Below are 127,914 nucleotides of genomic sequence, written 5' to 3'. Positions count from 1 at the left end.
AGTCCTCCTCCTCACTCTTTGCTTTATATCTTTATTATAATTTAATACAGGAAAATTTCAAATTATCTGGAAATTGAATGTAGCCCTATTTTGCTAATCAACAAATAACTAGAAATGGCAAAAATAACACAAGAATTAAGTATTTAACAGCCAATTCGAAAACGGAATTGGTTGTTATAACTCTATAACTTTTTATTCTCTAGAAAATTTATTTATTATCGATATAATAATCAATTAAATTATAGTGAGATTGAAAGTAAGTCATGTGTCAAACCTCTAGGTATTGTAGCCTACTTGATAGAACTTTGTCGTTTTGGAATGATTTTGAAAATAATAAATAATGTTCTCGTGGAACATAAGAATGCTTAGAAAACTCAAACATTTTGTCTCATATCACATTTTATGGTTGTGGTATTTTTTTTGTATGATACATGCGTATATTTTGTATGGTTTGGGATGTTTCTGTTTCAACCCAATTCATGTTCTAATGGATTTTTATCATCAGCATTTTATGTTTAAATACAATAATAATAATTTACCTTGATACTTCTCAGACATTTTCCAGGTTGGAACAAAATTGCCACACTTGCGATACTTGCGTGAGGAACGAGTTGTCAGCTAAAATTGCATTCACTGCAAGGTCTAAGTTCTCCTTTACTTACCAAGGAATAAAACAACTATAGAATAGAAATTATAGCAAAATCAATGAAATAAAAGGTTTGAAGAATCTGGAAATAAAGTTAAGAAGAAAATGTATTCTGTTTAATTTATTGTAGTGTTTTTATGGTTGTTTGTATTGTGGAATGTTTTGTTTTTAATTGTGTTAAATCCAGTAGCAGCTCAGCGAGAAAACAACCATCAGTGAGTAGCCACTAGTATTTGTCCAATAATTATTTGTTCAATAATCTCGATGGATTGCATTAGGTTTCGAAAAATTCGAAGCCAGGTACTTTTTACTTCTTTGTAAAGATTTTTCAAAAGTCAAATGGTATTCCAGTGCATGCCAAGGTATTGTAGCATTTGGGATTCTGTGGTCAGTCTTTCTTAGAGATGGTCTAAGCACCTCCATTGAAAGACTTCTATGATATTTATATTATGAGAGGTTGGTCAGTCTTCTAGTGGTTGGTTTGATTTACTATCTTCAGCAGGCAGTGAATATTTAAGAAGGTTGTAACGTGAATGTTTCGATCCACTTCCATTTCCTAGTTCAGGTGGCAAGTGCCTTTTACACGATTCTAGAATTTTTTTGAGGAAATAGGTAGTAACATTTTCTAATTAGTATTAGAAAATTTAGAAGCGTCTCTAAAAAGCCAACATTATTTTCATACTTGAAATTCTAAAAGTATATATTGGCTTTCAAAAGCCAATGAAAGATTCAGATATATTTGTAAAATAAATTTTCGCTAGTCAAACCACCATTAAACAATAATTAAAGCTAAATACCATTGTTTTGTAATATAAAAAACTTTAGTTTGTTTATTAAATTTTTGGCTTAAATTTTCATTTAAATATATATTTTATTTAATTCAACCAATTATAAAAGCCTGACTAATCAAGCACCAATCTTCTAAAGACAAACTAAATTGGGTAGAAAAAAATATATATATAATTCGGCTTTAATTCGGCTTCTAAAATCAATTAAAAGAAAATAAGCTTCAACTGGTCAAACATTTATATCCTGTTTTTAATTGGCTTCTAAGTTTCAAAGCTTCTTAGAAATGATTTTAAATTGTCCGTAAAAGCCAGTAAAAATTGTATTGGCTTCTATGCTTTTTAAAGACTTGGAAACTGAATAATTGGCTTTCCACATTTTACAAGCCAATAAAGTTTATTGATTGTCTAAACACAATATAAATTCACTAAGATGAATCTGAGTCAAAAAGCGCAAGCAAAAAACAGGTTGTAATTTTTCGACTAACAAAACCAATTGAAAGACAAAACTTAAAAATCAGTTAAATTTGCGATTTGGCTTTTAAAACTTGGAAGCCAATTAAAACACAGTAAACTTCTACTGGTTTTAAAACAGAAAACTTTGACGTCAATTTGTTTTTTATTTTCGTCTTTACTGAATTCGCCACTCTACCCCAAACCTTTAAGAACGACTGCTCAAACAAGGACGATTGGAATGGGACAAAAAAAAAGGTATATTCATAATGCCTAAGAATGGATAAAACTAATTGATACTTATTTCCTTTTAACAATCAAGTTTTATTCAAGTATTGCACGCAAAAATGCTTTCAGTAAACCAGTATAAAACTTTAGCGTAGAGTGGGGGCTGAGGGGTACATCTCTAAAATAATGCTCTTGGAGAATCCCCCCCCCATGCTCTTCTAACTTATGGCAGATAAGCATATGGTATGGTATTTATTACAGTAAAGCCACTGGGTCATTGCAACAAAAAAAAATGGTAAAAAAAAAATCCTAAACGAACATCTTATCCTGTTATCAATATAAACGATTTATGTGCAAAACTAGCCTAAAAACCCTATGACTCTTAAAGTTGTTTTTCCGTATCTTGAGGAGCCTCCCCAGTCACTCAATAACACCCAGTAAGCATAATTTTTACTTCACATTAAGCGATTTCTGCCATAATACAGGACGCCTTTTCCCTTAGCATCCATACTATATACTTAGTCCAAATATTTTATTTGCACTGAGCGGATGCTGGAGGTTGAATCCCCTCTTCAAATTAAGCAGAAGGACCTCTCACCAAAACTTGGACATGTGGCCCCCAAAATTCAAATTCAAGGGTCAGGCATCCATTACTGACCATATCTTCCAAATTCCTCCCTAGTGGAAAAAATCGCAGTTACACTGGAATTTTACAAAGCTTTGCATGAATCATATAAATAGAAAAGACAACCCTCTATTAGGGTATTAGGATAACAAGGGACGAGTATAATTGCAAAATAAACTAAGAAGCCAACATTTGTCCACCAGAGTAAGAAACGAAACAGTCCATTTACCTTTTCAAACTTCTTATATTAAAGGTGCTTTAACATTCTCTTACTTTAATTATCTTTAACTATATTAACTTAGGTTACAGATATCAGAGGCAACGCTATTGCGTTGCCTATAGTAAAGGCCATTGAAAAATTTTAATTTTTTGTTTTATTGGTCGCATGTTGTTGTGAGTCTTTTTTCTTTCAGATATTTTTGTCTTGCTGAGGACGGCCCTTAGACATAGGGCAGAAATATTCATTCAAATTATCTCCACTGTCTTGCAAAAAGATTTCCCTATTGTTTCTTCGTACTTTTGTTGTTTGTTAAAGCCCATACGGCTCCATTGTTTTATTATTTATTAATTAAAAAACTTTTTCCACAAAATCAATTTTTCAAAGAAAAGTAAAGAACTCCATTAAACAAAAAATGAGTAAAAATAAAATAAAATAATCTACCAAGCGTGAAACTACCACAAATCGGCATCGATAAATAAATGAAACCCAAAACGAACAGAAATTACAATAAATAACCGAGTCAAACTCAAAACGAGCAGAAATTAACATAAGTTGGGCGCAAAACCCCTATGCCTTCCCAAGGCCAGAACAAAATTTACACTTTACTGAAAAAATATAAATGTTTTTACTTTTATAATTTTAATAAATCAAATAATATTAACATTTTGATTACTAAATATCAGTATATGTATATTAAACTGACAATGCACATTCATTTGTATTTTTTCAGTAACGTGCAAATTTTGTTCTGGCCTTGGGAAGGGATAGGGGTAAGTTCTGGAATTTATATCTCTGAGCAGGACACTTCCCCCACAGTCTTCAGGGCAAGGGTTATAAGTTATACCCTGGGGGCATATATGCTTCTTAAGGAGGGAATACTCTTATAAACTTCAGAGGGCTCATTTGATTGGATATTTAAAGTTCTAGTTCCCTTTTCAACGTCAAAATATATTGGAGAGTAACCACCCCCCCCCCCCCCCAACGCTTTTTTCCCAAATGTACCTGATAAAAATTTTAAGATAGCTATTTTGTTAAAAATAGTTCAAAGATCATAAAACAAAAACTCTGGTGTCGATAAAACCCCCAGCGCCCGAGGGCAAGCGTTGTATGTTATGCCCTCGGGGCATATATGATTCTTATGGAATGGATGCTCGTATAAACTTCAAAGAAGGTTCATTTGTATGGAAATTAATAGTTCTAGTCAAAAGAGATTGGAGGGCACCTAGCCCCCCCCCATCCACGGCCTTTCTTCTCGAACCCATCTGATAAAAACTTTGTGATAGCCATTTATTTAAAAATTAACTTAAAAAACTTTTTCCAAAAAATAAGTTTTTCAAAGAAAAGTAAAGAACTCCATTAAACAAAAAATGAGCAAAAATGAAATCAAATATTTTGATTGCTAAATATCAGTATATGTATATTAAACTGACCATGCACATTCATTTGTATTTTTTTTTTAGTTAAGTGCAAATTAAGTTCTGGCCTTGGGAAGGCATAGGGGTTTTGAGCCCAACTTATATTAATTTCTGCTCGTTTTGAGTTTGACTCGATTATTTATTGTACTTTCTGTTCGTTTTGGGTTTCTTTTATTTATCGATGCTGATTTGCGGTAGTTTCACGCTTGGTAGATTGTTTGATTTCATTTTTGCTCATTTTTTGTTTTATGGACTTCTTTACTTTTCTTTGAAAAACATATTTTGTGGAAAAAGTCTTTTTTAATTACTTTCTGTTCGTTTTATATTAACATAGTCTTTCAGGGAAAAAGAAAATAATACTTTAAATCTTTTTGTTTTTTTAAGAATTTATAGTTCGACCTGCTATTTGTATGCTGGAGAAAAATTTTCAGCAATTTTTAACAACATACACCCTTTTAAAAATCTGCATACAAATAGTAGTGTTTAATTTCGGTTCATACCTCCTCTAGTTGACCTAAAATGGAGAACTTGATACTGTTGGAACCCTTGGTCCCAGTTTTGTCAGATAAATGTCCCTCCCAGATTCATTTCTTTCGGCCCCTTAATTATTTTCCTTCCTTAAGTAATAAATATTAATTTTCCTATTATTTTCTTTGACGCCATTTTGGGTCCTCTTAACTGCGTACGTTTTTAATAGACCACGAGGGAAAAATTGCGCAGTTAGAGAGATTGGCCAGTAGACTAGTAAGTCCAAGGATTGGCTGGAAAGATTCATTACCACCCTCGTACCCCCCGCCGCTGCACGCGGTTAGCGGGCTGGGAGAATTTGTCCTTTTTCAGTTCAGTTCATTTTATACCGCGTGATTGTGAATACAGCAAGAATTTTCTATGTACTCTTTTTAACTTTTCAGCTTAGGTCGAATCTAAAAAAGTTAGCTAGAAATCTTATCGGTAAACTTTGGCTTTAAATGTGGCCATAGACCATCCGATCACGTTAGTATACGGAACCGTTGGAGTAACCGGGGAAATCCCACTAATTTGGGGCCAAAGAGGGATCGTCCCCCTCCAGTAAGGGGCATAGCAACTCTTTGCGCCATTTTTGCCTTTAAAAGTTGTGACCCCGCACAATAAACCTCCAATAAGTGGTGGCAGCGAGTTAAGGTCCTATCAGTAAATCTGATAATAAAAGAATTCCGCACTTTCGAAGAGACGAAAAAATTGGCCTAGAAATTAGCCTATAGTGGGTACATATATAAAAATTGTAAAGAGAAAGTTTTTACCTGAGCTGTGCCTAGTCGGATAATAATAGATAATAAAATTTAATAATCAATAAATCACGCGAATAATTAACTTCTGAGACAAGGGAGGCTGCGCCACCCAAAAATAATCGACCAATTAAAAGAAAATAATTTTTCACGAAAGAATAAAAACAAACATTGATAAAAGAATTTTCATTTGAACGAAAGACGTTAAAAAAACCTTAAAATAATGGCGGACAAACGAAGAATGCAGACAAGATCTACCGCGGTAAAACAAAAATCGGATTCAGACACACAATTATATGCGACTCCCGCTGGAAATACCCTAAGAAAAACACCATCAGATAGAACCATATAACACTCAACAGGTGAAATAGACATTTCTGAGACATGTGAAGAGGAAATCTTCAAACCAAAATCAGTAAGAGAGACCCCCAGTACGACCCAGAGAAGAAGAAAAAAATCTAAAACAAGTGCAGGAGGAATTGCTCGCAGACAAAGAAATCCGAACAAAAGAAACAGTGGCGATAATACATGAAGAAAAATTATTACAAGAAAGAATGGGTATAACAAAACAAACTCACCCTTCAAAGAAGGTACAGAAAGTAGGGGAGTTGCGGGGAGAAGAAAACATTATACAACGAGTAGACTCAGAAAACGAGTTAAAAGAATAAAATAACAGTGAGATTCAGAGTAGGCCAAGTAGCACAAGTAGTAGAAGCTCAATTTCGAGTAGGAGCTCGTGAAGGAGTACTCAAGTAGATACAACGCAACAAATATTAAATTTCATGGAGAAAGAGAGGATAGATAGAGAACGAAAGGAAGAGGTTGATAGAATAGCCAGAGAAAAAAAGGAAAAGGCAGACAAGGAGGAGAGGAAATACATAATGGAAATGATTGCAGGAAGAAACTATCAAGAGCCTCAGAAATCGTCTAAAATAGAAATAATGCAAGCAGTAAATCTTCAACTAATGAAAGAAAATGAAGATGTACATTTATACATATACAATTTTGAACAAAACGGCGGAATTAAGCGGATTACCGAGAAAAAATAGGGTGACAAGAATAGAACCACTTCTTAACTACGATGCACAACTTGCATAGAAAGAATTACCAATGGAATACTCAAAAGATTTTGGAAGAGTAAAACAAGCCATTTTTGAAAAAATTCAACTCTTCCCCGAGCACTTTCAAAGAAGGTTTAGAAGCGAAAGAAAACGAGACAACGAAACTTATAAAGACTACGGGTACAAATTGAAAGATATGTGTTTAAAATGGCTAGAGATAGAGAACTATACAATATTAGAAGACCCGGAAGAAATAAAAGATAAGATAACGGGAATAGTTAATAAAACAGCGATGGAACAATTCTTAGAAAATACCTATCCAAATATGAGGATGTACTTAAAAGAGAAAAACCCACAAACAATTGAAGAAATGTCCGAATTAGCAGACAGGCACACTGAAATTAAAAGGGAGGCATTCCCACAAAAACCAAGGTTAGGAGGAAATGGTAGAAAAGAATACCCGTACACAGAGAATAAAAAGAATGCTAGCCAAATATGGCAAACAAAAGGAGAAGTAACATGCTACCGCTGTAACTTGAGCGGCCACTATAGCACCAATTACCCAAATAAAGACGGTAGAAAATAAGGACAAAAACAGGAACAGTATGACGTTACCTGTTATAACTGTAATAAACGAGGACATTACGCCTCAGATTGCCGAAGCGCGAAAAAAAATTACGACAATAATTACAGAACAAGGGAAGAAGGGGCATACGGAAGACAAGATAATCCGAGAAATGATCGATCCCGAGAGAATTGGAAAAAGTCTCAAACGTATAAGAGAACCGCATGGGTTAAAAGCCCGGAGAATATAAAAAGTTGCGCATTTGCAGAATCACACAAAGTGTGTGGCAAACTAAATGGTAAATTGGTAGAAATAGCTATTGATTCCTGCAGCGACCAAACCTATGTACGGGAAGATTTAATAAAGAAAACCGACATAAATTACAAAAATAGAGTGGCGTCGCTATGCTACTATGGAGCAGAACATAAATGTCTGACAGCTCAGGTCATAATAGAATTAGCCAATAAAGAGGGAAATACGGTTAAAAGAGAATTAAAAGTAGGGGTTGTACCTACTCTTGCGGTAGACGTTTTATTAGGGGGAGATTTCGGAAATATCGAAACCTTTCTTGCACTAGAAGAAACCTGCACGGTAAAAAGAGTAAATATGGTGACACGGATTCAAGAAAAAAAAATAAGCGGGGGGATGTGCCCCCCCAACAATGAAAATGATCAGAATGTAAAAAACACATTTAATTTTAAAGACGAGATATTTATAAAAAATAAAGAACAAAAAAACCTTAAAGGCAAATGAAGAAATAAAAAAAATAACTGTAACCAAAAACAAGAAAAATTATGGACCGTAGAAAAAGAGTCAAAAAAGACCGAAGAGGAACTAACTGAAACACTCGGAATAACTTCAGAAAAATTTGCAAAACTACAAACAAACGATAAAGAATGTAGGAAAATAAAACAAGCACTAACGAATCAAAAAAATCCGTAATCTAAACAATTTTCAAGTAATGGAAATCTACTTTACAAAATAATGGAGACCGGGGAAAACGCTACAAAGCTACAACTTTTGGTACCACATGAATTAAGGAAAGCAGTAATAAAGTGGGCTCACTCAAGCCCAACGGGGGGACACATGGGATCCCAAAGAACAAGATAAAGAGTCTTGCAGCGTTTTTGGTGGAAAGGATTAAAAAAAGATATTATCAACTTTTGTAAAAGATGCAAAGACTGTCAATTATTTGCATACAAAAAACCAAACGAAAAAGTTCCAATGAAAAAAATGCCCATTTCGGCAAACCATTTGAGAGAATTTCAATGGACATTGTAGGCCCACTTCCGAAGTCTAGCACGGGAAACAGATTCATTTTAGTTATTAATGATCTGGCTACGAGATACCCAGAAGCTATCCCAATGAGGACAGTAAAATCACCAAAAATCGCAGAAAAATTAGCGAAATATGTCTCGTGTCACGGAATCCCGAAGGAAATTTTAACAGATAATGGAACCAATTTTATATCGACATACATCCGAAAATTATACGAAATTCTCGGTATTAAACAAGTATTAACTACTCCATTCCATCCTCAGACAAATGGAGTGACAGAAAGATTTAACGGAACCCTAATTAGTATGTTGAGACGTTTTGTAAGAGATGATGTAAACCAATGGGACAAAATGCTTCCTTATGTCCTTTTTGCATACAGAGAAACTCCACACCAAGCTACAGGGTTCTCGCCATTTGAATTACTATATGGGACAATCCCAAGGGGGGTGTTACACATTTTAAAGGAATCATGGGAGAATGAGGAGAAAAATGAAGAAACAGTGATAATCCACTTGCTATCACTACGAGAAAAACTGCATAAATACCATGAAATTGCAAAACAAGCACAGGGGAAATATGTAGACAAAACGAAAACATGGTACGATAAATCCGCCCGAATGCACGAATTCAAGGTTGGGGAAGAAGTCTTCATGTTATTACTGGAAGGAAATAATAAATTGGAATTGAGATAGAAGGGACAGTTTAAGGGAAAAAAGAAAATAAATTATGTAAATTATATGATAGAATTACATGAATTGAGAATATAAAAAGAAGTTTCCTATGTTAATTTACTGAGAAAATTTAACAAGGAAATTGAGAAAGAAAACCTCAAGGATCCGCAAAAGCGCTGTCTCATGATTTCAACCTAAGAACATGACGAGGAGAGTGCCCCTTTAGGTACAATAGACCCGGCAGAAACACATATAAACGCCATTGAAAGGGTTTCGGCAGAAAGATATCTGAGCCAGGCTCAGAAATCCCAATTAAATAAGTTATTCACGGAATTTGCAGACGTATTAACAGACCAAATCGGAAAAACAGAAAATGTAGTACATAAGATACTATTAAAGAACAAGAAACCGATAAAACAATACCCATACCGAATACCGAAAGCTAAAAGAAAAGAAATGAAAATAGAAATTGACCGACGGCTCGATTGAGGGATAATAGAGCCATCAAACTCAGAATTTGCAGCACCAGTCGTATTAGTCCCAAAGAAAGATGGCTCCATTAGATTTTGCGAAGACTGCAGAAAACTGAATAGCATTTTCGAATCAGACGCTTACCCAAGACCAAGATTGGATGAATTTCTGGAGTCAGATGGCTCCGCAAAATTTATATCAATTTTAGACTTGAGAAGGGGATATTGGCAAGTAAAAATAGACCCCAATGATTCAGCCAAAACTGTCTTTATTGCTACATTTGGGTTTTACCAATTCAGGTACATGCCATTCGGACTAAAAGGGGCACCAGAAACATTCCAAAGGCTAGTAGATTATATTTTAAATTCCTTACCCTATACAAGAACCTACTTGGATGATATTATAGTATTTTCGAACTCGTTCAATGAACATCTAATCCATACGGAACAAGTATTAACCAGGCTGAGGAGAGCAGGACTAACTTTGAATGTCGAAAAATGTAAATTAGTACAGAAACAGACAGAATACCTGGGACACAAAATAGAAAACGGTATAATAGCCCCATTAAGGGAAAAAACAGAAAAAATTAGAAACGCAGTAGTTCCGACCACAAAGAAAAAAGTTTGGTAATTTTTGGGGTTGGCAGGATACTATCAAAACTTAAGACCAAATTTTGAAACGATTGCTACGCCTTTGACGGAGTAAACACGAAAGAGGGCAGTAGACCCCGACACGTGGCCATAAGTTGAAATAAATGCATTGAATATACTGAAGGATGCTTTTTGTAGCAAAAGGATACTGAGAAATCCAGATTTTTTCTTACCATTTGTGCTACAAAATGGCAGCTCAGATTATGGATTAAGGGCAGTTCTATCCCAAAATTTTGAAGATGGGGAACATCCAATCACATTTATATCCAGGAAATTATCGAAAGCAGAATTAAATTATAGCACAATTGAAAAAGAATGCCTTGCAATAACTTATGCGGTCAAAAACTGGACTATTATTTATTTTGAAATAAATTTAAAACTATAACGGATCACAGCCCAGTGAAGTGGCTGAATTTAATTAAGTCAGATAACCAACTATTGGCATGGTGCGCCCTATGCTTAAAATAATATAATTTGAAAATAAATTCAACACCGGGGGCAGATAACGGAATTGCTGACGGCATGTCCCGATTGTCAAAAAAGCAAGTTAAATTAGGCGGGCTGTGCCTACCTAATACCATGTATATATATGAAAAAGATAGTAATTGTATTTTTTCTCCATTAAATAGATGTCGATATTTTGGGGTAAGCGTCTCCCGACGGAGAAGGAGGTCAAGGAAGCATTTATGGCACAGGACATTGGATGCCTCAAAAATTGGACGAGGCCGGAAATGATACCAATGGTAGACCAGAAACAAAAGCAACCCGTAATAATGCCAGACCGAGTAGTAATGGGGGGACCCATTGTAGGGTACACAGTATTAAAAGCCGACATTGTCGCGTGGAAAATCACACCTCCAGAGGGAAGGCTTGTTGAACTGGCGAAACACCTGCATCGAAGCGGAAACCATCTAGCAGTGAAGGAAATGTTTCACCGCATAAAGGAATACGTACATGTTCCAAGCCTTAATCAAATCTTAAAGGAATCGGTGGAGGGGTGTGGCTGTTCGGCATGGAAAGACGAATCCCTTCGAAAACGCCATCTGCCGTCCCATCACAAAGGGAAAAGAGAGGTAGGGACCCACGCCAGAGCAGATACAAGCAGATCCCAAAACCCTCCGCCGCATGAAATAAAGACACGTCAGACTGGACGGGGGGCTGTGCCTGACCGTCCATCGTTATTAGGGATCGACCGACCAATATTTAGCTATCAGATACCCCGAAGGCCGCAGGCTGAGCCCGCGCGCCCTTACATTAACCCTCTTCCTCCCCCTCAAAATCGTAACACCCGTCCGCCCACCACACAAATTCACCCAAACACCACTCCATATTTACACCCCTCCCCAAATCGTCACAATCAACCGAACTCTAGATCCATTCGCACCCCAATAAAACCCCACCACAATCCCCGTAACTCTCGCAATCCCAACTCATCACCAGCCTCATCTGGAGTGGCCTTGCAAAGGCAACCTTCGAAAGAAACAGCTATTAAGGCAGCTGCAACAAAGATCCAATACCCCGCTATGGATATTCGGTTTCCTGCTACTGCAACTACAAGCAGAGCAGAGATTATTTATCCCGCCACGGATATTCGATATCCGGCCGAGGAAATAAAACCCCTGCTACCTATGTCAACCCCCCTAATCCCCCCCGGAAATTTCTCGGTGAGGGTACTCCTCGACATGTTCGTTGACCGTCAGGAGACTCCCGAGGAAGACATCCTGCAATTATTTCCAACGGAGGAAGAGAGGCTGCTGAAAGATGAGGAAAACTTCATAGTACCCTATACTACTCGGCAGGGCAGAAACCCTCGCACGGCAGGAGCTCTCAGGAAGAAATGAACCTGGAAGACCAGAGAAAGATAAAAAGGAAATTTAGTGTTTATTTTAATTTGATATTGTGTTCGAATTTCCAGCCAATCCAACGGGGATGTGGACAGTTTATGTTATGAGAGAGGTGTTGAAACAGTTGGTACCAGGTTCTTTAGATAAATGTCCCTCCCTGGTTTATTTCTTTGGGGCGCTTTAATATGGTAATTCCGACGGAATTACATATTTATTTTACTAATATTTTTTTTAAGCAAGTTTGTGTCCTTTTAACTGTGTACGTGCTTAATATACAATGAGGGAAAAATTATGCAGTTAGGGCGGTTGGCCAGTACACTAGTAAGTCCAAGGATTAGCTGGAAAGATTCATTACCACCCTCGTACCCCCCGCCGCTGCACGCGGTTAGCGGGCTGGGAGAATTTGTCCTTTTTCAGTTCAGTTCATTTTATACCGCGTGATTGTGAATACAGCAAGAATTTTCTATGTACTCTTTTTAACTTTTCAGCTTAGGTCGAATCTAAAAAAGTTAGCTAGAAATCTTATCGGTAAACTTTGGCTTTAAATGTGGCCAGAACCTGTCCGATCCCTTTAGTATACGGAACCGTTGGAGTAACCGTACTAAACCCTCTAATTATGGGCCAAAGAGGGATCGTCCCCCTCCAGTAAGTGGCATAGCAACTCTTTGTTCCATTTTTGCCTTTAAAAGTGGTGACCCCGCACAATAAACCTCCAATAGATACCATTCGCAAAAAAAATCTGCCTACTTTCTGATAGCTTGAATATACTTACGCAATTTTAACTTGGTTAAATTTTAAGAGCAGAAGTAGACCCGAAAGCTTGAACATAATACACTCAGTTGTTCCCAAGATACTGCTGATATGCCTTATTGGGTTTTAGCATTAACAATGTGCATTACGATTTAATCTTAAGGCAACATTTAGATTTTAAACATAAAGGCAAATGGGAGGGTGGGCGTGGGATCAGTTGCCCTCCAATCACTTTCGGCTACTAAAAACGGCATCAGCCCTTTCTATTTTCAATCGAATGAGCCCTTTTCGAAGTTCCTGCGACAACTCCTTCGATACGTTCCCTGGTCTAAACAACAACAACAATAACAAAAAAATAATACATTATACCCACATCGATCTTTACTATAAAAATTTCAAGCCTTCCAATCACTTTTGACTATTAAAAAGGGCACTAGGCCTTTCGATTTCCAATCGAATGAGTCCTTTTTGAGTGTCTACGACAACACTTTCTATAAACATCTTATATGCCCCCAGGGCATAAATTCAACCCTTACCCTAAGGGCTGTGAGGGTGGTTGTCATCCTCTAAGACATAATTTCCAGCACTTTCAACTACGTTAAACAAAATGGCTATCTCAAAATTTTGATTGGATGTGTTTGGGAAAATGGTGGGCGTTAGTTGCTCTCCCATCACTTTCAACTATTAAAAAAGGCACTAGCCCTTTCAATTTCCAATTAAATGAGCCCTTTTGAAGTTTCTACGACAACGCTTTCAATAAAAACCTTATATGCCCCCAGGGCATAACTTACTACCGTTCCCTGAGGAATAGGGTTTTCATCCTCAAAGACCTAATTTCCAGAACTTTCTACTACGTTGAACAAAATGGCTATATGAAAATTTTGATTAGATGGGTTTGGGGGAATGGTGCGCGTGAGAGGGTTGTTAATTACCCTCCAATCACTTTCGACTATTAAAAAGGACACTAGCCCTCTCAATTTCCAATTGAATGATTCCCTTTTGAAGTTTTTGCGACAACTCTATCTATAAAAACCTTATATGCCCCAGGGCATAACTTACAACCTTCGCCCTAGGGGCTCTGTCATCCTTAAATACATAATTTCCAGAACATTCAGCAACGTTGAACAAAATGGCTGTCTCTAAACTTTGATTGAAACTTTGATTCAAAAACAAATGAGCCCTTTTTGAAACAACAACTTTCTATATAAACCTTATATGCCCCCAGGGCAAAACTTACAACCGTTGCATTGAGGGCTCTGAGGTTATCATCCTAAAAGACCTAATTTCCAGAACTTTGGATTAAGTTGAGCAAAATGGATATCTCAAAATTTTGATTGGATGTGTTTGGGGAAATGTCGGGCGTGAGAGGGGGGTTAGTTGCCCTTGAATCACTTTCGACTATTAAAAGGGGATTAGCCCTTTAAATTTCCAATTGAATGAGCCCTTTTGATGCTTTTTACAACATCGCTTTCTATAAAAACCTTACATGCCCCCACGGCAGAACTTACAACCCTTGCCCCGAGGGTTGTGGGGGGGGGGGAGAGGGGTTGTCATCCTTAAAGGCCTAATTTCCAAAACTTTAAACTACGTTAAATAAAATGGAGATCTAAAAATTTTGATTGGATGTGTTTGGGGAAAAGGTGGGCGTGAAAGGGGGGTTAGTTGCCCTCAAATTACTTTCGACTATTAAAATGGGCACAAGCCCTTTGAATTTCCAATCGAATGAGCCGTTTTTCAAGTTTCCACGACAAAGATTTCAACAGAAACCTTATATTTCCCCGGGGCATAACTTATAACCCTTGCCCTGAAGACTGTGGGGGTAGATCCAGCTCAAAGGCATACTTTCCTGAACTTTAAAGTGCGTGGAACAAAATGGCTATCTCAAAATTTTGATTGGATGTGTTTGGGGAAATGGTGTGCGTGGAAGGGGTGTTAGTTGCCTTTCAATCAATTTCGACTATTAAAAAGGGCACTAGCCATTTCAATTTCCAATCGAATGAGCCCTTTTTGAAGTTTCTACGACAAAGCGTTCTATAAAAACCTTATATACCCCCCGGGTATAACTTTCAACCCTTGCCCTACGGGCTGTGGGGGAGTGTCCTCCTCAAAGATATAATTACTATCTGAAAATCAACTACGCTGAATAAAATGGCTATATAAAAATTTTGATTGGATGTGTTTCGGGAAAAGGTGGGCGTGAGAGGGGGATTAGTTGCCCTCAAATCACTTTCGACTATTAAAAAGGGCACTAGACCTTTGAATTTCCAATCGAATGAGCCTTTTTCAAGTTTCTACGACAAAAATTTCAACAAAAACCTATAATCCCCCGGGGCATAACTTATAACCCTTGCCCTGAAGACTGTGGGGGTGTGTCATGCTCAAAGGTATAGTTTCCTGAACTTTAAACTGCGTGGAACAAAATGGCTATCTCAAAATTTTGATTGGATGTGTTTGGGGAAATGGTTGGCGTGGAAGGGGAGTTATTTTCCTTCCAATCACTTTCGACTATTAAAAAGGGCACTAGCCATTTCAATTTCCAATCGGATGAGCCCTTTTTGAAGTTTCTACGACAACGCGTTCTATAAAAACCTTATATGCCGCCAGGGCATAACTTACAACCCTTGCACTGAAGGCTGTGGGGGAGTGTCCTCCTCAAAGACCTAATTCCTATCTGGAAATCAACTACGCTGTACAAAATGGCTATCTCAAAATTTTTGATTGGATGTATTTCGGGAAATGGTGGGCGTGGAAGGGGTGTTAGTTGCCTTCCAATCACATTCGACTATTAAAAAGGGCACAAGCCACTCCAATTTACAACTGAATGAGCCCTTTTTGTAATTTCTACGATAACTTCTTGGATACGAAGTGCCATGCTCTAAAGGAAAATAATAATAAATAATACATTGCGCCAACATCGTTCTTATATGCCCCCCTGGAATAACTTAAAACCCTTGCCCTGAGGATTGTGGGGGAGTATTCATTTTTTAAGAGTCAAAAGTGATTGGAGGGCAGCTACCACCCCCCCCCCCTCCCCCACACTATATAGAAGGGGTCGTCGTATAAACTTCAAAGAGGGTTCATTTGACTGGAAATCGAGAGTTCTAGTGCCCTTTAAGAGCCAAATTGATCGGAGGGCAACTAGCCCCACCCCAAGCCCTTTTTCCTCAAATACATCTGATAAAAAATTTGAGGTAGCCATTTTGTTAAAAATAGTTCAAAGATCATATAACAAAAACTCCTATACGAGTGACCATTTCGTTAAGAATAGTTCAAAAGTCATATAAGAAACTTGAAACTTTTTACAATCAAAAACGAACAAAGATTAATTAAAGAAAAACTTCCCGAAAAATAAGTTTTTCAAAGAAAAGTAAAGGCCATTTTAAACTTAAGCTCAGCAGATACAAATACCTGTTAAAATTCAAACTCAAAACGACAATAAATTACTATTAAAGAATAAATGAAACCCAAAACGAACAGAAATTGAATAAACAATCATAGCAAAAACATACAACAAGTAATAATATAAATGAATAAATAGATCTTAAAGCGAGTAATGCTTGGATTGAATATGAAAATTAAGCTAAATACGAAAAAAAAAATCCTATTGAAGTATAAATGAAACTTAAAACAAACAGAAATTAAATAAACAATCAATGCAAACAAACATAAAATAGATATTAATTTAAATTAATAAATAAATCTTAAAACGAGTGAAACTTAAATTGAATATGCAAATCAAGCTTGATATGAACAATAATCACTACAAACAAGAGTTTGTGTATCACCTCCTTCTCTCACTGTAGAAGTCTAAAACCTACTGCGTCATTGGCGCTTTACTGAAAACTATATGCGTCTTGAACAGTCTTAGAAAGTATAAACAAATTGAATATTTGATGTATAATGATATTAGTTGTTGAAAGATCCATCAGTTCAAGAATTTATTTCACTGTAATTTTATTTTCAATGCTGTAAGAACTGGAAACGGAAATATTTGTAATATAATTCATTTTCAGTTAAGCGCCAGTGACGCAGTATGCTTTTGGTTTTTATTTACAGTTAAGGAAGGAGGTAGTATCCAAACACTTGTTTGTAGTGAAACTATATTCGTCTTGAACAACTTTAAAAAGAGCTAATAAATTAAACTGAATATTTGATATATAATGTTATTAATTGCTGAAAGCTAATCAGTGCAAAATGATACTATAATTTTAATGTTTATTTTCAATATCAAGTACAAAAGAAAATATTTGTCATAAAATTGGTTTTCATTAAAGCGCCAATGACCCAGTAGGTTTAGTCTTTTAGAGTGAGAGAAGGGGGTGATACCCAAACTCTTGTTTGTAGTGATTTTTGTTCGTTTCAAGCTTGATTTGCACATTCAATTTAAGTTTCGCTCGTTTTAAGATTTATTTATTAATTTACATTAATATCTATTGTATGTTTGTTTGTATTGACGGTTTATTTAATTTCTGTTCGTTTTAAGTTTCATTTATACTTCAATAGGATTTTTTTTTTCGTTTTAATCTCGATTTTTATATTCAATCTAAGCATTAATCGATTTAAGATCTATTTAGTCATTTATCATAATACTTGTTGTATGTTTTTCGCAATGAATGTTTAGTTAATTTCTGTTCGTTTTGAGTTTCATTTATTCTTTAATTAATTTCTGGTCGTTTTGAGTTTGAACTTTAACAGGTATTTGTATCTGCTGAGCCTAATTTTAAAATGGCCTTTACTTTTCTTTGAAAAACTTATTTTTCGGAATGTTTTTTTTTTAAATTAATGTTTATATAAAAAAAAACATTCATTTTATTAAAACTTCATGCCATAAAATACAATTGATTCTGTCAGAACTTGGCATTATTATTAAAAGTTTTACCCGTTATTTATGTATTTATATAATTGCCTTTATATATAAATGTAAAGGCAATGTGGCCTATGGAGTTATTAGCCTGAATGAAGGCATTTGTGAGGTCAAAAATATCACATGGATCGAAATATTGATTCTGCTTCTGCAAGTGAATATAGAGAAATTAGTTTTTTTCTCTATTTCTTTTTTTTACTAAGAATCTGACCAAAAAAATATGACACGGTTGTTGTAATGGACGTCTCGTATGCGCATAATCAACCAAACCTGGTTAAACAATTTCTGTAAGCAGTCACTTAAAAGAGACATTTTTTTTGCAATATATTTGTGCGTAGCTTATCAACATTCATTGTAAATCGTCTAACATTTTATTTCAACGTTTCTGTATTGCTGTATTTATGAATATTTCCTATGTTTTATTTATTTATTAGCAAGAGCAAAAGTTTTGTTGTTGTTGAAAAGCTGACGATGTCCAAACATAAGGCTTACACACCCCGAGAGGGTGCAGCACGTTTTTTGCTGTATTAAAGAAAAAAAAAACATTCTTGACCAAACTTCAATCTTCAAGATAATTCTACAAAAATAGTTGACAAATTTTACAATGAGATTCCCAATTTTAAACAATAATTTAATTAAAGCAAAGAAATTCCCAAACAACATGTTACATACATCTCTGGATCCAATTGGAAACAATTGAAGGATACTTATCACTCCTCATTTGTAAAAAATCGGCCACAAAAACATCACAAACACTTTTCTCACTATTAATAAGCCAACCAAACTTCTCCAGCCTCTTTATAACTTCATTTAGAAATCTCTTCAAATTAGTTCCTCTACTTGTTTCACATTCATCCTGCAATTCCAACCACATATCAATAAAGGCTGCTTCATTAAGGGACTCATAAACTGGGCACTTTGTGACTAATTCATAGATCCTGCAAACAAGTCTGAATAAGTCTGCCTGACTAAGGAACATCTTTCTATTTCCTATATAAACTGAACTCAGTCTACCAACTTTTTTGAAAATCAAAGCTATCCGTAGTTGGTGACCAGGTGTGTTTAGAGTAGGGATGTAATCCGTCCTGAAATCCCTATTTTTCAAAGAAGAATGAACGTGCACAGAAGTAGTGGTTGGCACATATTTCGAAATTGCTTCGACTAATTTAAAGATTCCAATTGGTGGAAAATCAGGATCGCACGTAAGACCGCAACCGACAAAGATACTACTCAAATCGATAGATGGCTCTAAAGTCTTTAATGGTTTTGAATTAGTCAATTTTGAATAAGTCGGTACTTCCAAAGATCCTAGGCCGACATCTTTACGCAGTTCATTCAGCTCCTGAGCAAGTTGACTAGCACGAAGCCACACAGAGTTAAAAGTTGCTTCTAAATCTCCAATTGTATCTTTATTTGTATCTAACTGTAGTTTTTTGTCACCGCTTCTAAAAATATGAGAGAAGAATAAATATTAAATACAAAATTACTGAGGAAAAATAAAAATATATTGACAATCATAATAGGACATCTATATTAATTTGCAAAGGCAACTCAATTTACTCAGAAGAGTCCTGATGTTTCAGTAATACTTCTTTCCCTCTTTGTATATCTCTCATTTTGTACAAAGTATTTTTCTTGATTGACTTAATGCAGTGCTTTCTAATACCTCATGAGCTACACCAGGAAAATATTAGTAACACGCAAAACCTCTACCATTTAGGGGCCAGCGTTAATCCCCCTCCCTCTCATAAAAAATTGTAGTAACTCATACAAAATAGGTACCTCGAAATGTCGATCATATGTCCTAAGGGGTAATAAAAGGAAAATTTGAAGATATCAAACGAGTACTAGGACAGCGGCTGCTTGGCCTCCTTTGACTTTTGACTTAAAAGGAAAAGAAAAACGACTTGAACTCTCAATTTCCGATCGAACGAGCAACGAAGTTTCTGCGACCACGAGGGAGGCTATGAGGGGGGGGGGGACTCCCCTCTTATACAGAATAAATTCTGCTCGTTTTAGTGTTTAATGTTACTCTTTACATTCATAATCACGACGTAGACCAGAAACATTCCCGGAAATCAAGAGGTATTATATATCAATAGTTACCTCCATCCCCCTTCCTTAGAAGGTATTTTTTAGCTTCGTTACTGAAAAAGGCTTGTTAAGCTTCAGTAAAAAATCTGGTCATTTTGATACCCATTAGGACATCTGATCGACATTTCGAGGTACCATTTTGATACCCATTAGGACATCTGATTGATATTTCGAGGTACCAATTTTTTACCTTCACTATGGCTGCTCAATTTTGCACGTGGGGGATTTTACGTGGGGGGTGGGGATTATCCAGGGAGAAATGCATAGCACCACCACATCTTATCTCAATTAAGAAAATAATTAGAACTTTTTTATAGAATAAACTTAGTTTTCATCGCGGATTCATAAAAAATTAACTATAATCCAAATAGTAGCAGATAATGAAACACGGTAGAACATTTAATCTTCCACGATTTTAAATAACAGTTCGAATATGGATAAATCCTTTTATTAGACAGTGAAAAAACAGTCAAAAAATATACTTGATATTTCAATTACATGTACAGTGATCGTCATCAACAGAGTATTTCTGTTAATGACGATCACTGTATTTGTGATCGAAATATCAAGTATATTTTTTGACTGTTTTTTCACTTTCTAATGAAAGGATTTATCCATATTCGAACTGTTATTTACCGTCATGGAAAGACAGTGTGGTCTTCGATATTACTTTCCACGATTTTGGTTCCGATTTAACCAATACCACTCCCCTCTTCATCAATCAATTTACAAACAATTCTAAGTTTGAATTAAATCCAAAGTTCGGGTTTTAATATTGATGAGACTAGAAATGTAATACTGGTATCTTATAATACATACACAACATTTAGCCTACGCATTTTAACAACTTCCAATTTTTATATTGAGATTTCTGATCTTGCTGATACAAAATCTTAACTAATATAGTAACATAGGAGTCCAAAATAAGAAAAAGGTAATAAAAATATGGTGCTTAGTTCTACCAAAGTTTGTATAAGGGCTTCACTTATTATAAAATCAATACATGGTTAGAACTGCAATACGAGACTTTAAAAACGAAGCAAAATGAGCACTCATCATTTTCCTTAATAGTCACGATTCTCACCATGGTTTGCACCCGGCAATTTCTGGGCTTGTTGATTACTCACAAGAATATAAACAAAATCATTGGTCCGTACAAGGAAAAGTTTGGGTACCATCGATGCCACCCCAGGGAACTATAGGTTTTACTGAATATTTGTGAGCGTTAAACCAGTCGACCACGCCACGGAGAGTGAAATTGCTAGAGAAATTTCATGAATCTTGACTCGACAACTGTATAATTTCACACATGTGGAATTTCTTCAAAAGGCCCTTTGCCCTACCCTATGAAAAGCTTTTTCCATCTCAAAATATATTACAGGAGGATTTCCACACCCATGAAGAGAGTCCAGAATGAAAGTTCGGGGTCATAGTCAGATCAGTCAGGGGAGGATTCTGATTCGAAAAGCATGGGTCACCGTCAGCTTAGTAAAATCTGGGCATAAAGCCCAATTATTTCATCTGTTATTGACTGATACACGTCAATTCATTTTTATAAATTTTATTTCACATTTATCATATGATCAAAATCCATTAAATAACTAATTTACGTTTCTTTCGTACATAAGTTACATTTTTCTGACTGACCACGATCCCCTGGATCGGAAAGCCACTAAATTTTAGGTTCCATTTAGTTTTCAGCAAAACTGAAAACGCAACAGATACAAGTTTCATTTCTTTCTCCTTCACTATAAACTTTTTTTTAATTTCTTTAACCCTGAAATATACCCCCACCCTTCATACTTAAAAAAGCTGTACTTTATATTAGGCTATACGAATTGGCTTTATATATATGTAGCCATTTCTTTACGGCCTTCTGGATGGCGGCAACGTCATTAAAACGGCGACCTTTCAGGGCGGTTTTCAATTTAGGGAACAGAAAAAAGTCTGCCGGGCTTAAATCAGGGCTATACTGAGGCTGTGGTAAAGTAAAAACCCCTATCCGTGCCAGGTACGACGTCAGATGAAAGGCAGTGAGGTTCGGAGCGTTGTAGTGCTCGAGCTTCCATCGAACGGCAATCTCTGGTCGTCTCCTCTTCACGTTTCGGTGCAGTCGCGCAAGGACGTCTTTGTAGAAAGCAGCGTTTACTGTTTGTCCTTGAGGCACAAACTCGCTATGTACCACCCCACGGTTGTCAAAAAAGACAATGAACATGGTCTTTACCTTTGACTTTGCCATTCTTGCCTTCTTGGGGCGCGGAGACCCCTTTGTGTGCCACTCGGAACTCTGGCGTTTGGTCTCAGGGTCGTATTGGAAAACCCATGTTTTGTCGCCTGTTATTACGGCATCTAAAAAGCCTGCTTCACCTTCCACACCCTCCACCATTTCACGGCACAGGTAAACTCGTTGTTGTTTCTGTTCATCACTCAGCACTTTTGGCACCAATTTTGCAAAAACTTTTCTCATGTAGAGATTCTCGGTTACAATGTTGTGTACCGTCGACTAGCACATGTTAGTTCTTCCACTATGAATTGTAGACTCAACCGACGGTAAGAGTCCAAGAGTCCTTTAACTTTTGACACGTTTTCATCCGATGAACTCGTCGAAGGGGCGTCCAGATCGATCTTTGTCCTGAACTGTTTCCCGCCCGTCTTTGAAGTCCTTGTGCCAACGAAAAACCCGCGCTTTTGACATGGCATGGTCTCCGTAGGCCTGCTCAATGAAGGTAGGAGTCTCTGAAGCAGTTTTGCCCAAAGGAAAGCAGAATTTGATGGCGTATCACTGCTCAGTCGTCCGCTCCATTTTTTACTTTTTATCCCGTGACCAAAATGAAAAAACACACTTTACAAAACTATCAATTCTCACTCTCTGACTGTCCAGAAGCGACTGCCGCAGGGTGCAATGCTTTGGCAAGACTCCGGTCGCGCGTCGGCAATATATATACATATATATATATATATATATATATATATATATATATATATATATATATATATATATATATATATATATATATATATATATATATATATATATATATATGAAATACTTTTCTTCATTCAGCTACTGTTACTAGAAAAGCGAGATTAAACATCTTCTAAATTTTGCAGATGACAAAGAATACTTCCACTGTAGGTACCATTATAACAAGACCAAAGATTTCATTTTTCCCGTAAGATGTACGATAGGAGGTGGGGGATTACAAATATGACATATGAAGATTCTAACTGGACCAGTTGACTTTATAAACTAAGATTGATCCAGTGTTATAGCAAACTTGCTTCAACAATTACCAAGCATGAATTTTTTTTTCGAATAGGACAGCTGAGTTATTTGTTGTCTTAAAAGGAAGTATGTGTATCTTATACAGAGATCAATAGAGGGAGAGCGAGAAAAAGAGAAAGAGAGGAAGAGAGAGACACAGAGAGAAAAAGAAGAAACATGTCAATAATAGAAATCCCATTCACATTTTGCTTGGTAGGATTTCGACGAACAAAGCCGAACTGGATTTGGGTGCAATTTAGATTTTCGAAAAAAAAGTTAATTTTTTCAGAAAATATGTACAGAGTTGTTATAATTCTTTTAACGAGCTAGAATTCAAGAAATGAATTATAATTGAATGAGTTAGTTTTTGGATATAACCTAATAAACTCAGAAAACGCAACAATGAATACGATACTACCAAAATTCTAGGGTTGAAGCTAGGACATTATGAGCAGTGTCTTGGAAGCATTACTTCTATTTAACAGGAATTAAAACAATACTAGAAATGATAACTCTTTTTAAGTATACATTATACAAGTACTAAACCAATACCAGAATTTGAAAATGAACAAATCATGCACATACAAGTACCATCAAAAACCAAAACTGTGATTACTTGTCAATTCGGCAAATAGGGTTTTCGTTAACCATCTGCAAATTCACTCGGGGACCAACCAGGTCACGGATTTTATTAATGGCATACTTGATCATTGTTGGCCTGAAAAGAACAGACGGATATTCTATTTTTTTTTTTTTTTTTTTTTAGATGTATATACAACATCTTGGATTTCAAATTAAAAAATGAATAAGTTTATTTAAAAAAAACAAAAAAAAAACACTGTTTCAATTCCAGATTATACGGATCAACTCCGGATTTGGATTATACGGAATTATTCAATTCCGTATAATCCAAAAGATTTCTAGTTTTAGACAAAACTAGCTTATTGCGTTTTTTTTTCAGTTTCAAATGAGGCACGTTCTACAGATGAAGGACGACAGACTGCTAAAGATCGCCCTTTTCAGCCAGCCATCTAGGGCCAAACGAAAATCAGGTTGTCCCCGAATGGGGCGGGAGGAGGTCATGAGGGAAGATTAAAGGGCAATTGGAACTTCCTGGGAGGGTGTAAATAGGGAGGTTTTGAATAGAATGGGATGGAAGGAGTGTTCGTTGCTGTGTTGGTCTCAGGCGGCTTGGTGCTGCAGTGAGCTATTAGTAGTAATATTTTTATGAGTGCAAGAAAGGCTGCGACAGGTCTTACCTCTGGTAAGTCATGCTGAAGAATCTTTTCAGAGGGTGAGTAAATATACAAGTATAGAACACCGACTCAATTACACCAAATTTCAAAGCTCTGAAAGTGACAGAACTTTCAGAAAATGAACTACAAGGACATCAAAAGAACTACAAGGGCATAAAAAAATGAACCCTATAAACTAGATTTTGCAGGCGCTCAAACGGAACTATATATACCTATTGGGGACTTGAAATATTTGTCAAAAATCTACCTAGACTTTTAAATTTGTCACATATTTGTTAATGTTACTCTACTTTTTAGCTAGAAACTGAACTAAATTGTTTCGTTTAGCACCAAAGAGCATGGGTAATTTAAAAGTTGTAACTGACCCTAAAGTCAACAAAAAATGTATCACAAAAAAAAAACATATGTTTGCTAATCTTTCAATAAATAGAGATATCGGAAATTTAAATATCGACCCAATTTACAATATTCTTTTGAAAAATGAACCAATAGTTAATAAGGGAAATAGGATTTCCCAAAATCACCAGGGGACGAGATTACCTACCAGACCAAAAAGAGTTGATTTAGTAATAGCTAACAGTAATAGGATTCTTTCGCAACATAATAATTAACTTCATTTCCATGTTTATACTTTTTTAATCAGTTGCTTTGCTGTTCTCATCGAAGTAACTCTATTAGCTTCTGTGGCCTACGTGGATCAGTTGCGACAATTGTATTTTATTAATATTGGTAATGGTTTTATTTGTTTTCAGTTTATTTTAGTTTTTTTTTATCTTTGTTTCTTCTGTGCTGAAGACGCCTCGTTTACATACAGGCAAAATATCCGCGTCGTTTTAGTTTTTCATCTTTTCTCTCTACTGACAACAGTCTCGTTTTGTTGTATTTCATTGAGTTTTTTCTCTCTTTGTTGTTTTTTGTCAGGGCTGGCCAGGTCAGCTTAAGATATTTCATTAGTGGAGTTCTCAACTGTTTTTGATGGTGCATTCTTTCAAAGAATTGGCCTCCCTAGCTTTGCTAAGTGCAATCTTAATGACTTTTACCTATAAAAAAGAATGTTTAAAGAGACTTAATACATTTTCAACTGACTACAGCGCCATCTAATTTTGATTCATATAGATGGTGCTGCTAAACTCTAGTTTAGCTTGTTTGTGTGGAGTTCTCAACTGTTTTTGATGGTGCATTCTTTCAAGGAATTGACTTCCCTATATTTGTAATCATAATGACTTTTACATATCAAAAAGAATGTTTAAGAAGACTTAATTCATTTAATCTGACTACAACGCCATTTACATTTGTCAGTCTGTGGCTTTTTGGATTGCTCAAACAGCCACCAGAGGACTCCCTGCTTCAAAAAAGCGTAGACGGCGTGGAAAGAGAGGCAGGCGGCGAAACAGACAGACGGCCATACCCGTTCATGTTTCTGAGGAACGTCGTTCTGACCGGAGGACGGCTGTATGTGAACCAAGAACTCTTGTGAAAATAAGATGTTTGCAAAGGTACGAAATTCCTCCCACTCTTTCTCCATCACAGCTGCAGCCGATCTCACCGTGTTCCTCTGATGAACTTCCCCCGCTATTACGTCCTGAACAGTTATCAGCTCAGGCAAAGTTTCCGAATTTCATTCTGTGTAATGCCCGATCCTTAACAAATAAAGTTGACGAGATGGAGATACTGCTGAGAGAAGTGAGTGTTCCTATTGCTGCAGTTACCGAATGCTGGGATATCACTGATGAAATGGGTAGAATAAAAAGCTACACTAGCTATTTCAACACTCGCCGTGATAGAGGCTTGAGTATAAAAGGTGGTGGCGTTGGTATCTATATTCGTAATGACATTTCATCAAAGCTGTTAAATATACCAACCGATTCGTGTCATGAAGTTGTCTGGGTAGATTGCAAGCCATCATAACTATCAAAAAAGTTCCCATGTTTTATAATTGCATCTGTGTATTACCCAGAGAGTGCAAAAAATACGAAAGAGCTTATCAGCTACTTACAGACCTATATTGATAAACTTCGTCGTGCCCATGCCTATCCTGGCTTCATAATAGCTGGCGATTTTAACCAGACGAACAGACAATGGGTATCTAGTGTCCTCGATCTGAAGCAGGTAGTTACCATTGCTACGCACCAGAGTGGCAGTACTCTAGACCTAATTTTTACAAACATGAGTGACAATTATTACTCCCCTCGGTCGTTAGGTCCTCTCCAGAGTTCAGATCATTATGTAATTCTCTGGCAAGCCAAAAATAACCAACCGAAGCCAAAGAGAACCAAAGTGACTATTCGTCCGCTTAACTCTCAATCAATCTGTGATTTCCGTCGGTGGATCGGGACTTACTGCTTCGACGACCTGTGTTCTATAGTAAACCTGAATAGCAAAGTTCAGCAGTTTAACTCTCTTCTGTTAGAGATGTTTCACAAGTTTTTTCCCACTAAAGTTGTAGTGTTAAGTGAGTCCGATAAGCCATGGATCACAAGCGACCTAAAACAAATGATCAAGGTGAGGTGCAAGCTGCACAGTTCTGGACAAATAGCTGCTGTAGCGAAACTTAGAAATAGAATCGTGGCTGTCAATCGTTTCAAGCGAAGAAATTATGTTCGGGAAAAGGTAGTACCCCTTCTCCAAAGTAGCACTCGGAAGTGGCATTCCACAGTGAAACAAATGACTGGCAAGTCAGTTAACAGTGAGCTAAAAATACCCAAGCCTGACGGATCTCAAATGAGCGCTTCAGACGTCAACGAGTTCTTTGCTGGCATTTGTACCACCTACCCCTCAATTACAGAGGCCGAACTGGTTGATCTCTTAGTCGATTGTGAAACTGACGAAATAAAACAGTTTACCGAATTTGCTGTTTTTAAAGAACTTAAAAAACTAAAACCGAATTGCTCTTCCTACCCTGGTGAGTTGCCGGTCAAACTTATTCGCGAATATGTCTTGTTTTTAGCCAAACCATTGACATCGATCATCAATCAGTGCTTCAGTGAACAAACCTTTCCCGATGCTTAGAAGCGAGCCTATGTTCGCGAAATACCCAAAGTTAAAGGACCTAAGACATGTGATCAGTTAAGACCTATTTCGATCACACCAAACTTTGCTAAAGTTGCAGAATCTTTCATATATCGTGAACTTCTCACGGACATTTCACCGTCAGTTGACCCTTTCCAGTATGGTTGCTTGAAGGGATGCAGCACGTCTGTTTATTTAGTACGGCTTTATCACCTAGTAGTTGAATGGTTGGAGTTTGGAAGCTCGTTTGTAGATTTACTTCTGGTAGACTACCGAAAGGCATTTGATTTGATTAAGCACCCTCTTGCCGCCCAGAATCTCAAGTCAATGGGTGCCCGTAAGCACATCCTCCAATTAATAATTGATTTCTTACGTCACAGGTATCAAAAAGTGTACGCCCTTTTTCCCGGGGATATTGAATCGGAATGGGTGGAAATTACATGTGGCGCCCCACAAGGTACCAAATTAGCAGCTCTTCTTTTCCTGGCTGTTATCAACTATATAGTTTCTGACTTTGACGATCGTTTTAAATTCGTCGATGATTTGTCTGCGCTTCTTAAATACCACATAAAGGATTCGCAAGCTGTAGCCCAGTTCGACCCAAATTTTTTCGATCAGTTTAAATCACAGTGTACTGCGAACAGTCTTCAAATTAATGAGAATAAATCAAAGGTTTTGAGGTTCAACCCACTTAAACGCGATTTTACCTGCCCCGCGACTTTGTTCCCTTCTGCTTCATGTGCGACTATCTTGGGCGTCACCTTTAGTGTGGACTGTTCGTTCTCTATTCATGTACAAGAGCTGGTTAAGAAGGGAAATTACGCTATGCGGACACTGGTGGCGATGCGCCGCCTAGGTTTTCCAGTGTATCAGCTGAAAACAGCGTACCTCACTTTTATTCGACCCATCCTTGAATATGCGTGTCCCGTCTGGGGCCCACAAGTTCATCACATAGATTACTTAAGTGATGATTTGGAGGGGATCCAGAAACGAGCAGTAAAGATCATTCTTTGCGACAAATATGTAGATTACAGCTCCGCTCTGAAGTCACTTGAAATACCAAGCCTTCGCGATCGCCGTTTTCAGCTGATGATTCGTTTTGGCCAGTTTTTATTGTCTAGTCCTGTACATAGGACAATATTACAACCTGAAATGCCTGTCCGCGCAAATACCAGAAGCAAAAGCAAACTTATGCCCGTCTCGTGCCGCACAAACAGACTTAGTAACTCCTTTATTCCTTTTTTTACAAGTACATTTAATTAAATGTAGAGAAGTGTTTTAATGTAAAAAAGTTTTCATGTAAAAAACAGCGCCTTTTAGTGCATTTTTTTAATGTGTCTATGACAGCTGTTTTTCATTAAAATGATTCTATGATTCTATTCTATGATTCTTAGTCCTTTTACTATCTTTGCAATTCTTTTGCAGCAGCAGCTTTAGGATGATTCATCAAGTCACGTTTACCGCAGATATAGCAAAATTCTGGCCTAAAATCAGTTTATATTTCTTTATTTTACCGGCCTAAAATTACCTGTTATCGTTTTTAATTATCTGTCACTTTGTTGTTATCTTTGTTCAGCCCAACTTGAAGTTTTGAACCGTGATCTATGATAAATTATGCATACCACACATTAGACTTGAAGTAAATAGCAAAAGTGAGAAAACAACATATAGCTATATGAGGCGTCCGAAAAGCTTGTTTCTAATTACTTATATTTAATAGACACAGAGTAAATCTTTAGAATTGGTGTAACAATAAATAAGTCAAATTTTAGCTGCAGGTTTCAATAAAGTGGTTGCAAATACTTTTTTCACCTTTTTTTATTTTACTTTTCATTTTGTTATTTTCTTTCCTCTCTGAGGTTCATTTGTAAAGTGGTTGCAACATAGCAGTTGTTGAGGTTGCAGTGTAACAGCAAAGAAAACTAAAAATGTTCAAACAAGGACGAAAATGTTCAGTTTTCTCTCTATTGCCACGATTCTTAAGATTGGAGTGTCGCACAGGGGTCAATTATTGTATAATAGCGTAGACGAGCTTCTTATCGATTTATAGAAATGGACTGCTTAGTGTCTGGAGCATTGCCCAACAATTGATGACTAGGTCCTGGGATTGATCACCAAGGACATCTCCAAGTGTTGATTACTGAGCAACACCTAGGATACGAATATATGCAGTAATTACACAGATTTTAAAAATAGATGTAAAAAGCTGAGCGAAAAACTGATCTTAAGAGGTTTTTTTGCCAAAAACATTTGTTGGCGACTTAAAAAATTTGTTGTTATGCATCATAAGCTCTTAGGTATTTATACAAAAATGGTACGTAAAAAAATAATGGTATTTTGCTATAATTTCTTGCTCGCTTGTCTTTTTTGGAATTTTGAATTTGTACATAGTTTCAAATCCGGATTAAAGATCCCTTGGTCGGTAATTGGTTCTAGATACTAATAAAAGACTTTTTTTTATAACTCACATCTGGACTAGTCTTCATTTGTTCCAGAATGGTCTTTGCTCAGTGACCTCTAGGATTTTATTAAGGAAACAATGAAACTCATTTTGTATGTAATTTTTAATAGCTTTACTAGTATGCATGTATTTCCCAAGTTTTACCTGACATAGGGATACCATATAGATCTTATGGTAGAGGCTCCACTGTGCCGGGTAAAGAAATTAAAGCTTCGAAACCCGTTAAGGCACGTGGTATTTCTTCTGATGAGCCCTAATGAAAGGCACTACTTGGAAATATTTCGCTAGATTCTAGATGCGTTTGCTTGTAAATTTAAAACGACTTACATTTATTAATGACAACTTGGCACGGGTTTCGACCTTTCTATTTGGTTGATGGTTCAGTTATACTGTTTGGTCCTAGGTAGTTGGATAGATGAGTAATGTTAAAACCTCGTTCAAGTGCACATTTCTCTCAATTACTGGATTAGGATGACAGGTTGTTTTTTTTTTTTTTTTTTTTTTTTTTTTTTTTTTTTTTTTTCAGCATAGCGTCATTTGTAACATTTGCGCCTGCACACCGCGAGTTTTTTGTGCCTGTCATTATGATTTAAAAAAAAAGATCAAACATGCAAATTAAGCGCTAGTTTTTTGTAATCAGAAAATCCTTTTTTCACAATCTTTGCTTATGCTTGATGGGAAGAATAAAACAGAGTAAATCCAAGATGTTTAACCGATACCACAGATACAACTTTCTTTTACAACCGATTTCGTAAAAATGAAAAAAAAAAATTAAATGTCTTATTGACATTTCCACACTAATTATCTAATTGATTCAAAGCAGCATAATCCTAAATATGCTGAAACTTCACAGTTTGCTTGATAAGTAAATGATTGAAGTTGGGGAACTTTTTTCTTTTTTTTTGTGACTTCAATTGATAAAACCGAAACAAACGAAACAATAAAATACAGAAGAAAGTACGAAGCGAAAAGCATTCTTCTTGAGCAAAAAAAAAAAAAAAAAAAAAAAAAAAAAAATGGAAAAAAAAAAAAAAAAAAAAAAAAACGAATTTCAGTATCACCTAACGCGGAAAGAATTTTATTTAATTTATATACCCGATAGAATTGGAGTTTCCTCATATGGCTGCAGTAGTTCAAAGGGTCATATTTGACATGGTTCGGTTTTATACTTTTTCTGAAGAGCGTTATTTACCGTTTTCTTCGTAAAAGTTACTGGGAAATGAAAATTCGTCTTGACTATGACTTGAAGGCATAAAACAAAAAACTCCTTGTGGAAACAACTGGTAATTATTCACAGAAACAAGGTCATTTTAAACTTTCTCCAAGCTTCTTATAATTTGTGTCTTGTCTCATAAAGCCCTTTCAATCATCATATCCCTTATGTCTAGCATGAACATTTTAAAATGAGGTTTGAGGCCTGGAATTAATAAAAAAAAAACCTTTCTAAAGAGAGTCCCCAGGCAATGACGTTTACACCTTCTGGCAGTCCCATTGGCAGTAACATTTCAGGTCGAAAAAGGCCAGAATTTCCAATTTCCACCCATTTCTTGAGACCTTCATGATAGCTAAATACTTCCATACTCGGCTCAGTGTACGGATTGTAAGCAGGCTTAAAACGTAGTTTTTCAATCCCTAGCTTTTTGAAGAATTCGTTTATAACACCTGAAATAAAAAAAAAATGAATAGAGAACGGTCTAGACACAGTCAATTTCCCACTTCATCAAGTTAAAATTGCCCAAGAATTTGAAGATCAACCCAGGAAATTCGTGCAACTCAAATGAAATTAAGACAAGACCTTAGAAATAATTCCTAATTGCACTACTTACGGATGACGCATTCGTTGTAAAAATTTTTTAAAATGTTTTATTACAGACAATAATAAATTTTACAAATATTGGATAAATGTTCAAAGTTATGGAGGACATTTTTGTGAGCTTCCAATTCCGGAATTTCGAAACATTTCAGGCGAATACTGTTTTTTTTTTTTTCTCTCTCTTGACATTCAAGGCCTTTTCTAAATAATTAATCTATTACACGAGAGAAAAGAACAATCCTAATTATCCCAAAAAATAATTTTGGAAATGGAAACTTCCTGGGAGGGCGTAAAGAGGGAGGCTTTGAATAGATTGGAGTGGAGGAGGAGCTTGCGTAGCTGTGTTCCCCTCAGGCGGCTTGGTGCGGCGGTGAGTTGCTAGTACTAGTAGTAGTATTTTTGTATGACGGCATGTCTTTTTTAAGAAAATACAATCCAGAAGAGTGGTAAACAATGGATCACTATTGGTCGTTCCCTTGAAAATGAGGCAAGAGTTATACGATCATCCCTATACCCCACTAGGCGTCGGAGGATCTCATTCCAAGTAAGTAATTGTAAAGTCATGAATGAGCAGTCAACCAACAGTTCTTACTTTTTTGCTACTATATGATACTGGTAGAAAAATATGTCACCTTCTTTTTCGGAATGCAACAAGTATGTTCTAATATAGATTGTACCTATTATACATATCCTAATATACATAAACACCACTTTTTAGTAAATAGTGCTTATTTGGGAAAGAGAAAACTGCTCATACTGGATAATATTTTAAAATTTCTTTTTAGTTTCTTCGGATTATTAAAAAAACATTTTCTTTACAAGTATTAATTGTTTTCCATGGAAGTATTATTAAAATATTTTGCCATATATTTGACAGGGATTAATAATTAATTGATTACTACTCCCTTACTGATTATTAATCAATAACACAATAAAAAAATACGACAGGTAATATTTGATTCTTAAATCAAAGAAAATTAAGATAAGTACTCTTTTTTATCAGAACAATTAGACCAATTCACGATTGGAATTACAGGAGCGCACTCTCCCACGACTCTTTCAACTCTCTTGGAACTCTTTCTTTTTTTGTAGCATAAAAAAGTAAAATTTACCCAACAGATCACCAAGCGTAAGGCCATAATCAGCAACAACACCTTCAATTTGATGGAATTCAGCTAAATGAGTTGCATCTAGGGTTTCATTCCTGTAGACTCTATCAATGCTGAAATATTTCACAGGCTTAAAAACTGGTTCCTGAAAATAGAGCAAAGCGCTATGGATTACATGCAAAGGGACAAAAAATTCCAAGATATATTCCCGTCTAAAACCCATTTTGTCCTACCGTCTGTCTCAGTTAGCTACTCCCATTTTGAACCGTTCGAACAGCGTTTCCACGTTGTCAATTGTATGACATAGGTATTTTATAAACGATCAATCTCTCAACTGCAGTATAGCAAACCTGCCACGATACCCCCTTGATATATTCATCAACAAAATCTACGTTTTCACCAAGATGAAAAATTTATTAATCAATAAGAGAGGACGGGGGGGGGGGATTTTTTGCAGATTGGGGATTGGCAAACATATTCTCAAAATAACACATATGTAGACCCCACTAATACGCCATTTGAATTTTTTTTTTTAGAATCCTCTACTAGAATGTTGATTGGATGACCTTCCTTTTTCAGATCTCATCTAGTTTGCGTATTGACTGAATATCAAATCGAATATCAAATGGTGCGGATGATATTTTCAAAATTTAAAAAAATTGGGAATAGTAATTAAGTGGTTGCCATAGTATTGTAACATGGTAACAAAAAATGCTATTTTTTGCACATATTTAATGCCACGTCTAAAAATGACTAAATAAAAAGAAACAAGTTTTTTTCAATTGAAAGAAAGGAACAACATTAAAATTTAAAACGAACAGAAATTATTACGCATATGAAGGGGGTTGCCTTCTCCTCAACACCTCACTCTTTACGCTAATGTTTTTAGTACATTTAAAAAAGCTTCTTATTGTTCCAATTAAATGACCTTTATATTTCAGGAGTCTTTCTTTAAGAATTGGGACAAAATTCAAACTTTAGCACAAAGAGCGAGGCGTTGCGGAGGAGGTTACCCCCTTCATATACACAATAATTTCTGTTCGTTTTAAGTTTTAATGTTGCTCCTTACTTTCAGTTACAAAAAAATTTTATTTTTATTTAATTTCTGATCTTTTTTTAAATAGGCCCAGGAAATCTGGCCCCACCTCCACAGAGAAATACCCTCCCCATGGATATATTCTCTAGACAATTCAATCCCGGTGAAAATTTACCCAGGATAATTCCCCTTAATAACTCTATGCGTAAAATTGAGACGGAAAAGAGAAAGCAAGGAATATAAAAAAAAAATGTATAGGAATTCTGGCAAATTCCCCCAGTGTATAATTTCCTCTGACAAGTTCACCCCCTGAAAACGTCCCTCCCCCAGGAAAATTCCCCCGTGAACACCCCCTAGCAGAAAATTCGTCTTCCCATCGTAAAATGTATGCATACTCCCCAATGACAAATACCATGCGTAAACAATGGGCAATTTTTATAACTTAAAAACCTTTCCCCTGGGGCTGTGGAGGGGGGGGGGGGCATGTTATATCCAAAGGCATATATCCAAGGAAGATTTTGGAGAAAAAAGGGTGGGTGAGGAGGCCTAGTGGCCCTCTAATCTTTTTGGTCACTTAAAAAGGGCACTAGAACTTTTAATTTCCTCTCGAATGTGATACGCTGAATCTGATGGTGTGATTTTCATTAGGATTCTATGACTGTTAGGGGGTATTTCCCCCTTTTTTCAAAAATAAGGTAAATTTTCTCAGGATTGTAACCTTTGATGGGTAAGACTAAACTTAATGAAATTTATATATTTAAAATCATAAAAATCCAATTCTTTCTATATATCTATTGGTATCAAAATTCCGTTTTTAGAGTTTCGGTTACTATTGAGCCGGGTCGCTCCTTACTTATAGTTCGGTAGCATGAACTGTTTGATATCTAATATTTTTATGCATCAGATTGCCAAATGTCGTTTGCTAATCTCTTCTTGAAGAGGTTTCAGCAGGTCAATGCATGTTCAATCAAACTTTGATATTCCTGCTCAACATTGCGCTTTTGGAACTGCCCTTCTGCTTTGGTTACTGCCTGTCCCCCAACTGCCTTCCTGGACACCCGACATTCTGCACTTATATACTCCATATAAGTTATATACTCCAGGCCCTTATTGAAAAATATTGCAGCGGAATTGGTAGGCTTTTTGTCGCGCTTGTGGACTTTGAAAAGGCATTTGATAGTATTTATAGACCTATTTTATTCCGTTATCTTGGTAAGATAGGCCTACCCAGGCCTTTTATTATGTTATTAATGAACATATATGAGATAACTTTATTTTTGGTTTTTATTGTTAAAAAAAAAGGTGCATCTAGGCCATTCAGAACCTTCGAAGGAGCTCGCCAAGGATGCACGTTGTCACCGAAACTTTTTATTCTGTATATCAATGATTTTGCAGAGTTCCTTGAAATGAGATAGGACCCAGTTGTATCACTAGCGAATACCTTATTTCCTTTTTGCTGTTTCGTTGACGACACAGCTTTAGAGGCCAAATCAGCCGAGGAACTCCAAACTCTTCTGAAGTTAACTGAAGCTTACCTAGAATCGAAGAAGTTGAAGCTGAACGCATCTAAGACAGAGATTGACACCTACAGCAGCAACTTTATAAGAAATTTAAAATAAAATTTCTTGTGAAATATTATCGCATTTAATCAGCAGTTGTACCGAACCAACCCTGCTCAATTCATCCTCAGGGCTATACTGTGGTGTTTCTCCTCCCCATAGTATAGTGCAGACGGTTTGATATCATTCTATTATCCCTTCTTGTTTTAGTTTTGTTTTTGTTTAAAGCTTTTTCCAATAGGCAATGATTAGAAGTTCTCCAAAAAAAAGTCCCCCCAGATCCCACCTCAAATACCAGTGAAAGTGATACCCATCTTTGCTGGTCAAGCAGACTTTCTCAAAGTTCAAAGGATACCTCCAATTCTGAGAATAAGGAACTGATAAGTTTAGGGGCTAATATCACCATAAATGGTGATAATGGGTTTCAAGAGGTCCTCTCTAGAAGCTTTAAAAAAGGAAAAAAATCTCCCCAATCAAAAGCATTTCCCCTCTCCCTGTCCAAGTTCCACCCTCTAAAAACTTAGGAATTTACCTAAAAATTACTCTTACTACCTCCTTTGAAATAAAAAAGATTACTGCAATAAGAGTTGCAATTTTTAAATTGCTAAAATCAATGTTCTCTCTTAATATTAACCGTGATGGATCTCTGCTAATAGCTGTCCAAGATCACAAAATAAGCAGACACAATAATTAAACTAAAATCCCTTCTGAATACCCCAATTAATGCATCTAAATGGAACCCAAAACAATCACCAACAAAAATAGTAGTTTATAATGTTCCCCCAGAAATATCCATTCAGGAGTTAAAAGAAGGGCTCTCAGATAGGGCTGGCAACACAATCCCAGTTGAAGATGTTACCCAACTTGGAAAACCTAACTCTAATGGTCTAAAAACTAGTAGACCCGTCTTATTCACACTGAAGGAAAAAATTAGTATCCCAGAAAAGTTATTCCTATTTGGGCAAATCAAACCACACAAGGAATACAAACCTAAGCCTATCCAGTATCAGAAGTGTCTCAAACTGGGACACACAACAAACAAATGCAATGAAATTCTCCAAGAGTGTAATAATTGTAAAGCATACCATCCTAAAGAGTTGACAACTTGCACCAACACTCAGCCTACATGTATCAATTGCAAAGGCCCACATGAATCTACAAATAAATCACTATGCCCTGCATATAAGAAAAGAGCTCTAACGCTCCAAATAGTAACAGAGAAGGCCATCCCATACCCCTTTGCAGCAATGGAAGCAAATTCTGCCCAACAATACCAAATAAAGCCTGTAATGTAACCAACTAAAACCCCTAAGTCAAACGCCCCCAATGCATCCACTACCCCGTATAAAACACCATCTTCTAAGCCACCTAGCTCACATCCTTATCAGAAGGAATCACCAAGTCAACAAGCGTCCTTGTCCGGTGAGATGAGGTCAGCCTGCCCCCCCCCCCTCCCAAGAAGAAACAAACCAGAAACACTACCAGGAATTAATCCCTTAACTGACAAACACGATGCACAACCAAACATGCAATCCCCAAACATATGCTTATTCATTCTAAACAGTAATGCAGTTCAGGCCATGAACATACATCAACTACAGAAAACAAAAATCATTGCAGAATTGGCAAAAATCTACACCCCCAATGATATGCTCATTCAAGCAAAAAAAGATCTTGCTTTACTTTTAACAAAGCTGAACCTTGATACACAGTCATATGAAAAATAAATCAACTACACAACACATATCAATATTCTAGTGGAACATAAGATCACTCACAAAAAATAAGATGAATGAACTTATGTCTTTTATGAATAATAATTACATTAATATTGCTTGCCTCCAGGAAACTCATTTAAACCAAAATCAACAAATTAAGTCTCTGGGATATACTATCCTGAGAAAGGATAGATCATCAGAGAGAAAAGGAGGTGGTGTAGCTCTATTAGTTAAAAATAATGTAAAATTCTGTGGGATCAATCTTCCAGATTTTGCAAATGATGTTGATGCAATTGGTATCAGTGTTTGGCTGAATAATATAGAAACCTACATAATAAACTTTTATAATCCTAATGGCCGAACTACAGATGCCATGGATTTCTTTAATTATATAAATAATTCTAATATGTTAAAAAATATCATTATTTGTGGAGACTTCAACGCCCACAGCCTTTTGTGGGGGAATAAACCAGCAAATAAAGCTGGTAAATGGATTGAGCGTATGACTTCAAATAATAATGAATTAACTGTTGCTACCCCTCCAAACCTGAATACTTACTTCAACCCCAAAAGTGGCAGATTCTCCACAATTGACCTACAAATTGTGTCATTAAATATTTTGAATAAAATTTATATAAATAAAATTGATAGTCTATGTACTGACCACTTTGCTATAGTTTGCACCCTAAATGAACCTGCTGAAACTCTATCTCATACCTCCAAATATATTAACACTAAAGCAAATTGGTCTATGTTCCAAAATAAGCTAAAAGATGAAATTACAAGTTTCACCCAAAATTCATGCATTTCAAAAACAACAGTTGACACACTTGCTGAAGTATTGACATCTTTACTAGTAAATACAGCTAATCATGCTATCCCCAGGACAACACCTAAGAAAACCTTCCCTAAATACATTCCTAAAGCATGGTGGACAAATGAGTGCCGAAATAAATAGAGAATAAACAAGGCAGCTAGGACAGAATTCTTAAGAAAACCATCACCTACTACTTATCTAAAAAAATTACAAGCGGAATCTAATCTAAAAAGGACCATAATAGATGCTAAATATAATTACTGGAATAATTTTGCAAATAATCTCTCCAAAGAAACACACGAGCCATTTATACATAAGGTCATAAGCCACATCTGTGGGAAAATGACTTCCCCCAACACACTCCGGTATGAGCTTATACATAACAATACCCATTATGACAATGATAATGAAAAAGCTAAGCTATTTGCAACTCTTTTTGTTAATAAGCTAACATCAAATAATCAAAGCAAAATGTCCCCAATTCCTATGAACCCAAGTTACAAACCACGCCCAGGATCCGAGTATATAACAAGTCCATTTTCAACCCAGGAAATGAATAATGCAATGCATAATATTAGGACCAACACCAGTGGCCGCTATGACAATATACACCCTACATGGATAAAGAATCTCACCTCTTCATATAAACAAGAACTGCTAAACTGATATAATCACGCTTGGTCATCGTTTGAATTCCTTAACGTATGGAAATTTTTAGCCCTTCTAGGTATCCTAAAGAAAAATAAACTAGAAGAGAAACATGAGACCTATTTGCCCATAATGATTACTTTTTTGAGGGGTACAATAATGGAGAAAATGATCTATTACCGACTCCTCTGGTTTGTTGAAAAAAAATAATAAGATCCCTCATACTCAAATTGGATTCAGGAAACACCACTCCTCAAAAGATGCTTTCATTTTGCTAACAAATGCAATAAATGAATCATTCTCAAAAAATAATGTCCTAGTTGCAGCTTTCCTAGATTTTGAAGGGGCATATGACAATGTGAACCACCAAATCCTTTTAAACAAACTTGCAAACCTTGGACTACCCCCTCAGCTAGTATCTTTTATTAAATCCTTCATAGAAGTGCGAAGTTTCATAGTTTGTGTTAGTTCAGCCTCTTCACCCCAAAAGACAACAACCAAAGGCCTACCTCTGGGAGCAGTCCTCAGTTACCTCCTGTTTGCCCTACATCTCTTGGACATGAACCCGCCCCACACGAATCTACAATATGCTGACGATCTGGTGCTTTGGTCATCTGGCAACACCTTTGAGATAGCACAGTCAAATCTGCAAAAGTCACTTTTCCAAATTGAAAAATTCTCTCAGCATTCAGATTTACCCATTGCACCTACCAAGTCGAAAATAATCCAATTTCACCGAAAGCGAAACCATGTTAATGCAAAAGTAACTCTAAATAAAACAACTATTCCAGAAGATAATCATATTAATTACCTAGGTCTCATGCTTGACCAAAAACTTAATTTCCACATCCACATTTCAAATACAATAAAAAAATGCTATAAGAAAACAAATATACTAAAAAGACTTCTTTCCACACCCTGGGGCTGTAAGGAGAAAACCTTACTCCAGTTTTATAAATCACATATAAGACCCCATATTGACTATGGGCTCATCGTATATGGTGCATGTGCAAAGACCCAGATGCAAAAAATTGAAACAACACAAAATGATATAATACGTCTCATATTTGGTCTTAGAAACCCACAAGCACCAAGTTTCTGCTTATGGAGAGTGGATTAACAACAATAAGGGAGAGGCGTAGATTTCTCTTGACAAAACATCTTACAAAAATTGAATCGAATAGCTCACACACCCTACATAATTGGTTAAGAAATCCAGCCATGTATAGAGGCATTGCAGATGAGTATTCCAACATTCAGATGAAGTTCCCCAGACCAGCAAGGTCTATTGCACCCACGTTCCCTCAATCCCCTCCCTGGAATTGGTCAATTCCCAGAGTCAATACTGAATTCTCAAAGTGGAACAAAGATTTAACCCTCATTGCTTTCGTCCAGAAAAAAATTGCAGAAGTTAATACAATCACCTATAAAAATCACTTCCAAATATTTGTCGATGGGTCAAAAATGAATGAGAAGGTAGCAAGTGGAGCTTTCCTTCCTCACCTGTAAATTGCAATGGGTGAGAGATTATATAATAATTTATCTATAATGTCTGCTGAGTTAAATGCCATAATCATGGCATTAGAACACTTTAAGGAAAACCAACCTTTGATTGCAAATTCAAATAATATTATTGTATATTCTGACTCTTTATCAAGCCTTGAGTTGCTGGCCTCAGCTCCTCAGTATAAGTTGGACATTGACACTTATCATTGTCTCAGTATTATAGATAATCTTGCTTCAAGTGGCATAAAAACTTATTTTCAGTATATTCCTAGCCACGCTGGCATAAGTGGTAATCATCAGGTTGATGAAATAGCAAAAAATGCTATAAATATTGACCAGCCAAGTGGGAGACCAATCCCAATCAGAGATATTTACCGATGGAGGCTATCAGATATTAATTTTAATAAGATTAATCCTATCCTTTCCCCCTTTCCCAATAAGTATCTTTCTAAAACTTATCATAGGATTCGTTCTGGAACAAATGGACTAAATTTTCGTGCATTCTCGCATAAGTTTCATTATTCAAATGGTTCATTTCCCCTGCCCCCTCTTTGCAGGCATTGTATTAAGAATGATAAAACAATTGACCCTTACCTATTTGAATGTAATATGGTGACGTCTGCGCAACATACCTTGCTTTGTAAACTGTTAAAATGCTTCAAACACCACAAAATCTCACTATCAGCCAAGAGCCTAGCCAACTATACCTGCACACAGAGCACAGAAATCGATATCTATCATCTTATATTTGAACTCCTTGAGTCGAAAGATCTACTGAAAGATATCTGAGAAAATCTAATAAATAGGAGACAGCCAAGCCAGTAACTCTATAGCCCACAGAGTGAAGCAAAAGGAAAAGGGATAAATAGTATCAACTGAAAAGCCCGCCTGTTGTGAATTAGAAGAAGAAGAAGAAGATTGTCATCTTCCAAAGTAGGAAGCCCAATAGACCTCAGGATTATTCATTTACTTATAAGGATGAGGCAATAAAAGTGACCCCAAAGTATAAATATCTGGGATTCATGGTCGCAGCAAATGGTCCTAAAGGGTGATTTGGGCTTGAAGGATCTACGTCATATGAGGACTATACATATGATTAAGTTTTGGTTACAGGTTACGCGCTTACCTGATAACCACCTGGCGAAAGCGGCCTACACAGAGATGTTGAGTTTTACCAAAAAGGCAGCATGGCCAAAACAAGTTAAAGTACTGTTGGATAATACTGGTTTATCATTGGCATGGAATGAGGGGCAGGGTCCTCTAGATAAACCTGAACATTTCCTCGGTAAGTTTGCATGGCGCCTTCGGGACCAAGAGATTCAGGTTTGGCTAAAAAGCCTGGAAAAATCTAGTAGCCTGCATTTTTATAGACAGATTAAAGATGTGTATGGAGAGGAGTTTTATTTGAGGCTGAATCTACCGTGGAGAACCCTTAAGTATTGGTTGCAGGCGCGGGCAAATTGCATAGCACTGTGTAAAGGATACTGGGAGTCTTATGATGAGGATGGCTCGGGAAGCAGGCGTGCCTGCCCCCTCTGTGGGGAGTTTGGGGATGGGATGGACCATTTTCTTAGTAGATGCCAAAGTTTGGCAAATTTAGGGATAAATTTTTTCATGGGGATGTACCGCTGCTCCCGGGTGTTGAGGACTACTTCGAGGGACCTAATTATTGCGTTAGGTTGTTTTATAGAGAATAGTCTGATGACCCGGAGAGAAGCTGTAGTTTAAATTTGTTGAGTGTTATTGTTCTTTCTTTGTTGTTTTTTGTTTGTTTATTTTTGTGTATATGACCACTGGTTTTTAAATACACGCATGTATGTATGTATCTAAGCTACAACTGACTTTGGGCAATTACCTCCAAATTTTGAAAACTTCAGATATAACCTTCAGACGAGACAGTGGCGATATTTTCCTGGCATTTTAACTAGATTTTTAATTTGAATAAACGCTGATTATCTAGTTTTCCACGATTTTTGTTAAATTTTCAATTCACTATGTTTTGATCATTGACGTCTTTTAACATTGTTTTCCTTTAATACAGCAACTACTGTATATTAAAACACATTTTTTTTTTTATTTCATATCAAAAATTCCTAAGCAATGAATGAATTGGCAGCTATACTGACTTTATTATTTTGTTTTCTTAACAAAGTCTGAATGAACAGAATAAAAAAAAAAAAAAAAAAAAAAAAAAAAAAAAAAAACGACGATTAGAATACCCATAGCAATAGACAAAGCAAGGGGTTAATTATTTCACTGAAGGTTAATAGTCAATTAAAAGAATAGTTATATGAACCTATTAAAATAGTAAAGAATTAATAAATAAGAACAAAAAGGGCTAGTCAAAATATACTTTTAAAAAAAAACTTATGAATTTGTCAATAGACTATGAGCAGTTTTTATTTTGCTAGTTACTAAATATTTTTTGTAGAGTTCAAATAGTCAGACAAGTCACTTTTTAATATCTATGGCCCTATTCGCTGATGTACACGAAGGAATGAGACAAAGAAAGAAAGAGGGCTACTATCTTGCATGGAATAGAAATAACATCGAATTATGCACGAGGCTGAAAAAACTGTATATTCAACTTCTTGGAAAATATTTATCTCTTTGGAAACTAGAGATACATCTGTGTTGCTCTCTAGGAAAAGAAACTGCATAAATGCAAAGTTTGTGATATATGCCTAGAATTGGGGCTGTTGAGAGGGAAACATTCTGAGAAAGTAATCCTTACGTCATCGTATGTAGAACAATTGTAGTTTACATATTTTGACTGTGATACTTTATCCCAACCCATTAATGTACAAATATAAAGACAAAATTATATATTTTTGATGTATTTTGCCATGCGTGCCATGCGTTTTTACCCATCTACCTTTAAATTGAATCAACACTGACGAAATCAAGACTTGCTTAAGTCCCATCCATCCTCATGGGACGTCTTGGGACCACTTTCCAAAATCTGATGAACTAGGGCTCGATACGCTCTTCTGTCAAGCGCAGTCCGGGATAGTTAGACAATGCATTGTCGGTCAAAGTTTTCGATCCACCTTTTGCGAGGTCTTCGCCGTGGTCGAAGTCCTTAGTTGTTCCTTCAAGCGCGATCTTGGGCAGGCGTTCGGAATTCATTCGTTTTACGTGGCCGAACCAATGCAGTTGCTGTTTTTAAATTTTGTTAAGGATAGGACTTTTTTCGTTTGCGACATGGTTAGTATATCTGATCTTGGCTATCCGGCACAGACATCTCTTTTCGAACGCAAGGAGGTTGCGCTCGCTTTCACCTTTTAAGGTTCAGGTTTCATACCCATACAGAGGACTGGGTATGATCAGACTGTTGAACAGATGCACTTTCAGATGGTTCGAAAGGTGGCTAGATTTCCAGATATTTGATAGTCTTTTGAAGCTAGAGCTGGCAAGACCAAGGCAGCGTTTAATGTCGACCGTGTGGCAGTTGTCAGCTGTCAAGAGACTGCCGATGTAAAAAAAATTGATCGACTGTTTCCACTTGTTCACCGTCTATTACTATCGAGGGGGGGGGGGTCATCTCCTGCCGCGATGTGACCATAACTTTGGTCTTGTTTGCATTATGCTGCAAATTAAATGGCTTCGTTGCCTGGGAGATGCAGTCAGCCTGTCTCTGGAGTTCTTGGGCGGTAGTGGACATCTAGTCGATATAATCTGCATACGCTAGTTTATCAATTAGGATTCCTATTCTGGCTCCATATTCGACGGCTATCAGGGAGAGGATGGCATGTAGAAAGAGGTTAGACAAGCGCGGCGAGAGGATGCATCCTTGCAGGACTCCGGAAGTTGTTGAGAATTCACCAGAGCCCATCAGTGGTCAGAACTTGACTTTGGAACTGGTTGTACATCTCCTCAATAATACTGACTATTTCATCTGGGACAAAATCAAAAAACGGAAAACAATATGGAAAATATACAATTTGGGCTATATATTGGAACATTGGGAGGGGGAAGGGGGGACTCAAGTATAGGGGAATCCCAGTCAAAATATGCAAACTACAATTATTGTACATATTATGAAGTAAGAGTTGCTTTCTTAACATGTTTCCTTTTCAGCAGTTTGTTTCATTTCATTCCTTAAAGTCTGTTTTTTTCCTTCATAATGGCGAAGATCAGGCTCACAACTATATTGAAAAGTTGATATTTAAAAATATACTACATTATGGCAGAATGAAACCGAAAATTTACTACGGACAATGAAGTCAAACTTAAAGCAAAAATAAATTACCATAAAATACCAAAAATAACAACCAAGTCAGTTCCGTTTTCGATCAACCCCCTCCCCCCTCTAGAGTTCAAAACATTCCTTTTTGGGGGATATTTTCATTGATTAGCACTTGGGGATTTCGTATTCAGAAGTATGTTTATCTGTTTCCCGTTGTTCAGTCTTCAAAAATTGCCCTCATTTCTTGCTTTGTTCTTATTCCGCCCTTTATTGAGCACGGAGATATCAACGTGAATAATTTTGATACCAGGTATTATAGGCAGGTATTAACACAAGAGAAGGAAATACCTGGGCAAGTTTATACAACAATTTCGCGCTAACAGCAGTTGTGTGAGTCCTTAAAACATTTTTCCTAGCTTCTTCCACTTTCCAATCGTATCTGTACCCTATCGATCCATAGCCTCCAGTGCTGTGAACCCGTTCAACTTTTTCCATATACTCCGGTGGTATGTTGTCACCATATTTCGGCTCTAAAAAGTACAAAATTTAGCTTTTGTGACATGACTACATTTCGAGCCGCTAACTAAAATATGAACCAATAAATTAGGTAGCCAAGGGCAAGTACATGCTTCTACATTTCATTTACGGTCTGCTCTGGCTAGCCAATCAAAACAATGGTAAAAATATTTTTAAGGTTTTAGTTTCAAAGAAATAATAACAAAGTAACCTCTAATCAATTTTATACAGCTAGAACGGTAATAAATAATGTCAAACCTAAAACAAACTGAAGCTTTTTTTTTTAGAGTCTGCCCTTATATTTTGACAGAAAGACTTTGTTCAGAAATTAATTATTGAAGAATAGTTCGCCACGCCTTTGACTCCCTGGTCCAACCCCTTATGATTTTAAGGGCTGCTAAAAGAGGAGATCATAAAATCTCAAAGGGATATATATGCTAAGCTACAAGCCCAACTTAAAATCCCTCTTAAGCAAGACGAAATGGCAAGGCCAATGGATAGAACTGTACCAGTTAAGAGAGGATCCAGGCAAGGTGCCATTGCCTCACCTTGTTATTTCAATAATTATATCCTCGAAGATCAGGACCGGTGTCAGATGTCTTGGATTCTTTCTGGTCTCAATCTCTCCTTAATCACTTATGTTGATGACATTTTTAGCCTCAGCCAAGCTTTGGGCAACATTTCAAAAACTTTCCAAAAAATGCAAACCGAATACTGAAAATCTGGTCTTGAATTCAATGCTGAAAAGTTTGACATAGTGCTTTTTAACTGGAAATGCCCACTTCCCGATGAAAATGTACTTGGAAATTCAAAGATTCGCCCGTCTGATCAAATCATTTATCTTGGCATTCCCATTAGAAATACAATTTCTCATACTCATCACCTCCTAACAGAACATAAAACGCCACATATCAGCTTCATATGCTTTCATAGTCTCTGCTAAGCTCCGTTACTATCGTTGCTATCTGGAAACGCTGTAAAAAACTGTTGCTTTCCCCTACATCCTCTGCATTGGACACTTCTGGAAGATTCTAGAAAATACTGATAAAATGAAAATCCACTCCACTTTCTTCCGTTTCACAAAATACCTACTGAGATATCCAACTTGGGCACGCAGTTCAAAGCCCATAAATAGTAAACTTATAATAGTACTGCTGAACTTATAGAGAAATACAACTGAAAATGCCAAAACATGCTTGGAACCAACTTCTTCTACAGTAGTTACATTGTCATCATTGTATAGTGCTCTTTGTATGAAGATGGGTTTTCAATACATAATAAAACAATATCAAAAGAGAAGCATAAAACGCTCCCCCTCCCTACCCCTCTCTCTGAATGTGACTTTAGATCCTTAAATCAGGTTGAACCGCAAAAACAAGCTAATTGCTCAAAAAAAATTCCGTTGACAAGTGAGAGAGGGGAAGAGAGAGAGAGAGAGAGAGAGAGAGAGAGAGAGAGAGAGAGAGAGAGAGAGAGAGAGAGAGAGAGAGAGAGAGAGAGAGAGAGAGAGAGAGAGAGAGAGAGAGAGAGAGATCGCAGCACAAGCACATACCTACGCAGCAAAATTAATCAGTTCAACAATACAGAGCTTAGAGATAGATGCTAACAAATTCTACAAGATAAGAAATATAATGACATATCAAAAATAAGCTTTTTGTCAATATTTACCACAGCAAGTAAAATCAAATAGTTAGATATTTAAATGACTGATGATAGGGAGGAAATTGGGAGGATTAATTTCCAACCAGTGTAAAAGTGGTGCTGGTCTAGGCTAGGGTAAATGATAAGTAAATTTAAAATGATCAAACGATAGAACGACCAAAATTGATCAGTAAACGTCCAATCAAAAAATATGGCATTGCTCTTGAATTTAAATTTTCTTACATTTGCCAAAATTTCTTTTTGATCTGGCGAGAGTAAGAAGATAACAATCTTGTTGCATGACATTTTTCAAAACCCTTAGGTGTCTCGACGTCCTGCTCTCGGTTATAACTATTTCAAGACAACTTAATTTTTACACTGATGAAGATTACCGACTGTATTATCAAACTATTGGAAAGTCTTTTCAGTTTTTCCATTCCACTATCTACAAATCGGGCCTATTTCTTTCTTTGTTTTAATTTATTCACTTTTTGGTGGAAAGGCAGTACAGCCTTTGCAGTTATTTTGCACAAATACAAGGTCTTCTAAAACAAAGACCAGATGCTGTATCGTATATTTGAAATACAAATAAAATGCCCCCTTTTACGACAGTTATGCATACTAACAATAATATTGTCTCTATCAAGGATCTAAGTTAATGACAATAATTTTTTACAGTGGTAACTTCCTTTAGAATAATCTTTGCTTTTGAGTATACAACAGAAGAGGTGGAATCAATTGAAAAAAAAGATCAAAGCATAAATTAAGACTATACCAGATAAGAAGAAAGTGTCATGTGCATCACGCGCTGGATGCTGTTGAGGCTGAAACAGTGCATCAAAATTCCAAAACGACGACTCGACGTAATTATTTGTGGGCATTTCCGAAAACCTGCAAAAAATGACATATTAAAAATGAAGAATACTAGTGATATTTAGCAGCAAACGATGAATAAGAGATCGAAGATCTTTATTTTTTTAATCCATGAAGAATAGAGATTCCTTTATTTTTATTAATTCACAAAAAAACACACCCATTAAATTAACAGCGTCTACAAGAAGATCAAATGGTCTGTGCAAAGAAACTCAAGTATGTAATTAAATCACGTCCTAACAGCATAAAAATAAAGACAACAAAGAAGAAGACGAAAAAAAACATGACCTTCACAAGGAGTCCACTCTCACCCTGCACTTCTGCTAAGGAGAAACTTTTGACGTGTGATATAAATGAAAAACTAACTCAGAGCCTCTAATGATGTCCGGGAGGCTATTCCAAAGGGCTGCACTCACTTGACGAAAAAAATAGGTGACCTCACTATATTTCTCTTCTCATACACTAGCTTATCCACTGTCCATGTGTGACGCTCAGATTTAGTAGAAAATATGTCCACGAATGCGCTGGTACAAAAAAAACCATCAAAAATTGGTATACCATTATTAACCGGATCTTTGGTGCCAAGGCTCAGTGGAGTGTTACAACAACTGTGACCAATGGCTCACAGTTCTGGAGCAACACATGTAAGTATATCTCACTGATAATAAATGTACATTCTCCCGTATAACGTTTGTACATGCGTTGTGATTATTATAAGTTATTATTTGTAAGGTCAGTGCGTAATTATAGACAGTCTCATATAAGCTCTGTGTGTGCGAAGTAGTCGTCAGACTATGCATCCGCATTGTTTTTGTTTTTACATTTTACATTATTTAATGCGGTTAGTGAGCATCCGTGAACCGATTTGAAAATTCGATACGACTACGATAGAGATACGATTATTTAGAGATATGAAAATTCTGCTTCGGTCTTCGAAGAGATAATATGTTTTTTTTAAGTATTCAATGTCATTTGATTTTTCAAAAGTTTATCTTCGAAGCTAGGACAAATATTAGGAATTTTATTTTTGGAACACCAGTGTCAGCTCTGGTTCTTGGAAGATCAGAATCTGCCGATCCGCGTTAGAATTTTTTTTTAACTTATCTAGAACAAATCACCTCTAGGATATCAAACAACTTGATGTGTCACGACCACTTTGGAAATAATTTCTATGTGAACGAAGTAATTTCGTTTTTAAGAAAGTTCATGTGCTCTTCACAGTATTATTCAACTAAAATACAAGAAAGAACAAATCCAAAATTTCCGAGACCAACCTGAATTATCAGAATTTGGCATTGGAGGTAGACTTTTCTAGATATATTTCCAAGAAACTTAGAACAGAAACGGAATTTCGCTCTCCGGTTCTCATTGAGAAAATTCGAAGTTCTGCAGGAGTAAGACATAAAATTGTTCAGAAAAACTTTACTTTCACAGCAAGGATAGTTTTGTTTGACACTATGTACAACATGAGGAAACAAAAGGCTTTGATTTTTTCTGGAAAGAAAACAAAATTCCAGGAATCTTTCTGCCCCGTTTCGCGATTAATATACCCAGGAAAAATCTCGAGTTTTCATCACTTACCACTTCAGAGCTACAGACCACCGATCACGGGAAAAAAAGGAAAAAAAGAAAAGAGCTGCGAAAGCAGCAGTGTTTCTCAGCAACATAATCACTGGCAATCCCGTAACATTCCAACATCAAAAACTAGATGGCAATAACAAGTAAGTGAATAACTAAAATTTGCGCAATTTCCCAAGAGAGGAGCTGTTTTATTCTAAATTGTCTGAATTTTTCTATGATTAGCATAGAAGTTACTCACTCAAAGGGCACAACCATATATATAATGTATGATAGGATAACCATACCATAAATAATCTTTAGCCGAGAAAACGAGAACAAATTACAAAAACGTTGAAGTGAACCTATATTTGTATGTATTCTAATACTCTTGTGCTAAAAGCTTGTTCGAGAGCTAACTACCCCTTACTTATCTCAGACACTCATAATTTTTTTTTATTAAGGTTTATGCTCACTATGCATGTTTTTGACCATTTTTAAATAAACCGCGTGCCTTCTTCAATTTTCGACTAAAGATAACAATTTTGGTACTATTCGATAGCTGAGACTTAGATTTATGATTTCACCGAATTTTTTTTTTGAAATATGATTCAAATTTTTTTTTTAGACGGAAAAATGCTTTATAAAAACAGAGAATTTTGCGACTAATTTGAAGCTACTATTTTGACGGGATAGACAATGTATTTGTATCATATTGTTCATTAGCTTCAGATCTATGCAGTCACCGTGTCAGATTTCTTATATTACTTAGACGTTTCTGTAGAAAATAAGGTAAACTTGCCAGAAAACGCAAAAAATGTTAAATTGTTACAAAAATAGATGGACTTAGCTTCGCTATTTCTCATTCAAAGAATAATGGGCGGATCCTTTCGGAAGGCTGTTTGAACTGCATTTAAAATAGGCGGCTACCGTTTTGTCTACCTGTTTAGGAACACCTGTTTTACATTCAGACAAGACAAAAAGTTATCGGCTAGGGTGATTTGAATATTATTTTCTGTGTATCGGACTGTATCATTGATTATGGGAAATAAAAACGGAGGAAAGAAGCTGAAGCGAAACTCAGGACAGTTCAAAAAGTAAGTAATATTTTTTATTTGCATTTGTTCTGTTTCTATCTAATCTTGGATATCCAATTCGATGCATTTTCTTTATAGAACAAAAGGAATTATTTCTTTTGGTATTATTTTGTTCAAAGTTGCTTACAAATCTCAATTTAATTTATTTATGTACATTTCATTAATCTATGTACATTTGTTTCTAATCCACACTAAGTATGCAAATGAAAACGCAGCATGAAAAAGATAAAATTATCTTCGTATTCGTTCATTTGACCGAATTACGGTTAAAATTTTGAAAGTTAGCTTGTGAAAAAATAAATATACTCATAAATTTGCCATTCGCGCTTTTTCCCATCATTGTGGGATCCAGGGGGGGTTAGGGGGCGCCCCCCCTAGCTTAACCTAACGTCTTTTCCTTTAATTAAATAACCTAAGTTTGTGTTTATTGAACTTGGTCCGCACACACGTTTATTGACTAAACCACTTTTGCCCCCCTAATTTTTTTATCGGATCAACCTATTTTTCGCCCCTCCCCCTAAAAAATCCTGGATCCGCCCCAGTTTCCAAGTAATAATCACTACAGTTACAATGGAACTAATGGCTAGACTGGCAGCAGGTATAGTTGAAAAACTAATTTTGTAGGTATAGTTTTCTCCCTTATTTTTCATCAACACTTGGTTCGTAATGTCAAACCAATGAAAGAAAAAGTAATATCTATAGCTTTATTGTTACTTTCTTGACCCGATGAAAATGTTTTCGCTAAGATTTCAATACAATTACTAGATAAAATATTATTTTAACAGACACTCCAAAATATGGGTAATAATGGAAGGAAACATCATACTCTGATAGAAACAAACCGCACTTAATAAGTTACAATTTCTTAGTTATAGTTGTTTATATTTTTTATAATTGGTGGTCAGTGTGTACCCCCGCAGCCAATACCCCCTCCCCCGTGAAAAATGAGTCGTTTCAAATTTTAGGATTTATTTGAGTTTTTTCCGTAGAGGGGAGGGATGGTACTTGTGTAGCCCAAATTGTTTGCTAAAATAACGAAAAAACTAGCAAAGAAACCGATTTCTTCTCGAGTATTACGCATCGTAAACTTGAGTGAGTGGTGTATAATACGCAAGTACCATAATTTTTCATGGAGAGAGCCTGATTTCCCTGTATCATTTGAAAATGATCAGGAATTAAATTTTAAAAATAACAAGCTTTTTCAACTGAAAATAAGGAGCAACATCAAAATTTAAAACAAACATAAATTATTACGTATATGAAAGGGGTTGTCTCCTCCTCAAGACCTCGCTCTTTACACTTATTTTTTCTTTTTTAATAGAACTTCAAAGCAAAGCTTATTGTTCTAATTAAAAAGCCAGTGTATTTCCTGAATCGGTATAAAATACTTCTCACAAAACGAAAACACTTGAGTTTAAAGAGATAGATGTTTGGGAAGGGGCAACTCTTTCTATGCCTAGTTCAACAGGCAGGAGTTCTTTTAGACGAGGGGTATTTTCCGCGAGGGGGTAGATTTCTCACGGTGGGGGTATTTTCTGTGATGGTATTTTCTGCGGGGGGGAGTATTTTCCGGGGGTTAAATGCCTAGAACCGATAGAATTATACTCTTAAGAAACACTATATTTATAAATACGATCATGATATATGGAAAAGTAAATTATATAGTTAAACTGTTATTCTATTAGGACTTTTCCTTAAAATGTTATCAACAGCATTAGCCGCAATCTCCCCTCTATTGCAGAGGTGTCCCTGAAGTTGCGGGTCCCCAGGGAAAAATTGTTGTACTTGTTAAATATTTATAATACACTCACAACTCAATTGTGTGCTGGATATTTAACAAGTACGAAAATTAATTACAGTGCCCCCCTCCCCCGACTCAAATAAAAGCAAAAGAGCCGAATGAAAGTGAGAAATTCGATTAAAGTAGGCAATCCTCCGGGCGTCTCTTCCCTTGATGTAGCTCCTGGGGCAGCTGACCCTGTTGCCTCACCCCTAAGAACGGATATGTTCTTTTAACCTAACCTAGTCTGTTTTTAACCTAACCTGGATTGGATGAGGGTAGAGTTACAAGGAAACCCTGGCATAAGCTTATTCTCTAGGCTCCTATTTTTATCTTGCAGAAAAACTAAAAGTATTGGTGTAAATACTCCAAATAAAAAGGAAAATGCTTGTTCAGCAGACCCTATACCACCAGCCCAGAAAAATGCCCATTCTGTTGAAACAGGTGCTTCAGCCGAATGTGACTCCAGACTTCCACCCCCGTAAAAAAATATGCAAACTTGGCTGCAACAAAGTCTGTACCCATCCTAGAGCATGCATCTTCTTCCGATCAAGGTTTATCTGGGCAATTAGATGCAGATGGTCGAAAGAAGTTGGATGACATACAAAAAGAGCAAGAAAATGCAGCTATTCATGGTTTCAAAACTTTTCAAGGACCGGGGAAGCTGAGCGAAGACAAAAACTTTAAGGATCTGCTTAACGAAAATTGTATCGTTAACATATATCACTTCGCTACGGAATTGCTCAAGATAAGTGATCACTAGTAAGTATTTTTTCAATACCACCGATTGAAATAATTTAATGGAACTTACAGGTTTATAAATTATAAGTAAAAATAGAGAACTAGGATAAAGATTAATTTGTTAAAAGTTAAAAATCTGGTAGTTTTTGGTCTTGCATGACTCTAAGATTCACCATGTCGGGATCACAACTAAAACAAACTTTGTATAAAGTTTAAGTCACAATTGAGGATTGTGTGATTTTTAGCTGAGCCTTTTTAGGTCTTTTTCCGATTATCTCGCCTTCCCTGAGATTCAATTCACAATTGATATCCTTTTTTGGTGAACTCTAAGAATATTTACTCTGATTTTTTCGTAAGAGGTAGACAAATATTAATAGGCAATTTAATTATTTTACAAAGAAAAAGCTTATTGAATTATGGCTCTTTACTTACATTAGAAAAACTTGTTTTTGCAGAACAGTTTTCGAATTCTTTGGAGAAAAAGCAAGCAATATGCAAAAAAAAGGTGTAACACAGCTAAAATTAAAAAAAAGTTCCTAGTTTACATAAATTTAGCTTCAGAATACTCGTTTACACTATCAGTTGATGTTGTGTGACTGAATTTTTTATTTGATATTACCTATAGAGGGCAAAATTAAGTTTTTATCTTTTCGGGCTTTTTTTTTCTATTTTTATTGTTCTTATTTTCCCATTTTTTATATTTTGACAAACTAATGTAAAGGTTAAGATTTTCTTAAATTATGAAAACGTTTTAATAGTTGGACTTTACTGGAAAATAAAAAGTTTTTCGTAGAGAGCTGCTGTAAATAAGGAGCAGCTTGAACCAACAGTGACAAAAATTCTAAATGATACATCACAAGAAATGTATTTTACGCTGATTCCAAATGTATGAAATTAATTTAGTTTAGTGTTACCAATCAAAAGTGTTTGGTATTTGGAAATATACGGCAATTTTTTGGGAGAAAGGAAGAAAATTTTACAGTGTAAATATTTCATGAAGAATTTTCAGCGAGGATGGTATTGTTCAGGAGGGGCTTTTTTTTTACCGCGAAGGAATTTTAAGTTAAAATTATCTCCTTGGTGAAAGTGAATAAAAGTTTTGAACGACGGCTAAAGAACCATGATTATCCATCCAGGAACAAATAATTTTTCATGGGATAATCCACTAAGGGGGGGGGGGAGAGATTGGCCAGAGTAAATTCCAAATTATAAGATATTAAATTGAAAAGAACAATTTTTTTTCTGATAATAATAAGAAGTAACATTAGAACTTAAAGGGATAAGGAACTATTCCGTACATGAGGGGACTGCCTACACTCCTTAATCCCTCGTTTATTATTATAAAAAAAAAATTCGTGTCTTAAAAATAAAAAAACATTTTATTCCAATTCAATGGAGCTTGGGTTTCAGCATTTACTCTTTAAGAATTTTGGTAAGAAGTCAAACTTGAGGGTAAAGAGCGAGGAATTGAGGAGGGGTAGCTCCCTCATGTTTGGAATAATTTATTTTCGTTTTGTTTTTATACTGCTGCTTACTTTCGCTTGAAAAAAAAAAATAGTTTTTTTTATTTTATTATAAATAGAAATTAACATTAACCTATAAAAAATAAACTTCTAAGATCAGTTTCATTTCATCCTCCCTTTCTTCTTATATAGCAGCGAAAGGTTTTAGATTAAAAAAAAAAAGAGAAGCCCAATTACTCTTTCTTTCTAACTGTGAAAAAGGCGATCCTGGGAGGCCTATAATACAAAAAATAGGAAAAATCGGTCTTCTTCTCAGAATTTATTTTGAATGCAGTGGCTGCAGAGAAAAATTCACATTGACGAATGAGCCAACAGCATCAACAGTAACTGTGAATCTTGACCATCCAATGTGTGTGACAAGTGATGAAGGTGATCGATCCTACGTCCCAAGTACTATATCAAAACCGATATCAAACAACCTTAATACGAAGGCAGTCTGGGGAGCTATTTCCGCTGGAATTGGTCAGTTCCCGTTAGCAGAAGTTTTTGCTCTAATGGACCTTCCAGTCTTGTTTAAAAATATCTTCAGGAAAACCGAAACTTTGCTTGGACAGGTAAGGATCCGTCAATGCTCCGCATATATGATTTGTGTATTTTCTGCAACTCCAGAATCCCACCTTCACCTGGCTTACGCCTATCGTCTCCTCCGTCAATGCTCCGCATATATGATTTGTGTATTTTCTGAAACTCCAGAATCCCACCTTCACCTGGCTTACGCCTATCGTCTCCTCCGTCAATGCTCCGCATATATGATTTGTGTATTTTCTGAAACTCCAGAATCCCACCTTCACCTGGCTTACGCCTATCGTCTCCTCCGTCAATGCTCCGCATATATGATTTGTGTATTTTCTGAAACTCCAGAATCCCACCTTCACCTGTCTTACGCCTATCGTCTCCTCCGTCAATGCTCCGCATATATGATTTGTGTATTTTCTGAAACTCCAGAATCCCACCTTCACCTGGCTTACGCCTATCGTCTCCTCCGTCAATGCTCCGCATATATGATTTGTGTATTTTCTGAAACTCCAGAATCCCACCTTCACCTGGCTTACGCCTATCGTCTCCTCCGTCAATGCTCCGTACATATGATTTGTATATTCTCTGAAACTCCAGAATCCTACCTTCACCTGACTTACGTCCATCGTATCCTCTTTCTGCACAATCTAACTCTTTCCATATAACAGTTATTAGTTCCTGGGTTCTAACTAATAAAAACAATCAATTTTCATTCTACTATCAGTATTCATCAAATATTATAAAAGATAAAAGTTTCTGGGCTATAGCTAATAAAAATAATTAACTTCCGGCCTACTATCAGTGTCTACCCACTAGCATCGACCTTTTTTAATGTGCCTTTTAATGCACTATTTAAGGCGTCTGTCACCACCCTCTCCTGCCTCACTAGCCTACAATAAGAATATGTATCTTGCTAATGTGTTACATTTGCTTTGTTGCATATATATTGTGAAAATTGATGCTAAAACTATGATATGAGCTATGAATAAAACTCTTCTCAACGAGTAAATTGTTCGTTAGTTTCACGAATAGTTGGAAACAAATAAGTGTTGCAATCTTTTCTAACCTTTTTCTTGCCATCTTAGGTTTCTGCTTCTTAAATATGAGTTCGACGTTAAAATCAAGAAAAACCACATATCATTCGCAAGGGCGTATCCAGGATTGTTTTGTTGGGTGGGAGGCTTTTTTTTGGGGGGGGGGGGTACAATAAAACTTCAAAAATTAGTTTATATCATTTTTGGTACGTTTTTAAGAGTAAGACAAAATTTCAGGGAGGGGTGGGCCAAACCCGGCAACTCCTCCCACTTGGATACGGCTTTGGTCATTCATATTTTTTTTTGTCGACAAGCATGACCTTGATGGGACTCTGGCATAAAATGTAAATATCGTTTATGCTTGGCTCTTTACGGAGTAAACCAGTTTTTACGGTACAAAGGTCATTTTGCCTTTTCGAAAATGTTTTGAAATAAAAAAAATATATATACCTCTGAAGTACCTACGGTCAACTTCCCTTTACCACATTGTTTGAGGTCTGTACTTCTACATCTGTATATTTTTTAAAAAAAGGTTCAGGTTCCTGCGGTCTGGTACGGATATATATGAAATCTTTTATTTTACAACAAATGTTTTGCTTTGTTTTGCAATAAGAAAGCTATCACCTCACAAAAAGCTTGTCAACAATGCTCTACAAACTTAAACCGACGTGGAAAACACCCTAGAGATTATTGACTTTAAAACAAGCATACGACAAAAAAAACGGGTTAAATTTAAATAGAGCAGTGGAAGAAGCTTATTTCAGTTTAAATCCGTCTTTTCTCTCTTTATTTTTTTTGTAAATGGGAAAGCAGGGGGAAATTATTTTCTTTTGTAACATTTTTCTATCCCCCTAAAAATGGCTAGCTAACCCGAATCAACTATATTGTGCAAGCATCCTTGAAGGAAAAAACTGGTAATTTGACTAGAAGACAATTCTTTCAGATTTACAGCTAAACCTGAAAAAAATACCAGGTGCCAAAAACTGCTCAGCCGTTATTTCTTTCTTTTTTCAATCTCACTTCAAAATATTATCAGAAAGCCGTCGGCTCAGTACATCGCAGTAAAATTTCCGTAGACCGAAGTTGTCAAACCTACTTGCAAAACAAGAATGAATTACATTGGTTGGCTTTGGTCCGCCCTATATTTTACTTTTGACCAATAAACCACGCCGATTGAAACATATGGGAAATGATAAAGTTGCAAAAAGCGCCACCATAACGGAATAATTTGGATGGAACCGATCGAAATGAGTCTTTACATAACCGTTAAGGAGAGTAAAACTACGTATTCTTAAAAGAATACAAGAAAACCATCTCTTAAAAGAATACTAACAAAAAAAAAAAATCCAAATTGGAGAATCTTGATTTCGCTTCAGGAACACTTTAAAGACGCCCTTTGGTATCTTTTTTCTTAGCCTCTTAATGAGCCATTAAGATCATTGAGCATGAGCCTTGGCTTAGCGAGAATAAAATTACCAAAATCAAATTTCTCACGATTGACAAATAAACAGGTAAAAATAAAAGAAATTAAACTAAATTAAACAATGAGCGAAGTTACATTATATTTAAGCAATTTGTGAAAAAATAACCAATTATTTAACAGGCAAAAAAACATAGAAAATATGTTAAGAAAAAAAATATACTGCATTCGATTCAGTTATTGACAGAACTTTTGATAGTTGTAATATAAGTTATTATTTCTCAATTTCTGACTTTAAGAATTCGTAATATCTCTAGTGGGTAGCATTTCTTCTTTTTTTTCCTGCTCTTTTCGATGAAAACTAGATTTAGCAAACAAAAGTATTTTATCAATTAAAAATACTTTTACTCTTACTCACCCCATTTCCAAGAAAATCTGTCGATATTGTTCCAGAACTTTTTGAAGAGGGTGAAGATGTCCTTTAGATAAGGTAGCACCAAGAGCATTAAAATTATATGATTTGAAGCTTTTTTCCCTCCAAGAGCCAGAAGTTATCATGTCAGTCGTCAGCTCGGTCTCTTGTTTGCTGAGAGTTGTGCTAAATTGAGGACCTTTAGACACGACATAGCTTGTGACAAGGCTGAAAAGAATGCAAATAAATATAATTCTAAAAATTCACTTAAATGACGCTGGTGAACAAGAGAAAATGCTTTCAATCACTAAAAGTATTTACATTATATATTGGAGACTACAGAATCTGATTTTCTTTTCTTTTTAACTTCTCCCAAAATTTGAGGTGATTTTTGAATTTGCTATAAAAAGTTGTTGGAGAAACGCTTCCTAAGCCTTGCTATTATAATTTTCTAATCCGGTCTATCCAAATTTCTGAAATGCTAAATGCAATTTATTGTGTCATAATTTTCAAAGTTTTGGAAGGGGAGGGTGAGAGGTCAGAAAAACCTTTATATCACAAAATTTCTCCAACACCTCCTACCTCTGTGCATGCAAGCATATAAATGCAATGCGTTATTTTACACTCAAAATATCCCCGTAATAAGGAAAGTAGTTTTCACTTTCTCAGCAACCGAATTGAAGCTTTAGTTGCAATATTTTACCACCCTTCCCCCACTCCTATGCCTAAAAGCTATAACTCCTAAAAAACTAGTTGGGATAGAATCGATTTCCTTTTCCGATTCAGTTTTTTAAAGTAAAATTTTCCACAATAAGAGCCAATGGACAACTTAACCTATATAACATTGTTTCATGCATGTTTATTTGGTTCATGAGAACAATCGATGCTCATAAATATTTCAAAGTCACAAAAAAATTAGGGAAAGAACAACAACAATAGAATTACTGAGAAACATTAGCATTACTTCGTGATCATTTCAAGTTTATAATTGATCCTGTTCTGGATTGTTTTCTACGTATTGTGATGCAAATTCACATGCATATGATCACAAAATTCTATAAAAATAAAGAAACCAAAGTTTGTGATAAAAATTTATTTTCAATCCCTCAATATTACATAAAGAAAAATTCGCACTACCAATATTCCAATCTTAGGTGGGAAAAGATAATATCAAACAAACAACAAATAATTTTGAGAATGGCTAAGTTTTAGATTAAAGTCCCAAACAGTTTGAAAAATAAGGGAAGGGTCGCTTTGAGAGACGTGGACAAAATCCAAATTTGGGCTCTAGAAATATTAGGATCTGAACTAGAAATACATTTTCTATGTCAGTCTCTTTTATTCATTTGTCATGTCTTTCTTTTATAAAGTTTCTGGAAAAAAAATCTGGCAAGTGAGCAACCTGGACTGATAGGATTCAAGGCTCATGCGAGTTTAATATTCACAGCAGCCCAATAGCTCTGTCCTCAGTTTTCCAAGCATCAGTTGTCAATATATGTACTATATCTCTGCAATTTACAAAATATAAATAATTAATATAATTAATATGTTTTTTACAAGAAAAAAAAAACATCGTTGTCCAAGCAACTCTTCATTATTAGCAGCCCAAAAAAGCTGTTTTTTCAATTTTTCCGTTCTGCTGTTTTGACTACAGCAAACAAATTATGGTTCCAACCCACTTGTAGAAACTTTAGCTGGAAAAAGGGCTGCACTTCATCAAAGAAACTTTCAAAGATGGATCTATTGCCCAAATTAAGTCCCAGGCAGGTTGTAGAATTTGACAACGCTGTCGGCAGAATATAGAATAAAACACGTCTTTAATTTCCCAGTTCTGCGTTCTTCTTTTTCTATTTCACAGCAGGCGGGCTTTTCAGTTGATACTATTTAGCCCTTTTCCTTTTGCTTCACTCTGTGGGCTACAGAGCTACTGGCTTGGTTGTCTCTTATTTATTAGATATTATCAGTTATCGTTCAATTGACGCTTTAACTGTAGAAGCTCGAATACATGAAGATTGATGGAAAGTTCCGTACTCGATATGTGGGTATAGTCAGCTGTTTTCTTGACTGAAGTTAGAGTTCGTATTGATTAAAGCACTTAAACAGATTATATTGATAGGTATGCTGTATTGTATGCTGCAAGGTATGCGTTTATTTAGCTGTGAAGCTAATTTCCATAAGGAGGCGGTAAGTTTGTTGAGCAAAAATGGCCAAGAGACATCACTATGTGAATTCCAGCTGGCAAAATTCTCCATTCTTATGGAAAAGTTCAAAAAAGAAAAGAAAAACTTAGTTGAAAACCCATCTACAAAAGAACGCCGAAAGTAGGTTTTTCTAAAAGAATAGAGAGAAAATCAATCTTTCCACACTAATTTGAAACTGAAGCGAACCAAATACATTTTTTCGTCAACCAATGTTGAATTTTAAAAGAAATACACTAAATTATGGGCCTGATGCAGTGAATCAACCTGAAATCATTTTTATACAATCCTAAAAAGGGCTTATCCCAGAGTTGCCTCTCAATCACTCGGGCTATCTGTCTTGGCTTTTTCTACAATTAAACCATGTCTTGATGCATACAAAATACTTGATTTTAATTCAAAATCAAATATAACAGGATTAACAAGGGTTTTTTAAGGAGTTTTAGCTTTTATATTGAATAGAGTTAATGTTTGCATGAAGGTTCAAGCCTTAGGTGGAAGGATGTTCAAAAAATATATTTGGAAAAAAGCAATTCTTTTAAGCCAATTTTTGGGATGCCTTTTCCAATGCATAGTTATGGCAAGTGGCCAATCAATAAAAAATAAGTAATTTTATGTTTGTAATGAAATAACATTTAATTGAATTAAAATCAAGTAGTTGAATGCATCAAGACATGGCTAATTGTAGAGAAAGCCAAGACAGATAGTCCAAGTGAGTGAGAGTAAATCTGGGATAAGCCCTTTCTAGGATCATTTTTTTCTACTAAGTCTTGTTTCATTCTGTGTTTTTATCCTTTTGCTGAAGTGCTTTCTTTATTTTGGATTTTTTTTATGAATTTATTTTACCAACGGACATGTCCTTCAACTGTGTCTGCTTTTAAATCTAACTGAAAAGATTAGCTAAGGCCTTTACTAACTTTTATTCTTACTAATTATATAAACAATAGATACTCATAAACAAGGGAATTGTGATTTTGTATGATTTATCGTTCACAATCCAAAAATCTAATAGCTAAACATTATGTACTGTAACGTTCAGTACTTTTTTCACTCTACTGTCTCTTTTGAATTTTAAAAATATGTGCTGTATTTTTAATTCAGGTTAATTCTGTTCCCTAAGACGTTTTGCAATAGCAAAAATAATAAACTTACACCTCTTGGACCAACTTTCTTTTCTTGTACTCCAGTAAAATAGGTTTGTCCAGTTCACTTCCCTTTTGAAAAGACTGTAAATTTTTCTGGACTGTATCATCAATAAATTCAGCCTTCCTTTTAAACTTTGGTGCCTTTGTTCCAGCGCCTTTGTCTGACATAATCCAGCCTAGAGAAATAGCCTTCCCTAGTCCAATATCTACTTTGTCTTTGGGAATGATTTCCTGAAAAAAAAAAGCTCATACACGGGGAAATATACAAGAATCCTAAGTACAACAATTAAAAAGAAACATAAAAAAAACTTTGGGGAAATTCATTACTTTTTTAAGGCGATTTAAGAATGAACCTTAAGTTGGTAAGTGTATTACAAGCTGACTGTTTCAATCTTGAAGAAAAGAAGTATATTGATAACGATATAAATTAGGAATGCCCATTTTTTGCCCAGTAAAGCGTGCTTCACTTGATATGTGAACACAAAATACCAAAGAATTACTGGTTGACATCTTTAGTCTTGAGAGCAGTGGTAGGTACGAGTCAATGCAGATTAAGAATAATTCAAGTTATCACCAAAAAACGTTTCTTGTGGAAGGGTATTTGTCTTTTTACTTACTAAGAACTACACAAATCTGACAATCAGTTTTCCCTTTCAAGATTTGTAGTGATTTCCCCAGCGAATTTGTCTTCGCTGGAGAAGAAGAAGAAGATTCCTTAGATATATATTTATTAGATAGTCTTCTTCTTTATCTTCTCCTAGCAGTCATAGGCTATTCAGTTTGTCGATAAAGCCCTGTTCCTTTTTCTACTTTTAATCACTGAATATGTAAATGATTTATGTCCTCCTTTTTCAAGTTATTCAGCAATACTGAAATAATTTACAAACTAGTTCAAAGGAGTACTCTTACAAGAAGTTCAGATTGCTGGGGAGATAAGTAAAGAACATTCTAAAGATATTTGGGCAAGTTTTGATTAAGAAAATTGAAAAATAGACTGGAGTTTATCAAAATTTAACCAATGCTCAATAAATGTTCATTGGTCAAGTTTTCCTATTATTATAGTGTTAACTCAACTAAAACATTTTTTTAACACTTAAGAGTTCACAGGGGCTTAATTTTTGAAAAAAAAATACATTTAACAATTTTTTTTTGCTTTCATCTTGAAAAATCAACATTCTCAAAAATCTATCAGGCGTATTTCAAAGATAAGTGATATGGCTATCTATACAACTCTAAAAAGCACCAACAGTAACAATAACTACTTTTTTTTTATTCCTGGCCCACTCAAAAAGTTCCTCCATTCCTGCCTGGCCGTAAAGTATATTTGTAGGTTTCTTTTACTCAAAAATGAAAATAAAAGTGAATTTTGAACGGTCTAGTTCTAGCCGTTTCAAACAGTTCGTGGCAACGAACCGTAGGTAAGGAGCGACGTGGCTCAATAGTAACCGAAACTCTAAAAATGGAATTTTTATACCAACAGATATATGAAAAGAATCGGCTTATTATGCTGATTTAAAATATGCAAGTTTCATTAAGTTTATTGTTACCCATCAAAGGCTACGAGCCAAAGAAAATTTGCCTGATTTTCGAAAGGGGGGGGGCACCCCTTACAAGTCAAAGAATTTTATTAAAAATCACATCATCCGATTCAGCGTATCAGGGAGCCCTACTGTAATTTCAAACTCATATCTGCAAAAATGTTGAATTTTGTATTTTTTGCCTGAAGAAAGATCACGGATGCGTGTTTATTTATTTATTTTTGCAAGGGGTGATTGTATCAACCCAGTGGTCCTAGAACATCGGGAGAGGGTTCATTCGGATGGAAATTAAAAGTTACAGTACCCTTTTTAAGCAACCAAAAAGAGTGGAGGGCAACTAGGCCCCCTCCCATGCCCCTTTTTTCCCCAAAATCGTTCAATCGAAATTAAGAGACACCCATTTTTTCTCAGCATATTGGAAAGGCCCAGTAACTTTGCCTTTGTGAATAACCTGACCCCCCAAAGTCCCTGGGGAAAGGTATTTACGTTATAAAATTGCTCATTATTTACATATAGCATTTATTATTGGGAAGCATGCATACATTTTTCGGGTAGGGGAAGGCAAATTTTCTGGTGGTGGGATTTTCAAGGGGAGAATTTTCCATGGGGAGGGAAGTTTCCAGGGGAGAACTTTTCAGGGAAAATTTTACACTGGGGGAATTTGCCAGAATTCCTACACGAAATTATTTTATATGTCTTGCTTTTTCTTTGCCGACTCAATTTTACGCGTGGAGATACTAAGAGTTTTGTCCAGGGTAAATTTTCACTAGGAGCGGATTGTTCAGAGGATATTTCCATGGGGAGGGGGATATTTCCGTGGATGTGAAGCCAGATTTCCTGGTGTTACTTAAAAAACGATCAGAAATTAAATTAAAAAACAAGTTTTTTCAACTGAAAGTAAGGATTAACATTAAAACTTAAAATGACAGAAATTATTACGTATATGAGAGGGATTGTCCAACTTTTCAATACCCCTCTCTTTACGCTAAAATTAAAATTTTGTCCCAATTCTTTAAGAACGACTCCTGAAACACAAAGAGTCGTTTAATTAGAACAATAAGAAACTTTTTGTAAAAGTACTAAAAAACCTTAGCGCGAAGAGCGAAGTGTTGAGGAGGAGGCAGCCCCCCTCATATAAGTAATAATTTCAGTTCTCCATTCTATTTCTCTCTTCTTTTTTTCCTTAGGTCCCAAATAATATAAAAATAATCAAAACTTAAAGAACATTTAAAACATTCAGAACATTTTTCTTGGGCTGATTTAATAATTATGTAGTTATCCCTTGTTTCATGCCCATTTTTCTGTCGAAAAAAAATATCCAGATTTTCAATTGTTATAGTTTCGACTCAATTTCGAGCTACCAATTAGAAGACTTTGCATTAGAAATATATTTCAAAAAAAATTGTTAACCAAATTACTATGAAAAGAAAAGACTCCATCACTATTAAGGAAAGCAAAAAGTCAAAACGAAATTTTGAGCCACTTTAGTCAAATCCTTTCCTGGACCTAAACCTTGAACGTCATACTTTTTTTCTTATTGGATTAAAAGGAAAGGGAAAATACCCAGGAGAGCAGCAAACCTGACAGACAAAGCTGGCAAACTTATAATTTGAAGTAAATCTGTGCAGAATTATGATTTTTGTTTTTGTCTTCCTTTGTTCAATGAAAAGGTTAAACATTAGAGAATTCACCCCAAATGCATCTTTAATAAAAATCTGGTAATGTACTGGATTGTAATTTCCTATCTGTCATGATTTTGAAGGACCTGGCAAAGAGGGCATTTAAAAAAGAATTAGATGATGTAAGAAAAGGTCTTCTTGGACTGTCAGTTACAATGATTAACTGGTAGGCCATTAGGAACAGCATAATTCACTTCAGCGTTGAACGTTTTTTTTTTTTGCAATATAGACTTACTTTAAGATCAAATTAACTGAATGTTTCTACAGTATCACACAGACTTCAACAATAATATTCGCATTGTCAATAATGTACATTTTAAAGTACCGGAATCATTAAAGATAATTACAATAAAAAAAAGTAAGAAATGGAAAAAAAAACATACCAGAAGCTGATCTTTAGTAATTCCTTCTGGAGGTATTGATTTGAAGACCAGTCCTTCATGACTACCTTGTGAGGCAACTTCCAAACCCTCAGATGTTAGCTCCCAGTTTTTGTCACTTCTCTGTTCTGCCTTGATAACCTGTCCAGAAAAGTATTCAACTTACAACAAAATGTCATATCAGTCATGGTAATTTGTCCATTCAAACTTGCCAGTTATTTCTTTACATTCAAGTCTTATTTTAAGTTGCTAGCCCTTATGTTATCCATAAAACTCAGTCCTAGAAAGCTCAGAAACAAAGCAACAATACTGCATTTTTGTGCTATATATATCAGCCCTTTTGTTTTCTTTTTTTTTATATAAAAGCAGTACTTAACAAGGAGCGAAAAAGCATCCAGAACTCTTTTTAAACAAAATTAGGGATAATAGCAAAAACGATACTACTGTTTTAATCTTATCAATTATCTTACACTTGAAAGAATAAAGATGTTGTTCTGGCCCTAACTTTAGCTGAGATGCTGTTACACATGGGAACTAGCTGTTGGATGTGGCCTTTCAATAAATAATCCAGCCTACAAGTTTGCTCGTGATGGTAATTAGTAAAAGTAAGGCTGTGACAAGTTACTATTGTTGCTTAAACTCTGACAGGAGCTCGTTTGGATATCACTTATGTGGGATTTAAACCATAGACTACACTTGTCAAATACCAGAATTGGGTAAATATTTTCATAAGCTGATGCTTTTAATGTACTATTTTGCACATACTTGGGTTAGATACACAAGTATTTCATTCTCAAAACAAGTACATAAATCATAGGGCTAATGCACGGAGTATAGAAAGGTAGAAGAGTTTTCTAAGGACTTTTTGAAAAGCCCAACTTTCAAGAGCCCAACTTTCAAGAGCAACATGATCTTGCTTTATTAAAATGCTACAATGAATAAATAATTGAAAGATATTGACACACAGAGTGGATAAAAGAGGCAATAACATATAATAATTCCCAAAACAAAACAGAAAAATCTCGCTATTTCATAACTTGATAGGAGAACAAAAATAATGTGCTGAAGTCTTCTGTGGGCTTCACCATGATTTTGAAAAAAAAAAAAATGTGTTTTTGTGAACATATCTAGTTTCTTGCGTTTTTTTCCTTTTTTTTTATAGCATTGGCAGAGGAATTGATAAGTTGGTTTACTGACTCAAAAGTTGTTAGTGAAAAAGTAGCAAATTATATTTCAACACTGCTTACCTCTCCAGCTGAAAGAATACTTTTAATGGCACCAACTACTTTCTGATGTCCAACATTTAGTTGTTTAGCAAGCACTAAGGAGTTGATTTTCTCATTTTTGTCAATTTCTTTTAAAACCTTTTCAACCAAGTCTGACATATTCTTCAAGTATACCTAAAACAGTAAATATTAGATAAGATTGTATAAGAGTGCTACAGCGAATGCATTGGAAAACGACAATCCTAAAAATATAACAGGGTTAACAAGGGTTGTTTAAGGAGTTTTAGCTTTTATATTGAATAGAGTCAATGTTTGCATGAAGGTTCAAGCCTTAGGTAGAACAATGTTCAAAAAATATATTTGGAAAAAAGCAATTCTTTTAAACCAATCTTTGGGATGTCTTTTCCAGTGTATAGTTATGGCAAGTGGCCAATCAATAAAAAATAAGTAATTTTATGTTTGTAATGAAATTACATTTGTGGTACAAGTGTTTCATTTCTTAGGGTCAATTTTCATTCACTCAAAACGAAAATAATAAAGCTTAAAGATCCTTTATTAAGGATCAGAGCTACCTTTTCTGCAGTGAAAACTAGATGTTTAGTATATTTTTTCTATTTGTATTTTTAAATGAATTTTTCATATAAGCAAAATTTTTAGATAGCCATTTTGTTCCATGCAGTTTAAAGTTCAGGAAATTATACCTTTGAGCAGGACACCCCCCCCCCGTCTTCAGGGCAAGGGGTATAAGTTATGCCCTGGGGGCATATAAGGTTTTTATTGAAATCTTTCTTGTAGAAACTTGAAAAAGGGCTCATTCAATTGGAAACTCAAAGGACTAGTGCCCTTTTTAATAGTCGAAAGTCATTTGAGGGCAACTGACCCCCCTCTCACCCCCACCTTTTCCCCAAACACATCCAATCAAAATTTTTAGATAGCTATTTTATTCAACATAGTTGAAAGTTTTGGGAATTAGGTCTTGAAGGATGACAACCCATCCCCCCCCCCCACAACCCTCAGGGCAAGGGTTGATAAGTTATGACCTGGGGGCATGTAAGGTTTTTATATAAACCAATTTTGTAAAGACATCAAAAAGGGCTCATTCAATTGAAAATTGAAAAGACTAGTGCCCTTTTAATAGTTGAAAGCGATTGAAGGGCAACTAACCCCCCTCTCATGCTGACCATTTCCCCAAACACATCCAATCAAAATTTTGAGATATCCATTTTGTTTAACGTAGTCAAAAATTTTGGAAATTACGTCTGTTAGGATGATATCCCCATCAGAGCCTTCAGTGCAAGGGTTGTAAATTATGCCCTGGAGGCATATAAAGTTTATATAGAAATTTGTTGTAGAAATTTCAAAGGCTCATTTGATTGGAAACTGAAATTACCCTTTTTAATAGTCGAAAGTGAAATTACACAGAAATTACAATAAATAACTGAGTCAAACTCAAAACGAGCAGAAATTAAGATAAGTTGGGCTCAAAACCCCTATGCCTTCCCAAGGCCAGAACATAATTTGCACTTTATTGAAAAAAATACAAATGAATGTGCATTGTCAGTTTAATATATATATATACTGATATTTAGTAATCAAAATGTCAATATTATTTGATTTATTAAAGTTATAAAAGTAAAAACATTTATATTTTTTCAGTAAAGTGCAAATTATGTTCTGGCCTTGGGAAGGCATAGGGGTTTTAGTTTTTAGTGCACTTTTAGTTTTTAATGCACAACTTTTAGTTTTTAATGCAAAAATTTGTCTCCCAAATTTTTATGACTATGCCTTCTATACAAGTACCCAGAAAAAATTAAATGGGTGACACATTTCAATTTACTTAGTCAATGCTTTTGCATTGAACAAAACTTTTCATTTATCGAATCCACCTATTTTTCAGTTGCAAGCAGATGACACTCTAGTCTTTGGGGGCTTCAAGGGGTTGCAAGACTGTGTGCGTTTGAGATGATGTCTGTTCTTTTTAAATTCAACTACATATTTCATGTAATTTATGTCTGTTGTAGGTTCATTTTTTCATTTGTTTTAATTTATGATTGTTTTGAATTTGACATTACACTTAGCCTAATATATACTTGTTTAACATTTTGAAATTTGCTTTTTACTTTTTATGGAAAAACAAAAGTTTTTAGTTTTTTTTTTCTTCATTCATAGCAATGCCTCTTGGTTTTAAATTTCACATTGTAAATGAGCAAATCTCTAATCCTTTAAAATCTGCTATTTTGCTTATATGAAAAATTCATTTAAAAATACAAATAGAAAAAATATACTAAACATCTAGTTTTCACTGCAGAAAAGGTAGCTCTGATCCTTAATAAAGGATCTTTAAGCTTTATTATTTTCGTTTTGAGTGAATGAAAATTGACCCTAAGAAATGAAACACTTGTACCACAAATGTAATTTCATTACAAACATAAAATTACTTATTTTTTATTGATTGGCCACTTGCCATAACTATGCACTGGAAAAGGCATCCCAAAGATTGGGCTTCACTGAAATAAAATTATATTACAAATATTTTCTTTTCCAGTTCTTACGGCATTAAAAATAAAAATAAAATTAAAGTGAAATAAATTCTCGACCTGATGGAACTTTCAACAATTAATATCATTTTATATCAAATATTCAATTTGATGTTATTTATAATTTACAAGACTGTTTAAGCTGTACATAGTTTTCAGTAAAGCGCCAATGACACAGTAGGTTTTAGACTTTTACAGTGAGAGAAAGAGGCAATACCCAAACTCTTGTTTGCAGTGATTTTTGTTTGTTTCAAGCTTGATTTGCATAATTTAAGTTTCACTTGTTTTAAGATTTATTTATTCATTTACATTAATATCTATTGTATGTTTATTTACTTTGATTGCTTATTTAATTTCTGTTCGTTTTAAGTTTCATTTAAACTTCAATAGCAAAATATTTTTATTTTTTTTAAGCTTGATTTTCATATTCAATCTAAGCATTACTCGCTTTAAGATCTATTGATTCATTTATATTATTACTTGTTGTATGTTTTTTCCTGTGATTGTTTATTTAATTTGTGTTCGTTTTGGGTTTCATTTATTCTTTGATAGAAATTTCTGGATCGTTTTGAGTTTGAATTTAACAGATATTTGTATCAGCTGTGCTTAAGTTTAAAATGGCCTTTACTTTTTTTGAAAAACTTTTTTCTCAGAAAGTTTTTTTTTAAATTAATTTTTTTTCGTTTTTGATTGCAAAAAGTATCAAGTTTTTAAAAATTCCTCATTGCAAAATCAAACTTTAAAATAAATCAAATCTTCATCAAAGTATCAAAACTGGTATCAAAGTAACAATATAAAAGTGAAAAAGTTTGCCCCCTTTGAAGTTTATCCAATGACCCCTTCTATATGAAGTGCATCTGAGAAAAAAATAAATGGAGTGTGGGGGAAGGCTAGCTGCTCTCGATCACTTTTTAATCTTAAAAAGTGAATTACAACTTTCAATTTCCAATCAAATGCTCTATGAAGGTTATACAAGCATCCCTTCCATAACAACCATATATGCCCCCAGGGCACAACTTACAATGCCCTGGGGCTGTGTTGACACCAGAGTTTTATTATCTGAACTTTGAACTATTTTTAACAAAAAGTTTCTCTCAAAATTGTTATCTCATTCATTTAGGGTGTGGAGGGGGGGGGGGGGCAAGTTGCCCTTCAATCTCTTTAGATTCTCAAAAAGTGAACAAGAACTTTCAATTTCCAATCAAATGAACCCTCTCCAAAGTTTCTACAAGCATCCCTTCCATAAAAACAATATATGCCCCCAGATCTTTACTTACAATGCCTGCCTCTGGGCCATGGGGGTTGTGTAAACACAGGAGTTTTTCTTATTGGACCTTTGAATTATTTTTAATGAAATGGCTATTTTGAAAATTTTATTGGATAGGCTTGGGGGAAAAAGGGTGTGTGTAGGGGGGGGGGGAGACAGGGCTAGTTGCCCTTGGATATCTTTGACTCTTGCAAAGTGAACTAGAACTTTCAATTTCCAAGCAAATGAGCCCTCTCTGAAGTTTATACAAGCATCCCTTTCATAAGAACCATACATGCCCCCAGGACAACACTTACAATGCCTATTCCCTGGGCCCGGGGGGTTGTGTTGACACCAAAGTTTTTGTTATCTAATTTTTTAAAAATTCTTAAAAAACTGGCTATCTCAAAATTTTTAGTGGACGAGTTTTGGGAAAAAAGGGCATGGGGAGGGGGGCTAGTTGCCCTTGAAGCTCTTGACTCTTAAAAAGTGAACTAGAACTTTTAATTTCCAATCAAATGAGCCCTCTATGAAGTTTATACAAGCATCCCTTTCATAAGAACCATACAAGCCCTTAGGGCATAACTTAGAATGCCTTCCCCTGGGGGTTGTATTGACTCCAGTTTTTCTTATCCAACCTTTGAACTTTTTTTTTTAACAAAATGTCTATCTCAAAATTTTCATCAGATGGGTTGTAAAAAGAAGGCGTGGGGGGGGGGGGGGGCTAGTTGCCCTCAGATCTCTTTTTAATATTAAAAAGTGAACTTGAACTTTCAATTTCCAATAAAATGAGCCCACTCTGAAGTTTATACAAGTATCCCTTTCATAAGAACCAAATATGCCCCAGGGCATAACTTACAATGCCATGCCTGCCACCAGGCCCTGTGGGGGTTGTGTTGAGACCTGAGTTTTTGTTATTTGACTTTTGAACAATTTTTAACTTAATGGCTATCTCAAAATGTTTATTGGATGCATTTGGAAAAAAGGGGCATGGGGGAAGGGCTAGTTGCCCTCCAATCTCTTTTGACTCTCAAAAACTGAACTAGAACTTTCAATTTCCAATCAAATTAGCCCTCTCTGAAGTTTTTATGAGCATCCCTTCCATAAGAACCATATACTCCCCCAGGGCATAACTTACAATGCCTGCCTTCAAGCCCCGGGGGGCTGTGTCAATCCTGGAGTTTTTGTTATATGGTCTTTGAACTATATTTTAAAAAAATGGCTATCTCAAAGTTCTTATTGGATGGGTTTGAGGAGAAAAAAAAGGCGCAGAGGGAGGAGGGGGGCTAGGTAACCTCCAATCTCTTTTGACTCTTAAAAAGTGAACTAGAACTTTCAAGTTCCAATCAAATGAGCCTCTTTGTAGGTTATATGAGCATCCCTTCCATAAGAACCATATATACCCCCAGGGCAAAACTTACAATACCTATCCCTGGGGGATGTGTCAACACTGGAGTTTTTTTTATATGATCTTTCAATTAATTTTAACAAAATAGTTATCTCAAAATTTTTATCGGATGCATTTGGGAAAAAAGGGCATGGGGGGTGGGGGACTGATAACCCTCCGATATCTTTTGAGGTTTAAAAAGCGAACTAGAACTTTCAATTTCCAATTAAATGAGCCCTCTCTGAAGTTTAAACAAGCACTCCTTCCATAAGAACCACATATGCCCCCAGGGTATAACTTATAACCCTTGCCCTGAAGACCTTTGTCATGCTCAGATATAATTTCCAGAACATTCAACTACATTGAACAAAATGGTTATCTCAAAATTTTGATTGGAAGTGTTTGGGGAAATGGTGGGCATAGAAGGGGTGTTAGTTGCCTTCCAATCCCTTTTTGACTATTAAAAAGGGCAATAGCCATTTCAATTTCAAATCAAATGAGCCCTTTTTGAAGTTTCTACAACAACACTTTCTACAAAAACCTTATAGGCCTCCAGGGCATAACTTACAACCCGGGCCCTGAGGGCCCGGGGGGGGAGGGGAGGGGTTGTCATCCTCAAAGACCTAATTTTCAGAATTTTCAACCACTTTGAACAAAATGGCTATCTGAAAATTTTGGTTGGATTGGTTTGGAGAAAAGGTGGGCCTGAGAGGGGGCTTAGTTGCCCTCCAATCACTTTCAACTATTAAAAAGGGCACTAGCCCTTTGAATTTCCAATTGAATGAGCCCTTTTTGAAGTTTCTTCTACAAAGCTTTCTATAAAAAGCTTATAAGCCCCCAGGGTATAACTTATAACCCTTGCTCTGAGGGCTGTGGAGGAGTGTCCTCCTCAAAAACATAATTTCTATCTGAAAATCAACTATGTAGAACAAAATGGCTATCTCAAAATTTTGATTGGATGTTTGGGGAAATAGTGGGTGTGGAAGGGGTGTTCATTGCCTTCCAATCACTTTTGACCCTTAAAAAGAGCACTAGAACTCTCAATTTCAATTGAATGAGCCCCCTTTGTAGCTTTTACAACAGCCCCTTCCATATGAAGTGCCTCTGAAAAAAAAATAATAATAAATAAATAAATAATAAAACATTGGAGCTGTATGGTCTTTACTATAGGCAACACTATAGCATTGCCTCTGATATCAATTCTCTATCAATTTGTAATTGTAAATTACACAAATCCAGATTTTTTTTTTTACTGACAAAACATCCTACTTTCAAAGAGAACTACCAATACCTCTAAGACTTCTATTTCTTTATATATTTTTTCTTCTGAAACAACTAAAACCCAAAACTAGCAGAGTGGAAATCTTCAGATCTAATAATTCTGTCTTTCCAATAAGGATATTTCTCTCAATTGTGAAATAGAGACCTTCTGAAAGGATACAATCAATTGTTTCATCTATATTTGCACAGCTTTGAAATGATCCAGCCATTGCTTAGTATATGCTGGTCCAGACTGCATTTGCCCTTGTATCCTACCTGAATGTTAAATAGTCTTGTGTCAACCTCTTTCCTTACTGTTCAAGTTATCATTAAATGTTTCCAAACTACCTCTGGATTGGAAAACAGCCCATATCATTCCAATATTTAAGAAAGGTAGAAAGGACCTTGCTGAAAATTGCCAACACATTAGCATGACATCAGTTAGTAATTAAGATTCTTGAAAGAACAATCAATTCTTCAGTTATTAGACATCTTGAAGCAAATAATCTCTTGCACAGCTCACAACACGGCTTTTTTTCTGGAAGATCTGTTGATACCAATCTTGAAAAGGAACTTTTCTACCCTGCAAGACTAGCAAAGCTGAAACTTCCAACTCTTCTATACAGGAGAAATAGAGGTTATGTCATTTTGACCTATAAGTTAATGAGGGCTAATACCCTCCCAGAATTATTTCCCATTGTTGGTCCTAACTCAAGAAGTAAAGGTTATCAGTTGAAACTTGTTAAGCAAAAAGCCTGCCAAACAAACTAATACTGCTAAATCTGTGGATGTCTTCAAACAAAGACTGGATGCTGAGTGGTTCTCCAGGGAGTGTAAACTCAACTGGGAAGCTATGGATCAGCACAGTGCACCTGGTCACTAAAGAATGCTGAATACAACTCAGATCATCAACTCTGGAGCTCTACAAGGAGAAATACTTAGATTGCTCCAAGCTGCAATTTAAGGTAATTGCATTCTCAGTTCTTAAACAGAAAACAGTTTTGGCAATGTTCCTATTGGGGTGGATCAGGTGGTGGTGAACAATGCATAGCAAGAGAAAAAAATATGTAATTGTAGCCGCAATATGAGTTTTATTAATTCAAAAAAAAAATTAAGCACAATTTATTAACCTAACCTAACTTTAAGGTTTTATTTATTGTGAGATCCACTTTCCAAGAAATTGGGTGGTGAACAGCCAGTTTTGCAACACTGTCAGAAGTTTTATTACCCTTAATCATTAGGTGAGAAGGAGCCTAATTTATTTTAAGTTGTAAAGCCTGGGAAGACATTGGCCTATTGTTTGAATCTTTTGATGTCAAAGTACAATGGTTGTAATCAGGCCAGGATTTGCACAAAGGGCAGAAGACCTGGACCCAGGGAAAAAAAAAACAATGTGCAATCTTTTTTTTTATCACAAAAACTGGACTTGTGTTATTTATTGTCAAAGCACCAGGTGCACTTTGCTGCTGTGCTGCCTATTCACAGAAAAGTCATTTTAAAACAACATTGGAATTCCATAGCTGCTTATAAACTGTCAGATGTCTCAAAAGAATGGCAGCTGAGAGCTTGGTATCACCTCTCTCTTGCATTACTTTTGGCTCATCACTCATCAGTTGCCTTCTGTTCAGGGCTTCCACTGCCCCTGAATTTTTGGGGATTTCCCTATAAATCTCTGTGTCTCCATCCCACAGAAAAATTTAAATCAAGCCCTGTTTGGAATTAGGCTACTCTTCCTTGCCTCTTTTTGAGATCAGAAAGATCACTTTGAGAGTCAGAGAGGTAACAAAACACATGAGTTAGCCACTAGAATAATGTACAGCATTTTTTAGAGAGCAAGGCATTCTAAATGAAAAACTGAGACTCCTAATTCCCACTGATGTATTATTCCATTCAGAACAGATCTTTATACACCAATCTGTCACTAAATACCTTTTCCTATTGCAAAATCCGGATTGGTGGTGGTCTGATAGGAAAAGATCAGATTTTCAGGAAAACCAATACCTTCCAGCAAGGAAGTCAACCTTACAAAAGCAAGACTAGTATAGGCTAAGGCCCATCACTTCCAAATCAAACTTACTGTCAAATTCTGACAATTTTTAATCTTTCAACAAAGCTTTCTATAAAAATCTTATATACCCACAGGGGATAACTTATGACCATTGCCCAGAGGGCTGTGGGGGAGTCCCCTCCTCACAATCATAATTTGTATGTGGAAATCAGCTATGTAGAAAAAAATGGCTATCTCAAAATTTTGATTGGATGTGTTTGGGGAAATGGTGGGTGTGTTCATTGCCTTCCAATCAATTTTGACCCTTAAAAAGGACACTAGAACTCTCAATTTCCAATTGAATGAGCCCTCTTTGAAGTTTTTACAACAACCCCTTCCATGTGAAGTGCCTCTGGAAAAATAATAATAATAAATAAATAAATAATAAAACATTTGAGCAGTATGGCCTTTACTATAGGCAACACTATATCATTGCCTCTGATATCAATTTGTTATTATAAATTACAAAAATCCAGATTTTTTTTTTTTTTTTTTTACTGACAAAACATCCTACTTTCAAAGAGAACTACCAATACCTCTAAGACTTCTATTTCTTTATATATTTTTTCTTCTGAAACAACTAAAACCCAAAACTAGCAGAGTGGAAATCTTCAGATCTAATAATTCTGTCTTTCCAATAAGGATATTTTGCTCAATTGTGAAATAGGGACATTCTGAAAGGATACAATCAATTGTTTCATCTATATTTGCACAGCTTTGAAATGATCCAGCCATTGCTTACTATCTGCTGGTCCAGACTGCATTTGTCCTTGTATCCTCCATGAATGTTAAATAGTCTTGTATCAACCTCTTTCCTTACTCAAGTTATCATTAAATCTTTCCAGACTACCTCTGGATTGGAAAACAGCCCATACCATTCCAATATTTAAGAAAGGACCCTGCTACAAATTACCAACATATTAGCATGACATCAGTTAGTTATTAAGGTTCTTGAAAGAATAATCAATTCTTCAGTTATTAGACATCTTAAAGCAAATAATCTCTTGCACAGCTCACAGCATTGCTTTTGTTCTGTAAAATCTGTTGATACCAATCTTGTTGAATCATATGACCATATCACTAAGTTACTTGATGCAGGGGTGCCTACTGACATGATTCTTCTTGACTTTTCTAAAGCTTTTGTCAAAGTTTGTCACGAGCGACTTGCAATCAAATTACGTGCTGTCAAGCTTTAAGAGAAGTCCCTGCTCTGGATCCTTGATTTTCTCTATATGCAATCTCAATGTTTCAGTTATTTAATGACTCTGGTAGTCATATTCTTTCTTTGTCTAAGCATGTCTTGAGTAGAGTTCCTCAGGGAATTGTTTTGGGTCCTACACTTTTTAATATCTTCATCAATGATGTTCCTTCAATTATCAGCAGTAAACTAATGCCCTATGCTGATGACCTGAAGCTCATTGGACCAGTCTTGTCCTGTGAAGATCATGCCCTTCTACAAAATAATCTTGGACTGCTTGATCAATGGGTGAGGCTTGGCTTCTTAGATTTAATGTTGACAAGTGCCATTTCATTCACTTTGGCAAAATAATCCATTGTTACTCTTATTTTCTCTTGAGTCACCCACATTCCTCTGTAAATACTGAGCAAGATCTTTGAATCACTATTGATAATGAAGTGAAATTCAGCACTCATGCTAAGAAGTCTGCTGCTGGTGCTAATTCAACCATGGGGCTGATTAAGCATACTCTTTCCACTTGTTCCCCTAAAGTCATCAGCAGTCTTCTGTATAAGGGACTTGTGCATCCTAAGCTTGAAGTTGGAATGTCTCTAGCCTTGTCTTATTTTAAAAAGACATAAGTGTTGGAAGATGTGCAGAGACATGTCACCAAAGTGATATCTGGCATGGAAGAGCTTTTCTACCCTGCAAGACTAGCAAAGCTGAAACTCCCAACTCTTCTATACAGGAGAAATAGAGGTGTTGTCATTTTGACCAATAAGTTAATGAGGGCTAATACCCTCCCAGAATTATTTCCCACTGTTGGTCCTAACTCAAACCTTGGTGCTAAATCTGTGGATGTCTTCAAACAAAGACTGGATGCTGAGTGGTTCTCCAGGGAGTGTAAACTCAACTGGGAAGCTATGGATCAGCACAGTGCACCTGGTCACTAAAGAATGCTGAATACAACTCAGATCATCCACTCTGGAGCTCTACAAGGAGAAATACTTAGATTGCTCCAAGCTGCAATTTAAGGTAGGTCTAATTGTCTCCTCAGTTCTTAAACAGAAAACAGTTTTGGCAATATTCCTATTGGGGTGGATCAGGTGGTGGGGAACAATGCCTAACAAGAGAAAAAAAATATTTAATTGTAGCAGCAATAAGAGTTTTATTAATTCTTAAAAAATTTGAAGCATAAGTTATTAGCCTAGCCTAACTTTAAGGTTTTATTTACTGTGAGATCCACCTTCCAAGAAATTGGCTGGTAAACAGCCAGTTTGTAACACTGTCAGAAGTTTCATTGCCCTTAATTGTTAGGCGAGAAGGAGCCTAAATTATTTTAAGTTATAAAGCCTGGAAAGACATTGGCCTATTGTTTGAATCTTTTGATGTCAAAGTACAATGGTTGGAATCAGGCCAGGATTTGCACAAAGGGCAGTAGGCCTGGACCTAGGGGCACAAAAAAAACAATGTGCAATCTTTTTTTTTATCACAAAAACTGGACTTGTGTTATTTATTGTCAAAGCACCAGGTGCACTTTGCTGCTGTGCTGCCTATTCACAGAAAAGTGGTTTTAAAACAACATTGGAATTCCATAGCTGCTTATAAACTGTCAGATGTCTAACAAGAATGGCAGCTGATTTTCAATTGGACAAGGATCTATCCCATGCAAGGGATAGGCTAAATCTATGACGTTAGCCTAACAATGTCAGTAGGAGGATTGGTGGTGGTCTGATAGGAAAAGATCAGATTTTCAGGAAAACTAATACCTTCCAGCAAGGAAGTCAACCTTACAAAAGCAAGACTTGTATAGGCTAAAGCCTATCACTTCCAAATTGAACTTGGTGTTGTTTGGGGTTTGACGCGTTCGACCAATCGGTCATATGCGTTAAATTGAACTTACAGTCAAATTCTGACAATTGTTAATCTTTTCTTCCAAAATAAGAGGGGTAAGCTGTGGCACATTAGGGCCGTTTTTTCACTCATCAATGTCCTAAGATCTTACATCTTTTTTCAGAAAACGCTTAAAAGTGAAATCTTTGAACCAAGATCTTACATCTTTGGTCGTTTTTGTGCAAACGTCTCATCATTCTACTCTGATCAGCGGTCTGAGAACAATGATGAGTAGATCATCAAAGTTCTCTCATCATTGTTCTATATGGCAGAACAGAGGCAGTCTTCACATTTTTTGCTAACATCAGTGAGCTGTAAGATCTTAGAACAAAGATGAGTTAAAAACGATAATTTTTGCAGAAAAATGTAAGATCTTAGTGCTAAAAAACGGGCTTATTGGCTCATCAAACCCCTCGTTTTCAATTAGAGGATTGCAACGTACCAGCTTTTCGCTACACGTTTTCAGACCTCCGGGTTCAACACAAATCTGCTACTGGTTCATAGGCGTAAAGTTTCGATTTCTCTGGGGGAGGGCAGCCCTTGCACCATAAACAAAGCAACATAAAAGCTGTGTTTGCATTAGGGAAGATATGGGTCAGATGTAATGTGTATTTTGACATGTTGTTTTATCTTGTAAGTCTCTTAAATTCCCAACAGAGTTTCGGGTTAGAAGTTTAGGAAGTTTTTAGGAATTTTTTTTTATCGGAGTTGAGGTAAAGAAAAAATGTTATTTATGCCTGAACAAAAATCCGAAGTACAACATCGAGACTCCTCGAGCAAGAATAAAAGCAAAACTTAAAAATTTTAACACTATATTATTGGCTTCTTTGGCCTTCTTCTGAAAATAGCTAGATGCTTTTAGCATAAGATAAGATTACTATATGAATATAATCTCGCCGTTAATTGGCGAAATATTTCTGTTTAGACTGAACCTGTCCCAAGGTGCCAAAATTTCCGCTCGACTTTTAGCCGTGAATAATTGGTACTCACCAATGCTACGGGTCGGTCGAATAGAAAGAGTTCCTTTATTTCTAAGCTCTAACGAATACTACGCCTAATGGGAAAGTGAAAACGTATTCATCTGAACTTGAGCTCGCTTGATGAACTCGTCTGTGAGTTTGTTGAATTCTACGCTTTCTAGGGCTTCCCTGTACACTGAAAAAACAGCTAAATGATTCAGTCTTTCCTGGGTCATGGTTGACCGAAGATATGTTTTTAGCCTTCGAAGGCCTGAAAAAGATCTTTCCGAAGTACAGTTTGAAACTGGCATACACAACACTATCCTAATTAACTTCACCATCTGGTGAGCAACTTTGGCAAGAGAATCATTTTCTTTCAGAAAAATGTCAATAACATCACATTTCTAGATCTCCTTTTTGTTCGCTTTAGCTTGATCAAGGAGTATGTCTTGGTGGAGCTGCAACTGGGCGTAGTCCTCAAAATCGACTCTATAGAAGTTTTGCACGTACCAACCGTCAGATACACTTATGACCAACTCTTCTACTTTAGAGAGATGTTGAGTTGTTTGGCTTGGTTCAAATTTTGTAGTCAAGCCCATCAGTACGCATTCGATAGCTTCATAGAAAACTTGGCGATAAGTATCTTCAGGCTTAGACGGATGGTAATGAGCACCACTTCCATCAAAACGACTTGGAACTTTGCGTTTTCTCGGGAGCTTTGGTTCATTGAGACCCAGAATGTTTGCACACGAGACAGCTGCCTCCCATAGCAGTTTAAAGCGATGTTCATTCCTCATACCTTTCAAGACATTACGGAGGCAATCAACTATTTCCTCTGCCTCTCTGAAGTGAAGCTGCGCTCTTTAGAATACAGTATTGAAATCTTCTACTGCAGTAAAGATAATGCGAAGAATTTTTAAGTTGAAGAATGTATCAAAGATGGTAAAGGTCTCAAGAAATTCATCAGCTTCGGCTGTCTGTTTACGGTTTTCTGGGTGATTGCTGAAGTCCTCAAGCCAGTGGATTATTTCGGAGTAATTGCTAGTGATTGCCGTGATAGAGGGGTTTCTTAAGATCCACCTAGTTGGACAGAATGATCGGAATGCCACCCCTTCATCCAGCTTTACACTGTTGAAACTTGACAGCCTTTTCGGGGAACCTCTAACAAAAACGATAAATCACTGGATCATGTTCATAGGATTCCTCATATTGATGTTAGTTTCCACCGCATCCTGAGCAACCAGGTTCAGACTGTGAGCACGGCAATGTACATATTAGGCTCTTCCCTCCTGGGCCTTCACCAGAGACCCCTTTGGCTCTCAGACATCTTAGCAGTGCCGTCGTAGCATTGTCCATGACAATTTTGTAACGAAAGACCGAAACGACAAAGGACATCCATCAAGCACTGCAATTGTGTTTTACTCTTTGTGCTTTCAGATACATAAAATTCAAAAAAAGTTTCGCTTATGTTGAGGTTATCATCAGCAGTTCTTATGACAAACAGAAATCTGTTCTTTAGAGGATACAGCACCAGTATTATCAAACATCACTCCAAAATACTTGCACTTTTTCACTTGATCTATGAGGAGTCTAAGCGTAGCATGACACGTTTTCTCTAATATTTCATTTTGAATGTCAGGTGAGAACCACTTGTAATTTTCTGGTCTGACAAGCCACTTTTCTAAAATTGGAACATCATTTGCCCTTAGTTCAAGAAGGCGTCGGAAGTTCGAAGACTCTTCTTGCTTACCTTTTATAAGTATTCCTTTTGAGGCAAGGTACTTCAAAGACGAGATTATGAGCTTCAGAGCTTTTCGAGAGTCATGCGATTCTTGCTTGTGTTGTGCACTTAGCTGTTGACTCACGTCATTACCGTGGTGCAAAGAGTCTATGGTTGCGATAGCTGCTTTGTGAAATCCCGAAGCTTCTTGCGACTTAAAGCGATCGAGCGCCTTTTTCCAGTTGCTGAACCCTTTCCTTACAAACGTTTCAAAGGAGTCTTTATCGAGAGAAGTCTTTGGAAGGGATATTTTCATATTCACTGATTCTGTGCAGACTGTAGACACAGCACCGTTCTTAGTCGTGTCGAGTCGTAACCATTGGTACTTTTCAGTCCAGCTAGCTTTAACTGTTCTGCCCTTCGTAGCACTATTACTACCGACATCGCTGACACTGACTGTATGAGCTACACTAGACACATTGCTACTACTAGGGTTACCTTGGTCATTTACTTTCTCATTTACATCACTAGCTCGAACATTTGCACTAAAACTGCAAGTACTCAATTGTTCGTTTATCTGTCCTGTTTCGGTACCAACATGTGAGTTCCCATCTGTAAACTCGGTTCTGTTTATAGAGTTCTTAGCAAAAAAAATAGTGTTCTAATCTTTTCATTGGTAAAGTTCTCGCCTCTGTTTCTTTCACTACAGTCCGTTCAAGTTCAAAATGATCACTGAGCACTGACAGTTTCGCCAGCGGATCCTAACCTTCATTTTTACTTTCGTTCACTTTCCAGGAAAAGGGGGCTCAAGCCAAATCAAGATTAAATGTGAAGCCTAAATGTGGCTGTATCTGTCAAAATCGACAGGTTCTTTTTCTGCTCGCCAGGAAGGAAAAGAAACTGATTTGCATGATCAGTCAAAAGAGTCAGTCTCAAGACTGAAAAGATAACTATGAAGTCTGCTTGTGCTAATAATCTGAACGCTACAGGGTAGAATTCGAAATTTCTTGGGGGGCTGAGCCCCCGGGCTTCGCCCGGTGGGGGCCTTGGACCCCAGGCCCCCCATACTCTACGCCTATGTACTGGTTCAACATCACCCTCAGCATGCACTGAAATTTTCAACTGAATACTCCAAGCTGTTCCTGAGATATAGCTGTTACGCCCTTTGGATAACCTGAATCGACCTAGTTTGTTTTGATTTAGCTCAAAATCCTCATCAACGCTCCCTGAAAGTTTCATTATAATAATCTTAGTCTCAGTGGTACTACTAGCAGCAGTCGTAGCAGTAGTTGTAGTACCAGCAATAGTTGTTGCACCAGTTGTAGTAGTAGTAGTAGTAGTAGTAGTATGCAAATAGTGCCTTTTCGTTAGATCAACATCTCCCTTAACATGTCCTGAAAGAATCAACTTATTATCCTAGACCGTTCCTCGGGTATTGCTGATACACCATTTTAACAATCTGCATGCTCAGATTGAGTTGTGATTTAGTTTATCATTTCCTTAAAAATTTCCTCAAAGTTTCATCTTTATACCTTTGGCCTCAGTGGTAATAGTCGTAGTTGTAGAAAGAAGTGGTAGCGGTAGTAGCAGTAGCAGTATGAACAGAATACCTTTTGGTTAGTTCAACCGTCCTCTCAATATGCCCTGAAAGTTTCAACTTAATTCTCCAAGCTGTTCTTAAAATATCGCTTATATGCTGTTTTGACCACCTGCTCACATATAGGTTGCTTTGATTTAGTTGTAACTCGCCCTAAACCCTAACTTTCCTGAAAGCTTCAATTTAATACCATTAGCCTCACTAGTAACAGTCATCATAATAGCGGTAGTAGCAGTCAATTGATCATCCCCCTCATCAAACCCTGAAAGTGCCGACTTACCATAAGGTATTCCTGAGATACACCCTTTTGTCAATCTGCATGCATAGAGCGTGCTCTGATTTTGTTCAACTCCCCAGCAATATTTTCTTAAACTTTCATCTTAATGCCCTTAGCCTTAGCACTGGTCATAATAAAAGTAGCAGTTGTATTAGTAGTAGAAGTAGCGTTAGTGGTCGTAGTAGTAATAGTAACAGTAGTAGCGTGCACATATGGCCTTTTAGTCAATTGATGATCTTCCTCATCATTCTCTGAAAGTTCCAACTTAATACCCAAAGCTATTCCTGAGGTTGTATTATGATTAAGTTAAACTTTCCCGTCAAAATTCCCCGAAAATTTAACCTTCATACCCTTAATTTTGGTCCCCACTGGTACGATTTTTTTAAGGCAAAACGACTCACGGATAGCGGATGCGGGAAAATCACAAAAATGTTCACACAGAAACAGTTCACTACACCCGTTGAAGCACAAAGATGTTATGACATATTTAAAAAGCCTATGCATAGCAATAGGCTAAATCAAATTCTAGAAGCCAAGAAAAATATTCAAAGGGTTAACCTATAATAGTCTAGGCTAACTATACCTAATCAAAACTGTAAGTCTTATCTCCGTGGCTCAATTCCTTGTAAAAATTCCCCCAGGACTTGCCTATTAAATTTTTGTATTGAAAGGACAGAATCCTCATGTTGTTTGTCAAGTATTAACGAAAAACTTTTGATAAACATGTTTAGTTTCTTAGTTACTTGTACTTTATGGTTCTACAATGCTTTCAGTTTAAAATAACGGATGCGATTTTCAACGGCTCAGTAGAAATATCTCAACGCCGCCATTGAACCGTAGGTACGCAGAAACTTGCAGCAAAAAAAGGAGGAAATTTGACAGATCACGCAAAAACGGCCGTTTTTTCGTGAAATCGCATCAGAACCCAGAAACGGCTCAGGGATAGCGGATGCGAGAAAATCGCAAAAATGCTCACACAGAAACGGCTCACTACAGCCGTTGAAGCGCAAAGGTTCTATGACATATTTAAAAAGCCTATTCATAGGAGTAGGCTAAATCAAATTATAGAAACCAAGAAAAAAATTCAAAGGGCTAGACCTATAATAGTCTAGGCTAACTATACCTAATCAAAAATATAAGTCTTATCTCCTTGGCTCAATTCCTTGTAAAAATTTCCCCAGGACTTGCCCATTAAATTTTCGTATTGAAAGGACAGAATCCTCATGTTGTTTGGAAAATATTAACAGAAAACTTTTGATAAACATGTTTAAGTTTCTTAGTTACTTGCAATTTATGGTTCTACAATACTTTCAGTTTAAAATAACAGATGCGATTTTCAACGGCTCGGTAGAAATATTTCAACGCAGCCGTTGAACCGTAGGTACGCAGAAACTTGCAGCAAATAACGGAGAAAATTTGACGGATCACGCAAAATCGGTGGTTTTTGCGTGAAATCGCATCAGTGGGAACCCAGGGTTAGCCGTAGCAGCAGTTGGAGTCACAATAACTGTAGTAGCAGTACTGGTGGTAGTTTTTGTATTAGCCGTAATAGTAACAGGAGTAGCAGTAGTAGTGTGAATATTACCTGATGGTCAGTTGAAAATCCCCCTCATTATGCCCTGTAAGTTTCGAATTAATACGCTAAGTAGTTCCTAACATATTGTTAATTTGCACTTTTAATAACCGATAGGCAGAAACACAACTAAAGGGGGGAAACAAGTATGCCTCTCCCATCAAAGTTTTAAGGTGTCGGCAAAAAAAACTTGGGACTTTGGGCGTCTTTGGTGTCTTTATTTAGCTTATGTGTCTGCATTTGTTGGCATACTGGACGATTTTGTCGCTATATTCTTTATATCCCCCTCCACACTCAAAACTTCAGCTTTGCCCTTGCCACCGATAGGCACATTGTGTGTTTTGATTTAGTTCAACTTCTTCCTCAACATTTCCGGAAATTTTACTTTAATATCCTCAGCCTTAGCAGTAGCAGCAATAGAAATAGTAGCTGTAGTAGCAGTAGTAATAGTGGCAGCAGTAGTAGTAGTAGTAGCAGCGTGCACATATTGCCTTTCAGTCCATTGATCATTCCCTGAAACTTACAACTTAATACTTTAGGATATTCTTGAGATACACCCTTTTCACAACCTACATGCACATAGTGTGCTTCCGTTTAGTTCAACACTCCTCTTAACATCCTGTGAAAGCTTTACCTGAATACCCTTGGCCTTTTTGGACACAAAAGGTCAAACATGCCCCACTTTTGCGATAACAAATACTATATGTAAACAATCGGCAAATTGTATAACTTGTAGCCTTTACACCAAATGCTGTTGGTGGAGGGTGCATCCCCAAAGGCAAAGTTATTGGACCTATCATCTATGTTTAACACGATGGGTGTCTAAAAATTTGTATCGGATGTCTTTGGGGAAAAAACATGCTTGGAAGGGGGACTGGATGCCCTCCAATCACTTTTGACTCTTAAAAAGGCACTAGAACTTTTAAATTACAATCGAATGAGCCCTTTCTGAATTTTTTACGACAATTTCTTTCGTAAGAAGTGCAAGTGCCTTGCTGCAAGAAAAAGAAGAAAATAATACATTGTACCCACATCGCTCTTTAGTTAGGCAGTGCTATTCCGTTGCTTACGATTTACTAGTCCTTGATTTCTTATAATATTATTATATTTTAATATATATACAAGCTATTGATAATAAAGCTATTTATATACACACTATTGATAATAAGTTGCCAAGACCAAAGAATAACCTTATAAATGAATTTGTTATTTTTGGACATTTTCTCATGGACTTTTCATTTAACTTTTTGAAACCAAGATTTCCTCTTCTTCCTTTTAAGTTTTCGATTCTTTTGTCGCAGTTAATAAATTTTTTCTAGTATTTAATGCCCAAGCTGAGTTTTTAAAACTTAAATTGTATATTTAGTGAAAGCCTCCTAAAATAGTCTTTAGTTTTAAAAGGAAATCAAAGGCTTTTCTGCTCCAAGAAAAACATCCTGTTGATATTCACGGGTTTTATTTTCAGTAAAGGGCTGGTCTTTCAAAATTTGACAATATGAGGGAATGGTACAGTCGGTTATACCAAGCTAGTCTTATAGACATATCAAACAGTTCGTGGTAACGAATTGTAAGTAAAGAGTAACACTTCTCAATAGTAACCGAAACTCTAAAAAAGGAATTTTAATATCAATAGATATTTCAAAAGAATTCGCGTATTATGCAGATTCCAATTATATAAGATTCATTAGGCTTAGCGTCACCCATAAAAGGCTAAGAGCCGGAGAACATTTGCTTGATTTTCAAAAAAGGAGGAAACACCCCCTAGAATTCAAAGAATTATTATGAAAATCACAAAATCAGGTTCAGCGTATCAAAGAAAATACTACAGAGGTTTCAAGCTTCTGTATACATAATATGTAATTTTTGCCAGAAGAAAGAACACGCCAGAAGAAAAATGTATGTTCATTTGTCTTTCTTTCTTTTCCCAGGGGTGATCGTATCGAACCAATGGTATATAACATCAGAAAAGGGTTCAAGTGAACTGACATTAAAAGTCCTAGTGCCCTTTCAACTCCATAGTTGAAAGGTCCCAAAACTATGCCTTAGGAGATAGCATGATCCCCCTCCCCCACAGCCCTTGGGGATAGGACTTCAAGTTGTAAAATTTGCCCATTGTTTACGCGTAGTATTTGTTATTGGGAAGTATATAGACATTTTCCAGGGGAGGGGGGGATTTTCTGCTTGGGTTGAATTTCCATTGGGATAATTTTCCCTGGGGAGGGAAATTTCCAGGAATGATTTTTCTAGGGGAAATTTCACATTGTGGAGATTTGACAGGATTCCATTACGAAATTATTTTTATTTAGTTCTTTTTTTAATTTTCTTTGCCAACTCAATTTTGCATGTGGAGGTGTTTTAGGACAATTGGTTTGGGGAAATTTTTAGCATGTTTTGATTTCTGGGAAATAATTTCCATGGAAGTGGAGATTTCTGGAGTAATCGGAAAATGGTTAGAGCCTCTAGTCTTTTTCAAATGAAAGTATGCTAAAGATAATTTTTCAGGCTGAACCATGTGCAAGAAATTTTACGGGGGGGGGGGGGGGTCAGCAAGGATGGAATTGTCCAGAAGGAATTTTAAAGGGTGTGTGTAGTTTTCGGTTTTTTCAATCGAAAGTAAGGAGCAGCATTAAAACCCAATACGAACCAGTTTGGGGAAATACAAAACGGTCCTTCATTAAAAAACTCAAATTTGCCCAAAACCGCGCCATTAAAGCAGTTTTTCGGCTTCCCCGTCTATATCCAACTCGTGATTTGTATTCAGATTTTGGCATAGCTCCACTTGATCAAATCATACAAAAACTAAATTTATCGCTTGTTACTCTGCTTTCCACAATAATCTTCCACCTCAACTCCTAACCTATTATAATATTAATAATTCGGAAGCCCACTGTCTCCGTTCATCCAATAGAGCCTTTAAAATTCCTAAATGCGTTTCTAGTGCTGCCCAGCAATCTCCCATTTACAAATCTATTATTCAATGGAACAAAATTCCCTCCAGTGTTGAACTAGCCACAAGTTTCTGCAAGTTGTATAAAAATGTAACATAACTTGATGGTATAATTTAATATTTCCATTTTTAACAAATTTGCTCTAATTAGCCATGTTTTATTCTTCTATTTTTTTTTTCTCTTTCAGTGTTACTTTAATTTTTTTTTCTCTTGGTCCTTAACAAGTTATCTTCTAGGATCTTTATTGTTATTAATGTTTGTGTTATGTTTTTATTCGAATAAATTGAATTGAATTGAACAGAAATGATTCCATATATGGCGTTGCTCTCTTCCTCAATAACTTGTTCTTTAAGCTAAAGCTTGTCTGTTTGTTCCTTTTTTTTAAGAACGACTCCTGAAACACGAGAGTGGTTTAATTAGAATAGGAAGCTTGTTTTTGAAGTGCTTAAAAACTTTAGAGTGAAGAGTAAGGTATTGAGGCAAGGGGAAACCCCTTCATATACGGAATAACTTCTGTTCGTTTTGAGTTTTAATGTTGATCCTTACTTTTAGTTGAAAAAAATATACTGAAAAATGCTAATCTATTATTGCCAAATATTTTATCTTTCTTTTTCAAAAGCTTTGGTAATTTTTCAAGTCATTAACTGCTCGACTTTCCCAAAAGATTTTTCATGAAGTAATTTGTGTACAAGAAAATATCCAAGCTAGAACAATCGACTTTTTGGCTTCTCTTCTTCATCATAACTGTACTTGTGTTGTGACAATACATTACAAAAACCGCGGAACATACAAAGTGCGAGGACACTGCTAGGTGATATATATCTATAGGCCTATATCCTTTAATAAGCTCTTGCCATTGATTGAGATTCCTTTTCGATATGTTAAATTTGTAGAATAATGACTCCAGAAGGAGACATGCTAGAACTAAAAGGAGACATTTATAGGTTGCTAATTCTGTAAATTTCTAGTGGGCCACACAATTTAGCTAAGATGAAAGTGAAAACGTCATTTGATGCCTTATTTATGCTTTTTCATAATTCAAGAATTGCTCCTGGGGCTAGTTGCATCTTGAACCCATAAAGGGACCCCAAAGGTATTTCATTGGTGTGACCACACAAAGAAGTTATCAACACTAGTTAAGTTATTGAAAAGTGGTCAAAAACATATGGTATAAGTTTAGAATTGTGGCCCCTGATAAGGAGACATGTTAAGAAAACAATTCTTACTTTAAAATAGCCTATGTATAATGATCCTAGTTAACATATTATCCAAGGGGAGAACCTTTATCAACAAGTCTTTTCTCTAAAAATCCTTCTTTTTCCAGCTTAAAAGAAAAAAATTACAATAAACCACCATGCTGACAAAATGCATTAAATCTTTTGAAATTGCTGCTATAAATTGCCAAATAAGTTGTTTTATAGGCCTAGATAGGGAAAGACACCCAGTAGTCGGACACTTTAATCACTTTGAAAACTTTTTGACATTTAAACTACTCTAATTACTGTATTATACCACCTAGAAACTTAATTTTTTTACAGTTAAAATTCTGTATCTTTTGTGAACAAGTAGATTACTAATTCAAATAGTTAAGCCTAGTACAGCGCTGCCTATTTTTGAAATACTAACAAGTGACAATTCCGCCTAAAGTCGGACATACAAACGGCTCATTGTAAATAGTTATGACGCAATATTGCCTATTCCTGACCAGCAGTCTCCCTATTCACGGCCACCAGCAAAAAAACTGGTTTTCCCAGTCTTGTTTTCTATATGCTGTAATCTCGGCCAAGCTAATTTCGAAATAGCTGCAGTTTGTAAATCACCATTTCGCAAATGAAAAATTAATTTTTAAAGGTTTATTACAAATTTGTATAACAAATTTGATTTTTAGAGAAGATAATAATTCAGATTGGAATTATTGAGAAAAGTGATTATCCTTGTTATTCAATGTGAACATGTGCCGATCAGGGATTTTTTTTTTTTGGGGGGGGGGGAGTGGGGGGGGACGAAATAGGTCGATATAATAAAAAAAATTAAGGGGCGCAAAATAGGTTGTTCTGATAAATTTGCATTAGGAGTAAGTTTAATTAACGCCAACTTGAGTTAATTAAGTAAATTACGCTCTTTAATGCTCTTTTTTATGCTCTTTAAGAATATAGCAATTATTTTTGTTGGAAATGAATTTTAGCCCCCACCCCTATATATACCAATTCAGGGTATATATTTGCACATTAGGGGGGTGGGGTTAATTTTATTTCTGTGTAAATGAGAAGTAAGTTTCAACTTCCCCCCCCACCCCCCAAATTGGCAAATATATAACCATAATTGGTATATATAGGGATGGGGGGTAAAATTAATTATCAAAAAAAATGGTTAAATATATAACAAATAATATTATTAAGTTAGGAATAAAGTGAATACACCTTTCGATGCCTTTTTTTTTGCTTATTACAAATATAATAATCATTTCTATCGTAAATTAATTTCAGCCCCCCCCCCTATAGCTGCAAAGACAGGTCTTACATGAATCAATAAGGGGGGGGGGGCAAATTGTTCTTATTAGGTATATCTTAGGGAATTTTAAAAGTAATTTTACGATATTTAATAAGTTTGAAGTTATATATGAATTTTATTTAACGGTTTATTAAAGGTTTAAATTTGCGTATAAAGTATTTTGTTTTGGGGGGGGGAGGGGCGTCGATGTTGATACAATACAAAATATAGGGGGGCGCAAAATAGGTTGATCCGATAAACTTGCGTCAGGAGTAAGTTTAATTAACGCAAACTTGAGTAAATTAAGTAAATTACACTACTTTAGGCTACACTAGGGGGCGTGCGCCCCTTCGCCCCCTCTCCGCTGTATCTGCCACTGAATGAGGGGAACTGGTATTCCCCTGTACAATGTTTTCAACTATGCAAGATTCCAATGGTTCACTTTTCATATTGATCTGACACTATTTTTGATGTGCTTTAGGCTTTTTTTAGAAATTATCATAAACTTTTTTTTTGAGTAAACTTTTACTTTTAAAACGAACCAAAACAATAGTTATCATTCCTGAATCAATGTCCCATGGCAACTTTTTCTTAATAGTAATTTTTTTCAAAATGTTTGTAACTTTTGTTTAATATGGGCTGTTGTTTGTTCTTTACTAGGTTACACCTACCTCTGCAACCATGGCAGTAGTGGATCCAGAGGGGGGGAGGGGGTTCATCCCCTAGTCAGTACCTCACTTGTTAAGCCAATGATTTTTTAGTACTTTAATAAGAGCTATTTGTTCTAAATAACGGCCTTTGTGATTAAGGGATCATTTTGAAGAACTGGAATAAAATTCGAACTCTAGCTTAAAGAGCAAGGTCTTGACTAGTAGGCGAGCCCCCTAATATAGGCCTACATATTAAAAATATATGAATGCAGAAGTTTGTTAAGTAATTTAATTTATAAGTTACGTATATTTATTACTAATGAAAACATTTGTAATTAAAATAAAATAATTTTCGAGATAGCCATTTAACCAAATAAAAGTAAAATTAATATTCAAATTTTGTTTTAATTATTCATGTATGGTGACCCAAGATCAAAACCTGCATCAATTCAAAAACGTTCAAAAATTAAATAAAAAACAAGTTTTTTAACTGAAAGTAAAGAACAACATTAAAACTTAAACAGAAATTATTCTGTATATGAAAAGGGCTATCCCCTCCTTAATGCCTTATTCTTTACGCTAAAGTTTGACTTTCTCACAACTTTTATTTTTGTTAAACAATAAAAAATTCGTTAATCCCCCTCCTCGTCAGCAGCTACACCCAAAATATGCTTGTTTTGCTTTGTTTTTTTTTGCTTTGGCATTCTTCAAGACAAATATTGAACTTTCTACCGTGAAAAGGCGCCTTTTATTATTTCTTCGCTTTCAATCTTGTATATATGTGACTGAAATATAGCCCCTTATAGAAAAGAACACTCCATAATACTTCGTCCTGATGTCTTAATTTAGCTTAAATTCATTTTTATTATCGGAATTCAATCAAAATTAAGTCCACATGCCCCATCAATATTGGTCAAACTTCAATACCTGACAAGTCTCACATCAATTTTTCTAAATTGCAAAAATAAAGAAAAAAAAGGACTCATTATGTGACTTCTCAAACAAAAACAGCTGTCAAAAGCAATTAAGAAATCCTTTCTGGTTTCAAATTATTTGCAAAGCCCACTTTTCGAATTTTGTACTCCAACGTATGGCCATCTTTGAAAGTATTAGACTATTAAAGATTTTGAGGATTCTATGAAGAGGAGCATAGTCTTGTCAACTTGTAGAAACATTGGTACTAGTGAATTATGTGGGCACTGCTAAAAAAATCAAGTTTGGTTCATGCTAATGAAATGAAATAAAATGAATATGCAATAATTTGTTAACAAATTTGGGCTATATATTTCGGCTCAACGGAATTGTTGTTGTCATTTTAATGACAAAAGATATCATTTTAATAGCGGGGAACTTGATTTTAATAACTAAGTAATGGAAAATTTTTTGCAGGAGCACATTTGTACTCGGGGGCCAATTATTTGTGGGGAAACTTCCATAAAGGATGGAATTTCTGTTTTTTTCTGGGGGGAGATGGGTTAAACAAAAAAAACTAAAACTATTTTTTTGAAAACAATTTTGAAGTTTTTGCCGCAATATCAGCAATAAGTGTTTTCAGCTATGGGTTCAAATCCCGGGCTGTGGCTCTGGATTTAAAACCTATTTTGTATAAGGCTTGATTTACTACGCAGATGCAAGCCCTACTTGAGCCTGAAAACGAAGCTAAAACCAATTTTGGCTCCGAAATTTTTGCAACAAAATTCCATTTTGTTTTTTCCCAAAAATTCCCCGAATCTTCAAGACTTGTCCCCTAAAACTCCCCGAATTTTTAAGACTTGTCCCCGAATTTGAATTTTCAAGAGTGGAAGCCCTGTATAGTATACCTGCATGATGCTAAAACACCAAATTTTGTTTACCTAAATTTTTTTTACATTTTTACAATTCAGACAAACATTTCGTTTTTGGGAGGGGGGGTGTTTAACCGCCCCTCCTCCTCGGGGTGCAGCCTTTTCCACGGACCAAAATTTGCTAGTGTACGAGGACACCAGTAACGAAAAAACAGTCAAAAAGGCTATTTGCAATAGAACGCTATAGATAAAACATTGCAAAGCTGTGGTTTCTCATGGAGTTACAAGATTTAAACGAGCGTTTTTTGGTGTTTAAGGGGGGGAAGGTACCTAGGTTAGGTTATGTATTTAACCTAAGTTTTTATTGTTTTAAAAATTAAGTTGTGTAACAGATTAAAACTTTAGCGTAAAGAACAAGGCATGGAGGAGGAGGCAGCCTCTTTCATATACAGAATAATTTCTGTTCGTTTTAAGTTTTAATGTTGGTCCTGACTTCCAGTTAATTTTTTCTTATTTAATTTCTGAACTTTTTTGAATTAATGCAACTTAGATTTGGGCTCACCGTACATGAATAATTAAAAAGAAATTTGCATATTAATTTTACTTTTTTTGCTAAATTGCTTTCTCTAAATTTTGTTCTGTTATAACTTACGAATTAACTTACATAACGAACTTCTATATTCTTATGTTTTATTACGTATATTAGGGAGTTTGCCTCCTAGTCTATACCTTGCTCTTTACGCTACAATTCGTGTTTTGTTCAAATCACTAACCCTTTAATCACAAAAGCCGGTTAATAAGAATAGATAGCTCTTTTAAAACCACTAAAAAAAGACTCTAGTGAAAAGGGCGAGGTATTGACTAGAGGACGAACCCCCTCATATACCTAATAATTTCTGTTTGTTTTAAGTTTTAATGTTGCTCCTTACTTTCAGTTTAAAAAACTATTTTTTTATTTAATTTCTGATCGTTTTTTAAAAAATCCGGCGCTCCCTTCATAGAACTGTCCCTTCCCCCAAGGCCCACTCTTCCATGGAAGAATCCTCCCCCGTAACCCTTTCCTCCCCCCCCCCACAGAAAATAATCCCACCAGAAAGCACCAAAAATCAGCATAAAACTTACAAAATTCAAACTCGAATGTGACATCTTTCCCTGAAATATATTTTTCAAAACACTCTATTAAAAATATCTTTGATATGCGCCTAATTTGACAAAATTCTATTCTGTCTTCAAACTTCAAATAAAGTATCATCACACTTTCTTTATCAGAAGTTTAAAATTATCAAAACATCAATGATACCACTATCTAAAACGAACACCTGGGATATCTACGCGAAAACTTCGAAACTGCATAGTTACACAATTAAATTATTTAGAAAATTGATTTTCCTTGTTATTAAATCAGGACAGGTGTGGATCAAGAATTTTGTTTTTTTTTGGGGGGGGGGGGAAATAGGAGGATACAAGAACAAATTAAGGGGGGGCAAAATATGTTGATACGATAAAATTGCTTCAGGAGTAAGTTTAATTGAAGCAAACTTGAGTAAATTAAGTGAATTAAACTACTTTAGGCTAAACTAGGGGGGCGTGCGCCCCTTCGCCCCCTCCCCGCTGGATCTGCCGCTGAATGAGGGGAACTGGTATTCCCCTGTACAATGTTTTCAACTATGCAAGATTCCAATGGTACACTTTTCATATTGATCTGATACTATTTTTGATGTGTTTTAGGCTGTTTTTTAGAAATCACCACCAACTTTTTTTTGGAATAAACTTTTACTTTTAAAACGAACCAAAATAATATTTACCATTAATGAATCAATGTCCCATGGCAACTTTTTCTTATTAGTAATTTTTTTCAAAATTTTATCCTTTGAAACAAGACGGGATATCTTAATTGCTTTTGACAGCTGTTTTTGTTTGAGAAGTTGCATATTGATTCCTTTTTTTCTTTATTTTTGCCGTGTATCGAAAATGGAAGTTTGTATCAAAAAGAAATCAAGTTCGGTTCATGCTAATGAAATAAAATAAAAAGGATGAATATACAATAATTTGTAAACAAATTTGGGCTATTTATTTCGGCTCAACGGACTTGTTGTTGTCATTTTAATGACAAAAAATATCATTTTAATAGCGGGGACCTTGATTTTAAAAATCAATTAATGGAAAATTGTCTGCGGGAGCAACTTTGGACGCGGGGGCCGGTTAGGTGTGGGGACCCAGCCTGAAGGGAGGTACGGACCGATATGTCGGGGGGGAGTTGGGTTAAACAAAAAAAAACATAATTGGGTACTTATGCATTATGAGGGCACTACATAATTCACAAGTCTGACAAGTATTTTTTTTTTTGGGGGGGGGGGGTCAAAACTCTTACCCCCCCCCCGGGGTCCTACCTTGGCCAAGGGACCAAATTTGCTTTTGTACAAGGAAACTGGTCACGAAACCTGTCAAATAGGCTATTTGCAAGAGATCGCTATAGATAAATGACTGCAAAGCCGTGGTTTCTCAATGAGTGTCAACATTTACACGATTGATTTTTGTGGTTTAAAGGGGGAAAAGGTACCTAGGTTAGGTTTGGTTACGTATTTAATCTATGGTCTGATTCCCAATATGCTATATATAGCCCAAATTTTTTCTAAATTATTATAAATTCATCCTATTTTATTTTACATTCGTCCTATATAATGTGGGCGGGGGGCTCTCCCCCAAGATTTGTCAGGGGGGGCTTTCCCCCTGCTGCTAGGGTTGAGAGTCGCCATGTCTTCTGATTACATCAAAATCGCCTAGCCTAGGCTAATTGCAAAAGATTTGTTTGGTATAAATGCAAAAGATTATAATAGGCTAAACACAATATTTTATAGGTGTCCAAAATTTCAAAATCAAGATCAATATAGTTGTTTAATCTGTGACAATCAATTTTGAACTGAGTGAGTTCAAAATTGCTATCCCACACTTATCCAGAAAAAACCGTTGACTTAATTATAAATTCATATTACGGGAAGGAGGTCTGGGCAAGTGAAACAATTCTATCATTTCAGAGATTTAAGTTCTCGACTGAAAACTGACAGGGGACGATATTTGAAAACAATCGGTTAAAAACGAAAGTTTATAAAGAGATATAAATTAAAAAGTAATTAGTGCATAATTAACCAAGTACTCCATTATAACTCCCTTAAGGGGACAAGTGGCGGTTCTCATCGACTTGTCGAATAGGGGGGGGGGATTAATTTTGACTTATTAATATGTATCAGTCATCTGTAGGTTAGGTTAAGTTAACAATTTTTAAAATTTAAGTTTTTTTCAAGCAGTTCGGGGCAACGAACTGAAAGTAAGGAGCGACCCTGCTCAATAGTAACCGAAATTCTAAAAACCAGAATTTTGATACCCATAGATACATCAATAGAATCAGATTTTTATGCTGAATTCAAATATATAACTTTCATCAAGTTTAGTCTCACCAATCAAAAATTACGTGCCTGAGAAAATTTGCCTTATATTCGAAAAAGGGAGAAACTCCCCCAAAAAATCATAGAACTATAATGACAATCACACCATCGGATTCAGCGTATCATAATTACCTGCTAAGGAAGTTTCAAGCTCCTATCTGTAAAAATGTGGAATTTATTATTTTTGGTCAAACAGTTCGTGTTAACGAACTGTCAGTAAGGAGCGACCCGGCTCAATGGCAATCAAAACTCTAGAAAACGGGTTTTTGGTACCATTAGATATATCAAATGAATCAAATGTCAATGCTGATTTTAAATATATAACTTTCATCAAGTTTAATGCTACCCATCAAAAGTTAAGCGCCTGAGAAAACTTGGCTGATTTTCAAAAAAGGGGGAAAGACCCCTAAAAGTTATAGAACCTTAATGAAAATCATACCATCATATTCAGCGTCTCAGAGAACCCTACTGTAGAGTTTTCAAGCTCCTATCCACAAAAATGTGGAATTTTACATTTTTTGCCAGAAAAAAGATCACAGATGCGTGTTTATTTGTTTTTTTTTCCTCAGGGGTGATCATATCAACCCAGTGGTCCTAGAATATCGTGGGAGGGCTCATTGGAACTAAAATTAAAAGTTCTAGTGCCCTTTTTGAGTGACCAAAAAAATGGAGGGCAACTAGGCCCCCTCCCACGCTTATTTTTTTCCTAAAAAAAATAATTTTACTATTTTCCTATCCTATTAAAAATTTTCATATTTTTTTCCTCCCACGCTTTATTTTTTTTACATTTAATTTGGTATTACTTCTGCACAATGGCTGAGTTCAATGACTGGCTCTCGTTTTGGTTCTGAGAAGGACATACAGTTAGTCTTTAAACAAGTTGAAGTAAAGCCATCTTGATGATAGTATTAGGACTTGTGTAAGACGATGAAATGCCTTTTCATTTATTTAGTGTTGTTAGGCTGCATGCTCACTTTTGATTCTTAAATCAATAATCCTGTTTTTTATGCTTGACTTTTGTGTTTTCAGTAAAGTGCTAGTTTTTTATAATCCTAAAAGCATAGAGAAACACAATTAGTTGGTTTATTTGTACTAGTTTTATTGATATATGTTAGATAGGCTGTAAAAGTAAAAATTTCTGTTTATTTTAAGGTTCAACTTTGCTCTTTACTTCCTTCGGAAAAACTATGTTTTTTAAAATAAATTTTCTTAAGAATACACTTTACTTGATCTTCAAGTAGTACATCAAGAATATGATATGCTTAGACTTCGCTAGGGGGCACGCGCCCCCTCACCACTCCCCAGATCTGCCACCAGTAGCTGTGAGCCGTTAACTTATGGGTGTTGTAAAAGAGAGCCACAACTCTAGGGGGAAAGCCCCCCGCTCAAATTATATAGGACGAATGTAAAATAAAATAGGAGGAATTTATAATAATTTAGAGACAAATTTGGGCTATATATTTGCACATTAAGGGGGGAGGGAATCATACCATATATTAAATATGTAACCAAACCTAACCTATGTACCTTGCCCCCTCTTAAATCACATAAACCCATCATGTACATATCGACACTCAGTGAGAAATCATGGCTTTGCAGTCGTATATGTCTAGTAATCTCTTGCGAATAGCCAATTTGACAGGTTTCGTGACTGGTTTCCTTGTACACAAGCAATTTTGGTCCCTTGGCCACGGCAGTACCCAGGGGGGGGGGTTAGGGGTTTGCGCCCCCCCCCAAAAAAAAAAATTGTCAGACTTGTAAATCATGTAGTACCCATACAATGCGTAAGTACCCAATTATGTTTTTTTTGTTTAACCCACCTCTCCCCAGAAAAAAAACAGAAATTCCATCCCGTATGGAAGTTTCCCCACAAATAACCGGGCCCCTAGTACAAATGTGCTCCCACCGAAAATTTTCCATTACTTAGTTATTAAAATCAAGTTTCCTGCTATTAAAATGATATTTTTGTCATTAAAATGACAACAACAAGTCCGTTGAGCCAAAATATATAGCCCAAATTTGTTTACAAATTATTGCATATTCATCCTATTTTATTTTATTTCATTAGCATGAACCAAACTTGATTTCTTTTTTATACAACCTTCCATTTTTCATACATTTAAAAAATAATGAAAACAAGGAATCAATATGCGACTTCTCAAACAAAAATAGGCGTCATAATAAACTGAGAAATCCCGCCTTGTTTAATTTGATACAATTTTTAAAAAAAAATAACATGAATAAAAAGTTGACATGGGACATTGATTCAGGAATGGTAGTCATTATTTTATTTTATCTTAAAATTAACAATTTATTCCAAAAAAAAGTTTATGATAATTTCTAAAAAAAAGAATACAGCATATCAAAATGAGTGTCAGATTAATATGAAAAGTATACCATTGGAATCTTGTATAGTTGAAAACATTTTACAGAGGAATATCAGTTCCCCTCATTCAGTGGCAGATCCAGCGGGGAGGGGGCGAAGGGGCGCACGCCCCCTAGTATAGCCTAAAGTAGTGTAATTTACTTAATTTACTCAAGTTTGCGTTAATTAAACTTACTCCTGACGCAATTTTATCGGATCAACCGATTTTGCGCCCCCCTAAATTTTTTATTGGATCCACCTAGTCTGCCCCCCCCAAAAAAAAACAAAATCCTTGATCCGCACCTGTCCGCATTGAAAAACAATGAAAATCACTTTTGTCAATAAATTCAATATGAATATTTATCTTAAACTTACGTTTAAACTTACCTCCGATTTACATCAGAAGCACAATTTGCCCCCCCCTTATGCAGTAATGTATACCCAGAATTGGCATATATAGGGGGGGGGGGCTGAAATTTATTTCCGATAGAAATGATTATTATATTTGTAATCAGCATAAAAAAAGGCATAAAAAGAATAAAAAAGCATAAAAAAGAGCATTAAAGAGCATAATTTACTTAATTAACTCAAGTTTACGTTAATTAAACTTACTCCTGATGAAAATTTATCATATCACCCTCAGTTGCACCCCTTAATTTGTGTATCGAATCAAGACCTTTTGCGCCCCCCCCAAAAAAAAATCCTTGATCTGCACCTGCCCACATTGAATAAAAAGGATAATCACTTTTCTCAATAATTCCAATTTGAATTATTATCTTCTCTGAAAATCAAATTTAAATAAAAAAATGTCTTATATTAATAAACCTTTTACAATTTCATGTTTTGTTTTACATCATGAATCATGAATTTGCCAAAATATGAATTAGCAGGTTCTGCCTATAGGCCTAGCCACAAGCAGACAAAAACCCGACAAAAGCGATAACAGGAAATCAATGAACAGAACAAAACAATATTGCATAATAACTATATACATGAGCGATTCCTATATGTCCGTCTATAGGAAGATTTGACACTTCTTAGTAAATTTAAAAATAGGAAGCACTGTACAATCGAATCTATTTGAATTACTAACCTACTCGTTCAGAAAAGAAACAGGATTTTAACTGTAAAAAAAATTAAGTTTCTAGGTGGTATAATACAGTAATTAGAGTAGTTTAAATGTCAAAAAGTTTTTAAAATGATAATGCATCGCAGGTGACCGGACTTAGGAGACTTTTGTCCGTGAATAGGATGATGACTCATTCCTATCAAAGATTCTGTCCGGGAATAGGCAGGTGGCCGACTACTGGGTGTCTTACCCTAGTGCTATCCTGGCTGTTGTTAATTCTGTTTTTTTAATGAGCAGTGGCAAAAATACAAAATATTAATACAACCTAACCTAGGTTAGGTTGTATTAATATTTTGTATTTTCACCACTGCTCATTAAAAAAAAACAGAATTAACAACAGCCGGAATGAACGCTATCTTTAAAAACAATTTATTATAGCAGCAATTTCAAATTTCATTTTAGCATAGAGGTTCATTGTAAAATTTTTCTTTTAAGTTGGAAAAAAAAGGATTTTTAGAGGAAAGACTTGCTGATAAAGATTCTCCCCTTGGATAATATGTTAACTATGATCATTATACATATTATAAAGTAAGAATTGTTTTCTTAACATGTCTCCTTATGAGGGGCTGCAATTCTAAATTTATACCATTTATAAATAAGTTGTTTAAGAGTAACATAGTCCAAAAATACTTCTTTCTAATAATTCAAATCTCATTTATTAGGCAACCCAAGTATAAAACATTTTCCTACCATTTCAAGTTTGTTGAATACTGTCTACAAAATAGCATTGAATTTTGTGATTCAAAACTTTGCCATCCATAATTCATGGTGTATTCCAATTTAGGGCATATATTTGCACATTAGGAGGGTGGGTAAATTTTATGATAAATTTGCAGAGGGCCATATAATTTAGCTTGGATGAAAGTAAAAACATCATATGATGCTTTTTTTATGCTCCTTCTTTATTCATATAAAATACCTTCAGGGCTCATGATGCAGCTAGCCCCAGAAGCAATTCTTGAATTATGAAAGAGCATAATAAAAGGCATCAAATGACATTTTCACTTTCATCTTTGCTAAATTATGTGACCCACTAGAAATTTACTGCTAATTTTATGCTCTTTTTTTATGGTTAAAGTCACATTTGAAACATGTCATCCCCATCCACTACATAGACCCAGGCTAAATATAAAACTAGCAAACAAATAAACATTCAAATGGGGATAAGTCCATTTATTAGACACTGAAAACAGATAGAAAAGTCTGGGTATTTCGACCACATATACAGCAATCATCATCAGCAGAAATACTAAATCATTAAAATTAAAACTAATCAAAGACATTTGCACCCTTCTATACATTTTGTGGTCTTTTGTTGAATAGATTCAAGGGCAGCTACATTATCTTTATTGATAGAGAAGGCAACAGACATTCCATATTCTATGACATGCCAAACTAGGGCTTTGTACAACTTTAGCATGGTTTGTAGAGCTCTGGAGGAGATTTTCTGTTTTATTAACCCTAGTCTTTGTGATGCTTTATCAACAATCATTCCTGTATTGGATGTGAATTTCAACTTGTTATCCATATTCAGCATAAGATCTCTATCTTCAGTTGCAGCTGAAATGGGTTGGGGTTGTGCATTAGTTGAACCTCAGGGTTTGGACTTGTCTATAAATTCCAATAAAATCCTATATTTTAATGCATTCCTAGAAAATGCCTATATTTTGGCTAAAATCCTATTATTCCTATATTTTTGGCTGAAAAGCACCAAAAACATTCATCATGATTTGCAATTTTCACTGCTCATTAAGTAAGCCAAGATGTGCTTTTCTTAGCTATTAACTCTGCTTGTAGACTGTGCTGTCTTTTGGTGTAGATTGATAATTAATTACAACTCTTGAGCTGTTTGAACTTAACTAATGCTTTGTGTTGGGATTAGTAAGCTGCTTCTGCCTGGGCTATGCTGTTGTGTTGACTTAGTAGCCTATGTTTTGTTTTTTGTCATGTTGGGCCTGTCTGAAATGAGCAAAGATCAGTTGCCTATATAGGCTAGCAGTCTCTGCTTAATGAGACTGTAAGTTCTTGCAACTTATGCATTTCCTAGCTGAACGCTATAAAAGGCTAATGTTTATGGACTTGCATCACCTAATTCTGTCTCTCAATGGTGTAGTAGTGAACACACTAATAATAGTTTCCTTTCTTATGCTGTCACTTCTCTTGTTTCTTCAACAACAGCTTGTTTAACTGATGTTTCTTCTTTGTCGTTTCATAGTGTTGTATCCAACAACCTTACCAGTCCTTTAGATCCTGCATCCTTGCTGATTCCTACATCTCAGGGGATGAGATTCCTTAGCTCCAGTGTTGATAGCCTCCCTAATAAGCTTTCTGAACTCTCTTTTTGTATGAAATCTGAAAGAATAGATGTTGCTGCTATTACTGAAGTTTCACCAAAAAATACCTTGTCAGTTTTAACTCTTGATGAAATGAAAATTGATGATTACCAACTATTTTCTAATCTGAATTCCCCACTCTCCCACCGAGGAGTGTGCCTTTATATAAGAGATGGAGTAAAAGTTAGTCTCATTCAATTCTCTGAATACTGATGGAATTGAGTCTGTGTGGATTAAATTACACAATCAAAGAACTTCAATTGTAGTGGGTGTTGTTTATAGAAGCCCCTGTGCTTCATGTGTTATGGACTTAGAGTCAAATTTGGCTGCCATGTTGTCTCATATGATGACCAATTTTGCCAGCCATGATCTTGTCCTTATGGGGGACTTTAATCTTCCTGAAATCCAGTGGATTGATGGATCTGGTTTTTGCAATAGAGATTCTCTTTTTTTATCTGCCCTCTCTGATAATTCCCTTTGTCAAACAATTTCACAACCAACTCGTTTCAGAGAAGGTCAAGTCTCCAACATTCTTGATCTGGTTATATTCAGTAACCCTGACCTTCTTATTAAGAATGTTATAACCACACCTGTTGGTAACAGTGACCATGTTGTAATTATTTCAGAGTTATGTCTACCTACCATTCAGCCTTCCTCTAAGCAACAAAAATATGTTAACTTCAAAATAGTGTCTGAAAAACTTGCCAAAGTCAACTGGAAAAAGCTTATTACTGATGATATTGAGGAGAGTTGGTCAAATGTAAAAACGGAAATTCTAAATGTTGAAAAGTCATGCACCAGAATTTTTCAGGTAAAACAGGCAAAAAGTTTACCTTTTTTAACTACTAAAATTAGTAAGCTAATCAATAGAAAACACAGAGCATGGAACCCTTATAGAAAAAATAAGACCACAGAAAATTATCTAGTCTTCAAATCCTTTTGTAATCAAACGACAAACCAAACAAAGGAGTTTATGAGAAAGTTTGAGGAAAGATTGGCTGAGGAAGTTATGGATAACCCTGAATCTTTCTGTCGTTATGACGCTCATAAATATAGCAGCAGACACACAATCGCAGATGTCCTGCACGGTAGTATATCAGTTGCTGATCCTGAACTGGAAATTGCAATTTTCAACCAATATTTCTCTTCTGTTTTTTTGTCCAACACCAATATTGTATATCCTACACCTCCTTTGGATGATGTATCACATAATATGGAGCCAATTCTGATTACAGATACTTTGGTTCTAAAGGAACTGACATCCCTCAAACTGAATAAATCTGCTGGGCCAGACGGCATTCACCCACATATCCTACACAAATGTTGTACAGTCTTGTGTCAACCTCTTTCCTGGCTGTTCCTGGCTGTCAATAGAAAACACAGAGCATGGAACCCTTATAGAAAAAATAGGACCACAGAAAATTATCTAGTCTTCAAATCCTTTTGTAATCAAACAACAAACCAAATAAAGGTGTTGAAGAGAAGGTTTGAGGAAAAACTGGCAGAGGAAGTTAAAGTTAACCCTAAATCTTTCTGGAATTATGCCACTCAAAAATGTAGCAGCAGACGTACAATCCCTGATATCCTGCATGATAGTAAATCAGTTGCTGATCCTGAACTGAAAGTTGAAATTTTCAATCAATATTTCTCTTCTGATTTTGTCCAACCCCAGTATTGTATATCCTACTCCTCCCTTATATGATGTATCACATAATATGGAACCAATTCTGATTACAGATACTTTGGTTCTAAAGGAACTGACATCCCTCAAACTGAATAAATCTGCTGGCCCAGATGGCATTCACCCACATATCCTACACAAATGTTGTACAGTATTGCATCAATCTCTTTCCTGGCTGTTCAAATTATCATTAAATCTTTCTAGACTACCTCAGGATAGGAAAACTGCACATATTATTCCTATTTTTAAAAAAGCTAGAAAGGACCTTGCAAAAAATTATTGACCCATCAGCATGACATCAGAAGTTGTTAAGGTTCTTGAAAGAATAATTAATTCTGTAGTTGTTAAACACCTTGAAGCAAATAATGTTTTACACAGTTCACAACATGGCTTTTGTTCTGGAAGATCTTTTGACACCAATCTCCTTGAATCATATGATCACATCACCAAGTTGCTTGATATTGGGGTTCCAAAATGCTGACATGAGTCTGCTTGACTTTTCTAAAGCTTTTGACAAATTGTGTCACAATCAACTTACAATTAAATTGTGCGCAGTTAAGCTTGAAGAGAAATCCCTGCTTTGGACCCTTGATTTTCTTTACTTGTGAAACCAATGTGTTCAGTTGTTTGATGACTCTGGAGATTGTATTCTTTCTTCCTCAACGTGTGTTCTGAGTGGAGTTCCTCAGGGAAGTGTCTTGGGTCCTACATTATTTAATATTTTCATCAATGATGCTCCTTCCATTATCAGCAGTAATTCAACTCTTTATGCAGATGACCTGAAGCTCTTTGGACCAGCTTTGTCCTGTGAAAATCATACCCTGCCACAAAATAATCTTCATCTGCTGGGTCACTGGGCTGAGGCCTGGCTTCTTGAATTCAATGTTGCCAAGTGCCATATCATTCACTTTGGCAAACAGAATCCATGCCGCTCTTATTTTTTCTTAGGCCACCCACTCTCCTCTGTTAATAATGAGAAAGATCTTGTTGTCACTATTGACAAAGAATTAAAATTCAGCACACATGCTAAGAGATCTGCTGCTGGGGCTAGTTCAACCTTGGGTTTGATTAAGCATACCATGTCCACTCGTTCCTTTAAAGTCATAAGTCTTCTGTATAAAGGACTTGTACGTCCTAAGCTTGAAGTTAGAATGTCACATGCCTCTCCATATTTTAAACAAGATATAAAAGTTCTTGAAGATGTCCAGAGACGTGCATGCAACATCTTTGATCATGATTGTGCCAGATTGTGACATCTGGCATGCAACAGCTTTCCTATCCTGTAAGACTATCAAAGTTGAATCTCCCTACACTTGTATACAGGAGAAACAGAGGGGATGCCATTTTAGCCTTTAAGTTATTGAGGGCTAATATTCTCCCAGCATTATTCCCTGCTGTTAGCACCAATTCAAGAACTAGAGGTCATCAACTGAAACTTGTCAAGCAGTCTACAACATCTAGAGTCCATACTCAAATCTTCTCAACACGTATTGTCAACAATTGGAACAAATTATCTAATGAAACTGTTACTGCTGAATCCGTTGATGTTTTTAAACGAAGGCTAGATGCTGAGTGGTCCTTTAAAGAGTGTAAATTCAATTGGGATGCTATCGAAGATGGAGCAGCACCTGGTCACCAGTGATTCTTGCATACAATTAATCATCATTCCAGAGCTCTACAAGGAGAAATCCTTAGATTGCTTCTAGCTGTAATTTAAGGTGAATATGGCCCAGTTTCAGACATATCCTCATTTTTTCTTTTTATGGCCTTTTAATTGTGGGATGCTATTTTGCAGGTGATGCTTGGTAATATAAGTATGGGGCCTAGCAAGTTCAATAGTTCATGGCTTGCTAAGACAGATTGCAGTGGTAGAAAGATTGGCAAATGGTGTAAGACTGGGAATGGCCAGTACTTGTTCTTTTGCAAACTCTGCTTGAAAAATCTTGGTTGCACAGCTGGGGTTCTTCAGCTAAACCAACATGTGCAATCTGCAGAACACAAAGCCGCAGTTATTGCTCAACTACATCCACTACAGCTTCACCTGACCAGACAATCTTGAGTTGATAAAACAACCAAGGATAAACCATTAGTTGGTACAAACATGTTTTGTGAGCGTGATGCTGCCTGTAAAGCTGAGTCAATATGGGCACTTCAGACAGTACAGAGTTCCATGTCTGCTAATTCTTCAGACCATATTGTTGCAACCTTCCATGCAATGTTCCCTGGTAAGATCTCTAACAGAATGTCCCTATGTGCAAAGAAACTCATGTATCTGATCACCAATATGCTGCATCCTTACTGTAAGCAAATGCTTGTGAGGGACATTCAGTCATATTTTGTACTAGAATATGAAGAGACAACCAACAACGCTGGTATAAAAGAGTTACAGATACGTGTTTGATATTGGTCCTGATATGGAAACAAAATCCAGAGCAGACATTTATGCACAAGTTTTATGGGCCATGCAACAAGTGATGACCAGTATAGGAAGATTATCAGCCATTGAGCAGAATCAGCTGTCACCTGGAAAAACTGATCACGCTTAGAAGAGACAGACCAAATGTCAACAAAAGCATTTGGAACAAGTACATTGCCGAAAAAAAGAAAGTGACGGGGAAGGGATGTTGAATATTGGTACTTGCAACATCCCTATTATTCATAACACTTTCTTGAAAGGTCTTCAGGTGTTTGGAGAAGAAAGTTCCGGCTTCGTTATTCTTGTGCATTCATTTTTGGACAGCTGGCCTGCATATTTTGAAGACTATCAAAAGTGCCAAAAAAAGTTGGAGTGCCAGAGAATGCTTTTGTGAAGCATGTCCCAAGCTGCTGGCTGGCGATCGGATGTGCCCTTGCTAGAATCATGCATCAGTGGCGGGCAATCTTAGAGTACTTCCTGAACTTTGTGCCTGAACTTTGAGAGAGAAAAAACTGTAGAATCTTCTGTCCACTCCCAAATTTCTGAAGATTGTGGCTTACATCAAAAGTGCAACAATGAAGGCCCCAACTCGAGTTTGTTCTAGCCTCAGCAGAACTGTTCATGAGTTTCACCCAACTGTTCCAGAAAGAAGACCCTCTCATTTATGTTATGCACTCAGAGATCAAAAGACTAGTTGTGATGCTTTACGGATAGGTCTTTACTCCAGATTTCGTGGCCAAGACTGACAATTTCTCACCAGAAATGTTGAACCTTGCTGAAAAATTTGCAGAAAAGCCTATAGTTTCAGAAAATGTGGAACAAACTTTTGGTGAGAAAGCAACACTGAAAGACAAGGCTATTTTCTATGTCAATGTGCGAAAACATTTTATTGCGGGTATTTGCCATATTTTGAACAAATGTCCTCTGGAAAAGGGTTTTCTACAGGCTTTACGCTGTTTAAGTCCAATCAACATGAAGAATTCAAGAAGCATTGTAGACATAGCGGTTGTGGCACGCAAGATTGCGATTGGAGTAAGCTCAGATGTTGCCAAGGCTGAGTAGCTGCTTTTGCAAATGGAAACTGGACCCTGTGAGGACATTACTTGGATTGATCATTTTTGGAGCCATTATTTTGGACTGGTGAATGAGTGCGAGGACAGCAAGTACCTGGAACTTACCAAGCTTATCAAAGCAGTGCTGATGTTGTTGCATGGCAGTGCAGATGTTGAGCATGGGTTCTTGCGTTCTGGTAGGATTCTTGGTAAAGACCAGGCCTTGATGTCTGAACGCGTTCTGGATGCCAGACTCATGGTATATGACACGTTGAGGCTTTATGGAGGAAAACCAGAACGGTTTGTTATTACAAAAGAGCTGTTGAATCTTGCACGTTCCGCACAGTCTTGGTATCAACAATATCTGGATGAAAAGGAAAAAGAAGAGCTATCCAAGAAGGAGAAAGCAGCTTTCAAAGAGGACAGCAAGGAAGTTGCAGGAGGTCCATGACAAAAAGAAAGAAATAGAAGACCTGGAAAGCAAAAGGAAAAAACTTAGTGCATCAGAGCAAGAAAAGTGAACAGTAGCAGATACTCTACTTCAGGAAGCAACCAACAGAATGAAGAAGGCTGCAGAGTCCAAGAGTTCCATAGACATTGCCCTTGCTGTTTCTTTGCTTGAAGGAGCTGTGAAGTCAAGAACAAGTGAAAGAGAGCAGATGGTGGAATCTGCAAGAATGGAGCAGTCTCTTGCAAAGAGAAAAACTGACCTCATATTGAAATTGATGCCCAAGAAGCAGCAAGAGTGATTCCAAATATTTTACCTGTATCAGTCAATTGTTGGCACAGTATGTGTATCTGACTTTTTACTGTTTTTTACTATTTGTACAGTTTGTATTTGAAAAAAATAAAAAATAAATAAATGCAAAAACTTGAGAAATGACAAATTTATGTGACTAGGCATCCCACGCCATCTACCACAGATCTGATCCCAAGGACTTCCAAATCCTATATTTGGACCCGGGAAATCCTATAAAAATAGGACAGAGCCTATAATTTGAAACGAACCAACCTGTCTATACCCTGTATACTGTACAAATGACTAGGGTTGGTTTTCCCAAAATGGATAGTTTTGCACTTTTTAATATTTAGTTCAAGGCATCAGCTCTCTGCCCAATTAGAGAAAAAGTCAATAGCAGCTTGTAAGGTGTTGTCTGCATTTACTGGGCAAATTATTTTAGAATCATCAGCATATAGGCTCAGCTTATTTAGAACTACATATGTGCCATCACTGATATAGATAATGAGCAATATTGGCCCAAGCAAAGTACCTTGTGGAACTCCACTGGTGACTGTTGCAATTTTAGAAAAGAAAGGTTGGTCTCCATCATGAACCTTGACCACTTGCTTCCTATTTGTCAAGAAGGCCATTATCCAGTTGGTTGCAACTAAGTTAATACCAATAGCATGCAGCTTTATTTTCAGTCTTTTGTGACACACTTTATCAAACGCCTTGGCAAAGTCAAGAAGCACAACATCTACATCCACTCCTTAATCAATCAGTTCAAGTACATATTTGTAGGCATCTAGGAGGTTAGATTCAGTTTCCCAGATCTAAAGCCATGCTATTTTGAGGTGAGCAGCTAATTAGAAACTAGGTTCTTAATTACAGCTGAATTCACAAGAGTTTCCAATACTTTACCCACAGCTGATGTTATACTAATAGGTCTGTAGTTCTCAGCCTCATCCCTATTACCCCCTTTGAGAATAGGTGTAACATGTGCCAGTCTCCAGTCATCTGGTACTTTGGAGGTGTCTAATGATTTTTGGAATAGCTTAGTTAGTGTTTCAGCTAAATCTGAACATGCTTCCTTCAAAAGTCTAGGGGAAATTCCATCAGGACCTGTTTACTTATTTTGATCCAGCTTTTTCAAATGCTTATTGACTAACCCAGGATCAAGACTAAGCAGTGGCATAGGGTTATCGATTTCGTAATTAAGCTCTTCTGGTAAAGTTTTATCATCTGGAGTTATGAATGCTGACTTGAACTGTTCACTTACTTTTTGTGTCAAATATCTGAGGTGATTTCTAGCTTGTTTGAACTTTTCCAGTTTTTCTGGGGATAATTTTTTTTTGTAAATTGTCCTTGTTCTCTTTTTTTTTATGATAACTTTGCATATATCTTGGGAGATAAATGGAAGTGTTCTTGTTTTTTCCCAAATATCACTGTTTTATGTTTTTCAACTGTTTGTAGCAATAAAGTTCTCATTTCACTCCATGCACTTACAATATCTCGTTTTTCAATGAAAAACCAGTCAGAGTTTATTAATTCATTAATTACTTTGAGGTAGTCCACAAACACATGTCTTTTAAATTTTGTGTTTCCCGGGTGGGAGCAAACAATGTGTACTAAGGATGCACACATGACACATTATAGAACCAGTTTTTTTTCCATTAGTTTCTTTCAGCTTAGCATGAGACAAGACGAAGGGAAGTGACAGAATAGACAGAAAATATATATTTTGGGCTGTATATTTGCACATTAGGGGTGGGGGTAAAATATTTTGACAGTGTGAAGTTAGAAAACAATTCTTACTACATAATATGCAGAATAATTGTGCCTAACACATTAGGCATGCAAACCTGCTATACTTTAACAAGATACACTCTCACAGGCATGCCATCTTTTAGTTGATCAACTGATTATAAAACAAAAAATCTGTAGTAATTAAAGTATGGTCACTACAAGAAAAAATTGTCAACAAGTACAAAAGTTACACGCACATTTGTCAAAACAAACAAGTTATGAATTGTTGATAGCACAAACAAAACTTGGCTCAAAGCTTCACAAATAATGCTGTGACCTAGAGTAAACTGGTGTCAGTTTGGGAACTTTTGCAGCTGCTTCTCTGGGTATCAGGCTTGCAAAAGGACAAAGGGAGGCAGGAGGAAGTTCTTGTAGATGAGATCCAGAAGGAGGGTTGAGGCCAATTTCAGGCACAGTTTCTCACAATGGACAGAAAGGGGGCAAGTTCAGAAACTTCTATGACAACAAGAGTAAAGTGGATGTGTGAATATGTAGAAAATATAAAATGTGTGTAAGTTTATCCACCAAGGGGCAGGGGGATAAAATGATACAATACACCTTTAGTAATAAGATAAGGAACCATTTACAATTATTTGAGGTAGTTTTCAGAATTTCTGGGAAATATTCTAAAAAAAGTTACTTTAAAGACTCCTTAAAAGGTTCAAAATAAAATTTGCAGTAAAAGCAATTAGCATATTTGAAAAAAGCATAAAAAGATGCACCCAGGGGTGTGTTCTCCTTCTACTTAGCTAAGTAATGAAAAAAAAACTCAAAATTTACCCTAACCTACTAGTATAATAGGAGAAATGGGCTGCTCTCCAAAAGGAGTGGTAGTTCCATTAGAATAATTGTTTTATGTTATTTCCATGTATCCAACCTACATTTATGACAGTGCATCCTCCCCCTGGTTGATCCAGAATCAATACACCTTTAGTAATGAGATAAGGAACCATTTACAATTATTTGAGGTAGTTTTCCCTATATCCCTAGGATATACACATAACTAAAAGAAAACAATTAAATTCTTACTTTTATATGTAGAATGTCTCCATTAATCAGATTTTCATTTTTTTCCATTTTTACCCACATTTTTGAACTTTTTAAATAAAATTTGATCCAACTAATCTAAAATTCTTTTGCAATTGTATAGGCCTAATGCTTTTGACTGGTATTTGATTAGCTTTAATGTTTTAACCATATGTAACACTAACAATTATAAATTCACTGATAGCCAACTCTGGAGCCTAATCATGGACACACATTTTAAGCTTGAGCCTAAACTCAAAAAATGATGGCTAATCTTGGATGTAAAACCTTAAAGTTAAAATGAAGTATCTAAATCATAGACAGACTATCATGAACACATTCAATCTAAGGCAAGTTTTGTGAAGCTAAACAGTTGTATTCAAATATGCTAGGATGTAAGGGTAATCTTTGCTTAAGTTTAAATTAAAAAAAGGAAGTATTCCTAGATTGTAGTCCTCCAATTCAACTATTTAAAACTATTTACATCATATTCAAGATTAGTAGCATACTGTCCATGTTTATGAAAGATATATTTTAATCAAAATGTTTGTCCAAGGTTAGGTACTGTCTGAGTACTGGGGGATACTCAATGAATCAAAATTATATATTTCTTTACTTCTTTTCATCATTTCTACTTGCAAAGAAATTAGGAACAAGGTGTAAGTTTAAGGTCTCTTTAAGGGCTCAAAATAGAATTTGTCATCGTAGCGAATATTCCCATTCAAAAATTTAGAAAGAGTCTTAAGAGGCATATAAATAATATATTCATATTTTAGCAAGCAAATTGATTGAAAAATTGAACTTACCTATATTTAAGTATCTTGATTCATCAGAAAAAAGAGCTTGTACATCCTCATTGCAGAGAGTGTAGTCAAAGATAGCAAAGTATCTTCTCTTCAATTATTTAGCTCAGTATAGAGAATACCACTGCAACTACTTAAAAATCATCAATGCTACCCCCCCCCCCCCCATAAGCCCAACACAGCTGCAAACACTCTTCTTCCACATCACTCTGTTAAGGGCTTAAGTCTTTATTCTGTCCTGTTATTTTCCTATTTTCTGTAAGTCTGTTTTTTCACCTTGCAGAAATTTCCTTCCTTTTGCCAACAGTGCTCTTCATAACCCCTGGAAAAGTTAACTTTTCTTTTTCCTTTTTTCGTTTAACCCCCTCCTGTTTCATGTCATATCTCTTGCTCTACTTCAACAAAAATTCCCACTTTTTTTTTACCCTGGTAGATTTTTTCACCAAAAGATACAGGAGAACCTTTTTTTCCTGTAGGTAGTTGATATGCTTCTTGAAGCCTTATGCTTCTTTATTTAAATGCTTCTTGATTTAAATGCTAAATGCTTCTTATGCTTCTTGAAGCGATATGCTTCTTTATTTAATCTGTTTCTTATAGCCTTTTTTCTTCTTTAAAAAAAGTAAATTGTCTTGGTGTTTTTACTTGGTTTAATTTTGTTACAAAATTCTGTGAGTTTTAATTGTTTTTACCCTTTTTAACGTTTTTACCTTTTTCTCATGATGACCTTTTTTCTGTCTGACCTTATTATTTGTTTTTTTTTCATGCTCTAGGTGAGTATGCTTTGCATTTTGTTTGGCCACAGCTAGATTCTCAAAAAGTAGGATTTACATCAACCTCTCAACATTCTTCAATAAAACATTACCTAACTATCATGGGCGCCGGCAGGGGGGGGGGGCCTGGCCCCCCGGGAAAAATAAAGTAAAATGGACTATAAAGTAATTATAAGGAAACCAAAAGAAAAAAAGGCAGAATATGGAAAAACCATGGGAAAAATGTGTGTTGCCGCATTGTTGACTGCCTGCCAATCATTTTGACCCTATAACAAAAGTGTAATAGCCTAATTATTGATAACACTAAATCAAAGAATCAGCTATTTATGGCAATCCTAAATATGTATTTGTTTATTAGTAATTAGTGCAGTTATTAGTACACAAGAAAGTTCGTATAATTAAAGAAAACACAAGGAAAACAACTTAGTAAGGGGCAATTTCGGTAAAAAAAAATTCTGTCAACTTTTGCTTGCATTGCCAGAGTACCCATGAGCGGATATATGAAGCCACTATAATCAGAAATGTTTCCCCTGAAGAGAATGCTGAGAATCTTTGCATTCCCCCTGAACAGATACTTATTTTGTGTTTTATTATCATTTATCTATTTTTCCAGGAGTGATTGTATTTATCTAGGTGTCGCTTTGAAAAATATTTAGTTTTTTACAGTTATGATGTATAAAGGTGTTAAATATATTTATTGTATTTTGGTATTCAATATTAAATTAAAAATATTGAATTAAAATTTTTTATTTATTTTCTTAATCTAAGTTTTACTTTGAACAAACTACTTTGATTATATGTTACTTTTTATAAACAATTGAGTCTAAAGGCATTAAATATTTTGATTTTTGAGAACAAAATTCGAAGCTGTCGATGTTGTTAAAAAAATCCATTTTATGATTCGATCTTGGTCAGCAAAGAACTGGTTGCTTGGAGTGAGTGTATTAGTTTTGTAATAAGACTATTATTTTGTGCAATTTTTTAATTGATGACTTCCCTGATTTTTATATAACCTTATTTTAATCGGCGAACTTTTTTCATTGCCTTTAGAAAAATATTTGTAATTTTCATTAAATAAAATAACAGTTTTTTTGACTGAAAGTAAGGAGTCAGTGGCGGATCCAGGGGGAGGACGAGGGGGGCGCGCGCCCTCCCTAACATCGTCTAAAGTAGTGTAATTTACTTAATTAACGCAAGTTTGCGTTAAATAAACTTGCTCCTAACGCAAGTTTATCGGATCAGCCTATTTTGCCCCCCCCCTAAAAAATCCTGGATCCGCCCCTGTAAGGAGCAACACTAAAACTTAAAACGAACAGAAATTATTACATATATGAGGGGGGTTGCCTCTCTCCTCAAGACCTTGCTCTTAAAGCTACAGTTTTTCGGCACTTTAAAGAAAAATACTTAGTGTTCTAGTTAAACGACCCTTGTGTTTCAGGAGTTGTTTTAAAGAATTGGAACAAAATTTAAACTTTAGCGTAAAGAACGAGGGGTCGAGGAGGGGGCAAACCCCCTCATATACGCAAGAATTTCTGTTCGTTTTAAGTTTTAATGTTGCTCCTTACTTTCAGTTGAAAAAACTTGTTTTTTCATTTAATTTCTGATTATTTTTTTTTTCAATAATGCCAGGATACCTGGCTTCACCTCCACGGAAAAATCCTCCTCTGCACAGAAATATCATCTGGGCAATTCAATCCTGGCGAAAATTAAAAAGACATATAAAGAAATTTCGTATAGGAATTCTGGCAAATTCACCAAGTGTAAAATTTCCCCTGAAAAGTTCACCCCCTGGAAACTTCCCTCTCTATGGAAAATTCCCTCTGTGTAAAATCCCCACAGAAAATTCTTCTTCCCCTCCCCACCCAAAACATGAATGCATATTCCCAATAACAAATAAAACAATGGGTAAACTTTATAACTTAAAAACCTTTCCCCAGAGGCTGTAGGGGGTCATTTTATCTCTAAAGACATAGTTATTAGGTCTTTCAACAATGCCAAAGAAAAAAGCTATCTCAAAATTTTGATTGAACGATTTTGGGAAAAAGGTGGAGTGGGAGGGGGCATAGTTGCCCTTCAATTATTTTGGTCACTTAAAAATTGCACTAGAACCTTTCATCTTCAATAGAATGAACCCTTTCTCGACTGTCTAGGGTCGATACGATCACCCTTGGAATTTAACAAATAAATAAACAGGCATCTGTGATCTTTCTTCTGGCAAAAATAAAAAAAAGTTCACTTTTTTGTAGATATGAGCTTGAAAACTCTACAGTAGGGTTCTTGGATACGCTGAATCTGATAGTGTAATGTTTATTAAAATTCTATGACCTCGGGGGGGTCTTCCCCCTTTTTTTGAAAATCATGCAAATTTTCTCAGGCTCGTAGCTTTTGATGGGTAAAACTAAACTTAATGAAACTTATATATTTGGAATCAGCATAATAAGCTAATTCTTTTGATATATCAATTGGTATCAAAATTCAATTTTTTAGAGTTTCGGTTACTATTGAGCCGTACTTACAGTTCATTACCACGAACTGTTTGATTACCCATCAAAATCCAAACAGAGATCATTGAAATATTGATCGTTTTTTCTGCGTTACCAAAAGTACTGCATTTAGGAGTCTACCCTACCCCCACCTAAAAAGTGACTCATCCCTCCCTCATTATAGCTGATACGCAATAACAGATCGCCAAACATAGCCTAACTTCATTCCAAATAAAATAAATCAACTTGGTTGAATCCTGTAATGTAACTATGTGGTATTACTTTTTTTTACAACTAGAAAGCCTAAAGTGTAGTTATGCCTGCATTTAATCATTTAGCTTTTCAAAAGCTTAAATCGATTCCTAATTCATCCTCTTTGGGGTAAATTCGCAGTTCTATGCCCTAAAATAGCAACAAAATAAGATTTTTTCTTGGTCCATTCTTTACGGTAACTTAAAAAAGATCTTTAAATTTACGCTTTAATGAGATTCCTCCAAATTATCTTAAACCTTCGGTCTTATACAATCACCTATGGGAAACAACAAAACAAATAAACACGCATAGGCGATATTTCTTCTGAAAAAAAACGAAATTCCACATTTGGAAGATTGGAGCTTGAAACCTCTACGGTAAGGTTCTCTGATATGATTTATCCAATAAAGAGATTTTCAATAAGATTGATTGCTGTTGGGGGGGGGGGGTGTATTTTGTTTCTTTTTACATGCAATTTAGTTGCTCTTTTTATTTGAGAATTTTCTCCTAAAAGCATTTAAAAATAAACTTATCCCTACGAAATAAAGAATCCTGAAATATTCCCTGTCACCCCACCCCCTCTAATATTTTAGCGTTTGCCCCCCCCCCCCTGGAAAATTTTCTGCGGGCGCCCTTGCTAACTATCTCAGCCATTCTTTCACTACAGCTCTAGGAAACATCTAGCTTTTTTCCTTCAATTTTTAAAAGTCTCAGAGGTACCTTTGCTTGCTTTTTTTTTTTTTTTTAATGTGGCTTCTTGTAGGCTATGCCATTTCAGTCTTACCTTCTTATTGTTCCAAACTTCTTTCTGTTGCAAAATACCTGCACTCAATAAGCAGATTTTCTTACATCAAGGATGATTCAAGCCTGCTATAAGCAAATAAGCTTACAGAACAAGTCAATAGTAAGGTGAATTTTTAATGCTTGTTTGAGCCCATGATTTTGAAAGCGCACTTAAACAAGCTAGTGACAAGTTAAATTCTTGATTCAAGCTTATTCCATGTTTGCAATTTTGAAATTGTAGGCTACTTGAACTAAGCTTGCAAAATAGGCCAGTGGCAAGGAAAATCCATGATAAATCTTGTTCTAAGCTTGCAACCTTGAAATGAAGCTTTACAAAACAAGCCAATAGCAAGGGAAATCATTGATTGTTATTGAAATAGAAAAAATTGCCTAGTTTATCTTTAATCATTAAAATGTTTGAATTTAACAATAAAACTCTGCCAAGATTTTAGTTTGTTGGCTTGCAGCACACAATTTATAGAAAACTATTTCTGTTAGGATGGAAGAAATAACCCTAAAATCAGGGGGTCAAACAAAAAATAAAGCACAATGTAAAGAACTAGATTAATTTATTATTCAGTGTAGATTAAAACTAAAATGTAAAATATAAAATATTCATTGAGTTAATTGCTCCATTGTTTTTGAATTGTTTTAACTCATTGTACATAAATTGAATAAAGGTGTAATCCTTCAAATAAAGGTGCTTCCAATTTTATTTCTCAAACTTAACTAACTTGGATCAGAGACAAAGAACCTCAAGATCATGAACCCTAAAGTTAAAAAAATATGCATGCTGCTCTTGCATGTATGTGTTTTATTTGTGGTAAAGTTGTGAGTTTGGCTTGATTCGAGCATTCATAACAAGGGTCATTTTCATTTGATTGTAAATTAGCTATGTGTTTTCCTTGATTCAACTACAGTCAGTAAGGGCTAAAATTTTAAAGTTAATTCAAGGTAAGACAAGCTTGCATCATGCATGTGTGCTTGTTGGGCATCTGGGATGTTCTTTTTGTATCCTTATTGCATCAGCGATTCTTACTGATAATGATACTTATATAAATGAAAATACCTATATTCTTGTCATTCTGACATTCTGAAGTAGTTTTCTCACATTCTGAAGTAGGCATGCACTGTTAAGAGTTTATTTGAATTAATCAATTCAGCTATTAAAATTTTGGGAAATGCAATTTAATTATTGGTAATGATTATTTTCAAGCAATTACTGTTTTGTTACAATAATTTCCAGTTGAATGACAATTATATTGCAGTTAAAAGTAAAAAAAAAACAAAAACAATTATAGTGTGAATGCTTTACCGGGTATATTCCCCAGAATATGCACTCAAAGTTTCACATAAATCTGTACATTAGTATGGGACTAAATCCTGAATCTGCAATGCCCCTGGGAAGTTGTGGCATAAAAGAGTATGCATATTTTGTTCAGTTTAATTGGAGTTTCAAGGAAATTAGTGTCAAAGCAGAACCAAAATCAATGACAACATATTGCACTTTAATTTTTTTTTGTTAGGTTTAATTGTCAAGTTAATTACAAAAAACAGATAACTGTGATTTCATTGTGGTTATTTTTATTTGATGAATTATTACAATTTAATTAAAATGCAAGTGAAAAATGCACAATTGTTTGAAAATAAGGAATTATTCAATTGAGTTTGTATCCCTGCCCTGAACTAGTTTCATTCATTTTGCAAAATTTTTTAACTAAGACATTCAAATCATCTGTGTAATCAAAGTCTAGAAGAGTATTACCTTTTAATTTGATTTCTTTTTCCCTTAACTACAGCTGTATTATCTGTGTCATACCACTAATTACCAAATGCACTTATACAGTAGTGAGTATTAACCACTGACTGCTGTTTTAATCTGTTATATATTATGTCCTAAAGAGTTATCAATTTTTGATAGCTGCTTCATCATATATCAACTGCTAATTATAATCAATGACTGTCTTGTCTCTCAACGCCTTGTTTAAACTTAATGTATGCACTATTTGTAATCTAATGATTTTTCAGACAGTCAAGACATTATAGGAAGAGGCAAGCCAACCTACCCAAAGGCTTTATTTATAAATTGTACTAATATCACAGAGAATGTGGGGTGAAACCTTGTTGATTGTCTTTATCTCAATTTGTACTGCATTTTTTGGAGAAGGTAAGCGGAATTTTAAATCATACTTGTGTTGCTTCTATTTTCTCTACTGAAAATTATGTTGTTTGAAAATGTTTTGATTTGCAATATGAATCTTGATATAGCTTTACATTTTCTTCTTTCTCTTAACATTTTCTTCTTTCTTATCTTCTTTCAAATATTTGTTGAGTCACTCTAATCATACTCCCTATAATGTGTAGGTATTATCCTGACCCAGTTTGGCATTCCTGGATAGCTAGAATACTTTTTAGAGAAAATGCACCAGAATGTTTGAGACTGAGCAGTCTGAAATAATCATATTATCTAGTGAACTTTTCTAAACTTGTAAAAATGTGCCTGATGTCATCAGTTAAAAAGTGCAGCACTTCTCCACTAGGTATTGTGATAGGACTAATTAAAGCTTTTGTTGACAATCTTTCAAAACGCTCTCCCTTACTCTTTAATGAAATTATCTCTGCTGGTAAATTCCCTATTGTTGGAACTTGGATTTTATTACACCTATAAAGAAGAACAGTAACAAGTAAGAATTTGATATGTGACACCATTAAATTTACTGTCACTTTCTCCAAGTTATAAGGGAGAGTTTTTTAGGTAAGTGTTTGAAAGTAAATAAAATTCCAAACGTTCACCCTAGACAATTTGAAACTTACGTTTTACATATACTACCTACCATTTTGTTCATCTTATTCACACAAGATCTAAAAAACTTGAAAAACCTAATACCTGGCTCAGTATTATAGCAGTGGACTCAAAAAAGCTTTTTATTTAATTAACCATAATGCATTGGTAGAAAACTACTAAATGAATTACAATTCAGCTCTGTAATTAGAACAATTGTATATTTCCACCCAAACAGAACACAAGTTGTCAAATACCAAAATATGTATTCTGATGCTCTTCCAACTTACAATGGTGTAGCTCTGTGATCTCTATTAGTTCCAATACTATTCCTTATAATGCCAAAAAACCTTGTAGTTTATTTCTTGGAGCAATGGAAATGTGTTATGATCTAACTGCCCTTGATGGCAATGACAAAGGAAATGATAGGCCAATATTAATTGGACGTGATACGAATTTCAATAGTCTGTATAACGAAAACAAATGTAAATTTAAAAAAATACCAGGAAACTGAGAACTATAGCAGTTGAGAAGCAGGGAAAAAAAACTGGACCAGAAGAAACAAGGGAGAAGATTGAACCTGAAAATGAAGGAAGTAATTAGGAAATCGTTATGCCGAGTATCAACTGAATGTGATGGGGAATCAAAGTTTGTTGGGTAAGTCAAAGCCAAAGGAGCACATAAAGTGAAAGTCCCAAAAAGATTGGAGGCAGTAATAGCTGGTAGGGAATGGCAAACACTGCAAGAAAAACTATGGAAAAGGGTAAAACGGAAAACAGCAAATGGTTTCCTAAACGAGCAGTATAAAATGAAGAAAGCAGCAAGGAAATGATCTTCGTTGAAGGTGACGACGACGGAAGTGATAGGCTAATAGTACTAATTTGAGGTGATACGAATTAGGGGATTTTATATAACGAAAACGAATCTGAAGAAATTCATAATGTGATGATAGGATCTCCTGAAGGACCAACAGAAAATGAAGGAAGCGATGAGGAAATTATCTTCCTTGATAGGGATGTTGAAGGAATAAATAGCCAGTATTGACTGGAGGTGATATGGATTTGAGGAGTCTTGTATAAAAAAAATGAGCTTGAATTCAGAGAAATACGAGAAAAGCCGAGGAGAACAAGAGCTGTTGAGAAACTGCGACAGTAGAATCTAGGGAAAAAATTGAACATGAAAATCAAGGATATAATAAGGAAATCGTGATGCCAATATTAACCGAATGTAATGGAGATGTGAAATCTGTAGTCGGTTTGAAATATAGGTAACAAAAATGAACCTGGAGATAATGCAACTAAAGAAGAAGAGACTTTCACAAACCCAGAAGAGAACTGAACATAGAAGACAATATTTAGAAGACTGAGGAACATAGACAGGCACGTCTTAGAAGACATCATGAAAACTGTAGAACGAGACGGAATAACAAAAGATTGCCCATTTGGCTAAACGTAAAGCTGATAGAAAACGGGAAAGAAGTGTGCCAGATTAATCATAAAAAAGGAGAAAAACTGAAAATAGTAAAAGTTTTCCTAAACGAGCTGTGGAAAACGAGGAAAGCGATTTGGAAATAAGTATCCTCGATGGTGATGGCGAAGGAAATGACAGGCCAGTATTAATTGGAGGTGATACGAATTGGGAGAGTTCATATAATGAAAACAAATCTGAAATCAAAGGAATGTGAGAAAAACCAAAAAAACAAGAGCTGTTGAGAAACTGGGCCAGAAGAAACCAGGGAAAATGTTGAACCCTGGATTTAATTAATCTGAATTTAAAGCCATAATTGTGCAAGAAATGGTATCTTGAGTAGATTCTGGCATCATATTTGTAATTGAGAAACGAATGGAACTAATGCTAGAAAAAAAAAAATGAAAGAACAGAAACTGAAATTACGGAAGTATTTTCACAAGAAGCTGCTGCAAATGAAAGAAGTAATTCTGAAATAAAGTTAGGAAATAGATGTAAAGTCAAAATGTTCATAAATAAAGAAATTGAACACGGAAATAAAATCCTGACACCTAGATAATGATGTGGAATGATAGTTGAAGGAATAGATGAAGAACGTGTACTTTTTCGAAGCCAACTAGAAGACGTTGCTTAAGGGGAAACTAAAAAAATGCTATTGAAAGAAGGAAGCAGTTTTAGTTGGCTTGAAACAATTCAAGAGGTGTCTCTACCCCTTAGCCATGTTAGTTGCGAGAGGAAAGCTGGAAGAAGAAAGCTGTGCTGATGTTCAAAGATCAAAACGGCTTAATATGGTGAAACGAAAAGAACTGAAGACGATAGAAGTAAAGATAAAACCCAAAGAAAGCCTTCAAAAAGTATAAGAAGCAAGAGAGAAATGTAATGAGACTGGTACGGTTTGAAAGACACCCTCAGTATATGTCACTAGAGCGAAATAATGCTTCTGGAGAAGACAGACTTCCACGACCCCAGAACAGAACTGAACGTAAAAGACAATTTTTGGAAAAAGAGAACAAGAAACAGAGAGGTACATCTTAGAAGACATTTTGGAACATTTAAAAACGAGGTAAAAGAAGAAGGGATTGGCAGTTTGGCTAAACTTAAAGAAGCTTATAAAAGATTTCTTGGAAATAGACTGAATAAGACTGAGGGAAAAGACTTGAAAGAAAATCAGAACATTGAAGACTTGTTGGCAAAAAAATGTTGTTACCTTAAAAATGTATTAATGGTAGAGGAAAACTAATTTAAATTATTAGATTCTAATGAAACGACAAATGAACTCCGTAATTACTTCAAAGAGCAGCTTGGGTAAAAGTAATGACAAAGTGGTTTGTTCTTTACTAGCTTCTTGCTAAGAAAAAGCTGAAAGCTTTGTTCTTTTGTTGATATTAATTAAAAAAAAAATTTCCGAAAAAACAAGTTTTTAAAATAAAATTAAAGGCCATTTTAAACAAAAAGCTCAGCAGATACAAATACCTGTTAAAATTCAAACTCAAAACGACCAGAAATTACTATTAAAGAATAAATGAAACCCAAAACGAACAGAAATTAATAAACAATCATAGCAAAAACATACAACAAGTAATGATATAAATGAATAAATAGATCTTAAAGCGAGTAATCCTTAGATTGAACATGAAAATCAAGCTTAAGACGAAAAAAATATTTTCCTATTTAAGTACAAATGAAACTTAAAACGAACAGAAATTAAATAATCAATGCAAACAAACATACAATATATATTAATGTAAATTAATAAATAAATCTTAAAACGAGTGACACTTAAATTGAACATGCAAATCAAGCTTGAAACAAACAAAAATCACCACAAACAAGAGTTTGAGTATGACCTCCTTCTCTCACTGTAGAAGTCTAAAGCCTACTGCATCATTGGCGCTTTACTGAAAACTATATGCGTCTTGAACAGTCTTGGAAAGTATTAACTACATCAAATTGAATATTTGATGCATAATGATATTAATTGTTGAAAGATCCATCAGTTCAAGAATTAATTTCACTGTAATTGTATTTTTATTTTCAATGCTGTAAGAACTGGAAAAGAAAGTACTTGTAATGTAATCTGTTTTCAGTTAAGTGCCAATGATGCAGTAGGCTTTTGGTTTTTATTCACAGTTAGGAAATGAGGCAGTATCCAATCACTTGTTTGTAGGGAAACTATATTCGTCTTTTAACAACTTTAAAAACAGTCAATAAATTAAACTGAATATTTGATGTATAATGATATTAATTGCTAAAAGCTCATCATTTCAGAATGTTACTGTAATTTTAATGTTTATTTTCAGAGATAAGTACAAAAGAAAATATTTGTCAAAAAATTGTTTTTCAGTGAAGCGTCAATGACGCAGTAGGTTTTAGACTTTTACAGTGAGAGAATGTAGGTTATTCCCAAATTCTTGTTTGTGGCGATTTTTGTTTTTTTCAAGCTTGATTTGCATGTTCAATTTAAGTGTCACTCGTTTTAAGATTTATTTATTAATTTACATTAATATCTATTGTATGTTTGTTTGCATTGATTGTTTTATTTAATTTCTGTTCTTTTTAAGTATCATTTGTACTTCAATAGGAAAATATTTATTTCGTCTTAAGCTTAATCTCTATACTAAATCTGAGCATTACTCGCTTTAAGATCTGTTTATTCATTTATATCATTACTTGTTGTATTATTTTGCTATGACTGTTTATTTGATTTCTCTTCGTTTTGGGTTTCATTTATTCTGTAATAGTAATTTCTGGTCGTTTTGAGCTTGAATTTTTAAAAGGTATTTGTATCTGCTGAGCTTAAGTTTAAAATGACCTTTACTTTTCTTTGAAAAACTTATTTTTCGGAAAGTTTTTTTAATTAACTTTTGTTGGTTTTTGATTGCAAAAAATTTCAAGTTTTTAAAAATTCCCTATTTCAAAATCAAACTTTTACAAAAAAAAAATCAAATAGGCTATTCATCAAAGTATCAAAACTGATATCAAAGTAACAATATCAAAGTGAAAAATGGGTTTGTGTCAACCTCGGAGTTTTTATTATCTGATGTTTGAACTATTTTTAAAATTGCTATCTCAAAATTTTTATAGGATGGGCTTTGGAAAAAAGGACGTGGGGGGACTAGATTAAGCTTCGGTCTCTTTTGACTCTTTAAAAGTGAACTAGAACTTTCTATTTTCAATCAAATGACCCCTCTCTGAAGTTTATACGAGTATCCCTTCTATAAGAACCATATAAATCCCCAGAGTATAACTTACAATGTCTGTCCCTGGGCCCTGGGAGGTTGTGTCGACCCTGGGGTTTCAATATCTGATGTTTGAACTATTTTTAACAAAATGGTCATCTGAAATTTTTATTGGATGGGTTTATCCATCCGATACGCCCAAAGGCGTGGAGGGTGGGAGGGGCAAGTTGCCCTCCGATCTTTTTCACTCTGAAAAAATGAACTACAACTTTTAATTTCCATTCAAATGAGCTCTCTCTGAATTTTATACGAGTATCCCTTCCATAAGAACCATATATGCCCCCCAGAGCAATACTTACAACGCCTGCCCTAGCCCTGGGGGGGTTGTGTCGACACAGGAGTTTTTCTTATCTAGCCTTTGAACTATTGTTAATGAAATGACAATACGTAAAGCAGTATTGTTATATGATCTTTGAACTATTTTTAAGAAAGTGGCTATCCAAAATTTTTATCAGCTGTGTTTGGGAGAAAAGGGCTTGGGGGGCCAGTTGCCCTCTGATCACTGTTGACTCTAGAAAAGGGCTGGATTTCAATATCCAATCAAATGAGCCCTCTGAAGTTTATACGAGCATCCTTTTCATACGAACAATATATGCCCAATGGCATAAATTAAAACCCCTGCCCCCGGGCACTGGGGGGGGTTGTGACAACCCTTGAGTTTTGCTTATCTGACTTTTGAGAAATTTTTAACTTAATACCTACCTCAAAATGTGTAGTAGATACATATAAGGAAAAGGAACGTGGGGGGCTAGTTACCCTCCAATATCTTTTGACTCGAAAAACTTAACTAGAACTTTTAATTTCCAATCAAACGAGCCATATTTGAATTTTTTTACGAGCATATCTTCAATACGAACCATATATTCCCCAAGGGCATAACTTACAACACCTGCCCTCGGGCCCTGGGGGGCTGTGTTGACCCATGAGTTTTCGTTATATGGTCTTTGAACTATTTTAAAAAAAGCTATCTCAAAGTTCTTATAGGATGGGTTTGAGGAAAAAAGGGCGTGGGGGGCTAGGTACCCTTACAATCTCTTTTGACTCTTAAAAAATGGACTAGAACTTTCGATTTCCAATCAAATGATCCCTCTTTGAAGTTAATACGAGCATACCTTCCATCAGACCCATATATGCCCCCAGGGCATAACTTAGAACGCCTACCCCCGGGCCCTGGTGGGTTGTGTCAACACTGGAATTTTTTTTATATGATCTTTGAACTATTTTTAACAAAATAGCTATCTTAAAATTGTATGCATTTGGGAAAATAGGGTTTAGGGGGAGGGGAGCTGGTTACCCTCCAACATCTTTTGACGCTTAAAAAGTGAACTAGAACTTTCAATTTACAATCAAATGAGCCCTCTCTGAAGTTTGTACGACAATGTTGTCTATACAAAACCTTATTTGCCCCCAGGCCATAACTTACAAACCTTGCGCTAAGGGCTGTTGGGAAACTTTTATCCTCAAAGACTTAATTTCAAAAACTTAACACTACATATAATAAAATGGCTGTCTCAAAATTTTGATTGGATATGTTTGGGGAAAAGATGGGCGTGAGAGGGGGGTTAGTTGCCCTCAAATCACTCGACTATTAAAAAGGGACCAGCCCTTTGAATTTCCAGTCGAATGAGCTTTTTTTGAAGTTTCTATGACACCGCCTTCTATAAAAACCTTATATGCCCCCAGGGTATAAATTAAAACCCTTGCCGTGAGGGTTCTGGAGGAATGTCCTCCTAAAAAAATATTTTCTATCTGGAAATCAACTACGTTGAACAAAATGGCTATCTCAAAAGTTTGATTGGATGTGTTTGGGGGAATGAGGGGCGTGGGGGGGGCTTTTTGGCCTCCAATCACTTTCGACTATTAAAAAGGGCACTAGCCCTTTGAATTTCCAATCGAATGATCCTTTTTTGAAGTTTCTACGACAACGCCTTCTATAAAAAACCTTATATGCCCCCAGGACATAACTTAAAACTCTTGCCCTAAGGGTTGTGAGGGAGTGTCCTCCTCAAAAACATATTTTCTATCTGGAAATCAACTACGCTGAACAAAATGGCTGTCTTAAAATTTTTATGGGATGCATTGGGGAAAATAGGATTTAGGTGGGGGGGGGGAAGCTGGTTACCCTCCAATATGTTCTGACGCTTAAAAAGTGAACTAGAACTTTCAATTTACAATCAAATTAACCCTCTGAAGTCTGTACGACAATGTTGTCTATACAAAATCTTATTTGCCCCCAGGACATAACTTACAAACCTTGCCCTGAGGGCTGTGGGGGATTTTCCTCCTCAAAAACATATTTTCTATCTGGAAATCAATTACGCTGAACAAAATGGCTATCTCAAAATATTGATTAGATGTGTTTGGGGGAATGATGGGCGGGGGGGGCTTGTTGCCCTCCAATCACTTTTCGACTATTAAAAAGGGCACTATCCCTTTGAATTTCCAATCTAATGAGCCTGTTTTGAAGTTTCTACAACAAAGCCTTGTTTAAAAACCTTATTTGCCCCCAGGCCATAACTTAAAACCCTTGCCCTAAGGGTTGGGGGGGATTATCCTCCTCAAAATCATATTTTCTATCTGGAAATCAACTACGCTGAACAAAAGGCTATCTCAAAATTTTGATTGGATGTGTTTGGGGAAATGCTGGGCGTGGGGGGGGGGCTAGTTGCCCTCCAATCGTTTTTGACTATTAAAAAGGGCACTGACCCTTTGAATTTCCAATCGAATGAGTCTGTTTTGAAGTTTCTACGATAGCGCCTTCTATAAAAAACCTTATATGCCCCCAGGGCATAACTTGAAACCCTTGCCCTGAGGGTTGTGGGGGAGTGTCCTCCTCAAAAATATATTTTCTATCCGGAAATCAACTACGCTGAACAAAATGGATATCTCAAAATTTTTATTGGATGTGTTTGGGGGAATGATGGGTGTGGGGCTAGTTGCCCTCCAATCATTTTCGACTATTAAAAAGGGCACTAGAACTCTCGATTTCCAATCGAATGAGCCCCCTTTGAAGTTTCTACGACGACCCCTTCCGTATGAAGTGCCTCTGGGAAAAAAAAAACAAAAAAAAACATTGGAGCCGTATGGCCTTTACTATAGGCAACGCTACAGCGTTGCCTCTGATATATACACAAAGAGCTCTCATATCGTAGCAGTAACAGTTTATTTTGGATAATTATATATTATTTCCAAAAGCCAATATGCTACACAAGCTCTTTTTTTCGCAGTTTATTATTAACCACAGGATGTATTTTATGCAATTAATAAATAAATATATAAAAGTATAGAAATTATTCGCCAGCACTGCATATTTGGTAAGCATGACTGATTATTAATCTTATCTGAACTGAATGCTGCTGATTTTAGTCTTGTTATGTGTTTTGAAATTTCATCAAAGGTAATGGTTGTAGGTTCTAAGTGGGCATCTTGACTTTATTCCAGGCATATTTCTGTCTGGTGTTAAGACAAACCTATAAGAAATATGACTTTAAAAAGATTAAGCTTGTCTTGTGCATCAATTTCTGGTTGAAATCCATCGTCGAATTCTAGGGGTGTTTAATTTTTTTTTTCTCTGTATGCTTGTGAAAATTTTTTCAGAGCCCTGAGAAGAAACTTGTAAACTTTGCTTCAATGGTAGAAGTCCAAAAAGCTGTAGTTTCCTTGTTGACTGTTTTTCTTAAAACTTGTACCTATTTTCCAGGCTTGGTTGGATACACCTGAATAGGTTTCTTGCCTGTTCCTCTTTGATACATGGCAGTCCAACTTGAAATATAATTTTTCTTTCTTCTTTTTTCAGTTTTTGTGAACCAAGTGATCTTTATGTTGAGTTCTTCAGCAGACAGTTTCATAGAATTGTCAGTGTGAGCAAGCATTCTGTTAACTACGCTTCTTCATCTTAGCCTTAGGTTGTCCTTGAAGTTTTGTTGACATAGATTTCTATTTTCATCAGTTTTACTTTCCAAGCATGGTTATTTTTGCGGAGTAGTCAAATGAAAATGTACCCTGGATAGACACACCATAATTACTTGCAAAGTGGTAATAAGCCAGGTAGAATTTAAATGTGGAGGCTATACTTGTTGGGGTGTTCAGACATGTGCCCAGGTCAACACCCGTGAGGAGACACATAATAAATACAGGATCAATAATACTGTCAAAAAGACTATTTGAGATTGCATCCTCGGTAGATACTATGTTCCTTATGTGGTTTTGTAGATCACCGTCACATGCAATGGGTTGCTGTTTTCGTGTATGCCATTAGCATTTTTCTGAGCTGAACATCGTCAAAATTACGACACAGATTATTATAAATATTAACTGTACTTACTCTGTACAAAACGAAAAGTAAATAATATTTTAATTTGGACTTTTATTCTTCTCCTCGAAGGCGTGGCTATATGATTTGCGGTGGAAAAATACAGCTTTTTTCTACTTGGCAAAACCTAGACATGGAGAGGTGCAGGTGTGCAAAAAGTTCCAAAGCTGCCATTAGCAGAATTCCAAAAGCTGCCAACACTTTAGCAGCGTAACTTGTGTTTTGACAGCTTTGCTTTGAACAAAAAGTATTTTTATACGTAAAATTTGCAAAAAAGTAACAAATGTAACTTAGTATAGCTTGCAGTTAGAAATATCAATAGTTTTCTGAACCACAATTAACAATGTAATATATTCAGTGGCAAGTCATATACTAGCCATAAATATCATACTCCATAATTTCATATGTACCATTTTATCAAAAGTATATCATATTTACTTTAATACTGCTTGTGGAATATGGTATTGAAAATCTGAAGTATACTGTATATAGCTTACTGCTGTTACTTTATGGATGGAGTTGTACACTCCAATGCTATTGGTATTATAGAAATAATGCATACCCAACTGCATGCTTGATACTCATTGATCACTATACTATAACTATAAAAAGCACCATTTGAGAGTCTGGGAGAACAATATTGATTGGCAGCCTGGCAGTCACATGCATTATGCTGACAGTCCCATTACCTGCTTTAACTGTATGTATACTTTGATAGCTACCAGCCCTTTGAAGATTCTTTCAACTGAAGAATAAGCAGTTTTGAGAGAATTTTGGTATTTGTGCGAGATTTGGACAAATATTCACTTTCAGTTGAATGGAAGTGGAGTAAGTAAAGATTTGTCCACAAGGACGGAGGATAAACAACGATTTAAAAGTAAATCTTCACATAGCGACATTGAAACTCGATGAGCTTTTAGTTTGAACAAGTTTTAAAAAGCACCAGCGTGAGAAGTGATACATCTCTTCTTGCAGCAGAGAAGAGATACATTCATCTCGGGAGAAGAGATTTCAGAAGAGATACATCGTCTGGTAAAAAGAAGAATATTAAAAACCAAAACAGCTCTTTTTTGTTTTGTAGTTGCTCTTTTTTAGAGTTTTGGTTCCTGTTGGGTCGAGTTACTTACAGTTCATTACCACGAGCTGTTTGATCAATCTTAAAACACAGATATCAGGTAGCAGTGTAAGAAATAAAGACCAACCGTTTGTAAAAAAAAAGTAATTCTGAAAATAATATAAAACTTTACAAGGAAAGAATCTGGAAATAATAACCGAATTTTTACTTTCAGCTATAATATAAAAATTTTTATGAATCATGTTTGGGGTGATTTCCGTTTTAATCCACTATTCCCTGAATTTGAATATAATCTATAGCTCAATTTCGTCTCATTAAGAGGGGCAGAAGGGAGGGGCTACAATTTTTTTGGTAGAAGATTATATTTAAGAAAAGTTTTGAATGACAAATCCGATTCTACCATATTCTTTTTAGAATTCTATTGTTTTTATTTCAGGATTAGTCTAGGTACTAGTCTAGTCCTGGGTATTTAAAAAAATTTCCAATCCCCTAATTGAAGCAGAACATATGTTCCGTAAAATTTCATTCACTTACTTAACAGCTTTCCCAGACTGACCGCCAAAGATATTGCAGGAGGAGGGCATAATAATAGCAATGATGAGGGGAGGAGGAGGGGAATACATTTGAAGATAAAAGGTTATATGCAAAATAAAATTCTCAAGGGAAAAAGCAAAGTACTGAAATTTTACATACCAAATGAAGCAAAATCCAACACATTTTTAAATGGTGAAGATACCTGGCAAAAAGATCGATTCCTTTAGTCAGAACTTATGTATTATACCGCCAACACTTAAGAAAGGAAGTTAGGTTAATCCTCATGAAAAATACCATGATAAAAATATAATATTTTAGAAACAAATTTGGGCTATATATTTGCACATTAA

The 127,914-nt window shown here is 35.7% G+C and overlaps 3 protein-coding genes across 5 annotated transcripts in view; 2 read left to right on the top strand and 1 right to left on the bottom strand.

The window, feature by feature from the left end:
• Positions 1-18,336: 18,336 nt before the first annotated feature.
• alpha-PheRS (phenylalanine--tRNA ligase alpha subunit) lies at positions 18,337-77,150 on the bottom strand. 3 transcript variants are annotated; one of them, XM_089102081.1, is made up of 11 exons: positions 77,105-77,150; positions 65,569-65,721; positions 64,325-64,462; positions 60,732-60,955; positions 57,388-57,609; positions 47,204-47,319; positions 44,620-44,801; positions 32,802-32,943; positions 31,316-31,538; positions 23,767-23,868; positions 18,337-19,236 (listed from the first exon to the last, which is right to left on the bottom strand). In XM_089102081.1, the coding sequence occupies exons 2-11, from the start codon at positions 65,704-65,706 to the stop codon at positions 18,456-18,458; spliced, it is 2,268 nt and encodes a 755-aa protein (XP_088958207.1). In that variant the 5' UTR covers positions 65,707-65,721; positions 77,105-77,150; the 3' UTR covers positions 18,337-18,455. The 3 variants fall into 3 exon arrangements, with proteins under 3 accessions (XP_088958207.1, XP_088958204.1, XP_088958206.1); XM_089102078.1 differs by lacking the exon at positions 77,105-77,150 and adding an exon at positions 76,971-77,100; XM_089102080.1 differs by lacking the exon at positions 77,105-77,150 and adding an exon at positions 73,979-74,015.
• Positions 77,151-86,943: 9,793 nt separating this feature from the next.
• Positions 86,944-127,914, top strand: part of LOC148942684 (calcium load-activated calcium channel) — a 54,853-nt gene continuing 13,882 nt past the window's right edge. Inside the window, exons 1-2 of the mRNA XM_089102082.1 lie at positions 86,944-86,979; positions 116,184-116,322. Of these exons, the coding sequence (XP_088958208.1) occupies positions 116,262-116,322 (61 nt within the window). The 5' untranslated portion in view covers positions 86,944-86,979; positions 116,184-116,261. The remainder of the gene's footprint in view (positions 86,980-116,183; positions 116,323-127,914) is intronic.
• Positions 100,667-103,296, top strand: LOC148942685 (uncharacterized). The gene is made up of 2 exons (XM_089102329.1): positions 100,667-101,687; positions 102,992-103,296. Exons 1-2 carry the CDS (start codon positions 100,667-100,669, stop codon positions 103,294-103,296), a joined length of 1,326 nt encoding a protein of 441 aa, XP_088958455.1.

The sequence above is a fragment of the Artemia sp. Qi Xiang Cuo genome, chromosome 16 (genome assembly GCF_049724085.1).
Source record: "Artemia sp. Qi Xiang Cuo chromosome 16, ASM4972408v1, whole genome shotgun sequence".
Classification (NCBI taxonomy): domain Eukaryota; kingdom Metazoa; phylum Arthropoda; class Branchiopoda; order Anostraca; family Artemiidae; genus Artemia; species Artemia sp. Qi Xiang Cuo.
The sequence above is the reverse complement of the archived record's forward strand: the minus strand, read 5'-3'. Positions and strand labels throughout refer to the sequence as shown.

Excerpts from the sequence above, each read along its gene's own strand:
- alpha-PheRS (XM_089102081.1), bottom strand. The coding sequence starts at position 65,706 with ATGTCAGACTTGGTTGAAAAGGTTTTAAAAGAAATTGACAAAAATGAG. Across the intron at positions 47,320-57,387 it reads CAGATTTTCTTGGAAATGGG|GTTTTCGGAAATGCCCACAA; the intron begins GTGAGTAAGAGT and ends CATTTTTTGCAG. Across the intron at positions 19,237-23,766 it reads CCTATTTGCCGAATTGACAA|AAGCGGTGACAAAAAACTAC; the intron begins GTAATCACAGTT and ends TCATATTTTTAG.
- LOC148942685 (XM_089102329.1), top strand. The coding sequence starts at position 100,667 with ATGGACTTAGAGTCAAATTTGGCTGCCATGTTGTCTCATATGATGACC. Across the intron at positions 101,688-102,991 it reads ACATATCCTACACAAATGTT|GCCACCCACTCTCCTCTGTT; the intron begins GTACAGTCTTGT and ends ATTTTTTCTTAG.